Source organism: Fistularia commersonii, chromosome 25 (assembly GCF_037954325.1).
Source record: "Fistularia commersonii isolate RoL2024-O1a breed Wild chromosome 25, RoL_Fcom_v1.0, whole genome shotgun sequence".
NCBI lineage: Eukaryota > Metazoa > Chordata > Actinopteri > Syngnathiformes > Fistulariidae > Fistularia > Fistularia commersonii.
In genome coordinates, this window is record NC_141308.1 from 4049593 (window position 1) to 4193771 (window position 144179).

Below are 144179 nucleotides of genomic sequence, written 5' to 3' on the forward strand. Positions count from 1 at the left end.
ATCACAGACTCTGGGAGGTGGAATTCTCTTACCTAATCAAACAGCGAATGTAACACTGAGCCTGATTAAATATTGAGCTTAGAAGTTTCAGATATCTCTTTTTCATCGGCCTGCTGGCATTTGGCAGCATGGGAGCATCAAACTCCCATAAGTCCTTGGAGTTGGTCCATTTTTGAAAAGTGCTGAGCCAGCAGATGTAATTGTAGAAAGGAAGTGAACCACAAGCGTAGATCATTTATTTTGCAAAGTTGACGAGGGGCCGAATATATTTTCAAAGAATCTTTTCCACCAAAGACATTTCAGAATGTCACAGAAGAAACGTTCGAGGTTTAAACAATTTGATTAAAGACGACCAAATAAAATAAATGGCTTTTCTTTTTAGGTGCCGGTTTCATGTTTCCTGTCAAGGTTCCCTGTGACAATCACTATAATATAATCCTTACCAATTCAAAGTCATTAGTTGTATTTACTTTAATAATTACATCTCCACTTGGAGCCTCAAAGTCAGCAGTTTTTGTGCCAGATGAGAATGACCACAAGGAATTCATCGCTATTGCCGCTAATCTTCACCACTCATTATCCCAGAGACATGTCACAACTGGGTTCTCGTTTAAGTAACTGCCGATGCGAAGAAAACACGTTTTATTTTTGCTGCTTCAAAATTGAAGTACCAACTTGCCAAAACACAGAGGGAGATTGCTTTAATCGAGATTGCATTAAAAGCGAAATGTAGCTTTTGGAATAGCCTCCACTTATATAGCACTTTACTCTAGATTGCATTCACACACACACACACACACACACACACTCACACACTCGCTTAGCAATGGCAGCAGAGTTGCCATGCAAGGTGTGAACCATCTGGAGGGATCAGCGTCTCGCCCAAGGACTCTTTGGCATGCAGGCGGGAGAGGTCGGGAATCGAACAGACAACTTTCTGATCGGCAACTGGTCTGGCAACTGAGTCGGAGCCTCACCACAGTCACCACTGTAACCAGCCTTGACTAAATTTGTTCATAAATGCGCGACATGTACAGAAGAAGGCTACTGAATGCACGAGTTGAAGGATGCTGAAGTTGGAAATGCCGTGCATGAGGCAGAGAAGAGGACCAAGACAAGATTTATGGATGGAGTGAAAGAGGACAGGAAGTTAGCTGGTGTGAGAGAAGAGGATACAGAGAATAGGGTCAGATGGAGGAAGTTGAGTCTGTGGCGACCCCTGAAGGGAGCGTCTGAAAGAAGAAGATGAAGTTCATAAATGAGAGATGCATTATTCTGCATTCAGCTTTCCGCACAACTGCCCGTTGGGATGCCGATGCAGCGAAGTCACTCAGTGTACGCTTACTACGGGACGGAAAAACTCCTCATTGTTAAGCAATTAGATAAACAAGTGAAAACTTGAGTTCCAGACGATGTTTCCGAACATGGCTTGGATCCATCAAAGTGTTGGCAAATCAAGATAAAAAGCACAACATAGCAAGTTCCAATATAGTCGAACATACGTTAATTACTGGTCCATCACAAGGAATCATATGAAACACAATCAAATACAAAAAGACACAGTATAAGGGACTAAACAAAAGGGTCGTAAAGGCCGGTGAATAAGTCTTTAGTAACGATTTTAGAATAGTGATCGAGGGGCCATTTCATATCCCGAGGCAGCTGGTTCCAGAGTCATTGAGCAACAACTGCAAAAGATCTGTTACCTTCCTGAGTCACAGCTGAGGGACATGAATTATGGCTTTGAGTTTGGAACCCACCAGTTGCTCCTCTGTCTTTTTACGATCATGTTTTAGCACTTTAACTCTGCTTCTATCGCACCTCATCATAGATTCTAGTTATAGCCTTTGTTTAAAAAACAGTCAAGTGTGAAGTCAAAAGGAGCACTTTCCAACTATAAAATCTAAAATAATAAAATGTCACAAAGATTCTTACTGCGTAGCGTGTAGTTCAATGTGTTTGCAAAATCCAGATTTATATACCTTGCTTAAACCATCCATTAAAATTACAAGTGTCATTTTTCTCGTGGTTTCACAAGTCTGACAAATCATTTACTCACTTTATGACTCCAAACCCAGAGTTAAATCAAATATCTTTTTTTTCCGTTGTTGTTGTACTCCACACTTACCATTGTATTGTTTGACCTTGAGTAAGATGCTGTCAGGCGCTTTTTAGAACATAAGCGTTGCAGTTTCCCATAATCCTCTGGGAATGTTGAGGTGAGAACTGTGGCCCAGTAGCATTCTGAGTGGCTGGCAGCGGATCAAAAGCAAACGAGGTTCCTGAGCTCATTCCAATTATAACAGCACACACTATCAACTACAAATACAAACAGCACGTAAGTGATAGTGCTGGTGGCCTGGAGGACTGCTGCCAGAGAGCAGGGAGCATGCTAATCAGGATACCTCTTGCCATGGGCTATTTAGGGAATAGCCTATCATCCCACCAATTCCCAATGCCTTAGCCACGGAGACGAAAGAGAAAAAAGGGAGCAAATTCCCTGATCACAATCCAAGGACAAAATATTAGAAAATGGATCTTTATCTTAGCTCTAGGCCAATATCCATATTAATTACTGAAAAAAAAACAATGCAAAGGTGCTGAATAAAATATAAAAAGATTTGTCAAACATATCCACTACACTTAAGACCGCCTTTTTTTTTTTGCCTTCTTACAGTTTAACGTTGTTCTAGAGAAATAAAAAAGGGAATGAGAAGTTTTAGCGGGGCTCACTGAACTCACTTGCACAGTGGTGTCATACACAGTGTAACATTTGCATAAGCACAATGTAAAAATACAAACTAACAAGAAACTGGGCAAAAAAAATATATAAAAGAATACACGGTTCACACTCATCCGTACACTACTTCACACTGTTCACTACAGTTAGTCTGATTATCCATAATAACGTCACCCCAAGCGAAGTCTGCCACTGCAGTCAGACAATCCAGCAAAGTGCTTTTTTTTTTTCTTTCCTCTTTTCCTTTTTTTTTAATTCGGTTGAGTGTCTCGGGTTGTGTGGTAACATGTACGCTCCCCCACTTGCATGAACAACCCCTCAGAGCTTGGCAACTCTACAGAGCCATGCAGGGGCGACGGAGTACAGCGGGAGCCTGAGCAAGAAGCACACATTGTGCACCGCGGGACCCCACTAGCACCGGCCTTAAGGCATAACTCTCAAGGACAAGGAAAACTGGGGCAAAGAACTTCCAAGCCTCCCCCTGGTAGGGCAGGCAGAGGAAAAACATGCCTCTGTCTGTTTGAATGTGGCAGGTGAAATCACACCTGAAAGGACGTGTTTTTTTTTTTTTTTTGATCAGTGTACAATTACTGTGAATACATACAGTGCAGTATCATAAACTGTTCTGAATATCACAAATCATGTAGATTATTTTCAATACCTTTTTCCATAATTTGCGTGATTTTTTTTTTTTCAAGCTGTTTCATCCTTTGTCCAGTCTTTTCCTCCAGGTGAGCTGCAGTCAGCACACATGCATTTAGTGTAGAAGACTAATAGCAAAAACACGTTTGTGCATGAAGATGCATTGAACTGTGTTTGTGTTGCACTTGCTCTCCCTTCAGACATTAAACTCCTTGTCGAATATAGTTACCGACTTCTACGCGAACGACGCCAAGTAGTAGTAATAAAATTAAAATGGGAACAGCAACTTACTGTTGCTCAAACCCATTAAAGGTTATATATCGTCAATGCCTTTTTGATTGCACTTTTGTCCATCAAATGGATACTTGTTCTAAGAGCGGTTGACGCAGCAGCGCTCTCTTTCATTGTCCTTCTAGTCAGGCGCTCAGGTTTACTGTGGGTCAGCCCCTTCTCTCTTGACATCAGAGGGAGGGAGCCACACTGATTTAAGATGGAGTACCCCCAACCAAACCTTGCCACATCGACCCATGCCACCATCCTGGGCCTCTAATGGAAGTCCTGGGTATCTAGACACCTCCTCTGCTATGACATCGGCGTCAAGTCGCGCTCCACTCATCATTGGAAGCAGCAGGCCTCACAGTCCTCTTTTTCTCTCCCAGGGACTCGCTTTTTGGGAACATTGCAGGCAGATGTGTCCAAATGAGCACGTTCTAATTTGTAGGCCCAGGTTAATGCTTCGCCAGAGGCCCTTGAAAATCAATAGCTTTATTTCCCTAAAATGCTGGCGTGGTGAGACCCAGCTCACAGGGTACTTTTAATACCACCATAGTTCCAGTGACGACTGGGCTATATTGATTGTGCCCATGTGCAACTACGTGCGCCTTCTGGGGATGGATCTATTTGTGTCACCCTGAGCAGGGATGGGGGCTTCACTGGAGGAGTGGAGAGCTCAGCCAATGGAGGATGCCAAAAACATCAAAACAGTCATGTTTACAGATTACCCAAAGGGAAAGCAAATTACAACAATTATGCAGGCTGTGGGAATACTTATATCAGCATACCTGCTATTTCACCAAAGACTATATCTATGAATTGAACGGATTAAAAAAATGCACATTCAATCTGATTTGAGGGCTAAACCCTCATCAAACGATGGGATTTAAACAAAGCACATGACTTCAGATGCAGAAAAAACACAGCGGGCTTGCCCTGTGTGTATATATGTTAGCTCCCAAAGATATTTTCACATGGTTTGGAACTAATAGCTTACACAAATATCTAAGGCGAGCATGTTCCTGGCAGGCAAAACGATTAACACACATTACTTTACATCGTCTCCACGATATCTTTTTTAAACAATGGCAATTAGTCAAGCCTTGTAAACCAGCCAAAACTGCTGTACGGAACAAAAAACCAATTTACTCAGGCAGCCTTTATATCAACACATAGGCAACCTACAGATGAGTCTTATCCAAATCATTGGCCTTTGTTTGCAGCTGTCGTGACATATTCATGACTGGGGCCATAATAGTCAGATTCCTGTTATATCCCCCTGGGAGAACAGAGAAAATGGTGTCACATCCAATTACTGCAGTACATTGTAGAGGTAAATCAAAACTCGTGCCATGATCTCTGGAATCTGAGGCACACACAGACATCACTGCAGGAGCAAAGTGAGACAACCGTTATATCAACATTGATAGAATATTGGAAAACATATTCTCCTGATAACTTGGAGGTCATGTATGGATTACACCGGGAAATGGGATTAGCTGGGGGCTCTTGGCTGCAGTCTTCTTGCAACATAAATTGACATATGCAACATCCACAAATAAGTAAAGCAGACAGCTCTTGGTCTAGATCTGAAAATCATAGATTTGTTTGCCAGCCTGCAAAAACTGAAAATGCAGATGAGGACGATATGTTCCCTCGCTGGAGAACCGAACAGGATGCCAGGTCCTTCTGCATCTTTCGAGCACCAAAATCTCACTTTATTTGAAGAACTGAATAAATGCCTATTGTCTTTTTCCTCCACAATAATGTTTTGGGGGCTGGACTGTTTGGTAGTTGGAGGGTATCTAAGGAGTGCATAGCCCCGTTTCACCCTGGAGCAGTGCAAAGCTCCTGCCCAATAAAACAGGCAACATCCCCAGGGCCCCTCCTTCAACCCTCCAGTCAGCGCTTGTTTTTGCACCATTTATTTAGTGTGACACATCTCCAATTAAACTGTGGAGGCTGCTGCATTCCCCCCATAACTACCTCTTATACCTCCCCATAGACTTTCTGTCACACTGAGAGTGTGGGTATGAGAGTGAAAGGGGGAGTTAGAGGAAGAGAGAGGAAAAGAGGGAGAGAGAGAGATTACATCTTGCCTGCCAGCTATGATCACAATGTCATTTTCCCCTCAGTGGTTAGAAGCCTCCTCTGAAAGGTGCCCTGAATTATAATTATCAAAATATTGAACAAGATAATCACCTTCTCCAATGATGCTGCCACTTCACTATTTGCCGCGGCATCAAAGAGCATGCATCTAGTACTGCTCTGGTGGACAAAAATCTTTGTAGATTGTCAATAGACAATCCAACAAAGAAAAAAAAACCCAATCCTGACAGTCCAGATTCTGCACTTTACATTATAGGTCCATCGATTTAGACATATAAGGGTTCAAAGATGATCTTTCATAGGTAGTCTTCCACCCACTTCCTCATCCTCCCCCAAAGGCCCCAGACAGTCACAGGAGGAGTGACTTTGTCCGACCGCAATGCCGTCTGCGAGGGCGCAGCTGAGGGCAGCAGCTGCCAGGGAGGACTGGTGGGGGAGCGCCCAAAACGCCTGCTCTGCCAAACGAAGGGGCCAGGGGGAGCCCCAGTGGCAGCTGGGAAGGGTGGGGCGGCCAGCTGTGGAGCAGCAGGATGGTGGGGTGACTAGGAGATGCCACTAAACCTGAGCAGCAAAACATGGACACACGACTGCACACACAAGCACCTACAAAGATTATACACAGGAATAAAGTTCACCAAACACTTTCCGTCTGAAAGCTCTGCTGCACAGCCTCTTTTACACATATCAACTCATCACCTACACCGGGGTATCACAGGCTGTGGACCTCTCAATACCAACACCACTCGCCCATCACGTGCTTCACCCTCACATCTGGTGCACCATCTGTAACACTCCCCCAATTGTGACAGGTAGTCCCTCTCGCTCTCTGGAGGGAGCAAAGGGGAGAAAGGGACATGGAAGGCAATTTTGGGTGTAAATGTGCTCTGGATCTATCTAGATGCATCTGGATACGGCAGAAATGGTCTGGAGCGGGGTGGGGTCATTATCAGTTGGAATCTGCTTACCAGACAGAAGATGAGGACAGAACAATTATATCATGATGTCGGACTATGACAGCGCCAATAGTGCGGCTCATGTTTTTTTTTCTTGCCATGAGTGATCTCACGCTTGTGTCAACTTGATCCCTTCAACAAGGTCAAAAGTTGTAAATAACAATAGCCAAATATATATTAAAGATTCTTCCAATTTATTATAATGTACAGTTATACATTACCATGACATAAATGTGACCACCAAGTGGACGGGGTGCAGAAGGCAAATATTAAAACAGCCATATAAACAATTTCAGAGGACAAAGTATTCCTCTATATTTTGCTGCTGTACAGAAAAGCTCAATAAAGAATGCACCACAATAGACACCAAGCCAGTGATAAAAAAAAACTGCACAACCAGTCTTTACTGTGAAATTTAGGAATCAGTTTCAGAACATTATTTTCAGATCTTATGTTACATATTTGACAGTAACAATCTTTATTATTCACACACACAACACTATATAAATGACATCAACTCAAGATGTTTATTCAAAGGGAAAAGGGACTCCAGCAATGTCAGCGCTAACAAAACAAATAAGTAGGAATGCTTTATCATAACAAGTTAGATCTTTACCTGTCATTGACTTGCAGTCGACAGACACGGTAGAGAATTGACATATTCTTGTAATTTGTAATAGAATCTACTGAATTGTGTGTGCTTTGGCCACATTTGTCATACGACCGTTATTCTGTCATGTAGTTAAAAAAATATCTCCATCATCTAAATTTGATACTTTTTTTCCATAATTATCTCAAAGACAACTAAACACGGTAGGCAGCAGCTATTATGTTTGAACAAAAAAACAGATATGCTTTTTGTATGTCCTTCATTGCTTTCCTGTCTGTTTCTAAATTAGATTTACAGTTTTACAAAAATAATTGTGTGCCATTTAAGTTGCAGATCCAATTGAAAAGTACTACAACACAATTCACAAACAAAAGTCTGCTGGATGGGATCATCAATACAGATATATATATATATAAAAAACAAAAAACATTGACACATACACTTCATGAAATAAACAACACAGCTTTAGTACTAGTTTCCAATGTCTCATACAAAGTTATCTTGCTCTAAAAAGAATAAAATATATTTTTACATCATCACATACACCAAGACATGTACCATGGCCTAGCAGGAAGATCCTCTGGTGCATTATCTCTTCTCTTAACCCCCACACATTTCCCTACTGCTGGCATTATTGCTTCTTATGAACAGGGAGCTGAAAGTAAGAGAAACGATGCACCGCAGTAGAATAAAACTCTAGACATTTGAATCGTCTTCTCTGATATCCAAAATTTTGTAAGCCTGTTTCACAATCTGCAATGCTAAAGGATAAGGCAGTTCCATTTTTAAGGCATTGCTGCTTTGAGAAGTAGTGACCAGAGGGCGGGATGTGGTCTTAAAACATCATGACTGAACTGACATAATTAGTTAATGGATGTGATGAACAGAATACGTCTTATAGTCAAGGTTAGGAGCCCATAGGAGGGGACAATGAATTCTGTTTTGTTGTGTTTTCGTGTCTAAGAATCTCTGTAAGTTGCAATTGCTAAGACTACTTAGCAGTTGACCAGAGGTCAAATCTCAGACAAATAACAGAGCGGAGCTGTGGAGGTTGCCGTTACCATTTCTCACTGCTGGTAATTTCCATACTGGCCCTGTGGGGTGAAAAGTGACAGACATGTTACTTGACGATTCAAAAAAACACTGGAGAAAAACATTTACGTTCACAAATCTTAAGGTACAAAAGCATCTGTGGATTCATCCTGATCATTTTGCTGACCTTGAAAAATGGCTGCATTTACTTGAAATGACCGGCAGATGGCAGCAAGGTCCCACAACTTTTCAGCTCAATTTCAATTAATGTCAGCAGCGTCAATGCAGAAGGTAGTTCAAGGATATAGTACTAGATGCATTCCTAAACAGGGGTCGAAGTATTTCTTTGGTATTTTATAACACACATTGTTTCCATAATTGAAAAAGATCATTTACAAAATCTAATTCAAATTTAATTCATGATGAGGCTTATCAAAAGCACAATACCCACTTAATTGGAGAAATAAAGTGCAGACTGAAGCATGTATGCTTTTGGTTATTTTGCTGTGGACAAAGCATGCTGTGTTCTGGACCTCACAACTTACATTTCGACCCCTGGCTTCCAATAAAATAAAGGTGTTAAAAAAAATTATGAATTAACATTATTAAGAAAGAACAGAAGAAAAAAATGGAGGAAAGAAAAGAACTAAAGAGACAGAAGAAACATAACAAATGCAAATTAAGGCTATGTGGTCAAATGTCTAGATTGGACGTTGAGGTCTTCACAGCAACCATTACCTTTGCTTCTTATAGAGCTAGTCAGGGGTTCAAATCCCCGGGTCTTTATTTCCTCATGTGCCCCTGAATATTCAAAGATAAAGATATCAAAGTGTAGCTCTGGTCCTCACATAAGACCAAAGGAAATACAGGGCAACAAATAGATCTTCCTTTCAACACTGTCAGTCTGTAACATATTTAAGGAAGAATCCTCTTAAAGCCCTCATATTTCCCAGGACTGGCATGCGATATTAGCCAGGATATATAACGAAGATTAAAATTAACAAATGACAGACAATAGAACCATACAATGTTTTGGGAAGAAAAACTTTAGTCCCAAATATGATGATAGCATGCATAACATATTACCTTTTAGGAGTACTTTATTTCTTCACTCATTTTCACTTACAATAACAAAAAATATACACCTGAGTCTGTCAATACACAGCATAAGCGACAAATTATAGCAGATGTCTAGGCAGGTTTGGCTGACTGTCTTATGTGCAAAGTATACTCACCTGGTCGTAGCCATAAGGGCGTTGTTGCTGGCCCTGTGGTGGTCCAGGCTGAGGGGGGCGATAGCCACCATACTGCTGTCCCTGCCCCTGGGGATAATTGGGATATTGCCCAGGACCACTCTGGGAGGGGCCTGTGACAAACATTGACACCTTAGTTGAAATATTTGCATGAATGACACACCTGATTGACTAAAATAGTGCAGTTGCCTTTCATTTGCCATTATAACAAAATTTAATGACACTGTGCTTTTTGTTTAAATGTGGCAGCGGCTTGACTAATTGCCCTCATGTGAATCAATAGACCCGGTCCAGTTTCAGTAGGGATAATATTCCTTGTAGTCACATGGCTATTCAACCACAACGAGTAAATAACTGTATTGTGATCATTTTTTTAAGGTAGGAAAACATGATATATAAGATGCGCCAGTGAAATAGAATAGACAAACTTTATTGTCATGGTAAAGAGCAATGCAATGAATTTGAAGTGACAAATTTGCTATAAAATAAAATACAAAGTACGGATCTAATCATACTCAATACAATCCATATCGTTAGATACAATAGTGTGAAAGATCATTAAGAAACACTATGGTTTCAGTTGATGGATGGATGCACTTTGGCAGCGGTGATGGCAGTGGCTGAAGTATATCTGAAAGACAGCCATGCTGGAAGTTGTGAGAAATTAATTTGAATATGTGCTCAAAGATAGTAAAATATGCAACTGTCAAAACCAACCATATTGCAAATTTACTGGATCTTTCACTTTATACTCTGAGAGCAAACTAGGACATTTGTTTACCATCACTAACGACAGATAAGAAAAGAAGACAGTACACTATTTGATTAGATTGCCCCCATAACCACTGCTTCAATAATGAATGCTAATGAGTAGGCCAGGAAAAAGCGAATGTTGATTTCTAGATGCAAGGAGATATCAAGGAGATTCGGTTGGTCTTCATTAAAGGAACAGGCTTCATTAAAAACTGGGGAAAAAAAAAAATTGCTGCCTCCATATATTGCAGCCATGTATGCAGGCGCAGTGACAGACTGAGCAAAGCTTGACTGGGGCTGAAGTCAAATGAGGCCCACGCAGCATCATTAGCCGCTCGTAATGCCTTACGCTGCTGAGCATAACCTTGTGGGCGCCTGCAAGAGAAAGCATGTGTGTGCGCCAGATGGATCTCACCTCACAGCCTCTGCCTCTCTGCTAGCTCATTACTAACATGAGCTTTGACACAAACAGAGGCTGAGTGATGGAAGAGATAGACGAAAGAGCTGCAGGAGCTTGCATACCAACTTTTCATGACACTCAACGGTTTTTAAAAATCCTGTGTAATTTTGGTTACATCTTAATAGGTGTGAGTTCATATTTTAATAAAGAGAAACATGGGCAAGGACAAAGCATAGAATCAGCTTAATTTGTCTTCCAATCTTCTCTTTTTTTTATCTGAGTAAGTAGCTTTTTCATTAACCTGATAGTTAGGACTATTCACTAAGTTGTTGACATTCTGACAATGTTATTGTCTAGCTCTACTAGAGTTGAAAAATGTGGCCTAAAGATAAAATAATTTCTTACAGAGCTTGACAGTAGGTTTTTTTTTAAACCTTGACGCAAACAAAGCATTGAACACCGTTTAACACACAATTCAAAGCTTCTATTTGCAACTTTCAGTGCAAGACAATCAGGCAAAATGTAGTAAGCCAGTTCAACAGTGTGCAAGATTTTACTTTGTACCTTAGATTAATTAGTCTACATTCCACATACCTGTCTCAAGTGGTGCATTGACTTCGTCTGTTCTGAGTAATTTTTATCTTTAAACCAACCAAACTTACACAATTCTTTCAAAACTTTGCAGGTCTTTTTGTTTTTAATGGGGATGAATTACAAAAGCCAGCACATCGCCTGAGCCTGAGTTAACAAACAAAGAGAGTACTGAATCATCTTAATTTTTCTAAAATTAAGAATAATGTGAATCACCATGAATCTTTGTTAATAAAGGTTGTTTCCCTCCAGTTGCCTTAGAACAAGAGAAAATGTACTTTTAACAATATGTCGAAGTTGAAGCTATAGAGCTCAATAACTTTTAGCTCCAGAGGGAAAATTTCCTTTCTTTACCTCCACAGACTTTTTTGGAAAAAACACAAGTTTTTAGGCCTTGCATCCAGGCAACTTAAAAGAAAATGAATCATTGAAGAACTCCTCAATTCTTCAAACACTAATCAAGGGCCTGGTCGTGTTGGCAAGAGACTGAGTGTATTTGCCCAAGTGCCCCCATTCCCAGTGTTGCATTTCAATTCTTCCAGTGAGTTCCCAACTCATTCCCAAACAACACAAAATACATGATTCTACTACCATATTCTGGGTCTCCCCTCACATGGACTTGTCAGGAGTATCTTTGACGGGGGATATCCAGGAGGGCATCAGGGAAACACCTGAACTATGTCTTTTAAATGCACAGGAGCAGCTCCAAGCTTCCAAATGCTTCTTTGCTCCTCGACCTCTCTCTGAGACTAAGCTTAGCCCCCTGTGGAGGAAACTCAATTCAGCTGCTTACATCCGAGACCTTGTGTTTTTTCAGTCATGCCCAAAAGCCTGTGACCATAGGTGAAAAAATAAAAAGGCTGTGAATTGAGTTTTCTTTTTAAGCTCAGTTTGTCCTTTGCCATATTGGACCGTGGCAGTGCCGGCATCACAGTTATTGGAACACTGACCTTCATGTATACTTTGCACTCCAAAAAGAAGTGAAATTACGGGTGGTCCTCACTTAATGACGCACTGGGTTAACAATGACTCAGAGTTACGACAGGCTTTGCGATAATATCAAAATAGACTTGGAATGCACTGGCAGCGGAGTTGTGAGTTAGTATGTATTGTAAGCGCTTACCCGCGCTTATAATTGGCCTACATTCATGCAAATATAAACATTAAAGGAAAAAAAAAAAAAAAAAAGAGGTAAAATAGCACGGTACAAATGGCCAATATGTATGCACATACCATACGGTAGAAACGTTGTTTCGCTTGACGACGAACTCACTTAACGACAGACCCCTTGGAATGTAACCCTGTTGTTAAGTGAGGACCACCTGTACAGCATATCTTCTTCTGGACTTCTTTTCCTTTCACGCGTTGCCACAGCAAATCAACCTTTTCCATTTAACCCTAATCTGTTTATCCTCCTTTCTCACACGAACTAACTTCACATCCTCTCTCACTTTGTCCATAATCTTCTTCTCTTTGGTCTTCCTCGAGACCTCCTGCCTGGCAGCTACAATACCAGCATCTCTCTACCAATAAATTCACTAACCCTCCTCTACATGACCAAACTATTTCAGTTCGGTCATGTCAGTCTCTGACCTTCTCTCGAAAACATCTAACATGTGCTGTCCCTGATAGACTCATTCCTTAGCCTATCCATCCTTGTCACTTCCAAAGAGAACCTTAGCATCTCAGCAACCTCCGGGAGTGCTTCCTGTCTTTTCTTCAATGCCGCTGTCTCCAAACTGTACGGCATCACTGGTCTCACCACAGTCTTATACACCTTTCCTTTCATTCTGGCTGATAATATTTCTAATCGCATAGTAGCCCTGGCACTTTTCTTCACCCATTCCAACCTGCTTGAACCCGTTTCTTTACCTCTCTTTCACACTTACCGTTGCTCTGGACTGCTGACCCTAAGTACTTGAAATCTTCCACCTTCTTGATTTCCACTCCCTGTAGCCTCACCATTCCATCTGGGTTCCTCTCATTCACACATATATACTCTGTCTTGCTGCAACTAACCTTCATTTCTCTCCTTTCCAGAGCATACCTCCACCTCTCAAGATTTTCCTCAACTTGTGCCCTGCTCTCACTACTGCAAACAAGAAGGGGTTCAGAGCTGATCCCTGATGAAGTCCAACCTCCACCTTGAACTTCTGTGTTACCACAACAGCACACACACCACTGTCTCACAGCTAGCATACAGCTCGCATCCTGCATCAGTCTAACATACTTCTCTGCCACTCCAGACTTCCTCATACAGAGGCACCCTAAGCACCCTGTCATATGCTTTTTCTAGGTCTACAAAAGTACAACACAGCTCCCTCTGGCCTTCTCTGTACTTCTCTATTAGCACTCTCAAAGCGAATACTGCATCTGTAGTACTCTTTCTGCACATGAAGCCATACTGCTGCTCACAAATGCTGACTTCTGCTCTCAGTCTAGTTTCCACTATTCTTTTCCATAACTTCATTGTATGGCTCATCAACTTTATCCCTCTGTACTTACCACAATTCTGCAAATCCCCCTTATTCTTAAAAATGGGCACCATCAACTTCTATATTCCTCAGGCATCTTCTCACTCTCTAAGATCCTGTTGAATAATCTCACCAGAAACTTTGCGGCTGCCTCTCCTAGACGCTTCCATACCTCCACAGGTATATCATCAGGACCAACCACCTTTCCACTCTATCCTCTTCAATGCCTTCCTCACTTCACTGTCACTAATCTCTGCTACTTTGTGGTCTACAATAGTCACCTTTTCTACCCTTACCTCTCTTTCATTTTCCTCATTCATCAGCTCTTCAAAGTATTCTTTCCATCTTCTCATCACTGTTCTAGCACAGCATATATAGGAGCAAAATACAGCTGGAGAACTAAACAACAGGAAGTTAAAAAAAAAGTTTCTTTAGCAGTGGCTGGTTTTGTTAAAATAAGGAATACCATGTATAAAATCAAATGTCAAATGTTTTGACTTTAAAAAGGACCAGATAAAGTTGTTTTACAGTAACTATTTTAATATACACTAGAAAGCAGTGTATTGATGAATCCCTGCCGTAGAATGAAAACCCTAAGAGGACTTAGAGGCATAAATATGCTTTACTGTTTGTCTCATTTGAGAAGGTGTTGTTAAAAAAGCACAAAGATTTATTATTTCTTTGAGAAAAACGCAATTTATAATCACACTTTAACCTGGGGTGCCACCATTGTTTTACTGGCGCAATGCATGCAAGGTTGATGACGTATAGAGGTTGCTCGTGTTCTTTGGCTTCTCTCTAGTGTTTACTTACACTCGCTACGGTATATACTGTAATAATACCACATTGTGCTGATTTTGGGTACAGTCAAAAGGGAAACAAACACACTGATGCTAGTCTACACAGCTTTCCAAGGGACAGGATGAGAAGGAAGAAGTAGGAAATTGCTTGTGGACGCACAAACCTTCCTAGGAATCTGCGGCTGTGTTATTGGTGCTTCTGTCCAGACACATTTAACATTTAGCTGAGCTTAGCTGCTGAAAAAAAACTCACAGTTGCTGCTAGTTTTAAAAGGAAGACTAAAGCTTAACGCTGTGCTGACAGGTTTTCTTTCGCAAGCTTACAAAATAATCCTTGGGAAACAAGTGATGCTCGCTCAAAGAAATATCACAGGCTGGAGACACTGGATGTTCTCCTGCAAGATGTCAACAACCCTCGACTGCACAAGTAGCATCTGATAACGGCCATGATCACAGAGGAAACTACCAATGAGTCACCCAGTTGGCCAACTCCTCGGTCAGGTCACTCTTTCATTCCAACTGAAAAGGTTGCACAATTGACATATTTTTTGTACGGTAAAATGAATATTAAATTAATATTAATTTAATATGACAATAATGTCTTGGATACGAGGGATCCCTTTAAAATAAAAAAATGTTTGGTTCCAGACTTGCTAGATATTGTTGAAGTCTATTGCTGAACATGGAATCTTGACCATTGCCTTTTTTCTGAAAAAGTGTGAGAAGTTGGGTACACTGAGTATACTAGACTACACTTCTTCTTCTTCTTCTTTCGACTTTTCCCATCAGGGGTGGCCACAGCGAGTCAACTTTCTCCATCTAACCCTATTCTCTGTATCCTCCTCTCTATATGTATATATGTATACAGAATAACAGCTTTGGAATCTGAATGCATAAGATGTGAGGAGAATGTGGCCAGCCATTACATAGGTAAACTGCTGTGTCTTACTGACTGAAATTAGGATCTCTTCCTTTTCAAAAACTTCTTGGCAGTTTTTGAACCTGTTGAACTTCACGTGGACTATCCAGATAATTACTTTTAAGTATCTGTCTCACTCTAGTGTAATCATGTCTTTCATAGGTCCACTTTGTTCAGAACGCTTTTCTTCCCAAAAGCAGTTTCAATACCAAAAAAATGCAGGCTTCAGACAGTTCCTATCCAAGGCTAGTTTCCAAGGGGAAATTTCCACAACCGCCATTAGGATACCAATGAATAGGCAGTTAACATGGTTCAACACTGCACACAGTGCCACATTGGTTAAGTGTAATGTTCTTCACAGTGAATGTACTAGATAATGTTGCAACTATGTTAAGAAGCTTACTTAGTATCAACTGATGGTTCTTAATTATGATATAACCATCAATTAATACCCAACAGTAAACAAGGACTGGCACATGGTTTCAAGTGGTACACCGCCAAGTAATAGACCAATAATTTGTTCGCCACCACAACTAATTATATTTCTCCTCAACCAAGAAACAATCGTGTGAATATTTGTTAACGTTTCTTAAATCCCTGCAAAGTATGATGTCTCAATGTGTTTATTTCATGGTTAGGTGTTCAATGAGCAATAACCACAACCTCTAATGAAAAGTTATCAAGACAGTTTTAAGAAGAAAATTAAAACAGTTGACAGCATCACACACAGGACTACATCTGTCTGCATGACAGGGAATCTTACCGTAACCCTGCTGCTGTGGCGGGTAGCCCTGCTGACCTGGGTACTGCTGCTGGGGAGGGTAGCCCTGCTGCTGAGGAGGGCCTTGCTGATATGCTTCTTGCTGTTGGCCATACTGGGCATTACCTTCAGGGGGCAACAGCATACAATGTGAACAACTGATAGACCAATGCATCAGAGCTGACCTGAACAGTGATTTGGCACTCCTTACAACTGCATTATCACACCATCACTGTGTGTACATTTTAGGACACAGCATTATTTGGCATGAAAAAAGCTTGAAGATGAGAGCAAGAACATAGTAAATTAAGATCAACAAAAGACAAAAACAAAAAGTGTAGCATATTCAGGCAGACAAGGAACTTTTGGGAAACACAGCATGAAGTATTTCCTCGTAAATTTCAGTAAAACCTAAATTCACAAAGTCTTAATGGAGTAAAACATTTAGTTTTACATTATTTGTTCAAATAACACTTAGCATTTAAAAATGTTTCGAAATCTCAGTACCAAGCTCAAAGATGCATTTAACAGCACAGAAATTGAAGGCTATATATGGTTAGTGGAAAATTATCCCAACAGCACCAATGAGGTTGTCCCAAAGTTGTCCCAAAGCCAGCCACCTCATTTATGAAGCTGCACTTCGTAATTTATAGCCTTCAATTTTTGCACACCAAAAGGGAAATCTGTGTGTATGGAAAGACAAGGGAAAACAGTACAGTCAGTAGAGGGAAAAAAAAAACAAAAAAGCAAATGTTAATTGGACAAAGGAAGCAAAGGATTTTTTCCTGATGACTCCGCTACTATAACGCCACTACCTCTAACCAGACCAATTTAGGGGTGAATGATTTATCATGTCGTTCTAATCATACCGTATCATTTTCAGAATCGCAAACCACTCCTGTGCAAATTGCAAACAGTATTTTCTCAGCACAGTACCATATCAAGAGAGGCGACCCTCGAGTACACTGATAGCTAAAAATTCCAAACTGTATACCAACTCAATAGAGCAAGTTTTCTTATAACCTGAAGGATGCAGTTCACAATGTAGTGTCTTTATAAGACTAGGCACAACCAAGATTTAAGATAAACACTGTCCTCCTGTTTTCCAACTGGTGGCGCAACAAGTATTACTATGGGATGACATTGCAAAATAGGGGTAAACACTACCCCGATTAACAACTTCAAAATCGAAAAATATTTATTTTCCAAAAGATCCCCAACGTTGCTTCAATATTCAAGAATATACTGGAAAACTTCTTCTGTCATGGTCTCTTTGCGTCATATGGATCGCAACACAACTCCTGGGTTTGTGTTTTGTTGATCTCCTACCTTCTGAGGCTCCCTGTCCTGCGTGACTGTACTGGTCCCCATAGTAGTCTTCCTGCCCTGGGTACTGCTGAGGGGGTCCTACATACACATACACACAACATACACACAAGTAGTTTCAAGGTGTTGTTGGACTGGATGTGTGAGGGGAGGAATAAAGAGGATGGATTCCTTGCCACTACTTCGAGAGACAGCTGTCTTCTGGGTCCTTGACTAACTTTTATGTTGTTAGAGGCTCTTTGTTACATCTTGAATTATCAAGACGCTTGTGAGCAACAGATGTGGAAAAAGAGGAAATTGAAAAGAATGGAAGAAAGAAATGCAAGGGAGAGGGTTAGGGAGAAGAAAAACTGACACTCACGACTTGCACACTTAACAGACACACTCTGGGGTGGTATACCTTGCTGTGGTGGTCTGTAAGGGGGCATTGGCCTCTGCCCCATGACATGATTCCCTTGATTGACCTGGCCCATCATACCCATTGGGTTCTGTTGCCCTTGATAATGTTGCCCGCCACCACCTGGAGGCATGTTATACTGCTGGGAGGGAGGCTGCTGATGCATCATCGGGCCTGAGGTACACCAAAGAGTTTTGTGTCAAACTATATTGCACGGAGAGCCAAACTGTAGTAGCTTACCTTCAATCGATTTCTTAAAAGCAGACATCAATAAGAAAGACGATGAGATACCACAGCATGAGACAACAAAACAGATATGCTTGTGTGTCACAGTGTTACCTTGATTGGGCTGCATGTTCATGTTTGGTCGTGGCCCATAGTTTCCCATGGGCTGGCCTTGCGTCATGTTCATCTGGCTCTGTGCTGGCATTCCCTGGGAGGAGGGAACAGTGTGGTTGTATACACCCATTGTGCCATGGCTACTGGGGGGCATGTTCAATGAACCGCTGGGCATGTTTGGTGGCTGGCTAGGGCCTGGACCAGGACCTTGCATGGGCATATGGTTAGGCCCTAGAAACACAAAAAGTCAAAGTCAAAGTCAGCTTTATTGCCAATTTCTCCACATGTATTGGACATACAGAGGAATCGAGAAGACGTTTCTCATAATCCCACAATGATATGAAATTAAAAGAATAATAATAGAGTGAAAATTCACAGTAAAATGAACTGTTACATTATACAGTAAATCTTAAGCCAGAGGTATGAAGTATAAAGTGCATGCACATGCAAACTGATATTTGACGGCATGAGGGAGTGGGAGAAGAGGTTTTTTTTTGTGCGATTTAGAGTAAAGGTTAGTAAGTAGAACCATAATGCTATATGGTACAATAGCAGCACGATGGTTTTCTCTGTGACAGTGCAAAGTAGCAGTAGTGCAAAAAAAAGGGGAAATTTTCAGTATATTGTCAGAGTCCAGTAGAGTGGGGACAATCAGCATCCGATGAGTGAGAGGGGTAGTTGGGGGGGGGGGGGGGGTGAAGAGAGAGAGTACAACATGTTGGGGTTGATAACTTAGATTGAAAAAAAAAAAAAGAGAAGATTGAAAGACAAATTAAACAGATACGATGCTTTGTCCTTGCCTCTGTTGAGCTCATACCCATGAAGCTGTAATAATAATTAAAAAAAAAAACATGCGCCTCTATTAACGCATTTATTGTAATTACAGTCCTCGCATAACAAGCACTGGCAGAAAGATCCAATATAACCTGTTTCAGAGATTTAGCATTATACTTAGGACTACTAATGTTGTCAGTTGTGGAAGTAATGAATTGAGGTTAGCCATACTAGGAATCCAGTCCTGAAATAAATTCCCTAAAATTCCTTAACATATATCTTTTAGTCTTTGATTTCTATTTACAACATCTTTTTGGCCCAAGTCATTGGACACACAAGCAGCGTGGCTCATGTCTTGGCTTCACTAAGCTTTTTCTGCTGTTCCCTGCACCTCCCACAATCAGATTGCTGAGCCCAATGGAGGAACAAGTCCCAGTTGAAAGCACAGGCTCAGCAGGGCAAACAGTAAAGCAATCACAGTAAGGAGAACCAATGTTCTGTTCTCATAACCGACAGGGAACGAACAGAAGAAATCCTGTTCAGCATGGGAGGAAGCCTGGGAAAGAGGAAAGATGCAATGAAGGGACCAATACTTGAGTAGAAAGAAAAAGTGAATGAGAAAAGGGTGGGGAGAATTTAAAAGAAAAATACTAATGAGAGGACAAAAGGTGGGGTAAAGACCTGGTGATAGGATGATAGAGAGGGAATTTGGAATTTGAGTTTTGACATCATAGTGAAAAGTAGAAAAGGAAGGAAAAGAAAGAAGGTTATTAAATGATTAGACATACTGTGGGAAAAGGTATTGAGAAGAAAAGGGATAAAACTAATATAATCTCAAACTGATTTGGAAAAAAAAAGATTTGAGCAGTTATTTTATCCTGAATTTAAAAATCACAAATCAAATGAATTTCTGTGGCTCGTAATGACATTTGATTTCAAAGAGGACGAGAGCCTAACAGATCCACTTGTGGCTCAATATATAATAGTATAATGCTTTATATCAAGAAATGTAATAGCAATTGATCCACAAATATTGCACATTATTTATTTGCCTTAATTTAAAATAAAATTGCCTGTTATACTAGATTTGACTGATGATTTGTCAGCTGAAAATGTGTTCCGTAAACTCTCCTTGATCACAGGGAATGACTTTAAAGATTATCAAACCCTTTCATTCCACAATAACATGCAAGAGCTATGAAATCTAAAAATGATGACATTGTATTTTGCCTTGTTTGGCCAGTATAAGTAAAAACTATTCTGGGAAAAAAAGAGTGCACTGCTGAGCTTGTGAACTCAAAAAGGCCTAAACATCCTCAGAAGACAACAGTGGTGGATGATCACAGAATCCTTTCCATGGGGAAGAAAAAAACCCTTGATAACATCCATTCAAGTGAAGAACACTCTCCTGGAAGTAGGTGTATCAGTCGCCAAGTCGACCATAAATAGAATACTTCATGAGAGTAAATACAAAGGATTCACCACAAGGTGCAAACCATTAACCAGCCTCAGAAATAGAAAGGCCAGAATTGACAAAAACACCTGAAGGAACCAGCCCAGTTCTGGAACAGCATTCTTTGGACAGATGAGACAAAGGTCAACCTGTATCAGAATGATGACAAGAAGAAAGTCTGGAGACAAATTGGAACAGCTCATGATCCAAAGCACACCACATCTTCTGTAACACATGGTAGAGGCAGTGTGATGGCAAGGGCATGAATGGCTTCCAATTAGTACTGGGTAACTTGTGTACATTGATGATGTGACAAAAGACAGAAGCAACCAGATGAATTCTGAAGTGTATCGGGATATACTTTCTGCTCAGATTCAGACAAATGCAGCAAAGTTGATTGGACGGTGCTTCAGGTGAACAATGATCCAGAAAATACTGCAAAATCAACCCAGGGGTTCTTTAAAGAAAAGAAGTGGAATATTCTGAATGGCCGAGTCAATTACCAGATCTCAACCCAATTGAGGATGCATTTCACTTGCTCAAGACAAAACTTAAGGCGGAAAGACCCACAAAGAAGCAACAACTGAAGACAGATGCATTAAAGGCCTGGCAAAGCATCACAAAGGAGGAACCCCTGTGTTTGGTGATGCCCATGGGTTCCAGACTTCAGGCGGTCACTGCCTGCAAAGGATTCTGTACAAAATATTGAGAAGTAGTAACATTTTACTTCAGGTTACGTTTATTTGTCCAGTTACTTTTGAGCCCCTGAAATGAGGAGCGTTTGTCTAAAAATAGCTAAAATTCCTCCATGTTTAATCATAGATTTTTGTTCAATCCCTTGAATTAAACCTTAAAGTCTGCATTTGAATTCCGTTGTAGTTGTTTCATTTCAAATCCAATGTGGTGGCATGCAGAGCCCAAATCATGACGACCGTGTCACTGTCCAAATATTTCTGGGCCTAACTGTATGTAATTCTGTGGTTGTTCATCTGCCCCCAGCCTCAGTCTTTCACCACACTAAAACTACAGTGGTAGCATTTTCTTGTTGGAATATAATGCCTTGACTTTTACTCCTTTAGAATTCACAGTCATTCAGCAATATAGCTCTGTTTCAGAACAAACAGGCATTTATGTTTGGTGTTTCAACTATATCATAAATATATGTATTATTAGTATTGATAATAATAAGGTGACATCACACTACATTATTGTAATCATGGAGTAATAATGAAAAGGGTGGAAGCACAAGACCACCAGAGCTGCAGAGAAGGTGACATCATCCCTCAGAAGAGCGACCTCCCTCACAGTTCTGTGGTGTTGCTAGGCAACCCAAGTGAGACAAGGACTGAGGGAGAAGAAGGGTACAGAACAGCAGAGAGCAAGACTTACCAGGCATCTGTCCATTCATCTGGTTCTGCATGTGTGGAGCTGGAGGGCCACCGCTGACCATTCCCTCAGATGGCATGTTGTGACCATGAGGAGGCTGAGGGGGGGGTCCACTTTGGTTCATCCCACCAGGGCCCATGGGCATGTTTTGAGTGGGTGGCTGCAGGTACAAAAACACACACAAAAACATTACCTCTACAATCGACACATCTAAGCCCAGCGCATCCATTGAAGAAAAAAAAAAAAAAAGTCCATCCACAAAATAATCAAATAAAATATGATAATGTGATACCTTTGAGATAAGATGAATTATATCAATTGTATTGCACTTGTCTCTAATGTATTAGTTAATATATTTAATACTGTTATGTACACCAATTACATAGATACAGAAATACATCACCAAAAAAATTTAATAAAATCAATAACACGTCACAGAAATTACAGGACATACGGCTGTTTAAATATAAAATACGAGACAAAACATTTTAGCTTCCACTATTTTTTCACGTAGTAAAATGGGAACATGATGATGAAAATATTTTCTATCTATTGAAGAACATATCATACAGATGACTCGATGCCCTTTGTAAGATACATTGTAATCTCCGTTGCTTATTCTTAAGTTTTATATTTATTCAGCATTTTAAAATTTCTGTGGAATGTCAAGAGCTTGGCAGTCAAGTGAAGTTCTCCTGCTCCATGGTAGAATTGAGCACATATTCTGCTCAGTATGGTCAGAAAACTATAAAAAACTGTTCGTTCTAAAAATACTGTGAACACTGAGAGTTTTGTAGACCACGCTCCAACCTGTTCTTCAAGGAGAAAAGTAGGAGAGATGTGCATCATGGTGATCAAAGGTAGATTCAATAGGAGCCAAGTGAAAACTATGATTTTTTGGGGGGCAAGTAATGGCCTAGTTTGTAAAAGAGTGGGGTATTTCTGTTTCCTTTATGCACAAATAATATAACATTACCCATTCTCCACACAAAGAATTTCTTGAATAATTGAGCAAACAACTTTAGCTAGGAAAGCTTATTTAACTTCATTAGAGTAGCTTTCTGCAGCTCCGGTGATGACAGCAGTGGTTGGTTTGAGTCTGTGTAGTGTAAAATGTAACAATATATTGTTAGTGTTGGGAGGACTATGGCTGTGTCCTTGCTGTCCTTAATTGTCATATTAAATAGTGGATTTCATTTTAAGAAAAAGTCTGGGGCTCAAAATATGACAAGAATATATTCCAACAGTTTTATTCAGTACTGTATATCAAGAAATCTAATAATTGATCCACAATTATTACACATTATTTGTTTACCTTGATTCTAATTAAAATTGCCTGTTAAACTAGATTCAACTGAAAAGCTTTGTCGGCTGAAAACATGTTCTGTAAACTCTCCCTGATCACAGAGAATGGTTTGAAGATTATCGAACCTTTTCATGCCATGTCACATGCAGGAACTATGAAATCTAAAAATTGTGACATCAAATTTGGTCTTGTTTGGGTGGCAAAAGTAAAAACTATTCATTTTCTGAATTTACTGTCTTCTGGCTTCAAAGCGATGCAGCCAATACAGCTTGAGAAGAAGATTGAGTTGTTGCTTTTTTGCTTTTTCTCTAGTGTGCTCCTATCATCTTGTGAACAACATTCTCCGATATCCATGTGAATGCTAGGATTTGGGGAAAGAGCAAATGTTTAAAATCAATTTTTATGTATGCCTTATTCCCCACTCCACTGTGATCCTGTACTGCCTCAGGTACAAATAATGCCTGACTTAGAGACACCCGCACACTTATTTCCTTGTCAAACAATGAAATGCACTGTATAAAAACAAGTTAGATTGTATAAAAAAGGAAACTTTTAGGTTATTCGGATGAGTGAGCTGCGACCGGCAGTCAACAAGGACCAAAGATTCTTAACTGGAAACACCGAAGTTAACATCAAGCTGGTGTCCCTGACACTCTGACGTGTGTTTATCTGTGTTTTTTTGGTAGCAATACTGATGATACAGACAATTAATTTGTCTTTTTCCCACTACTAAGTGTCCCTACTTTGGGACTTACAGACAATTGCAGACAACTGAAAATACATATGTAATTCTGTGGTTGTTAATCTGACCCCAGCTTCAGTCTATTACCACACTAAAATGCCTTAATCCTTAGTCCCTAACTGTCACAGTAAATAGTGGATTTTTTTTTTTTTTTTTTAAGAAAGAGGCATTCCTTTTAAGCATATATCAACAGACACAAATGTGTCTATTATCAAGACAATATATTCCAACCTCAAATATCTACAACAACAGTATTTTTTGTGTCAAAATGATGCTGAGTTCAAAAACAGTCACATCTCCACATTGTCCAGGTACAGGGCTTAGGACAGATAGTGGTGTATCATTCTTTGGTTAAGTTGAGTTAAGGGATGCCTATTGCTATCCATTTATTTGACAAAAAAACAAATATGAAAAAATACTTATACTTACAGCAGGGAGGAGAGACTGCATGTTCTGATTGGAGTCTGCTATAGTGGCCAGGTAAACCAAATTTCTGTGCAGCATCTGCTGATACCTGTCAAAATACAAGGTAAGCACTAAGAGTTTTACATCATTACAAACTTGAGATTGTTATTTCTCGACAGAACCAACAATCGAATTTCAGTTACTTACTGTGAACATTCTGCTGATTTCCCTTTGCTCTGAAAGTCCATTATGCACTGAATGAGCTGGTTGTTTTCGTCAAGTAACTGCAAAAGTAAATGCAAAACAGTTAACAAACAAAGTAAGATTTTATACAAATATTTAGAAATGGGGACATTTGGATAACAGTTGAAGTGAATAGTAGCAGGGCGATCAGTGAGACGTGTGCGCTTGTAGCTAACAAAAGACGCGTCTTGCTAGCCTACTGTCTTCAGCTAACACAAAAGTACAGGCCTCCGTTCAATTAAAATACAATCAAAATTTAATTTGGCAATGGTCCGCAATCATCACATGGTAGAATGACTCGGGAGAGATTCATATTCACCGCGCTTTGACCCTGCATCATTGTTTCCGATCTATTCACAGTTGTACTTGGATGAGCACTTCCACACAGATTAGCTCATCGGCTAGCACCGTCTGACACCACCGTCTCCATTCTGCGTCGCACTAAAAAGATGAATTACCTTTTGTATGCCAGCAGGTGTTATATCGCCCTTTCCACGCTGTCTGTGAGGTGCAAACGCCACCGACATGGTGATTTCTAACGAAATATTGAGAACTAACGCATAAACGTTATAAGTAGCTAACACACTTCATAAATCAGTAGAACTCCGATCAAACAGTTCAGAATGGGATGCGGTTTCAAAATGGAACTGTCCAACTGGGGGGAGCATGAAAAAAAACGAAAGCCAATTAATGATAAATACGTATTTTTACCTAGACATAAACGCATTTTACGTATAGACTTGATTTGATTCTACAATGCCTGAAAAAAATGCCCCCATGGGCAGGAAAACGGTATTTTGTTTTTATAAAACCCAAGTCTCACCCATGTTTTGTAATGAAAGCGCCCAGCTCTAGTCCAAGAGGCCACGGGATATGGGTTGCTCAATATACGCGGGGGGGGCATCCATAGTTAAATTTTATCTTTGTAGATCATTGTTGTCATTATTTACCAGTGCTTTCGTTCTGTGAATATGTCGATGTTACCATCCATATTGCAAGCTGCTTAGTAAAATACGGAGTATAAAAGTATCTGCATAGAATTCAAACCGTGCGGATTATGCTTCATAAGACAAGCCTTGTATAATATGCCTCAATAAATTGTAAAACACAATTTTACCGATTTTCTATGGTAAATGATTCAGTTTTAATATGTAACCATTCTTTCACGTTCCTATTAGCCCATGGTCTCTGCTTTGGTATGGCCCTGGTTCAGAGGTCATGCGCAGGCGCTGTTAGTGACATGAGCTCGAGAGACCCACTGAGCGGCGGCTTGCCTTAACTAACTTGCTAACTCATTTGGTTTACCTTTCCTCTTTTTCTTGCGATAGTTCGTCTCTTGCAAGGCAATGGCAGCAAGATATGACAGAGCTATTACCGTCTTTTCTCCCGACGGCCATCTTTTTCAAGTGGAGTATGCACAAGAAGCTGTCAAGAAAGGTTCCACAGCGGTAGGTGCTAAAGTGAAACTAAAGGCAGGACAAACGGCAGTTAGCTAACAAGCTAGCGGCACACACTATTACATTAGTATTGTGAAATTCTCGATCTTCAACGTTGTCTTCGTTGACAAGTTTTTGTTACATTTCTGAACTACCCCTGAAATCACTTCTATGTAAAGTAGCATCCATCCATGAAATAATTCAACACAGTTTGTTGATGGAGCCATTAGCATGCATTTGTCGCTGTGTCATGCTTGAAGAAATTCAAGTCCAGTTACCAAGACAAGAAGATCTCGACAAGAATTCGTGCTTTCAATGGTTTTCGTTTCATTTTCATAGTAACCTCCCAAAATAGTTGTTCACTCTGTTAATGCAACGCTTTCGTGGTTTCATTAACATTGTATTATCCCAGACTTGCTAAAGGGGCGACATGTATTAAAAAAATTGAGAACCTTAACTTAACCATATAGATAAAGTACAGCACTCTAAAAAAATAAACTTCCGTTGTGGTTAAGCTTTCTTTGTGACCATTGTATGTAATTAGACCAGCAGGCTGTGTTTAATAAACATAACCAACCAATAACGTTAAAATAATTCAGAAAATTAAGAAATAGTAACATGTCAGAGTCAAATTTGAGTTTTCTGTGTGTACTAAAAGACTTAATACTTTTTTGTTGTAGGTTGGAATAAGAGGCAAAGACATTGTGGTTCTTGGCGTGGAGAAGAAATCCGTGGCAAAGTTGCAGGAAGAAAGGACTGTTCGCAAAATCTGTGCACTGGATGAGCATGTGTGCATGGCATTTGCAGGTACCCCCAGTAACAAAACAATCTGAATAAAAATCATCATCCATTTCATTTTCTGCTCTCACTTCACACTGTGCTTGCAAACTATAGACCTGCAACTATTGTTGTATGTTAAACGCTACTCATTTATTGGTTAGTGGTTTATAGTGTTGCTAAGCTGGTCTAAAATGGTATTTTTGCAATGTATTTCTAATACCCAGCACTACCTTTTAACTCCATGTAGAAGAAAAAATATATACTTAACCATGTAGAGGAAAAATTATATCCTTTACCATGTACTCAGGTACAATTTCACCAATAGCCTCCAATGAGCTCAGCAATAGAACCAAGAACTTTTGGTCAAGAGATGAACACATATCATCTATGCAATACCATGCCATGTCATCGACAAACAGTAGTTTAAATACTCTTTAAACAATAATTTTCTTTAAATGGAAATTTGTTAAACTGTAATCCATATCAAATCAGATTTTTTTGGATTGCACAACACTCCACAGGTTACGATATACCCAATGTGTGTGCATTTCTGAACCAGCACTGCACAAAAAGACCTACTTATTAGGATCACTTGACAAAAAAGTCACCTATTAATGCATTTAGAAATGGTTTAACTAATATCTCTTGTTGTATTTCTCTTATATGCCTGATAACCCATTAATCGCTTACCATTTTCTCCAAGGTCTGACAGCAGATGCTCGTATTGTAATAAACCGAGCTCGTGTTGAGTGTCAAAGTCACAGGCTTACTGTTGAGGATCCAGTTACTGTTGAATACATCACGCGGTACATTGCTACATTGAAACAGGTACTTTTTGACAATACTTTGTTATGTTATGGACGTTATGTTATGGATGTTATGTTATGGACGTTATGTTATTCTATTCACGTAATAATGTTACATTTTAATCTTTTATTTTTAGATTGTAAGCATTTATCCCTGGTTGATTTAAGTTTATGGAGCAGTATGATAGGATACATATGTTTGTAATCATGCTTTCTTGTTTTTTAGCGGTACACTCAAAGCAATGGCCGCAGACCTTTTGGCATTTCTGCGCTGATTGTTGGCTTTGACTATGATGGGACTCCCAGGCTGTATCAAACAGACCCATCAGGAACATACCATGCCTGGAAGGTAAGTGACCTAATTCCTATTGTTATATGATATGGTTATAAAATATGATTTCTAAATACCCAAGTGTGAATACTGACTCCATCTTGTGTTTGATTTTCCAAAAATTAGGCCAATGCAATTGGTCGTAGTGCCAAAACTGTGAGAGAATTTCTGGAGAAGAATTACACAGATGAAGCCATTGCTGGTGACAACGAGGCAATCAAGTTGGCTATTAAAGCTTTGCTTGAGGTATGGTCAAGTCTTTCAAGGGAGATAATTAAAATGTTTATACTTATTACCTTTCATACAGCAAGATTATGGCTAACTGAAGAATTGCATTCCTGAGCTTAGCTATATTTGCTTTATAACACTAAAAAAGGTCCTTGGATTTTCCACTTCCACTTGTTTTATTGTAATAGTGTCTTTAAAAAATAATTGGAACATGTTTATTGACATTTTTATGTCAACATATTGATGTCTACCAGTTAATAAAATTAAAGACGGCCATCAAACCGTGTGATTGAAGCAAGCTGTATAATGATCCACCAGTATTTCTACCCTCCCAAGACCAACTTTGCTGCTTTGATTGATCAAGCTATGAGCAACTCAAATAAACATCTTAATTTTGAGCAGCCGGTCTGAGCCTTGATGAGTGTTGAGATCAGCTACATCTTTTCTTTCTACTATTTAGCTTCTAGTAAGAGATAGGAATATAGACATTGGAACTAGTTATTTTATTCAAACAAGTTTTATATAGTCAGTACCCTCTGACTCATTTTGTCAAAATCATGTCTTCCTCTAATTCATGCTTTTTCTAACTGCTTTTGGTGCAAAACAATTACATTTTCTTTCAATGGGGTCATGAGTCCAGTTACCTAACCCCAAAGTCATACCTAACCTCTTACTAGTCTCTCTATTTCCCTTTTTCATGATACAAATAGCCATTATTTTGATGTTAATAATATTTTTTGCATCCTTTTATTTTCTGAATAGAATATTATTCATGAATCAGAATGATTCTGCATAAGAAACAGAATCAATGTCAGGTCAGTGCCCTGTGTGCATCTGGTTAATTCCAGAAAGAAGGATTTGGTCTTCTTCTAAACCCTCTGCCTGGCAGCTCCAATTCCACCATCTGTCTACCAATATATTCAGTATCCCTCCTCTGTACATGACTGAACCATCTCAGTCTGGCTTTTCCAAGACATCAAGCATGATAGATCATTCATGATCCTATCGGTCCTCATCACTCCCATGGAGAACCTCAACATCTTCATCTCTGTCCTCCTACTCTTTCTCCTGTGTTTTTGTCATTTTTACTGTTGATTATGTTCAGCAGGACCATTGTTTTAAAAAACAAGAACATTTTATTTAAAAACAAAATTCATGTATGGATGTGGAGAATTGATTTAAAAAATAAAAAATACAATATCACCGTGAAATGGTATTCCCTATTATTGTTATCTACCTTTACGAACAGATGCAGGATTTTTCTTATTCATGTGTATGTGTCCACAGGTTGTCCAGTCAGGAGGGAAAAATATTGAACTTGCTGTCATCCGACGGAATCAGCCGCTCAAGGTAAATTTGCTGTTTATTTGTTTCGCCTGTTTGTTTTGCCTTTATATGAACCATATTTATTATTTATTGTCTTGCATGTCGCACAAACTGTTCAGCCATAATGTCCACTCCCGGGACTTCATTTATTTCCTAATCTCCTTCGTCTGGACAGAATATGGGAGAGATTTTCCTGCTCTGGCCTCTTGACCTTGAATGTTTGGTTGGATTTGTTTTGCATTTTGGGGGGTGGCTTGAGGGAGCAAGGCTCCGAAATTTGGTTTTGTGTTTTTGAGATTTTGTTCTGCTTTTCATTTAAAATTTTTAAATATTCTCTTCGTAAATCTGCCTCCCCATCTAAATGTTGCTACCTACTTTGGTCATAAATGAGATCATCAGCAAATAAATATGGAAAAATACTTTATATGTACCATAACAAGCTGTCAGTGTTTGCTCTTTACTAATGACATGGATGCTCTGTCAGCCTTTTGTTTTTAAGTGCACGACAATGGACTGAGCTCATTAACGTGGCAAACTACCTCACTCGAGGTTTCCATGTATATGAACACTAATAAAAAATTTCATAACATGATTTAACTTACATAAAATCCCTCTTTAATTTAATTTAGTCCTTTAGTCACATTTCCATATGTGTGGCGCGGGGGGGGGGGGGTTAGAGCGGTCATCCTTGGAGCTAAACATTCCCCTGGTTAGATTCGATTCCCTGCTCTTCTTGCCCTGTTGAAGAGTTGTCCAGCAAGACACTGAAGCCCTAACTGCTCCCTGGCGCTGTTCGGGGTTGCCCTCTGCTCACGGTCAAACTTCACCGATTTTGTGCTGTATGTATCACTAAATGTGACAAATAAAAAAGCGATTTCCAAAAATAAAGGTCGCTTTTTGGCCTATCATGTCCCAGAGACTACCCAAGTACATGTGCGTTCATCATCGCACATGTCCACCAAGTTAATTTTCAATTTATGTTCATATTGTTTAATGTCAGTTAATTGATTTTTGTCTTGGCTTTTATCAGATTTTGGAATCCAAGGAGATTGAGACACTGGTGGCTGAAATTGAGAAGGAAAAAGAAGAGGAAGCTGAAAAGAAGAAGCAGAAAAAATCCTCTTGAAGTGCTTGTTTTTTAATTATTGCACTTGTATTGCAGTAGCTTCTTTGGGTTGCAGATTTATGTTTCAGGAGTAGTTCTAGTTATTCAAAACATACTTCATTTTAAAGAGCTGAATCGTAATTTGAGACCTACTGATTTCAAGTTAAGATTTTTTTGTGCGAAACTAAAAGTGGGGATCAATTCATTCAACGCGCCCAGTTGTTGATTATATGAAAGTACGCATAACGTAGGTCCCAAATTAGGCTTTAGATCTTAAACTGAGCTCATAGGCTACTTTTCTATAATTCATTAAACATCTTTGATGGTTATGAATATCACATGAGGAAGAAAACATTGTATCATTCAGAATTATTATGAATCTCAATAAAAGCTTACTTGTTTCTAATAATGCTTATTGTGTCATGTCTTTAAAACATATTGCTTCAAGGTAAAACGGGTAGTGTCTGTAAGGCATATTGAACTAGTAACACATTTGTTATTCAGGCAAGTATTAGAAAAGGTACACTCATAACTATGTTTTGAAATGCCACAAGGAGTTGTGTTATGTGTAAGTAAAATGTTTTTCATTTATCTGCACTGTTGTGAATTATGGTGGAAATAACAAGGAAAGGTACCTCAGACTGCTTCAAAAAGTGCTCACCTCAGTCATTTAAAACAAATTAGTGACGAGTGAATTAAGTGTCTAATGGTGGCCCTACAAGACCCCCCTTTTTGCCTTTTTTTTTATATCACCCTAAATTCGCTTATCAAGCAACCACTGCTCTGAATTCTCAACGACACAATTATGGCCGGCGGTGTGGTAGGGCTGCTTAATGGGATCCTGGCCTCAGACCCCAGTGGGAACTTTCAGTGACTTTAATCTGGAGCCCTTTGAAAAGTTGTGCCGTGCTGTGCTGAAGAGCCCCGGGGGTTCCCTCTGACTCTTACCAAAGACATAATGGTGAATGGTAAAGTCCTTCATTTAGAGTCATCTCCCCAAGCTAGGATTTCCTGAGTGGGTACCCTGGCTGCCTTGACTCCAGCAATTCCACTTTGTCTGAAATTTGTCTTGTGTGTCTTCTACGATGGTGTTTGGGCTAACGTCAGATGATCTACTTAGCGCTGATATTATTTTCTGTGTTGTCATTAAATCTTGAACGTGCAATAACATGAGAGTAATTCTGATCGGTGGTTTTAGGTGTTATTTCTCTCCTACCATGTCCTCACAGCACGCTATCTTTCCTGCCACCACTACTGTTCTTTTCATTCTCAGATGGCAGAAAATGAGGTGTTAAATTAACTGAATGACAAAACTACCCAAACTTCAGCAAAGTTCATTTTGGGTAATCCTCTAGCTACAGAGGTTATTTGATTTATCTTGTCAATAGTCAAGAGTAGCTTATTTTGTTCTGCTTCTAAGATCCCTCTGTTTTAAACTGCTTGTGGGGAGATTTTTCTTTTTCTCTCTTTTATATATTTATTTTTCCAGCGTTGTTGTTGCCTATAATCAGAGCTACTGCGCCTCAGGACAAAGTCCATCTCTCATCGCTGGCTGCTGCTCATCATTAATGCAGAAAATAATGGCTTCACCAGAGGTCATTGATGGAGGAACAAGGCCCGAGGACATGTCCTCTCAAAGCAAGAAGGCACACCGCTGCGGGCTGTCAACCGAGTGCATTGTTTGTATGCAAACACACAGCTTACAGGCCAATTGCACATAAAGTCAGCAAACACTGTATTAATGTGAACATGCAACAGATTAAAATAACGAAAAAAAAACAAAAAACTGCCCACATCTCTTTTCCACTTTCCTGCTTTGAAAATTCACCCAAATCTTTGTGTTCTCATTTCACAGTCATTCAAGAACAAATGCTAAAAATGCACATGTTAAAACACCGAACCTTTTTTTTTTAAGCCTTTCTCATGACATGTCTTGCGTTGCTCACTTATCACTTTGAGGATCTACACATCAGACGCTATCCTAAAGCCTTCCCCGGCCATCTTTCATAGTACGCCCCAACTGGGATGCTGAATCTTTTGTCAGCGCATAATGTCCTTAGGTTCAAATAAGGCAACTGCTTCAAGCATGGAAGCACACAGACACTTGCATGTCAGGGGAACTAAGGTTACAGTAGTCCTCTGTTAGGATTGTCTACTGCTGCAGAATTACCCAAGGTGTCATCACCTTCTGCCAGCAGAGCGCAGTGTTGCATTAAAACCAGCTGTTGTCATCATATCAGTTTCACTTTCATCTCACTTTTTTGTCCTACAGATTGACGGTATGACACCTCCAGCTAACAGCAAACAGAATGTACTTGCTACTGAGGTTTTTTTTTTTTTTTGTCTATTCTATAACAACACACACGCAGTCATACAAATCAGAAAGGCGCTATGAACAATTGAATGCATCGAGAGAGAGAGAGAGAGAGAGAGAGAGAGAAAGAGAGAGAGAGTTGTTTTGCTTAAAATTGTCAGATGAAAAAGCAACATTGCTTGTGTCCTCAAGCAATGGCCAAGCTGTCAAACTGTGTTGGGTCATAAAAGGCTATGCTCTCAACACTGTCCCTTTTCTGCTTGTCACATGTTGACAGTTACACACACAAACTATTTGTGTATTACGGATTGGCCCGCCTCCACTCTTGCTCCAGGGCTCTGCAATATGAAGTAAAGTTTGGGCATATTGGTGTGCTGGCTTACATATCCATAAGCGATCAAAATATGTTCTCTTTTAACTCCCAGCTCCGGGGGTACATTTTGAATATCATTCTATTATCTCATATCACACATCTAATCTCCTCTGTCCTTAAATCTCTTCCCCCTCTCTCTCTCTCTCTCTTGCACACATACAATGCATGGCATATCTTGATTTTCTTCCTCAACACACCCTCCACCCTTCTGATCATCACACAGAGAAACAAATTCTGTTCAGTGGCAAAAAATGGCGGACGGTTTTGTTTCCCGCTTACCTTTGTGTCCACCGAAAAGTGCCGGGATACAACAGTTTATTTTGAAAAAGACTAAAGGCATGGTTTTGAGTTACCCCTCAAGAGTCACCTGTCAGGCGTTTTTGTCACACAGGAGAATACAAGTGTATCCTCCTGTAATTGAAAGCAGATACCACCGGGCCAAATCAAATGAAAAAGGGAACATGGAAGACGAGGCAGGAGAGGACAAAAATGAAGCAGACAGAGCTAAAATAAACAATTCCCTGAATGCTGCATGCCAAAAGCAAATGGTCCTGGGGCTTCGTGGCCTCTCAGGGCCGTGGCAGAAGCCAGTCACACACATCACATAGCATTACTCGGGATGGGGTTACAGGAAAATGTCAGCCGATGCATAAGGAGGAACCATCGGCCCATAGGATAATTAGATTGCCTGAGGGAGGTGCAATCTTGCATTCCCACGATTCCTCTCTTTCCACCCACACCCTCTTTTCATTGTATTTCTGAGTCCATTTCTCTCTGTTTTTTTTTTTTAATGTTTCCTATTCTTTTGTTTGTTTAGGTAGCCGAGCATATTTGCAAATGCTCTATTGTAAACAGAGGCTACTGTGTTCCTGAAATGGAACCTTTTGTGTGGGGCCTCCTCCACAATCCCTGTGGGAATTTGATTGTATTTTATATGGTCTTTGATATTTTGATTTACTACTCAATCTTATAAGAATGATTTCTCCCGCTCTTGCTCATGCAGTGCTCTATCACTTTTCACAGAACAAATCATGCCCCTCGCAGTGTTTCCCCTGTAGCAAATGAGGTCAACATGCAATAATTGAGAAATATGAATATGAGTCACGATATTCAAAGTTGATGTTTGTGATTTAAAATGGACTGTTTTATGAGATCTCGTTACGGTGGGATACTTGAAGCAAAACACGATTGCATATGTTAGCGCTGCTGTATTTATTGTCTTGCATTAGAGAAAGTCCAAGTGAAGGATAGAGAGAATAGAAGAAAAAGAGACAGCAGGAGAGTTCAGTGCAGATATCTGAGTGCGTCTGACAGAGAGGACAGCCCCGAAGGCAGGTCCCAGCCCTTCAGCACCAAAAATGACACATGACTGCTTTGACTTTTGTCATCCCCTGCCTTTCTCCACCCCCAAACCCAAACCTCCAACAAACACTGAGGCGATTATAGACACACACATACACATGCGCACGCATGCACACGCACACACACGCACACACATACACTCAAAGACACACAGTCACACACTGTATACTGCTTAGATTACATTATCTTTATCCTCGGGACATGAGCCCTCCTTGTTGGATGACATTTGGGCTTGTGCAGCACTAAGGTTACCTTTTTTTGCCCCTGAGTTAAAGATGCCTGTCTGCAGCATGCATTTGAAATGAAGGACGGGGTAAAAATCAGATGAGAAAGATTTCCAAAAGCACTTTGATCAGAGGCATCAACAGTCACGCACAAACTTGTTAAGCAGTATGTAAATTTGGGCTGATACTGAATAAAGTTGCCAGAATGGCATGAATCCATTGTGCTGCGATGATCAAAATAAAAGAGGGCTTCATATGCTGGAGGGCAAGAAAGTCACAGACATGAAGGTTTTTTTTCCTTCCTTTTTTTCTATAAAGGGGCTGATGGGATGCAGAGAGGAAAGATGGAAGGGAGGGAAATGAAAGATAGGGGAAAGCCTGGAAGGATCTCAATCTAAATTAGCAGAGTAGAAGGAAGCTTGTGCTGAGTGAGACACATAATTAAATCCAAAGTGATGAAAACATCAGCACTCACTCAGTCACTTGCCTGATGAATTTCTGAAATTGCTACAACAATGATGTGAAGATGTTTCAAAGCTAAAGGTATAACTGTCCTATTGTACGTGAATTTCTCACTTTTCACCGAGTTTTTCTCTCTCCACCCCCTCTCTCACTTCTTTTTTATCACTCCCTTGTTCCCTCTTTTTCAACGTCTGACACCCTGAGATAAATAGATGTTGTCACCAGGACTCTTGTAGCCTGTCAACTTTTAAACAAACAGTTAGCTAAAGGATCACTTTTACAGGAAACCTCCCTGGTAGCCTTCAAAGCAGGACTGTCGGCTTCAGCTCGCTGTGCCTTGTCCATTCACAAAGTCCTATCTGGCGCATGTTGATAGGACTTGCACTGCATACACAAACACACACACCCTTATCAATTAATGATTTCAAATATAGTGCCCTGTCGCTTGGCGGTAATAGAATTGTCATCTATTTTGCCTGAAAATAAAGAAATAGGTAAAAAAATTATAAAAAAAAAAAAAACAAACGCATGTTGCGGACGCTGAGGGCTCTTTCTCTCCCTCCAGTTTCGTGTGCCTCCAGTAATTCTGTCCTCCTTTCAACAAATATTCCCGCACAAAAAGGCCTCTCCAAAAACACGCCTGACTTTTTGTGAAAAAGGGACCCTCAGGTGTGTTCCCTCTCGCTCTTCCTCTCTGCACCTGCACTGTCTCTCAAGTACACTGTGTGTCTCTGTACACAATGGAAACAGTGCATAGCCTCTGGCTCCTCTCTCCAGCTGAGAGCCACCTCTCTCCAGAGGACAGGAGAGGAAAACTGCCAGCACTAACAACTGATCCTGTGAGATAGAGGAGCAGATATGTGAACAGTGAGTGCCTTGGCTAATACTTGCCTGTTTTTGCTCTTCGTTGCTGCCTTTTTCGTTCTGGGCTAATGAAAATAAAAACCAGTTGAGTCATTAGCGGAGTAAAGCAGTGCGAATGTACAAAAATCTTGTACATTATAGAGAAACCCATTATTTTACACAGGGTGACAGGTTCCAGAGGTGTTATACACGGTAATCACAATACCTCCTCATATGGATTCATTTTCTGACCCGAACTGTTTCAGTCACCATCAATCTTGTCAACTGTACTACAAACACAGGTTTGTTTATGCGTTTTTTTAATGTGATGTAATGTAGTAGTGCCAGGCCAAATGACCCAGTACCAGATCAGTGTACCACTCACGTTCCCGGGGGGAGCTGACTAGAGCAGCACTTAGGCGAGACTGGCATTGCAGGTCACCCAGGCCACAGCTGGTAATCCTCAGGCCAAAATGTTGACCTGATGTGAATATCTGTACATCCAGCTGCATGGAGAGATATGCCGAAGCGTCGCACTCGAGCGCAGAGATTTTTCTTTCTTTGCCTTTTCTTCAAGTAGTCTGATCACTGATCCAGTGCGGTGTGTGGTCTACAAAGAGCCGAGCTCCTGGAATTTGTCCCGAGAAAGACCTTGATAGGAATGGGGTCTGAGCGAGAGTGCTTATTTTATTCTCTTCCATGCTGCTGCAGGCTATGGCTGTATTAATGCAATGGCAGGGATCTTTGAAGTTGTGACGTTATGAGACAAAAGCTAATTTCCTTTCCTTTGTTCATTATCGAGAGAGACTTCCAGCCGGGCGGAAAGCATGCTGCGCTAATTATTCCATTCATGAGTTGTCTCTAAAGTATGTAATGGATTTTACCAGGCTTTTCACAGGTGAGAGGTGTGATATGGCATAGACACTTCTGGGGATATGTCGCCGTCAACACGGGGTTTTACACAGATTGTACTTTGCCGATGTATTTGATCCCAAAATGTGAACAAACGCAATCTCTTTTGCAGATCGAAAGGACCACATATAAAACAGTCAAGTGTAAAGTCAGTTAAAAAAATCAATATGTTTTGAGGACTGATACTGTGCTACACGATGCCTTGTGTCTCAACAAATCTATCCTCTGCAGACTGAGAGCAAAACCACTTTGCAGCTCATTAGTATCTGAACCGTATTCCGCAAATGAGTTTCTGACTTTGCGAGGCCAAGTTCAGCGTGTGGCATAATGGGATTTTCATCTTTCCCCGAAACATAACTTGGCAGATCATGAAGGGAAATGCAACATTTCAAATTCCATCTTCACCGTGTACCAGGATGCCACCCACAACACCTGAGCACTCCCAACAAGACAGATGCGTGTCCTACGAAAGCCGTATTGTGAAAATTCTGCCAATCAGAGTCAGATCACACAATGAAAAAAGGCGAGGGATGCGGTGGTGTTTCGAGTGAAAGACATATACATCCTCCACAGCTGCTTGACACCCTGCCGCCTCCTCCTTTTCTTTGTTTGTGCTCATTTCATTCCGTGCGCAGCCTCCTGGCAGGCAGGTCAAGGTTTACCCTCGCACCACACACCATTTCCCTCACATGCCGCCTAGGGGAGGAACACCAGAGGCCTGAGGCAAGGGCAAGCCTAGACAGCTCACACATACTTGCCGCCATCACCACCTCTAACTAAACAAATAAGAGGACAGAAATACCGAGCTCAGAACCATACATGCTGGGATCTTTGTCTTTCTTTCCTCTGTCTGTCACCAATTATAGCTTCCTCTCCTTTTCTAACTCACTCACCCTTTATCTTATTGTACATTATTGATTTCTGTCAGTAGTAAGGTATATGTCTATTAACCGACAGCTTTAATAGAGCGACAATAGAAAGCTACACATTTGCCCCCCTCCGTAGTGTAAGTGTTCATTTTGAGAGTCTGATACTAACCCTGGCTAGAAGCTAGTGCTGGATTTTTAGCTGTAAATGGAAAACGCCTGTGGGCTTTTCATTTTCTGGGCCCAGACGTTCCCTTCATGGTGTCGGAGCCCTTGTGTTCACAGAGTTCATGTTTTACTGTGGGGCTTTTTTTATTTTGTTTTATCTCATAGCTTAGACTAGCTGGGCTTTAACTCCCAGAGGACTCCTGCGTAGCAACAGCAGAGATCAACAAAGTAAGTTTGTTTATGCTGGCTGTGTCCGCATGTTGTCGACTTATACATTTCTCAGTCTCCATTTCCTGCCTCTCCTTGCCCCAGGGGAAAGGAGCCCTCTAATTGGATCTTGTTCTAATTGAGCCTAATACTGGAGCTAACCGGAGTTGGGCCCTGTGGCTAATGAAGAGCTGAATCAAAACTAAGCACAAAAACTTTGACTGTGCATGTGTATGTGTCGTTTTTTTTTTTTTTTTTTTTTTTTAAGTCCACATTCATATGGGATGCGCACATTCTCATTTTTAGTTTAGTCTTTCATTTTGACCTTTTCTCCTGATTTTAGACACTGGCTGTTAGAGTCGGAACAAAAACATGTTTTTTTTTTATAGTCCTCATTTGCCCATTTGATTTAAACTCTATAACTACACGGTGGAAATTTTTCAATCAAACACAGATGCGGTGAAATCCCCTCAAGAACGAGATGATTTTTTTTTTTTTTTTTTTTTTTTTGCCAGGCCTGTTGTAACATGCCAAAATAAGTTGCAGGTAGGAAAACATAAACATAATTTTAATTGATGCACCACATACAGGTAATAAGTAATTCTTTTCTTTCTTTTGTATGGTTTGTTTTCTGCCTTTGATTGTCAGGGTTTTGTTTTGAACAGGTCCCGGTTTCATCAGCAAACCCATTAAAGACTTAGTCAGAGTACATTGTGAAGTTGGAAAATCAGGAATCTGACATCTCTCAGATATCATCGAATTGGTCACAATTACTCTTAATATATCATTTAATTTGCACTAAATACACACAACCAATGATTGCTGTATCTTGCAAAAGGAACGCCACGATATAAATCCTCTAGCCACTGGAGCTAAAATAGACAGCAGATTGGTCATCTAAAAGCTTTCCTTCTTCTTCTTTTTCTCCTCCTTTCGGCTTTTCCCTCCAGGGGTCGCCACGGCGAATCAACCTTGTCCATCTAAGCCTGTTCTCTGAATCCTCCTCTCCCACATCAACTACCGTCATATTCTCTCTCACCACGTCCATAAATCTTCTATCTAAAAGCTTTCTCATTGAACAGTAAAAAAGATAAGCTATTTGGATATTCAGCAAGTAAAACTAATATGAACTTGTTTGATTTTTTTTCCTGAAATATATTATTTAAATTTTCCAAAGGTTTTAGATGCCAGTGAAAAATACGATGATAGAAGGGTTAAAGATTGTTTAATTCCATTTGGGTGTTTTATTTTCAGGTATTGGGTTTGCAGGCGTTCACCTGCTGTCACATTCATATGAGCATTGCTTAAAGGGACTCCAGAACTGTATGTGAACCCTTGTGTGATTTCAGCAAGAGATTCAGTAGAGATTTGGACCGGCAACAATTCACTGCAACATGCCAACGCTCAATTTTATTGGTAATACCCGTGATTTTATCAATGTTTGCTGACATTGATAGCATATTATGAACAATGCATGCATTGGCTTTTCCTTTTCGCACTGAGCAGAGATGTGGGTTTGAAACTGCAGCTTTGTAGGTTTGGTCATATTTACAGAAGCTTTGAAGCAGTACGTGACATTCAGTGATTGATTATCTGTACTTATCATCCTGTGTAAGGGTTGCGAGGGTGCTTGAGGCAACCCCAACAGACATTGGCCAGGGAACAGGAATGGAAGTCAGTTGATCACATGTCCATATATAGAGAGACATACAGTGAAACTTGTGGACAATTAAGTCTTTAGTTAACCTGTTGTAGAACTCTTGGGGAAACTGAAGAGCCTGGGAGAAAACCCATTCATTTTATTCCAAAACAAAAGCCACCTAAATGTGTTATAGCACAATGCCGGGGTAAATCATTATCATTTACCTTAAAATCAAAGACTATATGCATAATGAAACCCTTTTGACAAAACCTTTTTTTGATTTATTCTCAATTTTGCTGTTACACCAAGTACAACTTAATGTTAAATGAAACAGACCGTATGCATGCATTGACAGTTGTGTTGACAACATAAAAATGAAACTGAATGAAACAAGATATGTGCCCAGAGGGAAAGAAAAGAAATGACAATTTTTTTTCTTCTGGCCAAGAAATGATCCTGTTCTGTCTCCATATATATCTGTTTCTATTGACCTGCCTATAATTTTTCCTATATGAACAAGAGAAAGTTGTCATACACCAGTTTCAACAATATAATCTCATTATGGTTCTGAGGGCCCTAACAACGCAACTATATTGAGGGTTACATCGTCACAGTTGTCAAAAATCAAGCTATACCACAGGACAAGATAGGCTATCTGCATTTATTTGTTAACCGCTTCAAAAGTAACAAAAATATCAACGCCATAACATATCTGCCTGGCTCCAGGCTGTTTTTTTTTTTTCAAAGGATATGAGAGCACATGGACACATACACACACAAACACACACACACACACACACATGCATGCACGCACGCACAGACACACACATAAATAATGTGCACACATGCATGTACAAGTACACGTACACACACGGATGCATGCAAACACGCACACGCACACACACACACACACACACACACACACGTCCGCATACGCACACTATGAAGCCATATCCACATATATCATAAACCTGGAAAAATGAGGTGTTGCAGAAGTTGAAGTTGTTTTGGTATAAACCCTCCAGATATGTATGATTCAGATATTTTAATTATGAATCTAATTGAATGTCTTACTTATAATTACACAAGACAATTTTGTGCATCCACCATGTTGATGTAGTCAGGTTATTTTAAGCCATATCAACTGGCAGAAAGTGTTAGCTCCAGGTGTTGCTGCACTGTGGTTAACTATTTAAAACAGAAATAGACATAGGAGTTACTCTGCGCATCTCCAACATATACTACATGTCAGCTTTAAGTTTTTGTCAATTTTTTAACTTTAACAGTTACTCTGGCTAGTTGCCTCAGGAGGCATAAAGCCAGAGTTGTGGTGATTCCAGATACCACCAGAGGGGAGTTTGGTGGAGACACAAACCTCCTGGTGGGCTGAATTTCACTCCCTTAAGGATATCTGCCCTGTCAGTGACTGGAGATCAGTAAATGGTTCCACAGCAGACAGACTTCCAAACGTCCAAGCCTCAAGCACGTAGCCCTGAGGCCAAATGATGATTGGAAACAGATGAGAGAAAGAAAGAAATATAGGTGGGGCTCTTTGTGGCTCTTGTGAAACCCACATAGAATTGATTATGACATAAATTTTCAAGTGCATGTTTAAAAAATCAAGCAAATACCTTATGTAAGTCTGTTGAAAATATTTATTTTCCCAAGAACAGAAGATGTTTTGTTTAAAGACTCGAGAATCCCAGCTCTTTTTCTTTTGCGGGGATACAAACTCATGTATAGACCTGAGACTTTACATGCATGCTTTTTGTGTTTGTTCATAGTCATTCAAGAATGGGATTGGATTGCCTGCATAGCCCTCTAGCTCTTGTCTTCATTTTTGACAGTATTAAACAAATGGTCAGGAAGCCCATTACTCAAGAATGAAATAAAACTGTGTGCACAATAGTGGACATTTGTGTGTGTGTTCTTGAGCTACCCCTTCCTGCACCCTGCAGGTTTCTCTTGGGTTTCTTGTCACCCTATGTCTTTAAGGCGAGAGGTTGGGTGATAATTGAACGTACCCTGGCACTTTAACAAATGTATTGAAAGGGGGAATCGAAAAACCTGTTAATGAGATTTCCCTCCCCGGGCTGTGCTCAGGGTTATTATTCTTATAATTTTCTTAATCTAATGAGTTACTCAAAGTTTATTTTCAAATGTATTTCTCCTAATCACCCTATAGGGCACATGTTTTATGAGCCACTGTTCCTCAGTAGAACTTTAATTTACAATGAATTGGAGTAGGCCCCAATTAAGAATGAAGAATTTAGAGTATTTTCAACTAAACAAATGGTTGGAAATAATTTCATACCATGTGAACAATGGAACACCAATGGCCCTCAACCAAATGTGCACATCATTGTATTTGGGTTTGTTTACCTCGCAAGATGGCTTCTGGCATAGGGAATGGACCATGAAAATGGCTGCTCTCTTTTGCCCGCAGCACAGTATATAGATTGGAGTTTTTCATGTGGCAGTTAGGCTGCTGGGACATACACCCCAAGGGCTGTGCTTTCATTAAGGACAGTAGCTGGGGGCATTATTACACTGCTTCCTGTGGCCACTGACCTTCTTTTTACCGTGGGCTTGCAGCCACACCACATCTCTGCTGCACGGTCTCCCCGTCACTCCCAACAATGCCTTGGGGTTGTCACATGACTCAAGTGACTCCTGACCTTCCTGGCCTCCTGCAGCCCCTCCCCTCCTGTTGGCGAACGGGTTAGAATGATTACAGACAGCATAAGGGTCATATGTGCCCCCCCAAAATGGCGGCTATGTCCTTGGGCCTTTGAAGGAAGAATTTACTGAGCTGACAGTGTCAAAACATCATGTCAGAGACGGCCAACCCTATGTGTCATCTTAAAGCAGTAAAGCTGCAATATTATTCATGTGGAAAAACTTTGGGCAGTGAAACTAAGCAAACATCCATCATTTACTTCAATTCCACTAGAAGCAATAGTCACTGAGAGCAAATTAGTGATAGACGGGACATATACCTTGAGTTTGACCAAATACTGATCTGGGCTGCTTGAATGGGCGCAAGCTAGATAATAACAGTCCATCGTCACCAACCTCCCTGGGCTGTTTTGAAGCCATTTCTGCCGGGTTGTGGATAATTTTGGCCGTGAGACAAACTCTGCGAGAAGCAGCTATCGGTAGTATAAGATCCTCGGTGAGGGAGGCACTCATTGATCAGAAGCGGTACGGTGGACTCCAGGCATTGTAGTTTTGTGCTTGAAGTGTATAGACAAATGTCAATAAATATCACCCTGATCCCTTTAATTAATGGCTTCAAGCTAAATGTCCTGTGTTGCTGTTGTACCGAAATATAGACTGTAAATCATTCTCATCTTGCCTATCCACAATTAAGAACTAGTTCCAAAATGTTATCAGCACCAAATGCTCACACAGGACACGAAGGTAGGTTAAAATAATCATCTATGGGGTGGCCTGCCTGATTGGCGGATTGAGATATCAGACCAGTTCTCATCAGCACCCCCCATACTAATGCCTGCAGGCAAAACAATTTTGTCCTCCACTAGTAAGCAATTAGATTACATTCAAAAACACACACATTCACACACACAGTGCTTCCACACACTATATTCAACCGACGCAGCATTCTCTTTTCTTCACTATGACACTTGCTTCCTCCATATGTGTGAATTTGTGTTAGCACAAGGATGTGAGAGAACACACACACACACACACACACACACACACACACACACACACACACACACACACACACACACTCACACACAGTAACACATAAACCCACACCCACACACACACACCCACACATACACACACACACACCCACACACACGCACACACCCTGTAGGTATAAGGTTCCAGTTGGTATATCTCTGTCTCTAAGCCCCAGTTTGATGCCCTAGTCTCATGGTATCCAACCCCCACTCTTTCTGCATCCCCTCAGGCTTCTCTCTGTGTGTATGTGTGTAAAATGGCTACTGAACCAAGAGGGCATTGTTTCTCTCCACTGGGGTTTCATAATTGAACATTCACATTGATGCACTTATTCAGATGTGTACTAAAAGTAGAAGTAACCCTGCTCAGTCTTAAAGTATGCAACGTGAGGTGAAAGCTATAAATCTGACCCAAAATTTTTTGTAAGGTATCAAGCACATCATACTGAATATACATTTGCTGATGCACATGCAGCAGAAAATTATACTGATCAGATGTTTTTCACAGGATGTGCAAACTCAAGTCAAACTGCATCAGGTTGTGTGTCTCTTCAAGACATGTGTGAGGGAAGCAGGGAAAAGAAAAGACAGCGGGCAGCAGGGACAAACCCGTCATCTACTCAGATCACATCAGGTCTGTCGGGACACATTGGAGCACAGCGAGCCTGATGGGATATGCCCGCCAGGGGTGCGAAGAAGGCCAGATGACATACAGAAACAGGGGCAGGCAAATAAGGAAAGAAGAATAATGGATGGTGTATAATCTTCCTTTTAATGCACAATATGCTTCAACAACGTGCATGTCATTATGAATGTTAACCCTGACTAGATTATGCACTAATTATACAGTAACACCATAGCACCACACACATACACTTACCAACAGTCACACAATGAAGCATGCACGCACACTAAAATACATTCTCACTCCTCGCACACACACACACACACACACACACCGACAAACACGTACATGCATGTATGCTCAGTGTTATTGCCGTAAACATGTAGCCTGGATCTCACACCAGATAACCTACATCTTGAACAACATGGCACATATGCTAATGTGAAACGTGAAGGCAGGACTTTTATGAGTTGCACACGATGCATATGCTTCTGCGTGTGGGTAAATGCACAGACACGCTTGGGTACATATGTCCGCAGGGGGAAAATGGGAAATAGACACTTCTCTTCATGCCTGTTCTTTAATTGGGGCATTTATTGTTTTGTGGTGGTGTTTACTTCATTAAATTAAGGCACATTTCAGAAATGCAGCATGTTTCAAGGTTTATATAAGCAAAATTTTGCTTTCAGCCATTAAGTTGCAAATTAACATATCGTTATGACTGTGGGATATGCCAGTTGAAGATGCTTTTACATTTTCACACTAATCAACTTGACTTTAACATGTTGGATTTCAGTTTGATTTGCTTTCATCACAAATATTGTTTCCCCCCTAAGCTGTGTGTATCTGCTTATTTATTTGAGCAGAGTGTGTTGGTGTATTCGTGCCTCTGAACGAGTGTGCATTTGTGTGTTTCTCTTAGCTGTCCATAGCACCTTCATTTCAGCCAAACTGTTGTATTTCTTTGTAAATTTGGAGAGTTGTGTGATCGCTGTGTGTGTGTGTATGTGTGTGTGTGTGTGTGTGTGTGTGTGTGTGTGCATAAGTGTGAATGTGTGCATTTGTCTGCATGAAGAGGGGGGTGTTACAAGGACAAAATGAACTAATGTTGAATATTCTGTATTGGTTTTACAGTAATTCTTTTCTAATTCTTAGTTTATTCAATTTCATCTCCTTGAGGCTGGTAGGTATGGAAATTAGGTCTGTTCTTTTTTTGCCTGTGTAAATTGCAGCTATCACCTCAAGCCTTTTGAACAAGATTACCCAGATGGCCTTGCGTGGTGCGCCTGAAGTTTTATTTTCCTTCTTTGCCTGCTTTTCCTTCTTTGCTGTAGGGGGAAGGAGAGGGAACTGCCTTCTGAAGGCTCTGGGCGAGGCCAGGAGGCTGCAGCTGTGGCAAAGAGAGATCTGGGGGAAGAAGAAGAAGACTGAGTTGGGGAGGGACAGCTGGGGGGCAAATAAGACTGGTGTAGGGGGCGTTGTTGTGTGTTGTGTGTTGTGCGCGTGCGTGTGTGTGTGTGTGCGAAAGGACGGTTGGGGGTGGGCACCAAATGCCAAAGCTGGGAATACCAGCTATTATGAACACTAGCCCCTACCTGGCCTGCCTGACCAGGGGACCAGAACAACCCTTGGAGAACTCAAAGAGGGGGCTGGTAGAGTAGGTGCACTCGAGATTGGAAAAAGGGAACATTTGACAGCGGTGCACACATGAACACATGTTTTGAATAAGGTGTTACTGCTGTGTGTCTGTCTCTCAGTCTAAACAGCATTACTACATCACCAGTCAAATTAGCTATACTTACAGTTCAAAAAGCAGGAATCACACCCTTAAATGCCAGGATTTGGTGAAAAGCATGATAAATAGCAACCTACTGCCCAGGTGATTATTGTTGTGCAAGTGGTGGGATTTGTCATTGGGTTTCCACTCAGCGTGCCCTGGACATAATCTGCTGCTGGTTTTCTGCCGGGAGGAAGAATATGATTTTAATACATTAAGTTGGTGCAGAGATAGGGAATTATGCAGACTTAAAGTGTTCACCTGTTTATTATTCTAACAAGCGACAGCCTCCATCCACACTAATCTCCAAAAGAACACACCCAACTACTAGATTTTCTGATCTTGGCTTGGAGGCAACAGTCAAAGGAGATTCTCACCTGAGATATGTTGAGAAGAGAAATGGGAGGAGAGGGGAGATCTGCATATAACACCTCAAATGTACTTGCAAAAATCACAATATTTGGGGCAAAAAGCTGCCCAGAGATGGCAGTCTTCTATTCTTTCTTGTAACGACTTGCACAACTCTTTCAAGTGAAATGTTATTGGTCGGAATTTTGATGTAATTGTTTAGGCTAGAAATTAAAGGGGAAAATGTGTCTGTCTGTCATGTTTAAGTGTGTTGTTGGATACTCTGATACTATTTGAGCACTATTTTCTTTGTCAGTGTTTGGCTGTCACTTTTTGTTTCCACTTTCCCTATTTGTTTGTTTTTTTTATCAAGGTTTTTGCATTCTTTACGATGAATCTTGTTCTTTTTTCATTTTTTTTAAATCTTGCTCTTATTTATTCTCATGGCTGAAGGTAGAATGTGGTGGTTGATGAGGGGCTGGAATGAACTGAGCCTTAGCCTTAGCCTAGGGGCTGGTGCATATCTTAGCATAAGTGATAGCCAACCTGAGGGCTAGAGCCTAGCTGAGAGAGCCCTCAGGACAGCAACTCTGACAGATCATGTATTTATAGGTCTGTTGAAAGACCTCTATTGTGTCCCACATAGCCTCAGAGCATGTCTGTCCTCTGTATTATAATAAAGCCAGTGGCCTTACCACTATGATGGATGGGTGGCCCTCGAATGGCAAACTCCAGAATCATTAGAGCAGTCCTAACATGCAGGTCTATCCATGTGAAAGGCTGGTGCAGGGAGGGGTGTGGATGTTGAGTAATACAGTACAATTGAGACCTTTTAATCAAGGCAAAGTATCCTTTATTAATTCTCAACAAAGAGAATGAGGAACGGAGAGAAAGAGAAAAAAAGGTAGACGGGAGGGGCAGGCCTGCTTTTTTGCCAAAGGATACATTTGCGAATTATCTTAGTTGCTTAAATCGCCCTGAAGGGTTTTTCAAAACGTGTTAGAGTATAGCACCTATAGCATATGCAGGTAGCTTCACTGGTCAGATTTCTTTGCTGCGGAAATTTCACCAGAGCCAGCATTCCTTCACAGGAGCGCACGGCCACAGCCACAGTGGACACCCATGATCAGTGAAAGTGGCATATGTGACAGGTGATTTTACTAACTAACTAAAATATGACAGAAAAAAAACAAAAACAAAACCTCATTGAATATGCACACATGCAGGCCAAAAAGAAAAAGACAGCTTGACTTGTCTGGGCCTTGAGCCTCACATGCAAAAGTGGTGTTTGAGCTGTTTCCCAATCTCATGTTCTTCTGTTACCTCTGGAGTAGAATATAAATGATAGCCTCTCAGTGTACAGTGCATGCCAAGGGGCCTGCAGCCACTGTAGTCCAGTCTAAAATTCCTCACTGCAAGCGCACCATAACTCAAGGCCCAACCTTTAAATAAACAATGGAAAGTGAGGCTTGTTGGGCAGAATTACCTAAAATCCACCACTTGGAGCACTGTCAAACATTACAAGCCAATCTCCACGGGTGGATCTGATGAAGTACGGTGTTCGCACAACTTTATATGTTGTGCTGCTTTATCAGATAACATGCCAAGTTTGCAGGGACAAAAAATGTACAAAGTGGAGGAAAATGTCCATGAAGAAAATCAGTTTATTCATAATGAGTCAATTAATGAATCCAAATATTTTGTGCTGGTAAAACACTACTTTTTCCGCAGTTGATTTTTGGTTTCTCCAAAACCATGCAGCAGGTTCATTGGAAAAATTGGGAAACTTTCCCAGATTTGCAAATGAGAGAGTGATAAGCTGTCCGTTTGAATTTGCGACAATGCAATTGGCCCGGCAAGCAGTCCAGGATGCGCCCTACCTCTCGCCTGAGTAGGAAAAGCAGTAGACAAGGGATGGATGGATGATGTTTCTTTAAAAGCTTTAATTGGGATTGAGAGCAAAGGTAATTATTGGATTGTGGATTGCAGTTACTGCATTTGGCAAGAATGCCTTTTTGAATATTGTTCAAGTATGTTAAAAACAGAAATAATACATGACGCCATCCTTTAAGTATATTTTTGTGAAAGAGAGAATCCTACGCTAAATACACTGCGGTGTCTTTTTGCAACTTGTTTTGCGACTTTTGCAAATCTGAATATTTAGAGGCAATGCCATTGCTTCATTCCCCAGACGTTTTATTGTTGCAACAAAGTGAACTATCCAGACTTTTCAAGCTTGGCTGAAACTTTGGAATCAAGGTCAGGATACCTTGGCTCCTATGGAGCAAATTCAAATGGTTGAAATTGCTAAGACTTAGTGCCCTTAAAAAAAGAAAAAGAAAAGAAAAAAAAGGTGATAGAACAGTATATGCCACACAGTAACTAACCAGATGTACACAGCCGCACAACCTATTACAGTTGCAGAACTGTGCCTTTCATTTTAATTTATAACCAGGCCTAAGCCGCTGTGACATATTATCCAACAAGAGAGTGTCCATTTGAGATATTATCCAGTGATTGTCTTTCTAAGAACATTGGAGGCCCCAAAGACTGTGAAGACATTCATCACAGAGATGGACTAATTTTTCCACTAGAAATAATGGCTGAAAATATGTAGCCATTATATCATAATAAAGGTATTTATGAGCCTTCAATCTCACAGCCTCACTATGAGATATCTTTGAAAATTTGAAATCAGTTCCCGAGGCTGTAGCAGGGGGAGGACAGGAGGGAGGGTGAGGAGAAGCGAGAGAGCGAGAGAGAGAAGGAGAAAGAGAGAGAAAGAGAGAGAGAGAGAGAGAGAGAGAGAGAGAAGAGAAAAAGAGAGAAATGGCATGGGAGAGATGTGGGAGTTATGTTTTGCTTTTTTGCCATGGGTTACATTTATAATTATCTCGCTGGCATAAAATGGCCGAGAGGCTTTTTCAATAAAGGTAGGAGGCATCTTCTGTGCAGAATATTACCTTCCGATCAACACAGAGTGAGAAAGAAGGCTGCAGATAGAAAAGGGTAACAACTTAGTATTTAGCAGAAAGTAGGTAACCAAATCAGTGTATCAGGACATTCATTAGGAACTGTCCCTGCTTTTTACTGTGCGGCAGAACTGAGCATCATGCAGACTGATGATCTGAGGATGAGGTGAAGTGAGTCTTTCCAGCGACCTTCACTTGTGGTGAGTAAGCAGGGCCTGGGGAGCGAGGAAAAGATGGCCACAGCCACTTTCTCCAGGCCCTGCTCTGCCTTTTGATGACTTGAAATAATCACAAGAGAGAAAGTGAGTGAGAGAGACATGATCACAGACACACCAGAAAGGAGAGGAGGCTCTCAAATTGCTTTATTCTCCTCCAATCCTGTCCTCTAACATACTGGAAGTCAGTCTCTTAATACCATTCATCTTTTCTCCAACAGGCAATGTCCAAAAGAGGAGGATATCGCTAATTCCTTTTCAAGTTTGTGAGAATCCAGGAAATGAGGGGAGATAGCACTGGACAGGGTCTCATTATACTCTAGCTTCCCCACAGGTAACAAACTTTAAAAACACATGGGGTGGACAAAAAATACTTGGGAATTTCAACCAATGTACATGTAAGAATTGAATAGACACATGTTATGTACGTTCATGAATTGTTGATACGATGCAAAACGATCTCTTTTAGCCTATTGTTGCTTTAGTGAGCCGTGTCAATCAAACGCGTACGATGAAGGTGAACCCACAGCAATTGGTGAGTATAGCCTATAAATCCGCTGCATTTCCAGTGGTCAAAGATCAACCACTACCAGTTAACTAGCTGTTGACTGCAACTGAATCTTTTGAGCGGCAACCCCTTCCAGGCCAGCGGGCTCTGCAGTAGCACCAGGTGTTTATCCAGCCCCAATAGGACGGAATTAAAACTGTGCACCTGGGTGACAGATTTCTGCTCTGTTTCCAGAGAGGCTTGCCACAGCTGTTGGCAGCTTCTCATCCACTAATTCTGGTTGAATCATTAAAAATTTGAAAGGAAAACGCAAAAGGAAGACAAATAGCACACCTTGTCAAATTCTGCAGGTAATTGTGATTCAAATGACAAAGTTCAATGGACTACAAACTAGCTGGTCTGTGTTCAGGCGCTTTTCATTTAATGTCACAACACTTTTAGAGGAGTTATTTGTCTTTGTTGATGTCTTTGAAATACTTTTGTCTCGGGTTTACGTTACAATATCCTGAAAGATTTTTCTCGATTGGAAAGATGTTTTACGTAATAAACTCCATTTAATAGGTCACTTGTTTTTTTTTTTTTTTTTAATTTGCAGTAGTGCACAACTTGAACCGAAACCCAAAAGAGTGAATGTAAAACTTTCATATAATCATTATTTTTATTTAGAATACAGCTTAAAAAGGACAAGTCAACTTCAACCACAGCTCACTCTGAATATCTGTATAAACTTTAAACAAATTCCAAAATTGTAATTGCATGACTGAAGCAAAGCGATGCTGTGCACCACTCACTGTTGTATCTCTTGCTTATGAGAATAACAGTCAGTCAAAAGGAATCTAGGCCAAAGAGGGCTGAAAGGGAGACATATAGCATAAACTGTAGATAGCCAAAGAAAGTGGAGATTCTGCCAAAGGGATGAAGACAAGACGACAGGGCTCCATGTGAGATTTCACTTTGGATGTTGGCCCTGCAGGGATATGTGGAAGCACAACTGACAGGACTTGCGTGGAGAAGTCGACTCCATTCAGTATAACTAAGTAAATAATGCCCCATGTAGTTAGTGATGCACCAGCATAAATCCTCTAAAGTACCGTAATGTCTTGGTAAAGTTGACACACCTTTAAGTTGTAAAGAGACAAAAGTGTTGATACCATAAATTGTGTTGGAGTGTATGAAAGGGGCTTCAGATGAAAGTCCGGCATTATTCGGGAAATGTGAAAGCAGTGCTGACAGTAATGTAAACACAGTGAATAGACAGCACCACAACTTTAGTTGAAATTTATTTCACTCTTTTTGCTACATTCCTCTTTTCTCAAATCTAGGGAGCGTAGGTGGGTCAGTCATCTTAGAAATACTTTATATCTGACTTCATATCATATGTGCTACAAATAAAACTGGTCTTGGAATTGGGTAGAACAAGCATTTATCTGTTCAGTCATGTCTCAGGCAACAAATGTAAAAAAATTGATGTAAAAAAACACCAACACATATACAATGAAAAATTTACAGGTAATGACTCAGGGGAATATTATGATCCAATTGTATAATCATTAAGGTAGCACATGGGGACTAAGTACTTCATACTCCCCAATGAGGCAAATGGTATGACATAATAATTTATTAAATTATTTTTTTTTTTACATCGTATAGAATGGTCTTTCATGTTAAATTTTGATGATATTGATTCCAGCTATATCTTATGGCATAATAAAAAATTCCATTAAAGTACAAAACACTTCATTGGTATCACAATATTCAACATCAGGTTAATGGTGAAAAAAGATGCATTGCTGAAACTAAGTGTTTATGACAAGTGAGACATTCTGTACTGTAAGCAACACATTAGTGACCTTTATACAGTGAGGCATAAAAACAGACTTAGCCAATTTGCCAGTGAGACATCAAAATCAAATCACTGGTGATAAGTTACTGTATGTAATGCACTACATCAGCAAATAAAGCCTTTTTAATTTTCAATGGGGAACATATAAATCATATTCAACCTAATGTAGGCTCCAAGTTTTAAAACAAACTTAATTTGGGGATCCAGCATATATAAATCTTTTTTTCACTTTTTTCCTTTTTTTTTCTTTTTTTTTTTTTAACGGGGGGCTAGACAATCACAAATGTCTTTGCAATCTCAACCTCATCAAATGCCTTGTGTCTTCTCATGGCAGAAAAATCTCCTGTTGCACCTCAGTTTTATTCTCTAGATGGTTCTCAAGTTTAAGAAAACAAAAATATCAACAAAAGGAACAAAGAAAAACAGAGTCCACAGAGCTCTGCAGCACAAGAAAGTCTATCACCTCCTACTGGCAAGGAGGTCTCTAGTCTAGCTGCTCTTGCTTTATTCTATTTGAATTGGGTCCTCGCTGACTTGTCCTCCTTAGTTCCCTCCTCAGAACATATTCGCTGAACTGGGATGAGTCTACGCCTCCCCCACAGGAGCCAGCGATCTCGAAGCCTCGTTGTTGCAGACGCTCTAAAACCTGTAAAGAAACATTAAGATGTTATTTCAGGAAGTCTTGCGTGGAGAAAAATGCAACGTAAGCACTTTTTTTTAGCATTCCGGTGACACCAGCGGCACTTAGATGACTACTTTGAGCCGGACTTTCATTCATTTCCTTCTGAAACATTAATGCCGCGTCTACCTTTTGTTTACTACTAGAATACATATTATTTTGAGAATTCTCAGACTCTCTCAGGTACCAGCTGTGTGGTTAGTTAGTGCTAAGTCTAGCATTGAAAACAGCTTTGGGAGTGAGCAGAAATAATTCTGTGATGTGAATTTAGATGAGAGTTTCACTAAACCGATTCTCTTGCTTTGTCTCGCGCCTTATTTTTCCATTGTTTTCTAATGTATGTTTGAGTTTGACAACCTCTGTATGCATTTGCATGTGTATGTCTATGTGTAGCTCATCCTGATCTACCAGCCTTGCAGACATCTACAGACATGCCCAGGGGGCCTGTAGGATCACATTCCATTGAAGAGGCCCCAGGGAGTAGTGTGGCTTTCTCTTTGCCACTTGGCTCAATGTAGGCTGCTCAGCAACCCCCCCCCCCATCCACCCCCCCACCCCCCCACCCTCAGCCCCCAGGCTCAAGCCTCCGCCAAGACTACAAAGGTCCTCCTTCTGCTGGCAGCTCACTCTGCCCCCCTTCCTTTTCTCAAAACCCCCGCCCTGCCTCCATTAGCTGCAGATACAGCATCCACCGCCGGCGTGCTTTAATAACCAAACAGGATTATAGGCCCAGCCTGGGGACAACCTGCCAGGGAGCATGCTCACTCTCTTCGACTCATACACTTCAGAGACAGGTTTGTTTGTGTGTTTTGGGGAAGGAGGTTTGATGTCCTCAGCTGAGGACACAGTCCAAATCATTGTGAAATCTTTTCACATATGCATCTCTTGATTCATTTATGGATGTGAATCTGAGGGTTTTATCATCAAGAAGTCAGAGGAATATCAAAGAGATGCAATATTTGGAAATTCTTGCTTAATATGGATCTAATTAGGCACAAAGATTTTTTTTGAAAGTCTCTTGAAAGTATGACAATGCTTTTAAGCAATTTCGCCATAGGAGGGGATTTAAAACTAATGGCAATCAAAGGTTTCTTTGCAAATTAGTGACATGTAATTTTTATGTTGTCTTGGAGTAGTTACAGTTTCGCTACATCAAATATAGATAGATGTAAAACATTTGGAAATGTGAAAACAAGTCCCTTCAAAAGTGTTCACTGAATCTTGCTGCCAGCTATTTGCCTTCAGCTATAGCTGAAGGTAGGCAGTCTCACATTCCAGGAAGTTTACAGTTCAGTCTCATGCTGTTCCCTTTTTTGAGCGGATTCTCAAAAATTCACGTTTTATGATTGTTAGTTATTGGCATCGTTTGTCACGTAGAGGGCAACTCGATGAGATATGAAGGAAGGACGACTAAAGTGAGCAATGCAAAAGAAGAGACTATATGACCATCTGCAAGCTCCTGAGCACCAGCAGAAAACAAGTCAGATCACGGGAAAGTGAAAACGGCGGTCGACTTGTGTAGCGATTACTTGTTAAATGGACGCTTTGATAAATTCATCAAAGAACACATTTTTCTGCAAGGCTATTTTTTACTATTTGATTGGATTAGAAAAAAAGATAAGATTCTGCAATCAGACATCAATTAACTTCGAACCGAGATTAAAGAGGACCTAAGTGAAAGAATCGTTACCTGGACCTTACATAGCTGAGGGTTTTCAAACACAACAATATGCAGACAGAGAGAAGTTGTGTTTACCTGGACAGAGTTGAGGTGGCAGTAACCATTGAGTGGGAAGCGGATGACATGTGTGGAGTCATGGTTCCACCCAGCATTGACGGAGTTGCACATTACATCACCGATTTCCGGAAACACGTCTTCTATCAGGGCCTTGTCACCGCTCAGTGTGATTCTCTCGCCCAGGTCAGGTGCAACACGCACCACCAAGCACTCACATGGCCGTGACACGCGGCCTAGCTCCTGGTCCTGACGCCAGCGCTCAAGCTCATTAAGCATGGGCTGCAGCTGGAAGTATCGTGCCTCCTCGTAAAGTAGACTATAGTCCTAGGAAAAAGGAGGATGGACTTTTAGCATCTTCAACTACAAGACAGAAACAGTCGAATTAAATGACTCGAGACCTCAATCATTTTCTCTATTATTGATTTCGTCATTGAAAATCAAATAAACATATTCATTTCTCCAAAGTAAAACGCAGGGGTTCAATTGAGGTATCATCCACACGTGCTATAATGTACGCAATATAATTTAGGCAAAGACAGCTTCTTGTTATACAAACGTTAACATTTGTCTTCCAATGTCCTTTGAATTAGAAATTGCTATCTAAATGCATCTTGCAGAAATGGTGAGTTGTGTGACATGTGGTGACATGCCTGCATGGCTCCTTTTCATGCAATTGTTCTCCAAAGATGTTCCATAAAAATTATTTTGAAAAAGGGGGGAAAAAAAGAAAACATAAAACCATTGTTCTATATCATTCAGGAACAATGATAAAAGATACAGAATAGAGGAGATGTTGTGTGACATGTAGCACAGGGTTGCATGGGGGTAGAAGAATAGATCTTTTCGCTGGAGGACTGTAGGACCTAATTTGCACCACATCCAAGTTTTCTCATGCTTCTCTCCAAATCTACAAAATGTGAATGTGGCCTAAGCCTGAACTTGAGCCTGTCTTTGGTCTTTGCTTATTTTAGCTGACATACTTTCCACTGATTGAGTCACACTGTGGATATTCTATCAGATAATGTGGTTATTTGTTTTGTCCCAGGGCAAGTTAAGTAATTACTGACTAAATGGCACATAAGGGTAAAATGAAGGGAATACTAATAGGTCACATATATTGAAACTCACCCTGAATGGACACTTGAGAAGAGAACATAGACCACTGCAAAACTTTAGCGCAAAGATTGTGTTCATGAGCACCAAAGTCGGTATACTTCTGTCTGTGTGCAAGCTCAATGTTGTTCCCACATACCTTCACATAATCTTTGGCCTTTAATAGCTTAAATTGCACATTCCGTCTTCAAGATTAGATGCACTGTAATATAATTCCCTTGTGAGCTTTCTCTGGATTATCCCTGCCATTTAGTCTCAAGCATGGGAACCCTTTTTAGCCAATCAAGGAATGACGACCAAGGAAATCCCAGCCCCTTTACATTCATTGTGTGTGTACCAAGTTTACGGACTGCTGACTGAGCCGGTAGACGAGCCTATGCGGTTTTTGAAATGGACATCCGCTTACTTTGAAGTCGTCTGGGATGAGCAGCTTGGACGTCCTGAGGAAGTTGAGGATGTAGCGGAACATGTGTCCATCCCTGTCAATGAAGTAGTGCTGCTTCAGGCTGTCCAGAACTATGGGCTCTGTGCCATCAAAGAGACGACCAATTCTGCCCACAGAGAGAGGAAAAGTGGCACATTAGGCAGGAAGCCAGGCAAGGAGGGTAAAGCCTTTTTACATAAACAGTCTTTTTTTCCCTCAAAACTTTACACGAAACGTGCATAACGGTGTTTAATGCATCACTTTTTTAAAGTGCTGTTTCCTAGCAGAGAGTTGCTAATGAATGGGCTTTTATGGCTAGGAAAATTATGCCTTCACGCAAACATGCACAGATTACTGATTTAAATTCAAGGAAGACAGAAGAAGGTGGTTTGGAGAGGTCAGAGCCAGCTGGTAGTTCATTGCTTGAGGCTGTAACCCGGAGGTCTGAGCTCACGGCGACAGTGTGGCCTCCCAGTCTCCAGATGGCCCCATGCCCTTTGGCCCTTTACTGCTGTTGTGACATCTGTCAAAATAACCAAGTTGCTTTTGTCTACACTCTGCTTTTTGCACTTCAAGAGCCTCTTAAATATTGTTTGCAGAAACACCTCACAAAGAGATACTCTGCAAAACTAATTGCTACCATTTCCCTCTGGACAATTATTCCATCAAGCACAGCCACGAGATATTTTTGAAAGTGATAGCAGACAGATAGCAAATAAAGACGGATGAAAATTGGACGACTAAAGACACGTGTAGCTTAAACAGAATATACTCCATGTCCCGAAGTTAATCAGCCACGGTTTACATCCTCTTTACATGAAAATTCAGCATGGGCCAAAAAGCACACATTTTACTGCTGCAAAATTAAACAATGAATGAATGGAGAAGACTCACCTGGATTCTGGGAATTTTGTTAAGGTGGCCAAACTGCTGGTGTACATGTGTCCGCCCACATCAATGTGCACAGGGGCGTTGGATTTGGTGAGCTGTGCAGGTGTTGGGATCCCCTGGTTACTCAAGGGGGACACTGGTGATCGTGTAATCATGGGCCTGGACATGCTGGAGCGACTATCCTGTTAGAGGGAACACATAACAGAAAATATTATGAACCAGGTGAGTAACACTGAGAGGAAGGCATACCGATATCCGAATTTATTCTGCACAATGATGGGCCATAAGGAATGAAAACAACACACACACGAACCACATTTTTAATGTGATGCACCAATAAAACAGATTTAAATTGTTACACAATTTACACTCAACTGAGTGGGACTTTTCTGTGCAAGTTACTGTAGCCTGACCTTGACCTGAATGTTGCCACGGTCCACAAACCCTAATTCCTTCAGGCCATAATCTTCAAAACCAAATTAATTTGGAGCATCAAACTCAGGGTCTTGGCAATCAACTGTAATAGATGGTGCAATACTGCAATAAGATAGGGAGACGCTGTCTCTGTTAATCTACAAAGACCATTAACAGGCAATTTCTGTTGAGCCCTCAGAAGAACGAGGCAGCCCCCTCTCCACGAAAAAAGGAAAAAAGTTTCAAAGCTGAAGTAAAGATGATTGAAAAATACTTCAGTGTGTTATAGTCATACAACAGTAACGGTTATTTAAAGGGGTTAGATTAAGCAGGCGTCTAAAATAGCTGTAAATGCAACAAAGAGAGCTAAAAGGGGGGACTGTGCGTGCGCAATATTCAAATATCATGTGTATGTGCGCACTCCACATTTAAGGACCGCAGGAAGACAATCTATCCAAACACCGCATTAAACAAACAAACAAAAAAAAATGTATATATATATATATATCCATCTATACCTCTGTTCCCCCCCCCCCTCTCGCGTGTCCTGCACAAGTGATAACGCGATCAGTATTTTGTTGGTTTTTTTTTTTTTTCTTTTCTTTTCAGACATGATCGGACTTTACGCGTTTACCTGCGCTGGCATCACTGTGGTTGGAGAGGAATTCACCGAGTGGTCATTTTGCTTGAGAGATGCTGCTGGAACAGGCTCTCCTCTCACTGCGAACATCAGTGAGTTCTCCCTGCACTCCGCCGCCCGGATCGGGAGCCGTTTCAGGGAAGCGTGCACCGACTCATCCACGGAACTGATTGGACGCGGTCGCTTTCTCGCTTTCTGATGCGTTAAGTCCATGATATCCGTTTCGTCCATTGCGACGCAGACTTTAACGTTACGAGATTGGATTCGGTCGGCTTTTTCCAACACACCTGCCAAACGTGAAGAGGCGTTACAAGGGGGCGAGCGTGCACCGGGCGAGGAGCGGCGCCGTGGCTGTCGCACGGAGCAGCTTCTTTGCAATGGCTGGGAGAAGTCAAAGCCCCCGACAACATTAGCATTGTAGCGCCCGGGGCTCTTTTGGGCTTTCTGGGCTGTCGCTGTTTCAGTGGCAGGTATGTGTCGCATTTTCCGAATTAGATCATAAAAAAAAAATAATAAATCCTGTTTTACGGGGTGTTGCCTTGCTTATATTGCAAGTGGGGTCAACACACACAAACATGCGGACGTCCCACAGTTGGCCTTTGCCCTTTTGGAGCAGTGTTTCTGCCCCTCCTCACGCTCCTCCTGATGTTGCTGCTCATTGTACAGCATCAGCAGCATTTTTTTTTCCCCCCTCTCCCACCTCTTTCACCTACAACAGCCCACAAACAGTGACCTTTAATACCCAGAATATCCAGAGAAAAAAAAAAACAAGCAAACCACCAAACTAATAAGCATCAAACTGACCACTTCTAATTGAGGTCAAAAGACTATTTTCAACTTCCTAAAGGGGAAAAGAAACATATGAAGTCAATCACAGTCCTCGGTGAGCGTGTCGGTGTGTGAAAAAGCAAGAAATATTAATCATCGGCTCGGGTCAACCCCCACCCCCCCTTTAAGTTGAAAAATGACACCACAAAAATGAGATAAAGTGCCGCCCTAGAATAAAACCAGACGGCAGCGGTGTCCGTTCAAAGCACAGCCGAAGCACTTCTGTCTGTTTCATAGAAAATGCAGGGAATTCACAAATTTTAATAACATTCAGATTAAAATTAATTAGTTCAACCACCGGCCTTAAAACATCCACATTCCTGCTTCTTATTGGCAGTATGAGTTTCACACCTAGATACCCAATTAGCAATTAAGCTTGCCTTTGAGTGCAGGCCTCCAATGTGGTGTGTGATCCTGTTCTGATTTGCATGCCGTTTGTGCACGCGGTGATAAGCACAGGCAGCCATACACAGTTTTAAAATTCAACTCCAGAATCCCTCGCAGAAGGCAAAGGGACCTGCGGGGCAAAAGAGAGAGAAATCACATGGCTGCTCTTCAAAAGGGGACCTGTGTAAGGCAGCCGGCAAAGTGCGTGGGATCACACTCAGAATGCAGGTAATTTGTTCCCTGACTAATTTGTGGAGATGGTGGTGTGTGTGTGTGTGTGTGTGTGTTTGAGTGCGAGAGCAAGTGTGTGCCTGTGGAGAGTAAGTTCTGAAAACAGCTTGGTGGAATTGGATTTCCTCAAAGCCTTGTCATCGCAAAGGTGGATTGAGTGTAAAATCTGTAAGGCATTATGGAAAATAGCGGGGAAGAGAGAGTGAAAGAGAACAGGCAGTCGGGTGGGTAGGTGGGAGCTAGAAGTGAGCTGAGAGTCGTGGGAAAGTGCTCTTATATCGCAGTATTATTTTGAGTCGGTGGAAGTGAAGATACAGGAGTTGTGGACCTGTGGCGTTGGTTGGAAAATATTCTGGGTATGTCTCAGCCACATCCAATCAATTTCAGATACATCCCAGAATGATTAAATGCAAGAAAATGAAGTTATCAAAAGTCTGTTGCTACTTTTCTGCTTACAGAATTCAAGTAGTTTTATACACCTTCAAAACACACGAGAATATCTCATGAATGTCACACACGTACTCAAATTTGTTAGATTCTAACACACGATACAGATTTTTTTACCCCATGCCAGGATCCTGTTTTTTTTTTGGGGGGGGGGGAACACGCAGGGGGTAAAGATAAGTAGAAATTACATGCAATTAGGACTTCTGATGTTTGGCAGACATGTGAGTACATGAAAAACATGTCTCAGGACTTACAACCTTCAAATCTCAAGCAAGTTTCAAATCAAATCATTAAAGTAGAGTCTTAAAGTTCAAGTAAGTCCAAAGTCAAGATACGCGGTTTATTCCAATTTACAATTTTAAAGTCTTCTCCATTTTCATGATGATAAACAAATTATGGTTTGAAAGCAGACGCTTGAGTTGAGCATGTGACTTCAAATGCTGTTCAGGCCCCATCATGGACTGGTGGAACTTCTGAGTTTTACACAGTTTTACATAGACTCTAAATTCTAGCAAAACAAAATATTTTAAGAGTGGGGAACAAACAAGTGTTTTTTATTCCACATGTATTTCAATTTATGGACAACTGTATTAATAGCACCAATCTGAACTCCATATGAGAGAAATCTGAAGAAGACCCTCTGCTCAGTTTGCCTCAAAATTGCTTAGTTTTGGTGTGTCAAATGTTCAAATGTGTTTTGTACCCAACTGCTGCAGTACGCGATAGCGTCCGAGGAGAAAGTTACATTTCAGTTTGAAAACCATTATCTATATTCTGCTTTCGGTAATAAAACATCAAAGATACAGCGATAGTCTTTGCAGATTGAACATAGTTGGTTCACAGTTTATTTTGAATGCTTTTCTGTTTTCAGATCTCACACTGCTAGAAATGTGTTCAAAATATTGAGGTTAATCTGCCCAACTTTACCTACTTTGCTTGTCCTTTTAAATGTTTTTATACTGGGTGCATTCTGAAATTCACAGACAATATTTTTGACCATGTATTATGCAACGTATGGCATTTTTCTTCTCCAACATACATCGTACCCCCTATTAGCCCAGCAAATGTTACTTTTTGGTCATATGCACTTGTGTCACAGTGACGTTTCGAAGGTCTCAGAGTTAAAGTCCTCACAAAAGCATGAAGGACAGAGAGAAAAGTGATCTATACAAGCTCAGGTACCAGGATACACTCCGCGCCCCAAAATTTCTGAGCTTTTTTTCCCCCGAAACAAGCCAAAACGTACGTGCTTGGGGAAACGGTCCGTTCACCCCGTGTGTGTAATTTTGTTATTCCGCAGTATTCAAGAATTCATAAACAAACCCAAAACAGGCACAGGGCATCAAAGCCTGGCCTGCCAAGGCTTCTCCGGTTACTCCTGTTTTCTACCGTTAGACTGAAATCTTTGAGTGACTGGCCCCAAACCTATTCCTTTACATCTCGTGGAACAAACATTATTTCTCCTTAGGAAAGCCACGGCAAAAAGTTTACCCTTTAATACTGCGTAACATTGGAGAGGAGTACCTGTGTGCCATTGCAATAATCAAAGGGCGAGTGGGACCAACATCAGCAGCTTTTAATTTTCTATCCCACAATGCAGCTCTTCGGTGTTTCGACATATCACACAAGACACAATTAGCATTTCAGATCACAGCATTAACATTCTGTTCGAGTCAGGCAGACTGGTATTTACATAATCTGGATGGGTTGTCTCTGCTTTGTTGCCCATGGCCATTTGTTTCAAATGTCCACACACAGACAACTACAGACAGAACTTCAGTCACCGCCAGCTGTGTGTATGTATGTATGTATGTGTGTGTGTGTGTGTGTGTGTGGAGGGGGGGATCTCAAGAGGGGTGAGGCTTTCCTAAAATCATAACCTGGTTGAATTCCAGGGGCTATTTAGTTTGTATTACTTTTCATGTATATATTCTGTAGCACTGAAACGTCAATGCTCATATCTCCATGGCGATATCCCACTAGTTTGGTAATGTTAATATATAATCACCAGTAACATTTTTTTTTCTTCAATCATGTTCAATTCTATCAGATTTGCTTGTGTTGAAATTATTTTAAGAACATATATTTTCATGGCAACTTTGGTTCACTCCAATTCTTAAATAAAGCCTGTAAGCATAAGAAATTGATGACTTTGTCAATTGAGATTAAAATAAGCTGAAATGTGTCCCGTGCTATTAAACAAATCAAAAGAAAAGGGAGTGTAAAAGTTAGAGGGGAAGATAAAAATAACCACACTGGCCTGAACCTGAACCGAGAATCAAATCACCTTGAACCACCAGAAAGCTAGTTTAAAAAAAGAAAGAAAGAAAAGCAAAGAAATTAGCTTTAATATTATATCACTGAACAAAGAAACATTTTATGAGACATTAAATAAACCCTAGTTTAAACTTATTCCGTGTTTATAAATTGACATCCACGAGGCAAAAAACTGCCAGATTGATTCTCCGATATTTATCAATCAGCAGCTTGAAGAAATCCAAACAACATCCCAGATATGATTTAGTCAGTAGCTCACTGCCCGAGTCAGAAAATTAACTACAAAAGCATCCTTTCTTTCAAAGAATCCTCTTCTAACTTGACACTGATTTTACAGTTTGCCAAACGTCATGTGGACCAGTTGCCCCTCTGAAACTCTTTGCACAAGATCAGTTTGTCAATGTATTTTGCTAAAAAGCGGTTGTTCTGGATGCTGTGCGGCTTTGTTACAGCGCCATCAAGCGTTCGGCATCGGGATCGTCTTATGTGGCTTGAATTACCCTCCAAAACTACTGAAACTGGCAAGACTTTACATACGAAACGTGGGATCACCACTTTCTGTTTAACTTTCTTTTTAATCAGCAGAATCAGATGTGGACTTATTCGTAATTTGGTAAATAATCCGTGTGTTGCGTTAAAGGGATGTAACAAATAAAAACAAGTTTAACTTTTATGTAAACTTCAACATCCGGTGATGATGTTTTTTTTTTAGATTGTTTTTACTCTTATTATTTATTTTTATTATTTTTTTTTTTTTACATATGGTCCCAGGCAAAAATGGCTCGGGCTATTAGTGGATAAACTACAGTAGCAGAATCGCAGTAAGACCTGGAAGTCAAATTTTACGCACAGTGCGACTGGAGTGCTGCTGTGAGAGAGAAGATAGAAGGACAAAGTAAAGTCTTAAAAAAAGAAAGAAAGGGAAATCATTTTTTACTTTGTTAACAGAGAGACGTTGATACGGATTCTGCACTGACGCATGTAAAAGGTACATCCTGTCTCACAGAACGAGCAAAACGCCTCGGGCGAAATTACTCCACAATGGCGTCTTTCATGGGAAGATCTGGGGCAGCCAGGAAATAGAATTGTTTCACGTAAACAGCTTCAACAAAAACCTTCGTGAAAACGACAAACGTCGCTCGAGTAAGTTATGAGCAAGTTCCACCGCCGATCGACGGCGACGCCGATCGGTTTTGGGTTGGAAACTGAAACGCGCCAGGAGCGAATTCACGCGGCGGTTAACTAGAGTGTGTGCTCGACAAATTTTCGATAGAATCTGATTTTCGTTGAAATAAAAGCCACAACGCCCCGTATATGATAGCTGCGCCAACACAATGGTACAGTTACCGAGGCACAATAGCCAGGAAGTGGTTAAATATTTTTTTTTTAAGAACTGTACCACTTGAATCGCTTGGCACATGCGTAAAAGCTGCTGCGCCTCAATGTCCCAGTCCATTCAGCCTAGGAAAATAATGGGAAACCAAATAAATCTCCGCTTACCTGAAACATAGAGCGGCATAAAGTATCTTTTTGAGCACCTTTCCCCTCCGTTTTGGCCCACGACCTGCCTCTCTTCCTACGCCAGTGAGAAATGCAATAGCTTGGCTAAGGTAGACTGAACAAAATACAGAGAATACTTGCTCCGGGGCTTTGAAACCCCTCAAGGCAAAGATCAGGATACAATTAGCTCATGTCTCTGCCCCAGTCTAAACCACCCCGCAGAATAAAACTCAGAGCAAAGAAAGAGATCACAGCAGCTGTGCCTCAGTCTTTGTTGAGTTTATGTTTTCATAAAATCAAATAAAGAAACCTCTTTTTTTTTTAACATGAATTTAAAACACCCTCACTCCTCCTGCCTCCAACTTGCCCATTGCCTCCCTCTTGCAGAGAAGCTGATTTTAATCGTTCTGATTAGTTTTGATGTAACGTTCCCTCGGGTGATTTCTACAAATGGATGGAGTGTTTTTTTTTTTGCCAGAGAGGAAAAGCAGCAGATGATGATAATTATATAGATTGTTGGCTCTTTGATTTCCTCCCTTCTCAACAAACATCTAACCCGTTTTAAACAAACCACACGCCCTATGTTCATCAGGCAACTTGTTGATTAACCGGGATAAACTTATTAAATGAACGGAATGTGGTTAATGAAATTCTTACTGTGTAGTTTCTAATCTATAATCTTTTCAGCCCTCCTTCCTCCCTTTGGACAACCTCCAAATGACGTAGTTGTATAAATAAGCACTTGCAGCCTCCCTTGCCCCAATCAAGTCTGAATCAGTGCCCCAGGGTGATGTGCGAGCTCATTTCAAATGTTCAGCCATGCATGATTTCAGGAAGATTGAGGCACTTTTGAGGCTTTCAGATTTACTTGCTGGATACAGAAAGTGAATGAATTATATGTTGTGCGGCATTCTGTTTCTTATATATACACGTGAATTCCCTTCATGTGAACAGGTATCATTATTCCGTCTGAGTCATGGGAGCAGTTTACTGATCATCTGGACATATAATTGAGACGAGTTAAGATTCTTAGAAGCTGTTGCCCTCAAAACATCCACAGAAAGCCTCTCTCTTCCGCCCCCTACTGCTGAGAGCAACAATCCGTGAGAAACGGAACCAAAAAAAAAAAAGAAGAAAAAAATGTTTCGAATGTTCAAAACAAACATTTATAATTAGGGCCTAGAATTTTAATGTTCGCACAAAAAGTAAACACGAGGCTCTTCAGGTTAAGCAATGATGGAAACAAAATATTCCATGATGTCACTGGACAGATAGATGACTGATTGACGTTTTGGAGCTTCAAGCACACAAACAAAAAGCCTTTTCCAATTTTTTTCATCAAAGAGGTTTTTTTTTTTCTTTTTTCTTTTAATAAGAGCATAAACACAGTTGTTTTTGAGGGGGGCGAGGGGGGCAACTATCATTTGCCCGTCCAATCCAGGAAGAATTAAACCCTACACTTTTTGATCACTGTGCCTCATCGGAAAAGAAACAAAGAATGAAATTGCCATGATGAAGTTATTTGCCCCCAGAGCTCGTGCCTGGAAAACAATTCACCTGGCCTCAAGTGTTATTCAGGCTACACATGCATGTATACACACATTTTTATGCCATTAGCCTGACAAACTATAGTGAACAGAAAGCACCCCAGGCCCTAAATCCCATGCGTTATCCATTTTCCACTCAAATGGAGCCAGTTCATAATGGAATCCTTGCAATTCCGCATTCAACATATGCATCAGATGTTTTTTTTTTGCACTAACCAGACGAGATTTTTTAGCATGTGTGTGTGTGTGTGGGGGCTTCACACCGGGAACAGAAATCCATTGTCCTAAAACTGGAGGGAAAAAGATTGTACCTGTCTTGGATCTTGACCACGCTGCTAAGACAGCAGCAACAGGCAAGCACCGGCCGCATAGTGTTTTGGTGAACAAATTATTCTTATGGGTTACAGATGTGTGTTTCGCTCCAAACAGAAACTCCCTGCCCTCAATTACATCACATAGTTATAAATACATTCACTGGATAATAAGCAGAGGGACACTGGAAAAGCGTTTTCAAAAACATTCAATTTTAAGAAACTGACTGCAGTAATTTCACCGTGACTCGATATGAATTTGATCGTTGATTCTTCCTCACATGGCAGACTGTATGGTTTTGACAGGAAAACGCAATATATTTTCTACATGAAGGCAAAGTAAAACACAAGGAACAACATTTTGCTTCTTTTTACTCTAAGGAGCAGCTTACGATAGTTCACTTGAAATCAATCTATGGACATCACTGAGCAAGTTTTTAGATTAAGATTTTCCGATCCCCTTTTTTCATTTACGTTCTCTCTTTTCCCTATTCATATTTTTTAACGCCAGAGGCCGTCACAATTTCCGAAAACTTTCCTGAAACTGTGGAATACGCCAAAATCAAAATGGTGAACGTAATGTGAAAAAAACAGGATATGAACAATGTGTTGCTTTATTACTAATTTAAAAATAGCCATTTATTGTTGTTGGGCTCCTTTAGTATTGCGAATCTCTCCGTGTTGATAATCAGTTGCATCGATGCTACTTCATTTAGAATAATGATCTATATACCAGTATTGTATTATGTGATGTTCGTGGCAATAAATTAAAATGACTGAGTTTTTGGTGAGCATCCAATCCTTCCTTAGTCTTTTCTAGTGAGTATGGACCAGGGGAGACATTGGTTTAGCCGCAGACCATGTCAATAAGTACTGCAACACTGGCCACACCCCTCTAACGGCCTTTGGTTATGTAAGGGAGTGGGATGCAGAAAGGAAAGCAGTGAAGCTGCTCCAGAGCCTACTCAGTCTGCCCTGCAGGGCTGCACAGTTTTGAGCCAGAATTGGTCATCAAATATTAGTTGGCACAGTGAAACGTAGCTTTGGAGAATATCTGTGTTGGCGCACCACGGTCCACGCCGCACCGTCAGGTACGATCACGAAGGGGGAGCTGTCATGCTCACCACTCGAGTCTTTGTTCACTTGAACTCCTTGCAAAACTGAAGTTTGGATATCTCTATGCTTTGGATTGTAAGTTCTCTGTCCTCGGGAAAGGTCATCACTTATTCAAGCGGGAAGAATGATTTCTACAATTTCAAATTGACATGCCGGTTTTTCTCTAACTGAGAAACAAGGACCCACATGTGCTCCCTCTCAGACCAAAATCCACCCATCCCACCCACAGTGGGCTGAGGAGTCAGTGACACGACTATGAGGGAAAGAGAGACAAGAGGAGGGGGCTGCTTGAGTTACGCTGGGAGGCTCTAATAAAATGTAATCCTATTATATGGTTCCCACTAGAGGGCAACAATAATAAAGGTTTCCCTAATAACACGAGAGGACCAAACCCAAATGGAAAACAGCTCCTCCGGTCAAGTCCCACACTTGTACATATATCCTCTCATTAACCCAATTGCTGTTGGGCCACATTACATTGAAAGGCCTTCGAGATTTAGCCATGATGGCGAGGCAAGTGTTAAGTCAAACAAATGTGTTTCATCAAACTGCAGTTTGGGCTGCTCTGCATAAAGGAATTGGAAAGGGGGAGGAGGAGTGAGGGAATGTGTGCGGGTGGGAAGTTGGAAGCAGAGCCCGAGGAAACCAATCAGAACTTCTCCACCCTCCCTTCCTGTGTCAAAGAGGGTCTCAGGTGTGTGCCGCATGAGCTAATGCCTCACAAACTTGATTGTTTATGTAAGAGTAATCAGAGTTTTGTAAATGACCATTTTGGAAATGATAGTTCAATTGTCTAGATGCAATATCAAAACATGACAGGCTAATGCAATCGACCAGAATTCAAAAGATAAGATTTGATAGTGAAAAATGATGAAAAAGAAATCATCTCCACGACCGCGACGCCAAATAAGATGCGACATTTCTTAAACTCACAATAGGATCGAATTCGGATACTTTTCAAAACAAATCTGTGGGAAAAGAATTGTGAAAGTGATGTCCTCTGACTAATAAGAGAAGAATCACCGTCCGGAAACGACGAAAACAAACCGATATGTCTAGGCTTTGATAACAAAATAAATGAGTCATTATACTTCCCGGCAAGCTCACATACATTTTGTGAAACATTCTTCATAAGTGACAAGGTGAGTGAGAATATCAGTCACCATCTCAAGACAGCTTGAGTTATTAAGTGAGTCAATGTAACAGCATCACAGCACCCAGAAAAACAAAGTTATTTATCTCTCTCTGCATGCGTGTATGTGTGTGTATGTTGAGCTGTCCGTATGTCGGTGTTTATGTGTCTGACAGCATCAGACAGACAGAGAGAGAGTGTCGCATGCCTTCCTGTTCCTGTACCACCCTCCAACCCCAGAGCTGCAGACTCAAGGCAGTTTCCAGAATCAAACAATTTCACGCAGCTACTGGAGGAGGAAATGAACTGAGCCCAGAGCAATAATAAAATTATACAAATGTTATTACAGACTCGCATGCTACTGTCCTACTTTAATTCAAATTTGGGCACTCCAGGCAGTGCTGGTGGCAGAGACCTTCCTGAATAAATCAACATTAGCTTACGTCTAAATTATTAAGGAAGTGGGAGACTTTCTTGTTTATAGTATGAATTATTAAACAAGTGTTTAACACTATTTTTCTTCATGAATCCCCAAATATTAATTGCTAATGATCTTTAAGGTGTGTGTTTTATCTTTTGGCCCCCTTCTGTTGTTTTGCGAATCTAATTTTTTTTAAAGTTGTTAGAAATGTGCTTACTCTCGGCATGGTAAACAAAAGGTGCACTTTGAGATGTACCTATATCTGCAAATGAAGCATCAGTATTTGTTATATTTCTTTGAAATCGCCATTGTTGGGTTAGTGTTACGATGGATATAAACGTAAAAGAATTCATCGGGGGGGGGGGGGGGGGGGGCAACCCCCATGATGCTTTTATCAGTAGCAGGTTTCTCCTCAACTTACAGATAAGGCATGATGAAGTTGCTATGTGGACACTCTTGCGCGAAAAATAAAGGACAGTTTTCTGATATTGTCATCTGAGAGGCATTTTAAAATAAGTGCATACCTATAGAAAAAAAAAATATCATCAATACCTTTCTTTGCATCTAGACCATGTTTGTCAAGTAACCAACAAACACTCTTCATCACAGTAATACAACAAAGACACACAAATCCAAGAATGGCAGCTTTCCTGATCTGTCCTCTATTTAATCTTCAGATGAGAAGAGACTGATAAATCAGATCAATGCATCCCCCATTCCTCATTGTCTCTCCCTGGAGGAAATAGTCAATGCATGAAATGTCATATTTATGTACTCATTTATTTGGGCAGTAAAGATGATTAAGGGGAGCTGAGAGGGTGTTGGCCTCCAGCCACTGAAGTCTTCGGGGATACAGACCGCATGCCTGCAGGTATACTGCATCTCGGATTCACTGCACCCGATTTTCAACTCTCGTGCACCTTAAATAACCCCACTTATTATCATAAATAATCTCAGGATTTTAAAAAGTTAACTCAGAATGATCCTCACCGTTACAGGTGCAATGGCATGTGACTGGCATCTCCCTAAATTAGCTAGAAAAACAAAATAGCTATGAAATGAATGAAAGAAGCACATTTGATTTAATTTAAACCACAAATTGTACGAAAGACCGACTATTGGATAATGCAGTTCTCTTGGAGACATCCATGAAAGGGATGAAAGGGAACTGTTCCACTAATAACCAATTAAAACTGTTGAAGCTCAACAGCAAATGACTTTTCAATCGTAGCAAATGAATGCAGTGTCCAAGAACAAAATAAGAAATAGGAAAGAGATAACACTGAAATTTGAATCCCTTTTGCCCGGGTACACCCTTGAACATCAGTGCAGGCTCGAGTTATTGGGACAGATCTATTTCTATCAAGTTCTGATAGCCTTTCCCATGCATACACAGCACAACCTACACTTCCAAGGCTCGTGGCTGCCCTCCCCTGGAGAAATCCAAATGTATTCATTGTTCTTCATCCTGCGAAGACCACTGTGATCAGTAGGTGGTGTTGCTCTCACGCATAGAAAAAAATCCAATTCAGTTGGGAAAAGAAAAGTAAAATGAAGATGTGTAACCTTGCTAATAAAACAACCATTTTGGTTAAGTAACTCAATTGGAAAATTCAAAATATGTTGAATTGGGATAGGAAGAGTACTTCCTGTAACTTCTGTACAGAAATACAAACCCCAATTCCAATGAAGTTGGGACACTCCAAAGATAAAATATTTAATGTTCAAACTGGTAAAAGTTATTGTGTTTTTTTTTTTTTTTTTTGCAAATATTTACTCATTTTGAGTATGATGGCTGCAGCAAACAACAGATTGGGGTAGTTGAAGAATGCTCAAAAAACACGTGTTTGGAATATTCCACATGTGAATTGGAAATAGGTGAGCATTGTAATCGGGCAAAACAGGAGCGCCTCCGAAAAGGCACCATTGTTCACAAGCAAGGATGGGGCGAGGGTCACCCCTTTGTGAACAACTGTGTGAGCAAATAGTCCAGCAGTTTAAGAATAACATTTCTCAATGTGCAATTGCGAGGAATTCAGGGATTTCATCATCTCCGGTCTATAATATTGACAAAAGATTTAGAGAATCTGGAGAAGTCTCTGTGCGCAAGTGGCAAGGCCGAAGACCAATATTGAAAGCCTGTGACCTTCGATCCCTCAAACGATTCTGTATTAAAAACTGACATCTTTGTGTAAAGGATATTCAGAAAACCATTGACAGTTAATCCAGTTTGTCGCTGCGTCTACAAATACAAGTTAAAACTCTACCGAGCAATGCGAAAGGCATACAACAACAACGCCAAGAAAGCTTCTCTGGGCCCGAGCTCATCTGAAATGGACTGATGTGAAGTGGAAAAGTGTGCTGTGGTCTGATACGTCTACATTTCGAATTGTTTTTGGAAATAATAGAAATCATGCGCTCTGGGCCAAAGAGGAAAAGGACCATCCGGATTGTTATCGGCACAAAGTTCAAAAGCCATTGTCTGTGATGGAATGCGGGTGTGTCAGTGCCCTGGAAGATACATACAGGTTTCGGAAGAACTTACACTGCCTTCCAAACGGCGTCTGTTTCAAGGACATCTGTGTTTATTACAGCAAGACAATGTCAAACCACTCTCTGCACGCATTACAACAGCGTGGGTTTGTAGTAAAAGAGTGCAGGTACTAGTCTGGCCTTCCTGCAGTTCTTGTCTCCTCTTGAAAATGTGTGCCGCATTATGAAGTGCAAAATTAGACAACGGACACTGTTGAGCAACTGGAGTTGTGTATATATAGCAACAATGGGAACAAAAGCTTAAACAATTTGTGTCCTCAGTTCCAAAATGTTTATTGAGTGTTGTTAAAAAGGAAGGTGATGTAACGCAGTGGTTAAAATGACCGTGTCCCAGCCTTTTTTGGAATGTGTTGCAGGCATCAAATTCAAAATGAGTGAATATTTTGCAAAAACATATCAGTTTGAACATCAGTTTACCTCGTCTTTATGGTGTATTCAATTGAATATTGGTCGAAAAGGATTTGCAAATCATTGTATTCTGTTTTTATTTACGTTTTACACAACATCCACCCATCCTTCTACCGTTTATCCTGCACGCAGGGTAGCGGTAGAAGCGGTAGAGTCGGAGTTCATCCAGGACTGGTCACCAAAGACAGACAACCATTCATTCACTCACACAACATTCCAACTTAAATGGAATTGGGTTTTGTACATGGACTTCCAGCTGTTCTTGTAAAGAATATTATTACCTGAACAGTTTCATCTCAGAAAGTCCTATGTCAGGTGTTCACCTCCTAGTAAAGGATAAAGCGCTGTACAAAAAAAATCTTGTAAATACGCAGAATTTCTTCGCAGATAGATATTTGTTGATGTTGGTTGGGTGTTTCAATAAAACACATTGTTGCAAACAACAAATGAAAACAATGACAAAGTAAAAAGAAAACCATAGCTTTAGATTATTATCACATATTTGCAGGAATACACATTTTTATCACTTCTATTGTTTTAAGCAATATAAGGAAGCCAAAGAAAGAAGTTGCAGAAGAAGTGCATACAAAAATCATCAAAACTTATTCAAAGGAATAGATTTTTAGAGTAAATATCAGAGCAACCAAAAAAATTACACAAGAAATCCTTCAAAGTTAAAAGTTAAAAACATTTATGATAAATTTGTCAAAATGAAAAACAAACAAAAAACAATCTTTGTGCATCAGATGTCAGTGAATGAATCCCAAAATTGGACTGACCATCAATAACAAATGTATTTCCCTGAATGATGCACAAAAATGGAGTGCATTGCTCTGATAAAACCTTGTCAGAGTTGTTTTACTTGCCTGGGACCTGTAATGGACTTAATGATCATACAAGGAAGACCATCAAGCACACAGTATGTGGAGTATACTATTAATATTATCATTTGTCTATAAAATTGTTATATGTCCACCTCTGCACAACATTGTATCCTTATTAACATTAAAAATAGAAAGAAATATATATCAACATGCAACAAAGAACAACTTTATTAACATTTATTAACATAACAGTGTTCGCCGGTTTACTGAAATAGCTTTCACAAAGCGAGATGATTGTTGTCTATATTCGGCACGTTTTCGCTGAAAAATCTCAAGCGGCTTATCAGTGTGATAGAGGTGTAATGTCTTTAGGTGACGCCTTCATTTATTTGGCTTCATGCTGTCCGCTGCCAACTTTTTTAGACACAGTAAACACACAGGTCTTTCCTTGTCTCTCATTGTGGTTACAGGGAAGCGAAGCGCTACATTTTGGGTGACTTTCGTTTGTCTCAATAGTTCCATCTCTCACTGCTTTTCTCATCATCCCTGTTAAATAGTTTTTGATGGTGTCTCTGGAGGGTTTGTTCACTGCACTTCATATTTCCTGCTCTGTGCTGTGCACAGAGCATGCTCGGTGCAAAAAAAACCCAAAACAAAACAAAAACCCACATAATACAGCTAATACTACACTATAAGCAAGTTCCCTGGGGGTCACACGCCCGCCCCCGACATCGCACCGTGTCCCCACAGGGGGGCGCGCCCCACTATTTGAGAAACAATTCACTAATCCAAAGATAACGAGGCAGAGTTTTCTCCACCTCCTCTTTGGTCCAGCGTGATGATCCTATATAAGTGGTTGACTCTGAAAGACATTTTCTTAACTCGATGCATGGTTGACTCTCATTTTGCAGCAAGCATATTTTCCATATTGGCAACCTTCTTTTGAATTGTGCCTTCAAAATGACAGGCTGGAGACATTTCCCAACATTACATTAGAGTTTATAACAATCAGAACGGTCTGGCCCTTGTGCAGTGTCTTGTTTTCAGAAATGCACTCTTAGGAGAGGAAGAGCGGTTTCAAGATGAACGCCTCAAAGTTTTACAGTCATCCTGCGCTACACATTGGTCTCCATTTCGAGTGAATGTGCTAGTCATACAGTGGGTAGCACTTCCTCCACTGAGTCGTTGTGGTCCTTCTTATCCATGTTTATGTCCTGAGTAAATTGTGTCTTGCCAACAATGTCCTCTGACTCCACTTCTCTGTATTTCCCTGAAGAGTCCTTCCGACAGACATGCTTCAGCTGCTTTATCTCTGTATCAGGGCAATATAGGTACTCATAGAGACCACCAGCGATGATGCCCCCTAAAATGGGTCCCACCCAGTACACCTATTGGAAGTAGCAAAAAAAATGAAATTAAATAATATGATGGATGATTAGTAACTGTTGGAGACATTTCACCGCAGTCAGTGCAATACAACATGGGACAGCCACACCTAAAGTGTCAAATCAGGTTTCTATAATGGGCTAAAATGAGGAGGGTCAAACTGAATCTGATGTGTGAGGTATCAAGCAGTAGCAAGCATTTGCTGCCAATGCAATTCTTAATATGATTTATATATTAGCTTCAGTGCTGGCATTACCCCCCCTGGTCACAACAAATGTGGGTGGAGGTCAAATCTCAGAAATGGTCATTTGTTCAGTTTTTTTTTTTAAATACCTGCTTTCAACAGGCCACAGGCTACACCTGTTTTGACTCCTCTGGCATCTGACTCTGGAATTGTGACCTTATTGGATTTCAACATACCATTCTCTCCGACCGTATTGGCCCTTCTTCAGAACATTAGACTAAGACTGATACATGATATAAATCAGGAAGCCTTTTAATCCCTTGACTGATATACTAGACCCATAAATGCAATTTCTTAAACAATTAGGTTACATCCAAGCAACGTAAACATTTATTCTCGGAATGCATTTCTTACCCAGTGGTTCACAAAGTTAAGTGTCACCAATGCAGGTCCGAAAGAACGAGCTGGATTCATGCTGGCTCCTGTGTAAGGAATCTGGAGGACATGTTCAAGTCAAAAATGCTCTTTTTTTTTTTTTATCAAGATACAGTTTCGTTAACACTGGTGTTAGATTATCAGACTGTATGTTGTACTACTCTTTTTTTCAACATAAATTATGATATTTCTGTGTAACAGAGGGAAAATCAGAAATCAGTACTGCGGTGCAAAAGATAACATCTATTTCCCTGTGCATTAATTTGCTCATCTGTGTTCAAAAGATCCCTAGAGATTTGTTGCCATGCAATGACAGCCACGAATAAAGATGTGCATGTGGGTGTTAGTCAGTGATAAGTGCACAACGTCACACATTGAAGAGTAAATGCTTTGGTGCATTTGCTAGATCTTCAATAGCGTCAGGTTTCAGCTTTCAGTACATGTACATGCTTGCTTTTTGAATCACTCTTCCTCTAAGCAAAATAATGACTACAGTATAAATTGTGAATTTTAGATGGATCATTAAGCCAGTGTTTTACTGTGAGGAACACAGCTATCAGAGCTGATGGAGAGGCAGGTTTTTTTCAACATATTGTTGTTCAAAATTAGCCAATATAGATTAAAAAACATTTCCTTTTGATAACAATTCTACCCATTATTCTGGGAAAGCTCTATTTGGTTTTACACACATGAAGTTCTGCGAAGCTGAAAGTTCCAACACAAGTACTTTGTACTCTTGCTGGAGTCACAGAAAAGGTGATGGCCAAAAGAATTTGGAGCCCTGGCTATAAATATTCTCCCAGTCTCCTTAAGGACATTGCTATTTCACATCTAATCTCTGATCTAACTTACTCACCGCGAAAAAGTGGCCAACAGCCACAGATATACCAATAGCCAAACTGGCAGAGCCACCCAGGTCTGAACGTTTTTGATCACAGGAGGCGAAAACGGTGAACACTAGCTCAAATGTTATAAGCAGCTCCACAAGGAAGGCGTAACCCAGAGAGATGCTGGAGTTCACCTTGAAAACAGATTAAAGATTAAACTTAGTCAATGTTTGAATAAATGCTGCACAATAAAAACAAGTTCTTACCTTGGTCAAGCCGAGAGACCCCCTGACATCTGCAGGTGTGAGTATGTAGAGGATTCCGGCTCCTGTGCAAGCTCCCAGGCACTGAGCTAATACATAAAACACTGCTTTGGCCAGACTCAGTTTTCTAGTCACAACCATAGCTGCAGTAACCGCTGGGTTAATGTGTCCACCACTAATGTGACCAAAACATTGCACCATGGTAGCAATGCTCAGGCCAAAGCACAGGGAGATAAGGACTAGGTCGGCCGGGGGAGGCTTTTCCTCCCCTGCAGCCCAGTTGATGGTAGAGCCCAAACTGAGAAGGACAAAAATAAAAGTGGCCAGGTATTCTCCAGACACAGCCCTCCAGAAGTCCTTGGTCCAGATCCCTTTAAAGGCCACCATTATACTCTGAAAGTTACACCGGTGTTGGAACCTCCTGGCAAAAAGAATAATGAGCCAGATGATTAGCCTACTTATGTATTCTTGGTGTGTTCATCTGGCCTGAACTGCACTGAACAATATCTGGATAGCTGCCTTGAGGCACAACATTTATAACTCCACAAGGGATTTAAGATAGTGACTTTCAATCATAAAATACTATACCGAGCATTTCTGAAGCATTGTTCTCGGGGGCACGATGTTAAATTGTTGTCACCCAATTATCCCTAATCAGTACAACAAAATTCACTAGACTGAATATTGACTTTATTGAACATAGTCATTTTGAAAATAAGATGTGTGTGACAGATTGTATAATTTAAAGTGTTTTTAAATTAAATTCAAATTTTGTATACATCATATTTTCTATTATGAATCAAAAGACTGATACTTACCTGATGAAAGAACAAGTTTTCTCTCTCTGATGGTACTGTTTGTTCTCACTCATTAGTCCTGAAAGGTTCGAGTCAAAAAATTCAGTTAGCTGGGACATGACCCCTTGCTTCTCATCTTAATGTTGAGGTGATTCTGACCTGCGGTACTTACAGGGAAGCACCGGGCTGTGGGAGTTCGGTCGTGCAGCAGATAGAAGGTCTGTTATATGAACACAATCCAAACATTGTGCCTTGGGAATGCAGCCAGGAGCTTTATTAAGTTAGTAACCCGGCATCACCTCACAGGAATTATACAGCCTGTGCAGTGGGAGGAGTCAGGATGTTTGCTTGCTGGAGCAGGGGGAAGCAAACAGTACCAGGGTGACTGAAGACTCGCTAAGTCGTAGCATCTTAGTTAAATCAGAGCCATGAGAATATCGGTACAAAGACATCGGCGTGCTACATGCTACTGCTAATTGTCATCCGTTAATTGAGAAATCACAGCATCTGTCATTATAACCCTATTTCGCTGTCAAAATATGCACATTGTAATCACTTCATTAGGTAAAGCATTCATTGGCAGTTCTTCCTTTATTTTCCAGTGTTAAAGTAGGCAAGTTACCAATGTTTTATCACAGCCTTCTCAGCAGCATACCCTTCATCAAACTGAAGCTGCATGTAATGTGGTTCCTCTCTGTGACTTTATTGCTTCTCTTTCCATATTGTGCGTGAGGGAATAGTGAACAACTATTGCCTAGGACAAACTAGAAAGTTATATGTTTGACATTAGCTAACCATGAGAAGAGCTAGAAATCATCACGTGTGCTCCCTGCTTCAAAACCTTCCTGAGGACGAAGAGCATCGTAACTTTCATTGTTCCTTCAGTAAATCCTGAAGTTATTGATAAATGAGCCAAGAATTTTGATACCTATTATTGAGAAGTTTCCCCACAATGCATAAAAATGAGTGATGATATGAAATGAAATGGAGAAATGTAGGTGGTTTAATTGGATTGAGAATTCTATATACAGGTAACTATTGCAAATGTATATAGAGGTAGCACTTTAAATTAGTTGATGGCAATTGAGTGCATGAGCCCACATGAAGTCCACCCATTAAATCTAATTGACTTACATTTTCCCTCTCTCTGTGTGCTGGAAAGAAATGCTTGCATGGACTGAAATTCATTATTTTATATGAGTTATATTGAAGCTTACATCTGAATTATTTTCATACACTTAGAGCAGTGTGACATAGGAATCAGAATTCCAAATCATCAGTAAATTTATCTTTGCAAAATTATATCACTGACAAGAGACTTCACAAGGTAAATAAATAACATTGGAGTGATTTTTAATGTTCAATATAGTCTCAGGTTGTTTTGATTTATAGTAAGTTGTTTAAGTTAATGTTAGATATGAATGAGAAATGGTCACCACTTACATAGCACCCTCATCACTTTGAGGTTTCAAAGCCTGTCACACTGGATGATATTCACTTATTCACACACACACACACACACACACACACAAACACACACACACACACACACACACACACACACACACACACACACATCAGTGGCAAGGCCTTAACCACACCATTGAGGGAAACTTGTGCCTTGCCTAAGGGCACTTCGGCATGCAGACAGGCAGAGCCAGAGATTGAACAGCCAATCTTTATATTGGAAGAACCCCCGCTCTACCAACTGTGCCACTGCCGCCCCCATTGAATTAAGATAATTGAGTAATATAGTTGAGTAAAGTGAATAGCACGATAGATGCAAAATGAACCACCTGCAATAAACAGATGCTTTTGAGGATTTTTGAAAACGAAAAATGTCCCCACTTGCTTATTGTCGCCTCAAGGATAAATGGTGCATACAAGAAAGGTTTTTGGATAAATCCTTGATGCATGCAATCATAGCAATTTATCTTGGGAAGTTTATCAAACAGAATCCCGTTAGATTATTTAGATTGTGTTATCTATTCTTAATGATCTATGATTAAAAATTGCAAAACATGAAGGGCACATGTTAAGATGTTCATTTTTTGCTCTGTTTCCTCCCTTGTTGCAGTAGGATTAATTCTACACACGTGATCATGAAATCAAACCCCTTATGAGCCATTAGATAGAAGATAAATTTCAGTGAATCCAGGTTGATTCATGCTAGATTCAGAGTGATTTGCAATCCATGTACGTGCAGCTAAGTGTAAAAACAGGCCTAAAAACATAACATTTAAAAATTCTCAAGAAAATGATGCAGAATTTATTTTACTTAAAAGTGTTCTTCTATGGACTTGCAGACCAGACTGGACTGGACTTGTGGCTCGTGCTACTACGCGACTTAATTTGAAATTTTGAAGTCACAAAAAAGCTAAATGGGCCCAAAGTTTGTTAATCAGTTTTAAAAATTTACATAGAAAGGAGTGGATAAATATGTTATCCAAAATCCAATGAACATGACTGCCCATGAACAATACATTCATTTAGATTAATGATAAATTCATTGACCGTGTAAGTGACCTTGCTCCAACAGGACACTCCCATGGGTTTTCATACACATGTTAATATTTGTCTTAAAAATCCGTCATGCTTCCTTAACCTAACACAATAGTTTTGCAATTCATAAAACACCAAGGTCAGGAGAGACCTGAAGGTGAGTTTTGATGCTGACATATTATGAGGTTCACTGGATTGAAAAATATTTTAACAACATGCCTTATCTTGCAGATTAATATGAATGGGGTCCTTCTCTCTCGCTCTCCCCCTCCTTTTCCATCTCTTATCGTATTTTCACATTGAGTTTCCTGTTCTGAAACTGAATGCAATGACCGAAATCAAATATGGTGACCTCCAGTGATATAAAATTTAACTCAGGTGAACATGTCACAAATAAACAAAAGACATGTTGAACAAAATCAATTTTCCAATTTCAAATGAACAGAAAATGTGGTTTTAATTATTGACTAAATTACTTATGGTAATGTTTAACCCTTTTTTGTAAATGATAGTTCAACTGTTTCCCCTTGTTTTGAGAATTAATGTCATAGACTTTAACCTCTTAAATGTCAACTTCTACATGTGCTGAGGATATCATGGATGCACACAGCAGAGAACTCTACATAGAGGAACATGATACTTTTAATAAATTACAAGAACTAAATAGATTTGTTGCTAAAAGAAGACATGACATTCTGCAAAAGGAGAAAGATATATTGTTGTTTGCCTTCTCTAATGCCAAATCATGTCCCCCTGCTTACTTGCTACTGCTACTGCCCTCCTTTGGACAAATAAAGCATCTCCTGATATCCTTACAGATAACCTCCTCCAGGTGTGATAGAAAAAAAATATACAACGCAACCGCTTTTCATACTGGGCATAAGTTACACCATTTGCCACATGCATTTTTGACCACTAGGCATGCAACTTTATTTACAATAGTAAATATGGCCACAAGGCTTGCTTCATTTATATTGTAATTGAAGTCAGCGCACTATACAAATGTGAATATTAACAAGCTACATAAATACTTATAAAACAGTTTTTCACTTCTCCATGTGCACCTTCAGGCATCTCACACATCTGAAGAGTCCCATCCTCCCTAATTAATATTTTGCCTTAGTTCTTTATATTTGCATGTGATCAAATTAGAGTTAAGTGGCCCCATGTTTGTTGATACAGTATAATTTAGTGTGCAGTTATATGTAAAGTTATATGTTAAATGTATTTCCTTATATCTACTGAAAAATAATACCACTGAATATCTACTGAAAAATAATAATTTAGCCCTGCTCACTCCTGGAACTTTTTTTCTTATATTCTGATAATGGCCCACATTAACAGAAAAAACAAAACAAAAACTGAGGCTACTGCTGTGGAACATAATGACCTCACAGGTTGGTTTAAAATCTCTTTTCTTAAATGGATGTCAAAGAATTCTGCTTAGTGTCTTGCATGACTGCTCACCCATTCAAAAAGTGATAGCCACTTTATCTCCCAGAAATCAGGTGACCCAGAATAATGTGAAATTAACATGTTTTATTTTCTCTGGTAATTACATAAAACAAACAATACCACTGTGCCGTTACCCAAGAGAATCAACATATGCAACATTCATCAGATGGTCTGGAGTAACAAACATGTGTTCCTCTCTGAGTAATAAAGCCATGCTTGGTTGGACAGAGATGACTGCCTTTGTTAGAACAGCACCATGCCAAGTTTTTTACACGCCACAGTGAAATGAAACCCTCTACTGTTATATAATCCATTAACTTGTCAAAGAGCCAAATCAGTGACCTTTTTGATCGGCAAGTTTTGTAAAATGGTTAATTCAAATGGGACTATATAGAGCATATTGGAACAATTTGATCATGGATTATCATTAATCTTTGACATGGAAGTGGAAAAAAAAAATCTTATAGTTTTTAATCATACATTCACATTATTTCTTTTTGCAAAACTATTCTTGAGAAAATAACCATTCACAAAACTGAAACAAGGTAACTAATGTGACTAACTCTTTCTATTTATCCAGTTCACTAACTGGGCCATTCTCAACTGGAATTCTTCATATTTCCCAAAACAAAGGACACAGATTGCCCAAACCAGGATCCATATCTGTTAATATATCCATTAATAACACTTTGTGTTCTCTGTTAATAAATCATCCCTTCCATTTGGCTCATAATAGTCTTCTTGTGGTCATATTTACCTCCCATGTCACTTTATCTTTGTAAATAACTGTAATCAGATTCAACCTACTGGAGGTTTCATGTGTATAAGGGTGCTAAAACAGGAATAGACACTGGCCAGCCAGTAGTTGGTCAAGCTATGTGGGAGAGGGGGTGTGCTCCAAATAACCAGAGTTTTGTTGGCATTAAAAGTAATGATGTGCCGGCTTGTTTTATGATAAGTCAAAGAATGTGCTATTTAAATAATAAAGCTGTTGTGAACTCCACCATTGAGTTCCATCAGTGGTCCCAATGGAGGTGAACAAAGATAATGAAAATGAAAGCAGAAGCAAAGCAAAGCCTTTCTACAATAAAAAAAAATGATTACATGTATTCAAAACAAATAAATCCATACTTCATAGGTTGCCAATTTCCGTCAACTGCGTTAACTGACAAACCGATTCCTTCTTCACATTTCATGTAAGCTTCATGGCTCCTCTTCAGGTAATTTAGACAAATGTCTTTCTGAGTTAGCATGAAAAAAGGCCCTATGTCATGGAATTGGTTACAAACATATAACACTGGGACCTTTTTTTCATACCTACCTTTTAAGTTCTAAAAATATTTATATATACTGCCATTAAACCTAAAAGAAGGCATATCGTACATTGATACCCAGTGTTTCACGAACAGTGCAGCACCCTTCTGAGAGATCAGAGAGCTATGCTTACACTCGTGACAATAGCTTCAAGAGAAATCACATCATCTTCACTATGACTTATTGCAATCATCTGCTGGGGATTTTATTATAATTTGCATAATTTATCTTCTTGTCTTTCTCAATTCTCTGTAGTTTAAATAGATTTGATGGTGTGAAAAAAGCACTGTAGCTAATGCTGTCAGAAAATCACAGTTTTGTTTAGATAAGAAATCCTCATGCACACACACACCTTCATGCAAACCCGGGCATACTCATGGACACACACACACACACACACACACACACACACACACACACACACTCAGACATACACACATGAAAATATGTTCACTCACTTCTCTTTGTTTAGTGTGGAAAATTGTGAAACGTCATTTTGAATACAGGCGTGGTAAACTGTCTGGTACTTGGAAAATGTTATTAATAAATTGTCATCATAAAATGAATAACTTATTCTCCTTCCGGCTTTTCCCCTTCAGGGGTCGCCACCAATAGCACTATACAATACATTGAAATATTATAATAATATGATACTGATAAATGGATCAAGACCTATCTGAAAAATAGATGAAAAATAAAGGAAATTTAAGAGGATGTTTAAAAGAATTTGCTTAAAAATTAGCAAGAAGGCAAGAATCATTTGCAAAACAGTTCTTTGAAAGAAACCTGATGCTTAGCCTCTTCTCATCCCTCCAAGAACATAATAGGTTTGGTTGTATCTTACATGTGGTTATTTGTGCCTGATCAGATAACCCCATGTTAATATTTGAATATCATAATATTGATAATGATATTCATATTTTCAGCAAAAACCTGCATTGCAGAGTTGCTTTATATTGAAGGGCTTTCTGCTTTAGTATGTCACATCTTCACTCCACTAGGAGACTGAGGGTGACATCTGAGGGTGCGACTTACTGGAAAAGCCGCTCTCACTAACCCTGCCCCTATTCTCAGATCAAGTTTTGACCAGAGAGCAAATGTTATAAATATCTTGACTTCACAGCAATGGAGCCATTTGAAGCCATTTAGAGACGTCTGTGAGCAGGCCCATCAGATGGGAAGTGTGTGTGTGTGTGTGTGTGTGTGTGTGTGTGTGTGTAAGAGAGAGAGAGAGAGAGAGTGATGGATGGTCAAATACTATGGTTTCCATCCATGGCTTTCAGACATGGCTTTCATAGACCTTGTCAGAAAACCATAAAGCATCTGGCCTTTTGTTGACATACTGCCAAAGAAGGTAGGCTTCTAACCTTCCAGTGTGACAGCTAAAGACATATATTGATTTCTTAAGTTCACACAACTGATGACTGTTGTTTCTGAGCAGTCTTTTCTCTGGACATTTCCAGCTGAAAGTCAAATATGTTTCTGTATGTTATAATTCTCTTTTTTTTAAGAAACAAACATTCTATTACATTGCATTGTTGATTTGTTAATCATTTTTTTGTAATTACTACATTTTTTGGATTCAAAGGGCAAATTCAGCATTATTACAGTTTGATAACATTTGTGGTGTAGTTATTTCTTAAATCATTCCATCAAAATATATTTTGTAGGTCTAATGTGGAATATTTTCTACAGATTTCATCATAGTAAAAAATTGTGCTGGATTAGTGCTGGAGGGCGTAATTATGGATTCTCTGTAAGGTCAATCGGGATCAAGGAGGTTATGAAGGAACAGGAAACAAAAACCTGATCTCCTTAAATTAAAATCTCTCTCTGTTTCTCTCTCTCTCTCTGGTAATGGCAAGTTTACACTACAGAATGAACACTACAGATCACCTTAGCCTCTATTGCAATGAGGCCCCAAAGCCATAAACATTTCGATATCCTGAAACGTATCTTTTGTAAAATTCATTGATTTTCTTGTGACTGGACCATCAAATTTTACTTTTCAAATTGAAATCGGGTAACGCACACACACATTAGCACAAACAGACCGACACACACACATACACGCACGCGCACACACACGCGCGCGCGCACACACACACACACACATAAAAATATGTTCACTCACTTGCTCACTCACTCACACACAAAGAGCGGAAAAGTTAATAACTTATTCCTAAAACAATACAGATGATAATTGGTCTGGACCATAATCAGACAGCAATAAAACAATAAAAATAATTTGCGTTCAATTATTAACAGAATTAGATATTTTGCTGACATCGTTAGTAGAATGGGATTGCAGGATTTAATTACTTAGAGCAATTTAAACATGGGTATTTGGTTCTCAGGGGCTGTTTATTCAGAAAACAATAATGGTGCTTTGCTGAATATCTTGCCACAACCACAAATCAGTTAACATCAAGTGCACTTTTAAATTGCTTTTTCAGAAAAAAATATAATGAAATAATTAAACAAATAAATATCCATCTAAAATTGAAATGAATATGTTGTCAGTGATAAGGGCTGCTGAATGAAAATGTGGTATTCTAACAGACAATACCACATCTCTATAGCTATAATAACCTGCTCAATATATTTCCAGTTTCACAGTCAAGCTTTATAGCCAAGACAAAAATACACAGACACACACACACACAAAAAGACAAAGAGAGAGCGAGACGGAGACAGAGATAGAGCATGAAACCTATTCACGAGGAAGCCTTAGCTTCACCTTAAAATTTTACATTGTAGACTTTGTCTGCATGATATTCCTCAGGTATGTTTAAGTTGTAGGAAAATTTAAAAGCCCTTCCAAGAAGGACCCTGATTACAGATAATGTACAATAAAATTTCAGATAGTAGACAACATTGTCAAGGCCGTGGGAATGCCGATGTTGTAATATTTAAAAACTCACATCTTCTTTTGACCTTGGTCAAATTGTTTTAATGCACTATTTGACAGTGAATGTTACATGCTATATCTGATTTATGTGTTGATTTGCCTTTGCTTTATTGCAATGTAATCATACCTAACTGATTCAAGATTCAGAGTGTTTATTGTTAAATGCATTGTAAGGAAACATGTTTCCCAGTACAATGAAAGTCTATCTTTGCTGTCCACAGTGAATGCCAGATAGTCTAACATAAGTATTACGCATGTGAGAGATACAGTGGAAATGTAAACGCTACGGAAACAAACAAACAGTGTACCCATGACCGTAAACCACTTTCTCTGCTATTATGCCAAGGTCAGCAATGGTTATACAAATTAAACCTGTTTTGGTTGAAGCGCGCACGTTGAAAGATTGCAGATTGAAAAGGAAACTGTCAAGTCCCAGTAGATTGTGGTAGGTCATGACTGTTTATTGTGTATGATTGTGTATGGCCGCTTAATGATGGTGTTCATTGTATACAATTTATAGGGCGATAATAAATCAGTAATGTGGTTACAAGTTGAAATGAACCACTGTCTGACAAACCATTTGAAGTTCGAATCTTAAATGAGTGGTGTAATTTTTAAAATCATTTCGTACCTATTTATATAATAAGAACTATATTTAGCACTATTTTTTTCTTTAAAAAAAGATTAACTGTCAAACGTAGATGGAATAAAATGTCTCATGTCTACACCATAGACACCAAACAAAAGGCCCATTTTCACTTCAAACTTAGAGTAGACATTTACTTCAGATGTTGAGGGTTCTACTTGTTTTGGGTTGCCACATTGTGTCGAGCTGCATGAGAAGAAAACTTCTGTGACAAAATCAACTGTGCGTATGACATTCTGAAACATGTGGATAGATGAACGGTCTTCCTCATTACCAAGCCTTCATGAAGACAAGCTGTCAGCTTTAACCCACAGGAGTCTACAACAGATGCTGCCAGCAATCAGGTTCAACTCCCTATGCAAATTGAATACAATGTCTACCTGAATCCGACTGGAGGAACAGAAAATATTTATAGGATAAACAATTCAAACTGAATTTTCTATTATTTTTCTGGATTTTCTATTAAACAAAATCTTACACAAGGGGTAAATCTATTGCGTTCACTTTGAGTTTACAATCTACTGCCAGTGCTCCAAATGAAAACATCAAACTAAATCATGCATGTAGAAAAACAAATAATACGATTTCCTCACCTGCAGTATCCATCAGTATGCAGTGTCACTATACAACATTGACAAGGACAGACAACCAAAGACAAACTTAGATGTAAATCTTTGTGTAGAATTAGAGGGAAACAAAAATCTGCAAGGAAGTCCACCTTTGAGACTTGATTAAGCGAAATGATAACAACATTATCATCTTTACCTCACTAGCCTATCTCATCATGAATATTTAATGAAGTGCAGCGGTGTATTCTTCATGAAGTACAAAATATATAGTATTGTAAACATTCTTTTTCAATCACAGAATGCTTTATTTATTCAGTGGGCTCCTTGTTATTGTCTCTCTTTCTGATAAGTTGACCAAACCTCACCAGTCATTTGGCACATGCATAATAAGTATAAAAAAAAACACCAAACTCTAATATTTGCACTGATAAATGATAGGTGATAAGTGATCAAAGTGGTGGCTCAGTTGCAGCTGGGACAGGCTCCAGCACCCACTGTGACTCTGAGTGTGGGACAGCTGGTATAGGTAATGGATGACCATTTGGGTTATTGCTAAAATTATTTTGTTATTGTTACAACACGTGATTTTAAATTCCTTAAAAATATTTTACATGGAGAATAAGTTCTGGGTGGCAGTGGTTAGTGCCTTCTTCCCGTGTCTGAGCACATGTATAATCCATCCATCCATCCATGCATCCATCTTCTGCCGCTTATCCTGCACTCAGGGTCTCGAGGGATGCTTGGAGCCTATCCCAGCTGTCATCGAGCGACAGGCGGCGTACATCCTGGTTGCCAGTCAATTGCAGAGCCACATACAAAGATGGATAACATTTACTCACTGCCTCATTTCCAATTAACCTACTGCATGATTTCAAATGAACACATGGAGAACATGCAAACTCCACACAGAAAGGTCCCCTCTTTGGAATCGGTCCAGGGCCCTTTGTTATTTGAGGCTGAAGAGCTAACCACCGCGTTACCATGTTGCTGCACTTGTACACATTAGTAAAAAAACAAACAAAGTCTAATATTGTGGTGAGCTGGGCTTAGCAAAGTAATAATCGGAGACAAGGATAACTTGCTCTCATGATTATGCTATTTAAGCGATGGTTTTAATTTAAGAGTCAATGAACAGCAGAAACCCAGGGGGATTCTCTTTCAGCGCTAACAGCTCGACAGAGGGTGCACCCCCTGTTATGACAAATAGCGGTGCAGGCTAGTGTCATACATCAACCACAACATTGTACAGCTATTCAACAATGGAGTTCTCTAACACGGACCCATGAGAAGCTCCCAACAGTCATCATCATCACTCGCAAAGGATTCTGGGGCTCCACCGACCAGTCTACAATATTGCTGTGGGTTTCCTCGTACAGTTCAAAAACATGCAGATTGTTAATAGGAAAAAATTGGGAAAATAACCGAATTGTATGAACGCAAGAGTACAATGCAGCCTCAGGGTGGCACAGGCCACTGTCTTCATGAGCCAGTCCCAAGCCTGGATAAATGCAGAGGATAGCATCAAAACTTGGGCCAAAACTAAATATGCAAATCAAACATAAGAATCCCATACCTGATGGGTCAAACCCAGGATAACAACGACTGCAATTGGTGCCGATCACCTACAGGGTACCAGTAGAAATTGGGCAACTGTGGCTAAAAGAAGAGACGGAAGATGTGTTCGGAGGAAGAGAGAGAGGAGGAAAAGCAGAAGTCTGGGGCTGAGAGTAGGGCCTTTGAATATTTGGACGATGTCAGGAAAAGGTAGAGTTGGTCGGCATGAGGCAGAGAAGAAGGTGGATATACTGTGTGTCCAGGAGACCAGATGGAAAGGTAGCAAGGCTAGAAGCTGAGGAGCAGGTTTTAAGTTGTACTTTCATGGTACCGACAGGAAGAGAGATGGAGTAGGATTTATCTTGAAGGAGGAGTTTGTTGGGAATGTTCTGGAGGTGAAAATAATGTCAGATAGACTTATGAGTCTGAAATTGGAAATTGAAGGTGTGATGCTCAGTGTTGTAAGTTAGCTGTTATGCTAGCTGTGAGACAGTGGTATGGTGTGCTTACCATAGAAGTTCAAGGTAGAGGTGGGACTCCATCAGGGATCAGCTCTGAGCCCCGTCTTGTTCGCAATGGTGATGGACAGGCTGACAGATGAGGTTAGACAGGAATGTCCATGAACCATGATGTTTGCAGATGACATTGTGATCTGTAGTGAGAGCAGAAAACAGGTAGAGGAAAATCTAGAGAGGCGGAGGTATGCTCTGGAAAGGAGAAGAATGAAAGATACTCGCAGCAAGACAGAATATATGTGTGTGAATGAGAGGAACTCGGGGGGAACGGTGGGGCCACAGGGGAGTGGAGATCAAGAAGCTGGAGGATTTCAGGTATTTGGGGTCAACAGTCCAGAGCAACGGAGAGTGTGGAAAAGAGGCGAAGAGACAGGTCCAAGCAGGTTGAAATGGGTGGAGAAAAGTGCAGGGGTACTATGTGATAAAATATGATAGAAGACTATCGGCCAGAATAAAAGGAAAGGTGTACAAGATAGTGGTGAGACCAGCGATGCTATATGGCCTAGAAACTGTTACAATGATAAAAAGACAGCAGGCAGAACTAGAGGTTACAGAGATGAAGATGTTGAGGTTCTCTTTGGGAGTGACCAGGATACATAGGATCAGGAATGAGTCTATCAGAGGAACAGCACATGTTAGATGTTTTGGAGAGAAGGTCAGAGAAGCCAGACTGAGATGATTCGGTCATGTACAAAGGAGGAATAGAGAATATATTGGTAGATGGATGCTGGAATTGGAGCTGCCAGGCAAGAGGTCTCGAGGAAGACCAAAGAGAAGATTTATGGACGTAGTGAGAGAGGATATGAAGGTAGCTGGTGTGAGAGAGGAGGATACTGAGAATAGCGTTAGATGGAGAAAGTTGATTCGCTGTGGCCACCCCTGAAGGGAAAAGGCAGAAAGAAGAAGAAGAAGAAGGATGCTCAGTGTTGTTAGTGGCTATACCCCACACGTGGGGTTTGAGTTAAAGGAGAAGGAGAGGTTCTGGAATGAGTGAGATTAGCTCCCCAATTTCCCCTTGGGGATAGTTAAAGTTTATTCTGATTCTGATTCTGATTCTGATGAATCAGAAGATGAATTGATGCAGAATATCCCTAGAGAGGAGGGAGTTGGTAATTGCTGCAGACGTCAATGAACATGTTGGTGCAGCAATAGAGGTGATGAAGAAGTAATTGGCAGGTTTTGTATCCAGGATAGAAACGCAGAGGAACAGATGGTGGTAGACTTTGCAAAAAAGATGGAAATGGCTGTAGTGAATACTTTTTTCCAGAAAAGACAGGAACATAGGGTAACTTATAAGAGCGACAATAGAAGCACACAGGTGGACTGTATCTTGTATAGATGAAGTAACCCGAAAGAGCTCAGTGAATGCAAAGTAGTGGTAGATGGGATTGTCGCCAGACAGCATAGGATGGTGGTTTGTAGGATAACTCTGATGACAACAAGAAGTTCAAGAGGACAAAGTGGTGGATGCTGAAAACGTAGGAGTGTTGTATGGTTTTCAGGGAGGAGTTGTGGAAGGCTCTGGGTGGTCAGGGAGAGTGTCAACATGATTGGACAACTACAGCTAATGTTATCAAGGAGACAGGACTTCTTGGTATAGTGGTGGAATGAGGAAGTGCAGGAGTATATACAGAGAAAGCAGTTAGCAAAGAAGAAGTGGGATACTGAGAGGACTGAAGAGAACAGACACAAGTACAGGGAGATACAGTGCAAAGTAAAGCTAAAGGTAGCAAAAGCAAAACAAAGGGCACATAATGACTTGTATGCTCGGTTGGACAGTAAGGATGGAGAGAATGATCTATAAAGGTTGGTAAAACAGAGAGATAAAGATGGAAAGGATATACAACAGGACCGGGTGATTAAGGATAGAGAGAGAAATGTATTGACAGATGCTGTTGAGTGTTTTATGGTGGTCAGGGAAAGGTTGAAAAAGTCTCTTGTACAGAGGAGAGATAATGAATATATTGGTAGATGGACGCTGAAATTGGAGCTGCCAGGCAGGAGGTCTCGAAGAAGACCAAAGAAGATTTATGGATGTAGTGAGAGAGGATATGAAGTTAGTTGGTGTGAGAGAGGACAATATAGAGAACAGGGATAGATGGAGAAGGTTGCTACGCTGTTGCGACCCCTGAAGGGAAAAGCTGAAAGGAAAAGAAGAAGTGTAAATGCAAGAGTGAATGGTTGTCTGACTCGATGTGGGGCCCAGCAATTGATTGGTGACTGGTCCAAGCCTCTTGCCCACTGACAGCTGGGATAGACCCCAGAACCCCCCCAATCCTAAGTCTTGGATGAGCAGTAGATAATGGATAGATGGATGGATAAATAAGTACCACACAACACTAAAAGTGCTTAATCCAACAATTAATGCGAGGGGTAAAAATTATGTTCAATCACATACATTTATTGAAGAGTTAATGGCAGATTACAACACATTGTGTTGTGAGAGAATGATGGATCAAAAAGACATCCCAAAAAATATACTTTAAACAGTGTATTTCAGGTACAATTCAAGCATGATCTTACATTTGTTTTTTAAATTCCTTAATGTGCTTGTGTTTTACAACGTGCCTCAGAGTGTTCCCAGTGAATGAATTGAGTCCTTTTTCCAGAAAAAAACAAGAATAATTCTGCAACCGAACAACAACAAATGCAAAAGTAACTACTAAGTAACTGACAAAGCAGTTATACATAGTCAGACACACACACACACACACACACACACACACACACACACACACACACACACACACACACACACACACACACACACACACACATCTTAACTCACCACACAGACTTTCAGACTTTCAACTCTTTGTCAGTTTACTTCTTCTAATGAATTAGCCCATGGGGACAATTTGTACTTGTCACTGAGCTTCTTTACAATCCGGGCCAAGTCCTTCTCTCTCATGACATCCCTCTTGGATTGACACTTACTGACCAATTAGCTTTTGGTTAGATATTATCTCTGCAAAATCACCTTGAAATAGACTGACGTAAGAGCTGAATCACAGTTATTCAATAGTGCTGTGAATGAAATAGTGCGACAAAAACTTTCTATTGGCAGTTTTGGGTGACAAATGTCCTGTGCCCATACTTGAAAGAAAAAAGAAATGAAAAAGAAAAAAAGTAATATTGTGGCAGCAATACGGGGCGTGGCCTCTCACCCCAAGGGACTAGGGACTGGGGGACGTGGTTTAAACCGGGTATATATTCACCCCCGGAAGTTCACTAGTTAGCTGTTTGTCGGTGCTCACTTATTTGAAGTTGGAATCATTTACGACTCCGAGACTCATCATTCATCATTTTCTCACACCACAATATAGCATCATAAAACACAAACACAGGCTAAGCACAAAAAAACAAGAAGTGGTTTGTTGAATAGATGTGGCACTTATTTCATTGTGATTTGTATCGTACCAGAGTCTGTCCCCATACTGGGTGAAATAGTTGAAATATTGTGGCCCTTTAGGCAGGGCTTATTGATCTAACTGGTGGACTAGATTTTATTTGAAATTTTAAAATTGAAACTGTATTTGAGACAGAAAAAAATCCATTAGAGAAGTGTTTTATGAAATTGGCACCTCCAATACTTCAGACGTGGATATAACGATCTATAAAATACCAAAACAAGCAAACAGTAAAACATGTAATGCTCAGCCTCTCATCTCAGTCTTTATTACACCTCACCATATCTCACACAGCGCATTTACATTCTCACCACATGTTTGAGGTTTCATTATTAGAAAAGGTGTTGGCAGCATTTACATGTGTAATTGAGGGCGCTGCTGCCCACAATCCAGACAACTTCAGGTCCAGAAATACATTATTGTGCAGACATGGTAACTGGTAACTCTATTGTATTTCTGGTATTGCTTCAATGTTTGAATAGTATGCGTAAGAAGCAGGTTTAAATCAAAATAGATTCATGTTTAAGTGATGGCTGGGGACATTTTTTATTAGTTGTCCAATATTATCCATATTTGGATCATATTTTCATAAAATGCCTGAATTATGACAATTATGACAATTTTTTTAAATGGTGTTGGTGCGTCATAAAGCCTCAGGATGGTGCCAGTGTGCTTTGCAACACAGATACCTTTGGCTCCAACACAGACCCTCACAGCTGTATTCTGAGTGATTGAGACCGTGGCATAATATAATATTGTTATAGTAGTGGATGTACTATCACAGCATGAAATCCCTGTCTGCTCTTGAAACATTATCATATTTCTCACTATCTTATCCATCCATTCAAAGGATTATAGCTTGGTAATGTGTGTTTGATAGTCATTTTGCAGGTGTATAGAAGTCTGTAGTACAATTTTGATTAACACAATTTTGTTGGAAATAGTGGCTAATGAGTCTTTACAATAATAATATTAACACAGATTTGACTTTGGTCTGATTATCATATCACTCCAAATCCTGCATTTTGAAAAATGCAACTGACATGAATCATACCAGCTACTAGTAGCACTTGAGAAAATTTAAGTGAATTTCATATTTAATTTCCTTACTAGCCTGCAATAATCTGATTTGATATTGGTAGAATATAAATAAAAAGAAACCTCTCATAACCATCGAAGTGGTATTCCAAACTGTGAATACACATAAATGTTTTCAGGTCAATGTTTGGCTTGAATATGCTAGTCACTGTAATTTGTTTTTAGAAAAAATATACAACAAAAAACAATGTGTTATAATGTGTTATAGATGGATATTGTCTTGCAAACCTTTTTCCAGGCAACAGCTTCCCAAAGTCTTGTTTATTGGACTTTGAAGTCATTCATTGAACACAATGTAATGAGTTTTACAGGCACTGTTTTATAATTTGAGAGCAATTGTTACCTTCAGACTGAGGCAGTCAATTCCCACCCCCTCCTTTTTTCCAATTTCAAATAAGAGGAAAATGAGAAAGTACCAGTGTTTCTGCCTGACACAGGTTCAAATGAATCACCGTGAATCAGTTACCAAAAAGACATTGGGAAATAGCTGATTTTCCTAACACAGCTTTCAGAATACAAAAAGATTGTCAGATTATCTATCTATCTATCTATCTATCTATCTATCTATCTATCTATCTATCTATCTATCTATCTATCTATCTATCTATCTATCTATCTATCTATCTATCTATCTATCTATCTATCTATCTATCTATCTATCTATCTATCTATCTATCTATCTATCTATCTATCTATCTATCTATATACACATAAATGTGTTTACTTCAGTGACGCACTATTCAAATGCAATAACTCACACACTGGTTCATTTCTCTTCATGCTTCAGTTGAAACGACACTTGTAGTGCATGCATTGGAGCAACATTTCCCTATAGTGATATATAGCCATAGTTTCTTCCCCCCATGGTCCAGTTGCTAGATAGAGAATAATTTCTATGCTTCAGCAGCTCTTATAGCACTGGAAATACCACAAACATGTCATGTGACCCCAGTTTGAGCAGAGTCTCACATGTATGTAGCATGTTACTTTACCTTCAGTTTACATACTCAGATTGCATGGAGACAGGATTTGCAGTGCAAATTTTCCATTGAACCTTTAGGAATCTCGGAATTTTATTACGAATATACGAGCCCGTCAGGGTATGTGTCTTTGCACCACTCTTTTCAATGAATGCAGAATGAATTTGGAGGAAGTATGGCTTTTAAGCAATTAAAATCCACTCAATCTCTTTTCTGGTATGCACGCAATTTTATTGGCCAATAATTACCTGTCAAAAACAGTTGATACTCTGTAATAGTAACTTACTGTGCAGTGATATTAATCTAGAGGCAAAGTTGGAAGAATTCTCCAAACTGTCACTCTATTGAATTTAGAAAAAAAAAATGACACAAAAACCTAATCAAGCATGACATGAGAAGTTGGGCTGTCAGTGCTCTTTTGTTTGATTCTTGTCCTTGAAGCCTTTTGTCAAATTCTCTCCTTTCCACCTGGTGAATATCAGTGATGGTTGATTTTGAAATGGCTGTTGGAATAATTTCTATGAAATCAGGAATAATCATCACTGTCTTTCCAGCCACAACCACCCCATTACGTTCTTATAGCAGGCTGTCACGTGATGTCTTACTGATCCAAGGAAAGAAATTCATTTGAACAGGTGGAGCTGCGGACCATATCCCATTAGCGAGCCTGCCAAAGGCCGGTTGCTGTAGGAGTAAATCCTGCTCTCCATGCACCATAGGCACAAACTACTGTACAGACTTAAATATATGGGCTAAATCCTGCTACTCAGGCAAAAATTGTGAGGAAATGATGAGCATATACATCACACTTCCCTTTATTTCTTATATAATCTGTAAGAAACATGACTTAAAACTCAATTTCCGAGAGGAACGCAATTAGCCTGGAAACATTCAGAGAACAGTCATCTGCAATGAAAGTCATAGGCTGGAAATGTACTGTAGGCTTGTTAATGTGTGTATTGTGGGTAAATGTGAAGGGCGGACATCGCTCTGACAGGCTCACTTGTTTGCCGCCGGCTTTATGACTCTTCCCACATGGCAACACATAACGGCAACAATCTCAGTACTATACATAGTACAGAATATTATGCCAACAGAAATTAGAATAATTTTTCTCAGTGGGCTGATAGAGCAGTATCAGATAGAAACAAAGTTAACATGATATGGAGCTCGCTGCAAACTAAAAGCAACAATTTGGATGACCTATTTTGAGATGGGATAAGTCACAGATGGGGTATAATTTGCTCAAGTAATTAAATACAAAAAATAGACAAACTTTTTAATGTGTTTAATGCAAATGAGAAATTAACATTGCTGCATTAAGCATGCAAAATATACATGCACAAACACAAATAGCATTTATTTTTCTTATTATACTCCCCAAATGAAATGATTTCTCTGCATTTAACCGATCATGGATGAACCAACAACAGTTGGCAGCCATTTAGCGGCACTAAGAGAGTGGTTAGGGGTTCAGTGTCTTGCTCAACAACACAAGTAGACTTATTTTTCTTTTTTTAATCAACCAAGCTTAAGTTGTTTTTTCCGTCACGTCACTGCGTAATCCAAGTTGAGACTCTCATGTCCAACTTGCTAACACAACAATTTCCAAACTATGTCAACAGCTTGTAAAAACATATTGGATTTGGAGGTCCTTATAAACATAATAATGTTTAATAACTTATCTCACAAATTGACCTATGGTCAGCAAAAAAATAAAATATGTCCCTTAACTACTCCTTGGAGGAATTGGTTCATGACACTCATAATTTTTTTTTTCTCGCATTTTTCGCTGACATCGTCTGAGATATACTATCATCTAATAGACATTTTATACATAAAGTGACCGAAAATTGACATCCCTTTACACTTCCAGCTATCACAGAGAGAGTATTTTGACACCTGTTATTATGTCTATACCATTGGCTGCAGTATTGTCGAGTGCTGGACATTCTTGCTGTGTAATTCAAAATTTGACATTCAACAACAGAGAGAGAGAGAGAGAGACAAAAAGGGTTAAATAAAGAAACATGTTGCCATGACACAAACTGTAACAGTTAGAGGTTCCTTTTAGGATACAGTTTCACACTACTGTTATCTTCTTCTTTTCTTTTCGGCTTTTCCCTTCAGGCGTCGCCACAGTGAATCAACCTTCTCCATCCAACCCAGTTCTCTGTATCCTCCTCTCTCGCACCAACTACCGTCATATTTCAGGGTGCTGTTATCCTGCATGTAAAAAGAGATCCCTTTTTATCTTATGTCAGTTCCTTGCTGGCCAGAAGTAGATGCTCTGGAAAGTCAGTGTCCTGGTTCACATTCTGAGATGAAAGGCTGACTGAGAAAAAAAAAGAAATGCAGTTTAATTAATTAAATATCCACATCAAGAGAGTATATATTAAGTGTACTTACTATTTATATGTGTGTGCACACCAATCAAATGAAACATTAAACATTGCATGTTTACAAACACATGGATAATATACCGGTAGCTTGTGGCATTTTGCAATATCCAGGATGTAATATATGCAATTGTTCCCACAATTCAGAGGTTAGTGGGAGGGACTGCCCTTCAGTAACAGACACTTGTGAATTGAAAGTCTAACCTCTCTGGAGGTGACAAAGAATTGGTTCATGACTCTGGACATGATGTGGAATGTCAATTTTATAATGTGAAATTTCCATCCCATTCTTTCTGACCTTTTGTTTTAAAACTCCCTCTGAGTGTGTACTTTCAAGAAAAATCAATATGTGCATCATGATATTGTTTGTTCATCGCTCACAACAATTGCCATTGGCAATGAATTATGCTCAGCACATTATGAGCACTAGCATAGTTTAATTTCAATATCTACAATGACCGGGTGATAGCATATGTTTATGTACTTACTAATTAAAATTTTGAATATGAAGTTTTCCTAGGGCTGGGAAATGAATCAATAAGCCTTGCAATACTCACCAACAATATCAGAACTACTTAATTCTACATACATTTTCTTAAACCCTGTAGATATATGATCAGTGTTGTCCAGTTTCATTTTGAGGCTATATAGTTCTATTAGATGTACTGCAGCTGCCAATGGCAAAAACACAGAAAAACAGAAAGATTTTAATTGTATTAGTTTTTGGATTTCTTAGACTGATTATAGCACCAAAGTCTGAACCTTGAGTACAATGAGTACCGCCTGAGGTTTCTTGTGATTAAGAGGTTTTAATAGAAACATAGTATTCACAAGTTCTATCTGCAGTGCATTCCCAGTGCTTTTCAAAAGTACAACTATTCTCCCATCAATTTTTATACATCACACCCTTCCCTCATTCTCATCCATCACCTTGAAATAACAATTTTCACATTCAGCTTTCTACAATGAAGCAAATTTTTTCAAGATAAAGTTAACCTGTCATGTCTACATACATGGATTTTTAAAAATATTTTTTTCTGTTTGTAATGAAGCTTATATATGTTGCTCATGTATGAAACATGCTGAAGGCAATAAATCACATGTTGTGCTTTAGATAAACACATATGACCTCAAAATACAGTTGTCTAAATGACCAGGACAATAAACAAATATTAAACAAATGAACTTCTCGATGCCAAGATCAACATCCCTTGATACAGGGAACACTTCCGATTGCTAACCGTGCTTAGAGAACTCATAATTGTGTAACACTGTGCGGAGATGGATATTTGTTTTCAATGGAATATTATTTGTGTTTCCTTATATCCTATTTCTTACCGGCTGATTTAATACCTTATTTTACAACTTTAGTGGAAACTGAACACTGTTTCAAAATATTACTCATCTGTTTTGGACTTAAAGCTTCCCCATATATTTAACAAGAGTTAAATCAAGCAGCTTTTCTTGGCAGCACTTGGTAACTAACTGTGCCCTAATTCCTTTTTCTGACACATTTCTTTTACTTTATGTGATTTGGAAAAGGGGCGACAGGGTGGCCGGTGGTGAGCGCTTCGGCCTTACAGCACGAAGCACTCTGGTTCGATTCCGACAAGGGACCTTTCTGCGTGGAGTTTGCATGTTCTCCTTGTGTCTGCGTGGGTCTCCTCCAGATCCTCTGGTTTCCTTCCATAGTCCCGAAAAATGAGACAGATTAATTGGAAAAAATTGGCAAAATTGCCATGATGTGTCATTGAGAGAGTGAATGGTTGCTTGTCTGTTTACGTGGTCCTGTGAGTGACTGGTGATCAGTCCAGGGTGTACCCTGCCTCTCGCCCAACAGCAGCTGGGATAGCTTCAAGCATCCTGAGTAGGACAAGCAGTAGATAATGGATGGATTTGGTAGTCGTAGGAGATTTAACAGATATTTGTTTTCAACGACAAACAGTGTATTATGTATCATATATTAAATAATGTCCTAGCTGAAAACTAGGGGGGTGCACAGCCATCATGAACTGAAAGAGATTGCAGTACAATGTAATAACTGCACTAGAAGGTGATCAGAACTACACAAATGTTTTAATTGCTGTTGCAAATAATTTGTTAATGTACTTTGCGACCAAAAAAATGTATCGTATGATTGTAGCATGCATGCAAATACCAAAAACCAGAAAAGCAAAACTCACAATTGGTAGTCATGGGTGATGGACGAGAGGGTACCTCTAAGTGTCAGAAAGAATTTGCCAAAAGAAATAGCTCCAATTTATGTGACTGTTATTTTCTGCAGCTTGACATTTGGAACACAGGATTCATCCTAATAGTTTTTGAACCAAGTTACCTTCTTTAATATTTGCCATTTATCAGATTTTATATGGACAATATATTTACATATATATGTATACATACATATACATGCGTGTGTCTGTGTGTGTGAGTGTATGTACACATATATGGACATATACACATGCAGTATCATCTATGATTCAATGTTGTTTTGTAAAATAGAGTTGCTTAAGATATTGACTGCATTTAATAAAATGCAGAAAAAGACCATTTTACTAAAAAATCACATACAAGAAAATAAGGAAGAACAAATGAAAGGGGGATCTATCTTTGAAGTTATCCTGTTTCATAATAAAGAAATATAATCTACTTTAACAGAAGAATCAAGAAATTTTGTTTTGTTTTCTCCAACAAAAGAGCCAATCGTGTAAGAAGCTCAAGAAATCTGGTTCCTCTGGCAACAAAACACAGATATTTCTCCCTCCTTTATTATGAAAAATAAATCCTTGAAAACACACATAAATTAAAGGAAGTATGGCTATATCTCTGAAGGACCTGTATATGTATGTCAATCACAGTGAAACTAATGTCCATCATGTCGGGCAGTGGCTCGGCATTTCGTTCTGCATGAAGCACCGAGGCATCAATGTATAAGATGGACGAGCTGCACATATTAGAGAAGACAAGTAACGTTTACTTTAATCTTCCCAAGCCTTTGTCAAGATGTCAGAGTGTGTTCAAATAGTTCATCCTTATTTCTCTTTTGCCCTCACGATCGAGAATCCTTCATTTCACTCTCCTCAGTGAATGTATGACTTGAATCAGGCGTTTAGGATTTTATTTATAACTGTGCCCTGCGATAAAAAAAATCAAATGCAAGGTGAACTATTTTCTATATTTCCTTTGACAATAACTCCACTAGTCATTTATTGTATAAATGTATTCATAGAATGGCCCCCTGTGAGTCCTCAATGACAGAATGTTACACCCAATATACTCAGTGTTGTTTCTGAATTTGAATATTATGGATGTGTCCAACATGATCAAATGTTCAGTGACTTCAACTCACAATTGCAATTACAGGTCGAGGAATAAGATGTGAGTGAAGAGATGACAGGTTGACATGTTGACAGGTTTGTAATAGCAACCGTGCAAGCCCTGGCTTTTTGATTTAAGCTGTTGATGTTGATTCCCCCTGCCCCCCTAAAAAAAACATAAAATCTTATCAATATCCATATTATTAAATTAGTATGGTCAGTCGATTGAATCTTAATTGTTATTATAACATACAGAGTATGTGATATGGTTTGTGTTCCAGTGGACAATATGAAAACTAAATATTACTCCAATACTACTCCAGACACTGATTTTTATCTGCGTTTTTCATTCCTCAATTATGTCTTTTGATGTTATCAGAAAAAAAGACGGGACAGTGAAATATTCACATTATAAGCTGTGTTTTTCACCTCAGGCTTTTGTTATATTATTGTGTGAAGATCTTGGGACTGTTATTTTCGGTAACTATCTGAAAATTACATGAGACATTATTCAATTGCTAAAATTAAGCTAGTGTCATTTTACCAGCAACGTTTCAGTATTCGGATATTAAATTATGCTCTGTACTTGAGCTAAATTGTGAGAAAAATAGGCATCAAGAAAAATACTCCTATTTGTATAATACTACTGAAATAGAAGCTGGCGGTCTCCATACGGGATGGACTCACAAACTTATGACAACATAAATCTTAAACTCTTTGGAATAGGGAGAGACTTTAAACTGATAATGTTAGGTAACAACATCACTTGGCTTGCTGTCTCTTGTCTCAAACTGACAAAGTAGAACCAAGCATGATGTTTCCCATTTTAATCTATCCATTTCAATATCTCTCCCTATCTGATTTAAGATTCTCTCCTGCATACCATTGTGGTGTTGAGCTGTTGCTTGTATTTTCAGAGCCATCTGTCATTTAAAACAAAATCATTGTTTAACTGTGACTAGACTGAATACACATTTGTCTTCAAACCACACTTGCACAAGTGTTTTTTGTATATACAGGAAATATTTTAAAATGTAAAAAAATGTACTTCAGGCTGCTGTCCTCTGATTAAACTGAGCCCAGTGAATTGAATAACGAATGATTGAATGAAATAAGTTATTCAATTGTACAGCTATTTGTGGTCCGCATTATTGGAACATTTAAGAAATATCATCATCTATAACATGCAATTTTTCAAGGTGTTATCCCAAAAAGCCAATGCCATAATCAGTAAAAGCAGCTGTTTAATAGTCTTTAAACAGCCTGAGTCATGTTGTGCTCAGCCTATGTATGACACAGCAGTTATTCTCTGGTGGACTCTCGGCATGAGTGTTTTGATGTGTTTATGAGATGACGAGACCAAAAACAAACATCGTCTGCTGAGGAAGGCTTATTTAGAAAAGAAAGTGAAATGAATCTGTTGGAACAAGAATACCTAAAGAGATATTTTGGTGATTGGAAGCAGTGAGGTGGTGGCTGTAGACAAAACCCTGCAATTTCCACAGGATAGTGTTCGGGTCACATCTTATCTCCTCCACATCCTGCCAAGACTTCCATCCCTCTTCTCCTAAAACAGACATAATATTTCCAGTAACTGTGAATATGTTGGACAAATACACATTGTGGACTGCATGAGTGGAGCGGGATCTGAGGTCTATCTGATTATCGACGAAATACCCAAATTTCATAGACAATGAAAGAAATTATAATAAACACAAAGCTAACCTGCCCCACAATACTGAGATTGTGGTTTTAAACTGCATCCACTGGACGACATTATTCAATTGGGCGAATTTATGAGCCTCGCTAAAAGGGATCCTGATTGAATTATATCGCTACGATTCTGTGGTACCACCACATGTTTTAACCATAAATAGCAGTAACAGTTATTCAAGGAGTCATGGTTATTTTATGTTTTAAGTGAGTTAAAATCAAATCAGATGCTAAACAAATGTAAATGCTGCGATTTTGATCATGTTTTTGTACTGATGTTAAAATGTTCCTGTTTTTTTGCAGAAGCTTAGTCATATTTTAGTTCACAAAATCTTAAATGCAACTCGTAGAACACAAAATGAAACTCAAAATGTCCTGCTATGATATGTTAAGTTGAGTATGTTGATGATTAATGTTGCCACACTGTTAATAAACTCACCCAGGTAGCTTTTTGATGAGGGTTCAGTAAATTCTCTGGTCAGCATAAATTGGTTTTACATGCAGGAAAAAGACAAACTTCTGTTTTGTGTCTTGTTTCCTTGTGTCAGGAGTGGGCCTTGAACACATGCACTCTAACTCACCCACTGATCTCGCTGAATGCTGACATCAAAACAAACAGACAGCGGAAATAAGCTGTGGCTCTGAATCAACAAATAGCTGTCAACCATAGCTGCATTACTTGACAGACTCAGCTACGGTGAGAACAAGAGAGTGGGAGGGGACAGATGGACAAGCTCTATTTGCGTGACAGAGTGTGGAGCCCTGAGAAAACTGTGGAACCGACAGTTTTCCGTGAAAGATATGTCTGACACCATTGAAGCTTGCTAGAAAATTGCAACAGAATCTTTGTGACTTCACCGTTGGCAATAAAACTTCGTTTAGACCTTTTTACATTTAAAAAGGTTTGTAAATATCCATTAATGCCATTTACTCCGCATGAAACAAGAATGCAGTGATCTAATTAGGTTATTCCAATCAAGGCATCAATCAATTCTCGTTTTTGTTTTAATCTCTTCATCATCTTCAATTCTATTATTAAACATGAATTTTGAATATACACAATTACAATGGAACCCCACCCCCCACCCCCCCAGTGAATAGCGCAAAATCGAAGAGAATTGCATTGGTGATGCCGCAACAAGAGATGCATGCCATGCATCCTCTGATAAAGTAAGCTGCAGTGATTGCATCTTATCTGTGTAATGATAGCATTGCATATCCAGTCTTCCAACATCCTCTGGTGAATTCTGCATCCTTTGCATGTCTGGCGGTTCAAATATTGTCACTTCACAACATCAATGTTTGCTCTGAATATTAATGGCAAGTTTTGCTTAAATCCCTCTTGTGTTACTTGATATTGATCATAGTGGAAGATATCGGGAGGCATGCAGTGGTGATGTGGGGCACACATCGGCTCTCGCCAAGGCTGTTAGAATAATACCTTGCAATATCTTCTTGAATGTGACAAGGACACTCGGTTGCTCTTGTCTAATGGTTTGTATGCTGAAATCTCACAACAATATTTGACAACCTCTAGGGGAGTGAGTGTGCATGTGTCTGTAACAGTATTTGATATGAAAATGTATGTTGTTAATAGCACTGACATTCACATTTTTATGTGACCTGGTTTGAACTCAGAGCTGTCAGAAGCCGCGGGAGACTCTAGTGTTGCGGGAAATTTTCCCTCATACTTTGTAAACAAATGTCGGTGCGCTTTGACAAAAGTATATGATGTTCTGTATAATGTTGGAACAGTGATACACACACAAAGCAGGCAAACATCTGAAAAAGTACAAATATATTTCTCAGAAAAAGAAGAAAAAGAGATACGGACTCACTCTTTTTTGCTGCTGTTTATGAGATGAAAGGGACGGTAAGAGTGGGTAATGTTTAGATTTCATATTGTATAAACAAAGGCAGAGACTGAGATCACACTGCTGTTCAGGCGAGACTGAAGGGTCTTAATTTGAAGAAAATAGATGTGCAGAGCTATTGTTGAATATTTCTGCATTTCTGAGAAAGAGGGTGCCTCAGGTCTGTTGATCATCACTTTGCAGGCAGCTACATAAAATAAATGTAATACAGATTACAAAAAACCCTTTCGGTAACAGGTACAACGCTTCTTAGATGCAGATTAAACAAAATGTAATAATGAGTTTGATATATATGATGACATGCTGATGTTATACTAGTATTCTATATGTGTACACAATTAAAGTGGTATGCAAGAGACTTTCCAAAGCACATCAGCAGAAAAATGAAAAATGAAAAATCAAAGTGGGGAAATATATTTTTTCCACTCTCTTAAATTTTGATATTGATGTATTTATGTTTCTGATCATTTTAGTTGTTTTTCTTTTCCTCTCCAATATAAAGCATCAACTGCACTTGTCCTTTGAAATTCTCATCAGGAGCAATATAAAAATGCCTTCAGCTTCACTCACTGACATGTTACTTTTCTAGCATGGACACAGTGCTGACCCCTATTCTGATTACACATTTTATTTGCTGATGGCCACAGAGCTGAAACTTTCCTCATATTTTTAAATGGGATGGGAGACAATATTGAATATTCTTTGCTGGCTTTCTTTTGAAAGAAACCTTAAGACAGGAAACAATCATTCTTAAGTCTGTGTGAAATGAATGCCTGCTCTTAAATAATTCTCATGAAAATATATTATAAAATATTTATTTGTACTTTGAGACACAGTTCTAAATTTCAGTCAAATGTGTCTGAATATCAATAGTTTTGTATTCTGTGATATGACCTGTGTCCAGCAAACTCCCCTCGATGTCTCCTTTCTTAGTGTCTTGTTATTTTCATTTATTTGTTCTTTTTAGACCATCTACTTGCATTATACCTAATGTTACAAAGACATCCTCTGCTCTCTTTTTAATTTTGGGGAACACATGTTTTTTCTGTTTAACTGTCTCTTAGATTTCCATTGGTTTTTCATGTCTTTTCTTATTTCCTTCATAAGTATTATAACCCGATTACTCTCTCTCCCTTGCTCTTACTCTCATCTCTCCCTCCTTGCCACTGCAACCTTCTCCAATCTACCCTGCTGACTTGGATTTTCCTCTCACCCATTGAATAATTCTCAGAGTAAATCAAATCACTACTGAAAAAGTTCATCAAGGACTTGCTGCTGTCTAACTTTTGTATATAAACTCAACTGAACGCTACAGATGTGTTCAGTGCAGTCATGGACCCGGGAGACAGAAGATTTCACACAAAAATGAATCTGTTTTCGCCCTGTGTTACGTGCAACACTGCCAGCTCTGACTTGCGTACGCAATGGTCCATTTGCGGACACGACACAAAATGGCCATTTGTTAAATTAATTTCTAACACAACACAAAATGCCCATTTGTTAAATTAATTTCTAGCCAGTGAAACTCTCCTCAGGCATAATACTCCACCACTTGCACCAGAATCTCAGTTTCCAGATGTCCCACTGCCCCCCTCTGAACCTTGTTCAGGAGATGTGGTGAGCAAGCTTTTGTATCCTTGAAGAAGCATTTCCTTTTCACCCCCATGTCCAGCTTGACAGATAATACCGGTCCATTCCGGGAGTGGGTGCTTTGGATAGGAGAGCTTGAGAAGCCTGGTCTCAAGGACGGACTGTACGAGGGTCAAAGAAGAATGCTGTTCCTTGTTCTCTTGTTGACTGTCTCCAGTCGAGTGGCACTATGATGTGGTAAACCACATATGAGCAGGAGTTTAAACCAAACCACAAAGACAAGGAAACAATGGTTGTCTGGCTCTGCCTTATAACATTGACCTACCACATGAACTTGGCATGCATTCGGTATGCGCGCCTTCCAAACTCCCATCAAGGACGATAACGTTTGCTTTTCGCTCGCCTTGACTCTTCCTCTTACCCACGGCCCACGCTCATGGAATGTTAAACCCAGTGTCCATTTTCTGCCAGATGTCAATTACAGAGTCCCACTGACAGTTCTTAAAGTATAATTTTTCTCACTTTTGTGATAGAAATGTTGTCTTACATACTTTCAGCTGCTGTGAGGGAGGCATTGTTCCAAAACTCTGATGCAGATTGTACACCCATAAGAGACAGATACAAGTGTTGTTCCAGCTTGTGATCTTGCAGTAAGTTCCTATTTTGCCTCCCGCTGGTCTCCTCCATCCCTTCGTATAGGTCTGATCTTTGTAACAGGTCAAACACCTTCCTCACCTGCTGGTATTATGTTGATCTATAGGTTCCACCATAGATTCTCTGAGTCAGCTGTCTTCATGACACTACCCAAGGTGAATTTGGCTCAGATTGCTGAGCCATTTCCATAACCGACTCCATGGCATCTCCCTTGATATTATTTCAGATCATGGTTCCATGTTATCCCACAATTCTAAAAAAAGCCTTTTGTCAAGCCATTTTTGCAATGCTCCATGTGTGTTTCTGTCATATCAAAAGAGACAACCAAGATCCCGAGGCCACTTTCAGCTGTGCCATTGCCTCCTGTTGCTAAAATCTACCCTCTCGTCTCTACCACTTCAACCATTTCTTCATTAAAAACTCTCAGCCACCTTATCGTCCAACAATGAAAGATACACTTGATGTCTCATTTTTGCACACCACTGGCTTTTAACAATGCTGTACATTTGGAATTTAAGATTTCAGCAATATCGATGCAGAAAACAGAGGGCAACAGAGTGGGCTGCCGATAGTCATTGGACCCAAACCACATTCTAACATCATTGTACTATCAGATTGATTTATAATTCCAGATATTTCAACAATCGTTCCTCTTAGTCGAAAACTGTCTATTAGTCTTTTTTCTCTGCCTTACCCAGCGTATCTAGATATCTGTGTCTGTGTTGTTTTTAAACCTATGATTATGTTCATATACTCACCATGTAATTAGTAGCAGCAATACTTACTATACTAGTCATAATCTTGAAAAATCAAGATTAAAGGGTAACAATCATTTGAAAACATAGCCAACGGAGGAATTTCACATAAAGTACTCATCACTGTATGCTTTGAATCAGCTCATTTAGTGCATCCTTTGATTTTTCAGTTGCCATGACCACAGACTTCCTTCAGCCCCACCACCCTCATTATAATGTGTTACCTACTGTTGTATTGCAGTTTTACACGGTGCTGCTCCCGTTTAAGTTTTATTTCCCTACAAGTATTTTCTCTGAAATATGAATGGTTCACTCAACATCTAGACATGCTTCTTGTCCGGGGGTGGGCAAATTACGGCTTGCGGGCCACATCCAGACCGTTGGTCTTTTTAATCCGGCCCGCCAAAGACTGGTACAGAATTCATACTTGATGTGAATGATTGAATGATCGGATCAATGAATGTGGGAGCTCAAACAGGAGATTATTTCATTTTTGGAGCTACTTGAGAATTTTCCTGAGCTGACTGACACAGATTGGCTTTGTGATTTAGCCTTTACTGTGGACATACAAACACACATGAATGAGTCGGATGTGAAACTACAAGGGAAAAAAATGGTTTGTGCATGAAATGCAAGCAAGCGTTAGAACCTTCAAAACCAAGCTGATTTTATTTTCAAAGCAAATGTTAACAAATGCGTTTTTTTTTTATGTGTATCGTATCTTGTGCTGACCCAGCCGGCCTGTTAAATTTTAAAAGTCAATGCAGCCCCTGAGCCAAAAAGTTTGCCCACCCCTGTTCTTGTCCATTGAACATCATGGTCATGTCAAAATCAAATAAGTCAAATTGCCACATTAAATGCAATTTAATGAGGGCCTAGACAGCCAAATACCATTCCAGCTCTAATTATTTTTAGAGAGCTTGGTGGATGATTATGATCTGATCATCTACACAGAGTTTCAGGATGTGCATAAAATCCCGAAGGAACTCTTCAGGGAACAGAGACTTAACAAGCTCAATAGCCTTTGAGTTGCCTGGAGATGTTGGCCGGGTTATAAAGCATTAAAGAAGAAAATCAAGTCATTCTGGAAACAGAAAAATGAAAGCAACTGCATGGCTTCTGACTACGCTATGGGTGGTGGCTACAGGGGCAATAGGGCTACTCAGGCCACATGATGAGGGACTGAGAATAAGATTTGGGATCAATACAGCCAGCAAAATCGATAATCACTAAGGCGGTGACATTCATATAAGCCTATTTAATGCCGTATCCACTTGACAACTTGAATCTTTAGAAAACCATTCCCCTGAAGATGTTGTTAAGGCTCAGGAATGACATTTGAAAGAACCGTATGACTGCTCAGACCATTATCTTAATTAGAGAAAGAATCACAGCCGTGTTTAATAATATGCAGTGTCAAGCACTGTCAAGAGGTATATTTATATAACTAATCTCTCTTCCCTTTTATCTGCTCATTCACCCTATCCCTCCTTCGCTTCCCCTCAAAATATAAAAACACTTGACAGTTTGTACTGCCCTGCAAGCAAATTTTTTCCTGAATGTGGTGACCTGTCACTCTCCCATTCTCTTTCATGGGCACCTCCGAGACTTAATAGAATGTCAAAACCCCCCTTTCCCTCTAAGTTGTAATTATTATTTATTATGTAGAAATAATTACTTTTTTAATCACCCTGATCAATCCGAACAGAACCCATAATCAACATGTATGAATGTGGGAGTGAGTGGCTGTATGAGACATCTGACAACTGGTCTGGGTGTGTTGGAACATGGGGCAGGACACACCTTACAGCAGAAGTGATTGTTTTAGCCCAACTGTGCCTGCTCTGGGCAGGAAAAGCACTAGAGATAATGGATGGATGGATGGATGGATATTTGCAGAGGGACCTAAGTGCAAATACCGAACCGCATTTCAGAATTTGCATTGAAATCACAATATTTTCCTAATCCCAAATTCAAACCAGATGCCTGTTGTTCATGAGCCTTACAGGAGTGTAATGATATTGATCATCAACAGAGGCAAACAAAAGTAACTTATCAAAACAAAAGAAAGAAAGTAAGGAAGAAAGAAAGAAAGAAAGAAAGAAAGAAAGAAAGAAAGAAAGAAAGAAGGGGAGAAAAATCAAGTAAAGCAAACAAACCAATAAACAAAAAACACTATATTGCGGAACTAGAGATTTTGCGCATCCATAATAAATAGCTGATACTTATACATGCCAAACTGTCAGGCAGTCAAAGACACTGTACAAGAGTGAATATCTAACTAACATATTGAGGGGGGGTATTCCTCCCCACTATATCTATAGACCTATAGTGATTGAAAACATTCTATTCATTATTATTATTTAATATTAAGTTAACATCTGGGCAACACAGTGGCACAGATACACTTCCACCTCATGGAATGTCACTGGGAACAGAGTAGACATGTTTCTACACTGTGCATATAACAATAAATGCTTTGAATCTTGAATCTCTCGTAGCAAGGAAGCCTGGTTTGATTCCAACTGGGGGCCTTTCAATGCAGTTTACAAGTTCTTCGCACGTCTGTTTGGCTTCCTCTGCATGAAAAGCCCTACGTCTCTATATGTTGCCTTGTGATCGACTGGCCATTAGTCAAAGTGTACCCCCCTCTCCCCCGGGGGCTGTGTCCAGGATAAGCTGTATGGATGAAGTGGTGTGTCACTCATGTTAATCATTGGGTGAGGTTGCATATCCTGACATTTAGTTTGTTTTGTTACAAAGAACTGCTCCTGGCGTTGGGTAAACGATTTGCACAGTCCACTCAATTAGAGGTCTACAAATAGTAACCATTTATTCTGTGACAGGACCGTGCAAAGTCCTTGCAGAAAAACTTAAGTCGACCATCTGATCAGCATTACAAAATGCAGCATGCTAGAACTATTGTCAGACATACAAGCAGAATATTGTAATCCAAAAAATCAATTGTCTTTTAGAGGCTGTAAATTAAGACTTTCATTGTCATATTTATGTGAACTCTTACTGCCAGTTGTTACATTAGAAACAATCATTTAGGTGTATATTTGATGGAGGCAGTTTTGAAATTAAACTAACGAGAATGTAAAGATTGGCAAAAAAAAAAAAACTTTTAGGGCTGACGCACAGGGAAATAAAGGGAGACTCAAAGACTCGGGCTAATTTGACTGGCATCTGTTTTGATGGCGACTGAAGTGTCCAGGTACCTTCTTATCTAATTGTCTGTTTGACTAAAGTCTATGGCCTCATTATAGAAGCCTGTTAAACTCATAATAAAAACGAGGGGCCTGAGCGACTGAGGGGGCAAGAGTTCGGTTGTTCTGACACTGCAGTGGATATGCTGCAGGGGGAATAGTGTTTCTCATTTTTTATTATATTTCATCAGATAACACCTCCCTATTCAGACGCAGTTCAAAAGATGAAATTTTATATTGGACTTTTGCCGTGTCCTCTGCCCAGATAGAGCTTATGTTTTGACTGAATAAAAATCTTTTATACTAAAAATTGAATTTCGATCTTGTTTGCATATTTACGCAACATTTTTGAAACATCATGTGGCTGGCCAATGGAACGCTCAGATTTCACTGCTTTGTATCAGTGTATCCTCTAAACAGAGGGAGTTTTATAAACAGTCCAACATACAGCCATAATATTATTATGAAACCCTTTCCCCTGGTTTAATAAATGACATCTTAGACTACTTGAAGCCTGTGTATACGTTTTTGCACACTGGGTTTTACTGTTACTCTTTCCTGTTGCCAGGCTGTTACCTCTAACTACCCCAAATCAATCAATAAAGCTTTAGGATTGCTACTTTCACCAAAGTCATCAAGTGATATTTCTTCAGCATCCAGCACTGCTCTTGGGTAACCCTGTAGACTTAGTCTGAAGTGCCAAGTTAATCACCAGCCGGACTTGTGAGCATCACAAAAAAAAACAAAGATGTTATCGGCTAGAGTATTCATTCACACATAAATTGTCCTTATAGTAGTTTTTTCTGTGTTTAACAAAAGTTTATTACGTGCCGGTTCATTTCATTCACAAGTTTTAGGCAAGTCTTCACAACCCCTCTTCCCCATTTATCTTGGCTTCTGTAAAGACAATAGTCATTTTGCTTCACTACCTTTTAGTTTTGAAGGTATATTTGAATGTCAGGAGTGTCTGTACTATGCCTATTCAACTATTTATTATAAAAGGGTTATTTGCATAAAAAAAGCTGTGATAAATGACATAGTACTTGAACGGTACATTTAGAATGCAATATATTATCTCGATAAGAGTGATTACCCTCATATTTCTAATATTAACATTCAAACTTTGGCAAGTATTACACATAAAAGTGACTAATATTAATGTCAGACAAAATCAGAATAACCCAGTTTAGTCACATATAGTGTGGGTTAAAAAAAGAAAAAAAGAAAAAAAACGTCATCACCTGTCACTGTTTAACTGTCAAATAATTCCTCTTTTGGTGTGATATTCAATGTTAAGTAGGGTAAGATTGATTCTGTTCCTCTGCATTTCTATCATGTATTCTGGAGATTTGTCTCACATCCATAAAAAACACAACAATAATAAATCAGTCAGCTATGTGTTACAAATGTTGCAGAAAAAAGAAGGCTCAGTGCTATGGGCACAACATACCTAGTCCGATGCTTTGAATAAGGATACTGAAGTCAAACTTCTGAACTTCTGAAGATCAATATTAGCTTCTTAAACTGCCACAGTTAGAGTCGGTTGGAGTCTCAGTTAAATGAAGATCAGGTTGGATAGTCCCGAGAACCAACCATTTATCTCAAATGCAAATTCATAAGCAATAATATCTTCCATCTCACCAAAAGATGATACGCTCTCCAGGTGATCGAGGTTCAAAACCAATTGAAAACCAACTTTAACAATAAATTGTTACACTGAGCAAGAGCAGAATGCACAATTTTGCTTTTACTTAATTCTCCACAGCGAATACATATGTGTTAAACTCTTATAATTGTACCCCATTTTTAAAGTTACTCTCTCTCTAATTTTATCATATTCAATATGCAGTGTAGGTCACAGAGATAGATGTATTATTATTTTAGACAAATGAAGGCACTTGGCATTTTAAACAACCTTTCACTAATTTTGTCAGTAATGGTATTGCAACCCTTGCAACTTTTTCATTTCTGTAAACTAAATCCTCCTGCGGCATTTGTTCCTCGCCACAATGTATCTGACAACGTGTCAGACAAGAGAGACAACCATTTTTTGAACAAGATTTGCCAACAGTGACAGCCATACTGCATAAAGATTAAAAGGACTTTCATGATGTCGTTCGACACAAAAGTGTTGCCTGTTCCTTCATGAGGGAGGAACTTTTTTGATGTTTTTTTTCTGATAGTTGTTCATTAGTTTTCTATTCTCAGAAAATGGTTCTTTACTCTGAAGAGACCCATCTCTATTATAGTTTGCGATGGCTGGAGAAATGGTGATTCTCTTTATATCAGAAAATAGGGTTGCAAAAACGTAATGATAAGGAACAAATTGATCACTTTCCTAAAATTATATTTATGCTGAAGATTTCTTGCAATATAAATCAAAAATTTAATGGATTTAAAACAGCATGTGGTTATCCCCAGGATAAGAATGACTAACTCACCAATCTTTCATTCTTTACATTAGACAATGATTCATAACCTCATGTTTACTGTGACGATCCAGGTTTCCAGTATCAACAGCCAACATACATATAATTTAATTTAATCAAATCTGTTTGGAATTGCTCCTAAAAAGGACTCCTTTCTCTGAAAGGTTTTGAGGAAGCTGCAGGCTCAACAGAACCATATTGTACTGTTCACAATATGATGTTCACATCCAAGCCAGACGTATTCATTGAAAAGGCCTTGAGTTATTGAAGACTCAATTACATGAAACACTATCAAAAAATATGCATGTATGAGGTATGGGATTTGACTCTTTGAGGCTTTGTGATCTGTTTTCTATGGTTCATTTTTCACAATACAGAAACACATGGAAATTTTTACGCTTTTCTAAATGTAAAAGTACCGTCATGTCTCTACTACACTACAGCAACTGTATTGCTGATGCCCTTAACTTATAAAAGCGGACCTTTTGGATCAGTTATTATCATTTTACAAAAAATACCTGTGTAAAACACTGCCATAAGTAGCGAAGAGATCAAGGATGACAAATTGTTGCCATCTTTCTGGCAAAAGCGATGAACATATAATGATTAAAACAACAGAGGGTTAGGGGCTTATCAGAAAAAAAAAGTCTATTTTGAAATGTTACAATGCAGGCCTCAGTTGCAGCTTAATTGTTCTTGAATGATTTTTTTCTTTTCCTGTAACTGACCTCCACAATAAAATACTGCAATGAGGAATATTCATGTTTTCCTTATCGGTAGCCGTTAACTCATGATTTTCTGAATTAGGAATTGTTGAAGTCCTGCATATAGATTCTACTCAAAGAGTCTGATTCATGAAAAGTCCAAGAAGGGCTCGTAAAATACAAAAAGATGATCTGTGGAAGAACTATGATTTTTCTGTATTATAATTTCCTTCGTTGGCCAGTGCAAAACCTTTGAAAAAGGTTTTCTATTTAAATCAATACATCCCTCATTACAGGATGATGAATATTTGATCAGGAAGACTATTACTTGTGATGAATAATTTAAGTGTGTTATAACAGTCCGGGTTGGTGGGTTCAGTGGTACCCTTGTCTCTCAGCTTTTAAACCCAACCACTCATTATGACTCTTTAAAACACTGTAGCCCCACTAAGAAGGCTCTGGATCAGAAATTGCTCTCTCTGGAAATGTCACAACCACAACACAAATTTTTGACAGTAAAGGTATGATCAACATCAATTAGCCAGGATGGATCTATATATAAACATAGCTGTACCGTGCTGAAAATGTACATACAGCTAGAATCTTTAAGGCTTACTGTCACCTTAAATGTATCAGGGGAAGCAAAAGAAAATTAATGCTCAACAATGGCACGTTTTCTCGATTTGAGTTTGCCCTCTTTTGCAGGTAGAAGTTAAGACTGCTGGTGTTTTCTGAAATTTGTTATTTAAATGGGAGTTTTTATTTGAATGAAGGTGCAAAACACAGGTTTGGTTTCATTAAATTGAAAAAAAAAAAAAAAAAAAAAAAAAAAAATCAAACACTAGACGCGGCCTAAGCAGCTGAAATCCCTCTTTGAGTCCCAATAAACACTGTATTGTATAAAACACAGCACATTGTCATTAAAACTATCAACAGAGTGGCAAAATAAATCAATAATGAGAACTAAAAAAGTTGGAAGAATGGAAACAAAACACAACTGAATGTGAAATCTGTGGCATCACCTAAAAAGCTGTAGCAGGGAGATTTTTTTTATAAATCATATTTTGAAATATTTATGTTTTTGTTCATAAATGACATATCCAAGAGGAGGTTTTATGTGCTGATGTTTTTATACACCATTTTGGGGATAACTGCACCATTCATCTATCTAACTTTCCGTTATCACCATGTATTGAAGTCAACCATACTTTACAAGTATACTTCAGCAGACAATAATCCATAGATATTAAGTGATCTATTATTTAATGATTTCTCTTTTTTTCTCAAAAAACTCTTTTTAAAGTTCAGCTGGTCAACACTGCATGTGTCCTACTTCGTTAAGTTCAAAGTATTTGTGCAATGCAGGCTCCCATATAATGCCAGTGTTTTTTGAAAATCATATTTCTGTTGTGGCCAATGACTATAAGCCAAATCCCTCTTCAAACTAAGGCTTGAACATATTAGCTATGGTAACAAGAATAAAAGCATGTTTCAGAAGAGGGGCAATTTGCTATTTAAAAGCATATTATGTCATTCAGTTAGAGTGGCTCTCAGCTGGTCCAGTGGCATGGTATCATTGACCTTACATTATTTACATATTTCATAATATATATGCAAGAGTATCTATTCAATTATACAAACCATGATGAAGTACATTTTGGCACCAAATATGGGATAATTTGATGATCAACAAAATCACATTTGTAACCATTTGTAGAATGTAAAGCGAATAAATTTAACCCTCCATATTTTCATGTGGAAAATGTACAAATCTAGTTTGCTTCTTTGAACTTCATCAAAATGGAGATAAGAGTTCTTTCAACTGCTGAGCTATGCTGGGTATTAAGCAACACAAGGACAAAACTGTGCTTGTGTAAGTTTAGAAATTACAATCTCTGCAACCGTATGGTGAAGAACAGAGACAAACAGGACACTATGTTTTGCACAGACAGGTCAGTTGATAGGTTTAGAAGTATCTATTTTCACTCATTTGGCAACATGCACTCAGATAGGTTATACTTTTTGCCTAATTACTTCCATTAGCATGAATTCCTCTCCTGAGGCTGGAGTAAATAATGACATATTTTAAATGCTGATACAGGTGCATAGGCATTTGCTATCCTCGCTTTCAAAAGGCTTAATTTTCATGTGTGCAGTTCAACATTGATAATGTTATTCTATCACCATAAAAACACTCTAAATTATTCACATCCAAACTAGATCTTTTAATCCTTCATTCACCACCCAAGATGCCCTGGGCTGATTATCATATTTAGACCATGCTGATAGATTTAATCTTTGTAAAATCAATCTTTCTGAAGAGACATTTCCTGCTGTCAATGTTCAGCAGAGGGAGTACATCTTTTTGCGCTTGCGGTATGATTGTGCTGATATAATTTTCATTGTTCAAGCTGATTGAATGCCTTTTATTATGGTTGAGGATGAACACAAGGGTCTGGGAAATGTCAGTTTTTGTTTTGATGAACAAAATTGAACAAAACAAACAAATTTTCAATCTTCAGATTTTTGGGGGAATTGAGAGCGATACGACAGCTGATATGCGTCCTGCAACAGAACGTTGAGAAATGCAAGTGGAGCAGAAGCTCTGTGATTTACCATGTTTCAATACAATGAAACCTTTTTTGACTTTTATAGTGTTCAAAATGTAATATCTTACTCAAAACCCAGAAGAGTCCTCTTGTCCATGGGTATATGAAAAGAGAAGACTCAGATGTGGGGGATTATAAAGGAATGGGGATAATCGTGGTGTTGTGTCTGAATTCTTCACTTTTGAAGATTCATAGGTCCTGTGGGGGAATCCATAAAAAAACTGTCTATCCCCATCTGAATGTGTTTGTTTGCCCTTTTACTGTGAAACCAGAATGCTGGGACTGAGCAGGGAAAGGTGCAGGAAGAGACATCCCCCTCAATTTCCAGAGGGGTTGATAGGGAATGCCGGGATGGTGCAAACAGGAAGTGTGCTGTTTTTCATTTCACACAATACAGGCTCTCCACTCAATACTTTTAAAAGATGTAATCATAGACTGTCAGACTGTCACATAGTGCAACATAAGGAGAGCACAAAGAAAAATCTGCTTTTGAAAAAGTTAAGTTAAAATAATGTTTAAAATAAGAGGCTTCTTGATTGTGATTGCGATTCTAGAAATTTCTTTTCCTGTTTGGGGAGCAAAAACTTTAATGCAAATCAGGAAGGGAACAACCCAATGTGTTATGCCATGGTGGATATGTAGAGAAATGAGGGCTGAGCTTTCAAACCAATGTATTTAGCATAGCTGGTAAATTGTTTTAGCAGTGGACCATATATTTTTATCCTCTCCAGCAATACGTCCTCCCAGACTTTGCTGATAGTGATGGTGGGACAATCTTATCTAGATCTATTTCTCTATGGGCTCTCCCCTATCTTCCATCCTGTGTCCAAGGGACATACTGAATGACAAACTGTACTGTTCGCTGTGGATCAATGACTCATAAGTATAAACCAATTTCCTAAACAAACTGCACCCAGGGAAATAAACCGACATAACAGCCCGGAGCCAGACACAGTGTGAGCTTCAACTGCCCATTATTCATTCTAATATAACTTTGGGGGAAACTGCAAACACCAAAAATGAAATTTATAGAAAAATGTTTTATTCAATAGTCAGTGAGTACCCTTTATCATTGTAAGTCAAGAGCTTTTGACGCTGTAATTTCAAGAATAAACCAAGTGATTTTAGATGCTCAGTGGTTTTAATCAAGATTGATACAAATTTCTCCCAATAGCAGACACAATGATATATGAGTTAATATTTGATTTGCTACAAGAAATTCATTTTCTCCATTAATTTACCATAGCACCAAAAAAAGTCTCAAAAATCCTCCTAAGGTTTCCACCATTAACCTTCCTGCTTTTTGAATTATGAAGAGGACAGAGTTTTAGAAACTCGGCTGAAATGTTCAATGACACCCCAGAATTTTGTGACTTGCAAGTGTGTTGCTGAATACAAATCCTTCAATATAAAGCAGCATCCATATTCAGCACATCCTTTTCTCGCCAGTTTGCTTGTTTGAAGTTGGGCAATCTAATCACTTTCCGGCTGTCAACAACCTGTTCCTGAGTGTCACATAGTCTTCGAATATTTCACTGTCGAATAGGCTTCCTCTTCAAAAGGAACACAGTAGCTCAACGTGAGTCTGTGCAAATTCCTTCTATGGCCTTTATTAATTAGGCATGTTTCTAGTTTTGTCTTTGGATGACAAGTAGACCCTTTTTTTGGTCTCTCTGCAAATGCATCAGAGCACACAATAACTGGATTAGGTTGTTGGTGTGCACATTCATGAGTTTGATTTGAAAAAAGCAGCATTGCTAATATCATGCCATATGTGATTGAGAGGATTAGCGGCTCTTTAAACGTAATTATAATTGCGTAAATATATGACATTTCCAAGTCTGAATAAAAACTTCAAAAATATCCAAAATATTAATAATAATATCCTACATGAAGAGTCGTGAGTCAATCCCAGCTGTCACTGGGCGAGACACAGACACAGGGAGAACACCCAAATTCCACCGAAAAGGATTTCAGCTGGCCACCAGATTTGACACAGTGATGTGTCAGTGCTCACCATTGCAAAATCTGTATGTTTAGGTTTTTGAAGAGACCAAAGATAAAGGACAAAGTTCAGTTTAAAATTTTGAATAATGAGTAATAAAGGGAGCAATAGACTCTTGTTTTTTTCAAGAGAATGGGCACGTGGGCATGGGTGTTCATGTGACAAAGGCGGTGGAGTTTTTGAGTAATGTGTGCCATAATCCATCACCAATTACATTCCTTTATTTAGAAAATAATGATAATGAAACTTGTGATTGTCTTACCAGACAATAAGAAATCACCTCCTGATAGTATCATGTGATAAAACCCCCAAACCCTTTGTGAGACTCAGACATATTTGTCCTATCTATGAATCAATATAAAACTATGATTATTGGTCATATGAATGTATTTCCTTTATGTGAAATGGTATCAATCCTCCCCTTCTATTCAAACAAGGTAATACTGGTGACAACAAAGTAAAACAAGACGTTATGGAGCTGGTGACTGATGTCGATGGTACTCAAATGATTGGATTGCCGGGGTTGGGAAGTTTTTTGTTTAAAAAAGATAGTTTGCTATGTCTGACCATAATATAAACTTCAATTGCAACCATCTTGTTCAACACAGATGGCTTTTCATTTCTTGTCAGCCAGCCAGCCCTACAATATTCAAATGATTTGTTCACAGGTGACTTCAACAGCCATCCATGGTGTTGCAGAATAAAATGACTACCATTTATTAATCTTTCATCTTAACAGCCTCAACAGACATGTCAGCATGGCATATGCAAAGTGACTAGGGACCACAATATTCCAGAAGTATTTGCCCGGTAGCTGATCAACTAGCACAGTCTCCACCCTCAAGGAAAATGTCAGCGCTGATCCTACTTCATAAACATGACCTGCAATAAAACATCAATACACCCAGCACCAACATAAGTGTCGACTCCAGAAACATTTGATCATACTTTGACAGAATTTGAAATTGACTTATATTCATTTTCTCATTTTAGAGCATAGTGAAGGATGGTTTCCCCTCTGAAAGGATTGAGAAAAAAAATGCTGATAGAAAACTACTGGATGACAGCAAGTCTATCAGCATTCTGCAAACTAATTATTTTAGTTCCTGTATTCCTAAAGATCAGATAAGATGGGTATGGGATTAAATAGAGTTAACCACATTTGAGGAAGTGATGGTGATGGGTTTGTAATTAAATAAGTATCAGGCACAGGTGTTAGATTTATGAATTAATTACTCCAGTTGATTTAAGCTTCATGAAAATTACAGTCATAAATAATACTCATTAACAATGGCTGTAGCCCCACCTTATAAGGTAGTCTGGAGCTGAGTCAGCTTGTGGCACAGTGGAAAGCAGACAGGCAGTTGAGTGAAATGGGATCCAGGCTGGGGCCACAGTACATACATACACACACACACACACACACACACACACACACAAAATAACAGGTCATAGAAATTGAAATACCATGAGTCTGTATGCTGAGCTACAGAGTGTGAAGGTGTAACGGGTTTTCTCGTAGAACCCAATTGCATTGGACCACAGAATATTTCTGCAATGTCTTTTATTGACTCTGTCGCACAACCAGAAGGGAGCAAGCAAAAGGCATTGTCAATAAAGGGACTATTTGTTACCAGGGTAACAAATAGTCTGAGAAAGAGAGAGCAAGAGAGAGTGTAGGCATCTTAACCAGATGCAGGAGCCATCTTGCCTGACTCCTCTCCACATGGAGAAGCAATGACTCTACTCTGAGCCTCTCCTGGATAACTGAACTCTTCACCCTATTGATAAGGAAGAGCTAGGGGACCCTGTGGAGATATCTTAATTTAAATGTCGGACTTTGCTCTTTTAGGTGAGAGTAGGAACGTAAATTGAGAGCCTTGCCTTTTGGTTCCACTCCTTCTTCACCAAGACAGAGCGATGCAGAGTCGGCATCACTGCTGATGCCGCACTGATTCCGCCTGTCAATCTTCTGTTTCATCCTTCCCTCACTTGTGAACAAGACCCTAAGATACTTGAACTTCTCCACTCGAGGCAGGACCTCCTCTCAGAACCTGAACGGGCACTGCGACCGTTTTGGGCTTAACACCATGGTCTCGGATTTGGAGGTGCTGATCCTCATCCTGGCTGCTTCACATTCAGCTGCGAACTGTTCCTGCGAGAGCTGGAGTTCGCGGCCTGATGAAGCCAATGGAACCACATCATCCACAAAAAGCAAAACCCAATCAATACCTTGGCTGCGACTAGAAAATCTGTCCATTAAAGTTATGAATAGAATCGGTGACAACAAGCAGCCCTGGCGGAGTCCAACCCTCACTGGAAACAAAACCATCTTAGAACCGGCGATGGGGATCATGCTCAGACATCGATCATACAAGGAACTCATAAAGAGTTCAGTACCCCATACTCCTAGAGCACCCCTGCAGGATTCCCTGTGGGACACAGTTGAAAGCTTTCTCTACGTCCAAAAAACACATGTAGACTGGTTGGGCAAACTCCCATGCACCCTTAAGGATCCTGCTGAGGGTGCACAGATGGTCCACTGTCACCGGGCCAGGATGAAAACCACACTGCTCCTCCTCTCCAGTGCCCCTGAGTAGAGTTTTCCAGGGAGGCTGAGGATTGTTTTCTTGGGCGGCTGAGGACTTCCAATTGGAGCAAGCCCTCTGACCCCCCGTTTTAAAAAGGGGGATCACCACTCCAGTCTGACAATCCAGTAGCATTGCTCTTGACTTCCACACAATGCTACAGAGGTGTGTCAGCCAGAACAGTCATACATCCAGAGCCTTAAGGAACTTGGGCGGATCTCATCAACATTCAGGGCACCGCTACCAAGGAGCTTTTGAGTATCTTGGCAACTGTACCCTTGGAAATAGGAGAGTCCACCCCAAAGTCCCCCGTTGGAAGGCATGTTGTTGTGATACTTCCAAGGAGGCCTTGGAAGTATTCCCTCCACCGATCCACAACGTCCTAAGCTGAGATCAGCAGTCCACCATCCCCACTGTACACAGTGTTGAAGACATACTTTTTGCCCCTCCAAAGCCTCTGGATGGCAGACCAGAATCTCCTTGGCGTTTTCTGAAATTTCTCATCCATGGCTGTGCCAAACTCCTTCCATGGCTGAGTTTTTGCCTTGGCAACTATCACAGCCACATGCTGTGTGGCCTGCCAATACCAGTCCGCTGCTTCTGAATCCCCACAGGCCAGAAAGGCTTACTAGGACACCTTCTTCAGCTTGATGGCATCCCTCGCCGCTTGGGTCCAGGGGTTACCGCCTGAACAGGCACCAACCAACTTGCCACAGCTCCAGTGTGCCATCTTGATGATGGAGGCATAGAACATGGCCCACTTGAAGTCAAAGTCCCCCGCCTTCCCCTGGGATGTGGTTGAGGCTCTGCCTTAGGTGGGAGTTGTCTTTCCGACAGGGGACTCTTCCAATCGTTCCCAACAGACCCTCACAATAGATTTGGGTCTGCCAGGTCTGACCAGCATCCTCCCCCACCATCGGAGCCAGCTCTCCACCAGATGGAGATCCGTTGACAGCTCCGCATCGCTCTTCCCTCAAGTGTCCAGAACATGCAGCCTCAAGTCTAACTATATGACCTCAAAGTCGATCATCAAACTGCGGCTTAAGGTATGCTGGTGCCAGGTGCACAAGTGCACACCTTTATGTCTGAACATGGTGTTCATTATAGACAGTCCATTGTGAGCATGGACGTCTTGTAACAAAACGCCGCTTGGGCTCAGATTGGGGGGAACATTCCTTCCAGTCAAATCTTTCCAAGTCCCCGCACAAGACGAGGGAGTCCCCAACAGGAGTGCTCTCTAGCAGCCCATCTAGATATCCCACAAAGGGTTAGTAATTTGAACTGCTGTTGTGTGCAAAGGTACACACAACAGTCAATTCAAAGCGTTTATTGTGACATGCATTGTTTCCCTGTACAGTGAAATTCCTACTTTGGTCACTGTCTTCTTAATTTTAATTTTTTGTTCAAAATGCTTCTTCATTGGCAGTAACAGTATTATGAGGTGAGTGCCACACTAGAAACCAGACTTTGTAACTGCCACGTTCATCATTGTTTCTAATGACCTTTCATCTGATTACCATATTCAGCTGCCTTACCTTTCACATGATGCTTTGGAAAAAATATCATCATTACCATCATATGCAGTTTGTCAGTAATGGTATTTGATTGTGCTTTAAAAAGGCAATTCATGGAAATGTTTGTAGCGCATCATTACATGACTGCATTTAACAGCTGTTTGCTCAGCCACTTCCACTTTTTTGTCTTTTCTCCACCATCAGTTATTTCTAAAGCGCCTTTTCCAACCATAACAGTACTTCAGTGTTAAGTCAGTTCTGAAGTGTTTGTTGATTGCCTGAGTGCTCTTGATGCTATGTCTCCCTTTAAAAAAAAAACAAATGATCAACAACAAAAAATTGTGTTTCATATGATGTCACCTTTACAGCTTCGGAAGGAAAATGGTTCAATGCTATATTATGAACACAAATCGTATTCTTAATCATGTTTTTGATCCTTATCTTACCTTGCTACAGGGAGAATTTGGGTGTCTGTTGAGCATATAAATACTTCCTGTTTGAAGTACATGGTAAAAGGTATAAACAGTCAATGTTGTATTTTTTTAGATAAGTACCTATGCATTCTGCCTACTCTCCTCTTACTCTCTATAACACCTTTGGAGCAACTCAGTCTCTTTCTCTTCTGGATGCAGCAATAGCCTCTGTCTTTCAGCACAAAACCTCAAATTACATACACATGCAGTAAAATAAGTCATCCAATTTGTAATGCAGGAAACAAAATCAAATTTAAAGTAGTTAAAATTAAGTCTTTACTGATATCTAACATGCAATCAGTTTATTTCAGCACTCTTTAGTCTGAGCCTTATCTGTGCATACAGAGTTAGGGAAATTATTTTTAAGACTCAAATATTCAGTTGACCTGAATACGATCCAGCCAGTCAAAATAATGTAACTCTATTTTTGTGTTGCTGTCATTATGTAGGCACTCATGGCTATGATGAGCAATTTTGACCATGTGGCCATAAATATGCCTTTGTTCAAAGCCTTTGCTTAATGATAAGAATAAAGGGTTCATTGCTATGTGAAATATAGTCAATATGCTAAACTTTCCAGAAGAATCAGCTGTCAGTGGCATCGCTGTGAAATCAGTGAATTAGTACAGGCTTGCTCCATCAATTGTTAGTAGAATGGAATAAATCCAATGCAGCTCCTTGACTTTAATCGAGCTGAACCTGAATTATTTGACATCGTTTTCCCCTCCATTTGTAAGCAAAGTTCCTATAAAAAGACAAGGTAAAGCATAATACACTGACTGTGAAAGACGACACACCCAGTCAAGTTGTCAGTGCTCTGCTCATTTTACATTTATTGTTTTCTAATGAGTCATGAATAAGAGTTAAAGTATTTGCCATCTCTAAGCTGGTTGACATTGATCAATAGATAAAGGTCAGCAGTGGTAAATAGAAAGACAAGCAGTAGTTGACATGTCCTCAAGAAATATGGCAAGTCCAGTAAGCTCACAATGATGATTAAACTTGGCACATTGAAAATGTTGTTTACTATTGACTGAGGACCCATGTGTTGAAGTAAAGGTACAAATTCAAACTAATGTGTGATAATCTTAAAATACGCTGCATGTGTTTTGCAGGTGTGTACAAGCTGAATAGGGTGAATACATCAGGTGTAGTTTGAAGCCAAAATGCGTAGTGTAAGCAATACAGTTATCATACAACTTGGTTTTGACACTGCCGGAAATAAGTTCAAGCTGCAATCTCCTGACAAAATCAGACTACCTAGGACCAGGTACTTTTTTATTGGTTATCAAGGGTGGAAGAGATTATTGCTAAAACAAGATGTGGTCATACATCTATTATCTCGCTGAAATGTTTCCACTGAAGCAGGAAAAGTGATACTTTAAGTCTATGCTTTCTGCTTTACAGAAAAAAAAAGCTAATTTAAAACGCAGAGCAGCTAGGGAATAAAAAGGAACAGCTAGAACTTGACAGACATTGCAGTTTTGAGGAAGAATGGATCAGGCCCTTTGATAAATATTATGGAATCAAACATAAAGATAGCTGATTCATGATCTGTTCAAAAAGCACATTCAGTTTGACCAGGAGGGTGTTTTATTTATCTCAAGCAATAAAAATAAAAGAGCAAAATGCTCTTTATTCGCAAATGCAATGGCTCTTGCTGTCGCTTCTTCTTTTCCTTTTGGGTTCTCCCTCAAGGGGTTGTCACAGCCAATCAACCTCCTCTATCTAACCCCCATTCCCTGTATCACACCAACTAACTTCATGTCTTTCACTACATCAACAAATCCTTGCAGTGCTAGTCAAATGTTGGCTTTTCAAGCTCAGGCTTGCAATCAAAGAGCAACTCCGCAATCAATAGGATAATTCATCACTTGTCAATTTTGTCTGAGTTTTTGGTAACGCTAACCATTTTTGAAAGGGGTTTGCCCACTTAGATGATCCGGCTCTTCAACCTCCACAGCTTCAGCTGTAAAATCAGTTTACTGACTCAAAAAGGGTGAAGGCTTTAAGGTCAATCATTGCTCGAAGTTAAAGAATTTCGGATAGAGAACATTTTTTTCAGCTACATCATGATGATGAAGCCAAACAGTACAGCTCCAGCACCTTCGCCGGCATAGGGGTGAAATAAGAGCGGGATCATTCAAGTGTCCGTTGTGAGGAGCAAGACTGAAGTGCAAACTTTTATAGCAGATAACGATGCTCTGCATGTTGTCAATAGCCTCTGCTCTTGCAGTCAGTCAATAGGATGCTTCAAGCTGAGCAACAGCAAGAGCTAAAAAAGTCCATTTCCACTCAGGGTAGAACACGAATTTAGTCAAAACAGATGCATTATCGGACCAGAGAAAAAGCAAAGACAAGTGGATGGAAAAGGGTTCAACTTAAATGCTGGACCTGAGGAGGTAAGACTTAAAAAGAGTAAGTAATGAAAATATATCCGATATGACTAATGTCGCTTTTCCATTACACAGTTCCAATCAGACTGCGTTAGTCTCGAATATTGTCGAGAGCAACGATATAAAATCCCGCCACAGTGCTACATGTGTAAGAATTACAAGTGATATTAATTCTTTTATTTTAATTAATTTGGTTTAAAAGCAATTTACAATGTTAATACATTTAGGAATTTACACATTCAATTTAACTTAATGAATCTGCCTATGTGATTTTCAAGCTTAGTTCCCTTAATGTGAGTTCTTCTGCCTCTGATTGGTCAGTTGATGGACATGTTTGTAGAAAGAAGTAGGCTTGTTGGTGTGAAACAGTAGAGCTGTGGACATCGAAGTTTGGTACTACTGAAGAAACCACCACACATCAAACCTGGATGTTACATTTGGCAGCAGCAGTGGTTATTTTTGTAGATTTTTGTGCATTAGTTGAGTTTTAATCTGCCAGCGTGGACTGTCTACTTCTGTGTGTGTGGAAATGTATGTCTAACTTAATGAGGTCAGCTAATGAAGTCACAGCAGATATTTTTTGGAGATGCTGAGGAATCTTGCATTTTCTTTTTCTTTCTTCCTTTTATGGTTTTGTGAGTTTGAGCCAAGCGTTTTTTTTTTTTTGTTATTTTCTTTTTTTCATCATGTCTGCTGATGAGAGTGATTGTGGATGAACTACAGCATTCTCACACACAAGAACAGAGGCCAGGGGGTTGCATAAGAGCCAATGCTCCCTTTTTATTCAGCTCCACATGCTGTATCAAGCACCCTGAATATTCCGCTTCCCCCAGCTTTTAAAGGTGATGGGACTGAATCATTTACAAGTTGGTTTTACCACACTGAAGAAGGTGTGCAGTCTATGACTTCACATGATGCATTTATCCACAGTAATTGCCTCTGTCTTCCATATTCCCCTAACTGATGCTGCATTTCTGTGCTGTGATAGCCTGTAGTCTTCAAGTCATAGACCATAATCCAGTAAAAAAAAAAATTGGGGGGCACAAAATAAATCCTGCCATTCTTTCATACTCGAATGATCGTTCTTGTAAACCCGATGGACTCAGATGAAAACATTTGTTGCTTTTGAACCATTCCAAAAAGTTAGAGTAGGCACACTGGAGCTACCCATCACATGTCGAGGCATAAATTTGTGCTGGTTGTTCGGGATTCTTTATCCAAGTATGTAAACCTATATGCTATTTCTGACAACATTTAAAAACCTAATTTGTTAACATGGCATCCCAGATACAGTATGCTGCACACAGGGAGGCTGCCAATTTGAGCCTGACCTGGTGAGACATCTTTGTGACCTGTTGGGAAACCAGAAAACATCCACCTACCAGTATCATCCTCAATGTGATGACATGACTGAAAGAGAACACAACAGAACACTCATTCATCAGTTAACCAAGTCAGTTCTTAAACAGTCAGGGGAATGAGCTGACTGCCTTAATCAGGTCACTTTGTCTTTGCCTTTGTCTTTGAAAGATTGAAGTGCCTTAGATCAGAACCTGATTCTCCTGGTGTATCTGGCAGGATTTGTTACCGGTATACAAGTTCCAGATTGTCCATTACAAGCAACTCAGGCCATGCAATGATCTTGTACTATATTGAGGGCATAAGGGACCTGGTTGTGAATTGTCTTTACAGCCCTAACTCTCTCCCTTGACTGATTTATAAGGTGCATTATTGTTTAAACCATCAACACTGTAGCAGTTGAATACCACAACACAAATAGATGCAGTGGCTCCCAGATTGACCTCTCAGATTTGCTTACCTCATCCCCAGAACCAATGTCTGGCTGATCCCCTATAGGTCCTGTTTTGAGTGACCATTCTGCTACACCTGAGCAAGGCTCGGATTCATAACTTCTCTCTGGGATAAGTCCAGATGGACCTCAAAGATATCTTGATAATAAAATGAGACTGTTGCCCTGTTTTGGTTTGTCTTTATTAAGAATAAGAATAAGAATAAGAATAAGAATAAGAATAAGAATAAGAATAAGAATAAGAATAAGAATAAGAATAAGAATAAGAATAAGAATAAGAATAAGAATAAGAATAAGAATAAGAATAAGAATAGGAATAAGAATAAGAATAAGAATAAGAATAAGAATAAGAATAAAAATAAAAATAAAAATAAAAATAAAAATAGAAAATAAAAATAAAAATAAAAACAAGAACAAGAATAAGAATAAGAATAAGAATAAGAATAAGAATAAGAATAAGAATAAGAATAAGAATAAGAATAAGAATAAGAATAAGAATAAGAATAAGAATAAGAATAAGAACAACTTTATTTATCCCGAAGGAAATTGTTGTGCCAGAGTTTCAAGTAAAACATAACAATAATAGATATTAGTAGGAAGGAGGGAGAATAAGAAATACAATAAAATAAAAAATGTCAAAGTTAAGGCTATAAAGTGTTTATTATTTCTTATTAATTATTTAATCTAATTGATTAATTCTTTATTTATTATTTATTATTATTATATGTTTGGCACATATCCATTTCTTATTATTTATGTGAGACATTTTTTTTGTAAAAATTAAAGCAATGTGATATTTTCGATTAAAGTTAATTCATATGTCTTTGTTATTTTTAGTACTTGGTAGTACTAGCAATTTACAATGTTTATACTGTGACGTGTTGTGGGGAAGCTTGTTGGAGAGTCTCCCTAGCATCTTTTGCTTTGGGAGTTGCTCGCCATTTTACATGTAATGATTTGCACATCCGTGTTTCTAACAATCATACTTTTGTGTGAAAATAGTCACCCCAGGGTTTGAAACAGTTGAAATTAACCTCTGGCTTTCTTTTCTTGCTTTGTGTCAGACAAAAGCCACAGATAAAACAGTAAGTATTACAGCACCTCAGCTCCCTCCATTGTTTGTATGTTAAGTGTGGAGTATTAACCTACATTACAACAGTTTCACATGGCTATTCTATATTGACCCGGTACCAATAGGAGGTACTATTAAGTGATGAAAAACCACAGAGTTAAGTTGATGGTGGCTGAAACGGTGTGGTTGAAAAGTTCTATAAATATCTGATCAGTCTCTCCAAGGAGTAGCATGTATCTTCTCTGATTCTAAAGTGTCTGAAAACATCTAGATTAAAAAAAATCACATTCTTTCCACTTTGTGTAAAAACTATGTGCAGAAATCCAAACGGCAGTGTAAGAAAACTAAACGCAGAAACATCAGGTGCCAACAAGGGATAGAACTTGAGCAAACAATGGCAGACTTGCCTAAAGATACTTTCATCCAAGCTTCCTGTATTTACTGAAGTTAGAGAAGAGTATTTCTTACAAGCTGTGGTCTATGGTCTTTTCATTATTCAATGGATGAGCAGGGCCATTCAATTGGCAGGTGTCTATTGAGTAGATGGAGACCTTATATATCAGTGCTCAGTCAATACTGTTTGTAGATATGGTCATGTTTTATCATACTATATCATCATATAATGGAATGCATTATATTGGAGCAAAGTGACAGCAGAGACATGCCCCTGCCCTTTTGGACCTTGATAAATCGGCTCCCTGAAAATAAAAAGGGGCTTCAAACCATTACATTACATTACATAAGTCATTTGGCAGACGCTTTTGTCAAAAGCGACTTACAAAAGGTGCAATTCAGTCACCAAAGATCCAAAGTACCGATAGTCGGAAGTCAGCAGTGACCACTCAACCAAATAGCCATCTCAAAACCGTATACATACATATATTCATTTCTTCGTTTATTTCTTAATTTGTTTTTTTTTGGGGGGTGGGGGGGTGGAGGCTATGTGCGATTAGTGGGGTAGTGCTTGGTGAAGAGGTATGTTTTGAGCTCACGGTGGAAGATGGGAAGTGAAACCACTGTTCTGACCTTTTTCGGGAGTTTGTTCCACCACTGAGGAGCCAAAACCGAGAAGAGCCGAGACCGGTTCGATCGGCAGCCAGGGGCTCTGAGCGATGGGTTGGACAGTCACCAAGAAGTGGCAGATCGGAGGGGATGGGTAGGACATGTGGCTTGACCATATCATGGAGATAAGACGGGTCTGTCCCATTCACTGCCCGGTAAGCGAGCACCAGGCTCTTGAACTTGATGCGGGCGGCTACTGGAAGCCAGTGAAGGGACATAAGAAGGGGAGTTGTGTGGGAGAATTTGGGACGGTTGAACACCAGGCAGGCTGCTGTTTTCTGAATAAGCTCCAGAAGCCTGATGGTCACTGCTGGGGCTCCTGCAAGGAGGGAGTTGCAGTAGTCCAGACGAGAGATGACTAGAGCCTGGATGAGTAACTCCTTTGTATCCTCCGTGAGGAATTTGCGAATCTTCCTGATGTTGTAGAGGAGGGATCTGCAGGAACGTGCGACTGCAGCGACATTCCATCAGCGTTAACTCAGTATCACTTTGGTTTTGACAAGGGTGGCAGTAGATCATAAGGCTCATCAGTGGAAAAAAAAAAAAGAACTATATTTTGTGATTACTTTTTGGACCAAACTCTTTCAAACATTTCTTTGAAAAGAAGAGGCTGATCTCAATGACTGTCTTATCACTAAAGCCTTTGAGAAAACCTACTGACCTAGAAGCTTTTACTGTGTCATACTGTATGTTGTAAAAGAGAGGGACAAAGCAAAGCAAAGCAAAGACTGTCTTGTCAGGACACATGCTGAAAACAAGCATGCTACATCTCTGACCTGTTCTGGAAAAGGTGAATACAAGAGAATTTGCCGCTGCAAGAAGAGTGCCGCTGGAGGAAAGACAACAGAAAAAAGAAAACCTTGTTCCAGAAGACATATTCTCGATAGCTCCCTCCATCCCCAGCAGTTCTTAGCAGCCAGTCAGAGTTGAGGACACATTAACAGACAAGGAAATTTTTTTTGCAATTTTTTTTTTTTTTTGTGATGTCAAACACCAATTTCTGAATAGGTTAATTCAGCAGACCTTTTTAAAGTAACACAAGATTTATTGTTGTTCTCATTTACTTTTTGACAAAAAAATAGTAAGGACTTGATGAAAGGTGAAGTACATGTCTGGCTCCACGAATTTCTGGAAATGTTCTCTTGTAATTTAGCTTAATTTATCTCACTGTTTTTGATGAAGGAGACATGCAGATGCTGCATGTCCTTGAGAGTATAAATACATAAAATTGTTGTAAAAGAGATAGTGATGATATTTTAAAACTCATGGAAATTGCATATTTTAGGACTATTTCCTGGTTAAAAAATGCTGCCAGATTGCCAGGAGAAATATAGGGGAAGCCTATTCACACTACACATTAAAAGGTTTTGATCTCCTACAAGAACCATTTTCTCTGAACCGCCTACTTAATGTTTTGACACTGTTATATATGTAAATGCTCAGCACGAAGCTCATGAATACTGAGAGCTCTCTTTTGCACATGAATTGTTAGAGTGGTTGGAAATCATTTAATTCTTGGGGGAGAGTGATTAACACATGCATTCATTTCAGGTTATGTACCTCTTTGATGCTTGCAGAGAGTGAGACCAAATGAGGAAACAGGGAAGATGGAGTGGGAGAGAAAGGTGGAGGAGAGGGAAAGAAAAAAAAAGACAAAAGAAAGAAAGAGGCAAAATGAAAACCACAGAGGAATTCAAAAGACAAATCCCTCATAACTGTACGTTACTGATGTGAGACAGTGCACAGGAAAAAGACTTCATTAACAATATTGATTCCAGGCACAGGCTGAGTCAAAAGCAAAAAAAAAAAAACTTTGCATTTGTAGACATTATCAGCGTTGCTCTTACTGCAACAAAGACCGAAATAAGAGAGCTCACCATGCATTATACGATAAAAGCTACCAGCAATTATGCTCTCATTTTGTTAAATAATAACAATTTTGACATAATCTTCAATCGAGAACATAATTTCTGTGCACTTTTGCTCTGTCAGTGTGATAACTGTGATGACTGTTGAGTATCTTGGGCATGTGTTAAGGTAGGAGTAATGTCTAATCGAGCAGTGTTCTGAAAAGATAGGTATGAACTAGGAAAATGTGGCAAAGAGGATGTATTGACAAAGGTCAAAAAAGGGAAAAATTTAGAATTATGTTTAGATAGTCAGTCTTTACTTCAACTATTTTTGATTTCTCTGTCTGTGAATGAGTTGATTGCATCACCGCTTATAATACACTGGAACTCCTTACTTTTTCGGTGTCACACTGATCTGAAGCCTTCACAAAAAAATATATATGTGCTTAAATTAAACTCCACCAATGGTGCAATATGACTTCACATTTGATTATATTAACTCTAAAGATCATCTATAGTTTATGAACGTATACACTTGTTTTTAGTTGAAAAGGGGTCCCCGGCTAATACAGCAGAAACTGGCTAATACAGCAGAAACCTTAATAATTCACATTCCTTTTATTGTGTGTCAATCAATACACCTAAACAAACCCTAAAGGGGCCCCTGGATGGATGAATACTGATTTACATGACTACCAACAAAATAACAAGTGAGGAGCATGCATTAGGTTATATAGTCTTCCTTGGTTTAAAAATCAAATAGTGAGTTACATTTTTATAGCAGGATCTCCCAACGGAACAACTTTACTCTGCATATAAAATGTAGTATAAGAATGGCAGGGTTTAAAGCAAAAGTTAATTTGGCTTCCTGGTGTTAATGTATTTATTTGTTACAGAATTTTTATGTATTGCTTTCATATATTTTTCATCAAGAACCACTTCAGAAAGAAGTACTTTAGTAAATTTTTAAGTATATTTTCCATGCCACACATCACAAGGAGGATTCAAGGGAGGGGTAGAGAATGGAAGTGAGAGATTTAACAACCCTGGATTTGCAGACAACACAGCTCTTCTCTGTAACAGCAAGGCAAGAATAAGATAATGGAGATGGTGATCAGTATCTAAAGGGGCAAAGTGAGATCTTATGAATGTGGAGAAGAAAACAAAAATCTTGGTGGTTAATAAATAAAGGAAGGACATGTGTCCCTTCATGAGTGGTGAGCAGACAAAGGAAAGAGAAGAGCTTGTCTACCTCTGGTAGACAATCTCCAGCAAAAGACACAGTGCTGTAGTGATGGCTAGGGAGGCAGTAGAAATTATAACAAAACATCTAGAGGAGGAGGTATCAGCTTGAATCTCAAGCCAGAGCTTTTTCATGCAGTTGCCTTCTCCATTGCTATGAATGGAAGTGTATCCTGGACTATGCATAGGATGATGAGTGTATGTTCAAAATGTGGTCTTCCCAGAGAGTACTGGTGATAACATTGACTAGTATTTGGGTCTTGAACAAAATTTGAATCAAGCTAACAGTCAGGAGCTCCATAAAGAAGCGGATGCTACATTGTTTTGGACGTATGATTCAATGCAGTGAATGGGAAAAAAAACAATCACCACAGGCAAGATTAACAGCAGGCGAGAGAAGCTGCTACCTGTGTCATGGCTTAAGGACTTTAGAGAAATGACAGGGTTGAGTCTGGTAGAAAAGGTCAGGGCCACAGAGGACAGAAAGGAATGGCAAAAGATCATGGTAACCGCAGCATGGCTTACTGCGACACCTGACAGAGAGGAAGATGAAAGAAACATTTGTTAATTCATTCAATATCTATTCTGCTTATCCTGCACTCGGGGTCACAGGGGGCTGGAGCCAATCACAGCTGTCATTGGGTGAGAGGTGGGGTACACCCTGAATCGGTCAGCAGTCGATCACAAGGTCACATATAGAGACATCTAACCATTCACTCTCTTTTACATGTCTGGGCGGTTTAGGCACTCCAATGAATCTACGTACACTTTGGCAGGCTATGAGGAGGTTGGTAAATCGAGGCAGGAACTTTTGGACTGATAGCAGCTGTTAATACCTATAGGGTGATGATATAGGGTTTCAAGCCAGCACAGTGGTGAGTGCACTCACCCCAAGAAGAATGATTTGATTTCCACTGGGAGCTTTTTTGTGTGGCGTATGCATATTCGTGTTGGGCTTCCACTGGGTTGGATGGGAAAACTGGATGATTGCCCAGATGTGTGAATGACAGATGGAATGGTTGTTTGTCTCTATATATGGCCCTGCAATCGGCTGGCGACCAGTCCAGTGGAAGCTGGGATATGCTTCAGCATCCCCGCAACTCTAAAATGCTGGATAAGCAGTCGATACTGAGTGAATGACATAGGGTTTTAATGATTAGTAAATAAACTAAATAGATAAATCAGTAGAAAATGGCAGAATCATCTCATGATGATTGCTGGTCGTACTGCTTTTATGTCAGCATAGCAATGACACATACTGATTTTCGATATAGCATCCTTTCATAGAGTAGTTCACCCTTTCCATTTTAAAAAGATAAGAATAAATAAATATACCTCAATCATTGAAAATGTTCACATTATAATTTGGCTGAAAAATGGAAATGCACAAATGTATTTTTTCCTCAACATAGAGTTCTGAGATAAAATATTGATAAGATAACTGATTCTTTTCTCCAGTCTTTTAAAACAACTCAATAACAACAACTTTACATTTATTATATTATTCCAAAAAGAAAATAGTGTGTTCAAATTTTGTCCCTTTCAACATTTTTTCTCCCAAAATAAAAGTCACCAGGGATTGGGCTAATACACAGTAACATCAAAGTTTCTGTGTTATGTTATTAGAGCGGCACTAAAGTATCAGTGGGAGAGCGGCTTGTACAATTGACATTTAGATTGTATTATACCTCCTTACCACTCAACTGCCTTTCCAAGTTGGTGTCACAATGGCAATATCGTGGAACAACACAAGGGTCTCCCAATGTAGCTCCCTCTGGGTAACTCAAAGGTGCATTCAAGCCGAAAACCCCAGATAAAATCACCTTATAACACGCAGTGATTGTAGCTTAGTTGATGGAGCAGGCATCCCACCGAAAAGAAGTTTGGCTGATTCTCTGCTGCCTCTTTCTGCATGCCGAAGTGTCCTTGGGCAGGACACCGAACCCCTTCTTGCTAACAGTGATCCGGTTTTGGCCTTGCATGGGAGCCATCGGTGTGAACAGGTGAATGTAATCCAGTGTAAAGTCTTTCTAAACCGCAAGGTGACAAAAAGCACAACACAGGTGAATTTACCTGGAACATACTGTATCTCAAGGACAACACTGAACACAGGTACGGCAAGTACGGTGGCTCATGAAGCCCATTCCTGCCTGCTTTGTCTGAGAATTAGTTCTTTCAGTCAAATTTGTCACCATAGTGACAAGTTCGCGAGAGTTAGAACATGGTAAACAGAGAGCCTTGCTTCCTGGCCCTGCTTCTTCTTCACCACAAGTGATGTTACACTCCCGTCTACCCTCACTTGCAAGCAAGACCCCAGAATACTTGAAGTTGTTCACTTGAGGCAGTCCCCTCCTCCCAGTTCAGAGGGCACAATCACCAATATCAGGTAAAGAATCATGGCAAATGACTTGAAGTTAATGGCTCTCACCCCGTACGCTTTGAAATCTGCGGCAAACTGCTCCAGTACCTATGGGAGATCTTATATTGATAAAACTGACAGGACCACATTCCATTTCTGTCAGGGAGGTAACATTCCATGTCTGAAAAAAAAGTTTCCCATGCTGGGGGCAAGGGTAGTCAAGTCTCCCACTTTTGTCTTCTCAGGGGCATTTCATCCTACCCTGAATAAAAAGGACAATGACTAACTATTTTTTTTATTCAGACTGTGCCCACCCAATCCCCAGGGCCAAAGCTTCGCCACCAGGCACAATTCACCCTTCCCAGCTGTGGCTCTAAAGGAATTCTCCAGCATCCCTAATTTTACTGAGGAGCCCACATACCCGTGCCTCTTGGTGTACATCATCATGATGCTTTGCAATTTTTCTCAGTTTGTATCCTCACCCAAGACCTCTTTACCTTGGCAGATTTCAAAGAGTGAGTAACCTGACGACTCTACCTAGTGTCAGAGGGACACATGGAGACACGGGGATGTTTCATGGATTGGACGTAATCTGATGTACAAAGGAACTATTCCTGTCTCTAAAATAATCCAGGTAAGATAATGGGTTTTTTGACACATTGCAATCAAATGGCATTATGCATCTTGTATACATATTTACTTTGGGTAGCAGCAATTCATATTGTTGTTTGAACATAATGCAAAGCTGTAACCAATAAATGAAATTGTCAAACGAAAAATGTAAATGAATTGGGACATCAGACATTCCTCCCACTTTTCGTTGGGGACAGCTTGCAGTGACATTTTATTTAAATCTCTAACTGCAAATATTAATTTTACATTTACATAATAATGCAATGTATAAAATTTGGCCTATGTCATTCAAAAGCTCTGACAGATGCTCTAGTAAATTTAGTAAATTTACCCCACAAATATTGTAACAATAGCATAGTAAATTTTGGTCAAGAATCAAGCAATAACAAAATATGACATTGAGGATACATTTCACATCTCACACATACAATAATTACTGTTGGGCCAATTTCTCTCATTATGTTCTTTTAAAAACAATCAGTTGATTCAGTTCAGTAAATCTTGCTGCTGGGTGCGTTTTCTGGTGTTTCTCAGCCTGCCCCCCTTTTTCTATCCCTATATGTGTCTGTATGTCCTCCCCCAGTGGTTTGAGAAATTGTCTGACTCATCACCTATTCCTTTTCTTGCACATAATCTCAAAATCATCTCGACAGTTATTAAAAAGAAGTATTTTCATATCAATAATCCTGTCATTTTTATTTAACACACAATATCTGTCTATTACTTTTTCAACAGCCGTTTAATGAGCAGAATAATAATATCTATCAAGCAACATTTAGAAGAGTACTCTTTGAAACATTTAAACCGCACTTTTATCAACAGGAGCCCTTCATAAATCAAATTACAGCACATTTTATGTGCTTTTGTAGAGAGGGAACAGTCTACAGAAAAGTACCCTAACATTAAAATACATCAAGATTATAACAAATTTGTGTACAGAGGGAGTCCACAGTTAATAGTTTAGCATGAGTTGTGTCTCTCGGTTAGTCTATCTGCATGTGATTGTGTTTCAAAGAAATGGGATTGCAATGGGAACTTAGGGGAAAATGGTAATGTTGCCGGCATTGTCATGACTGGCATGTCACTACCTGTGGATGGTTGTTAAGGGGATGACAGGGTACCCACAGGGCGATTAGTTGGACAGAGCACTCGTAATACACTCCTGTGGGACCAGTAAGTCAGGCGGCTCGATGCTGCACCCATCTTCACTGGGCAATTAAGAGAGCTGGGAGAGTAAAAGTGGCTTATTCTGATGCTCTACTGTTCTGCACCAGTGTTGAGAGCAGGGGGGTCAGTTTCAATTCTTATCTCTTTACCTTTGTTTCTTAATGTACCAATCCACACAGGGTGGCGAAGCTGCGAACTGAGCCAAAAGGACAAGCGGGGCCATAACAGTACATGGGTAGAATTATTCTCCCCTTTTCCTATAATTATGTCTGACGCATGTGTTGGCTTCTCTCCCAGTTGCCTGGCTATATATATTTCTTTATACACTATATTCCCAGATCCCTGATGAATTATTTGCAGCAAAGCGCAAGGGAGGTTGACAGTTTTCCCCTTTGACGGAACATACCAATAAAAAGAAGAGATGACTGCAATAAAATGATATGAAAGGCACCATTTGCACTTTTACCCAAATGGGTTTCAAAGTATTATGGGGATATGCAATGTTTTTGTGCTTGAAGTACTTATTTCAAAAAAGCTAAACTCATAGCTCTCTTGCCTCCAAATCAAATAGTAAAATAAACCTTGAAGCTGGATGAGTGGTGCTGGTGTCTTTGTTATGAACTCCATATTAATTCATTTGTGATGCACAAACAATTAATCTTAACTGTAATAATCCTGGCTGCTGTATAAACCAAGACAATTAAATCCTCTTAAATATTCCATTTTGTATTGCTATTCGACCTCCGAGTGCAAACATATTCAGTAATTTGCAACCACCAATGCAGATTCTTCCCAATTTCACAGGAGTGTCAGGTATTCTGGGCAATCAACCAAATAAAAATGAAAACCTTATTGTACTGGAAGCATTTAAGAAGGACTGTCTCTAGACAGCTCTCAATCCTCAAAAGGTATATTTTTTATTTGATTTTTTTTTTTCTCCACCATCAAGCCGCAAGACAAGCAAGATTACAAGTATGAAGGCAGTGATGCCTTAAGGGGAACAATTTCCAACTTACCAGCAGCGCATTCATGAGCCACTCTCACCTAAAGGTCCACAGAGAAATCTGTGCTCCAATTTACAGCTTCCACGAGAATGTGAGCGTGACTTTCACGAAATGAGAAATCAAGCTTTTTGTTACATTTTATGAATTTGGAGAAGAAGAAAAAAAAACAACCTATGTTCAAAAAACAGGATTGAAAGTCTAATACTGGAGAGGTCTTTAGTTTTCATTGCTGCCATGCATGTGAGAATGAAATTATATTCTAGTTAAAGAATAAGCCATATTTCAGCTCACCAAGACACTTGCTTTATGTAGTGTGGTAGAATTGCAGGCGTGGGAAGTGATAGGTCAAAGAAGAGAGCCCGTTAATTGAAGTTGTACATAATAAAGGAAGGGGGGTCTATCCATTAATAATTGATCAAAGAGCCGTTAAATTGAAATGTGTTTGCATCAATTAATCATCCCCACAGATGCCACTTATCAACCCTTTCTATCACATCATCTTAGCGGTCCTACAGGCTACACAAGTTGTTAAGTCTGAGACATCATTCATCATGTCTTTCTGTGCACTTAAAGTGGGCCTCAAGTCTGTGACAGAGTGATTAAAACACTATTGCCACTGAGTGCTGGAGGCTTTACTCACAATCTCCTCTGAAAATTGGTTGCAGTATATACTGTGTACACTGTAAAACTTGATTACCATGTTTCCATGGGTTACTAATATGCTTTGAACTTTAGCAAGGCAGCATGGTCTTCTGTAGCGCTATGCTGTGATAGTTCTCAGTGTTGAAATGTTTGCTGAGAGGCTTTTTAAAGTTCAGAATTTCAAAAAGTATAATGATGTGGCCAATTTAAGTTCAGCAGGTAAAAAGGTTGTCTCAGCGTTCAATTAAAATGAATAAAAACAATAATAAAAACGAAAACACTGGAAACTAAATGAACTGGTGAAAGTACAAATGAATAGAAGTTTTGCACATATCAATTCAGTGAATTAATGCCAGATATTTGTTAAACAAATCAACAAACAAATGTGAATGTGACCTTTTCAACCTCAGAGGAGATACTTACTTGAAAGGAATCGGACACACACACACACGAATGTCTCTGGCCCAGGAAAGTATCCCATTCAAACCCAATAACCTGTCAGTATGTGCTTTTCTAGCAAATAAATGGGCCCCGTGCCATCTGCTGTCAACCTTGCTTAACATGATAAAATGCTGTGTTTTCGTCTTTATGTCAACAAGACAGAGTGACAACATTCAAGATACCCATTTTCAGTATCACACAAAATAGTGTTACATTCTTTTTTGTTATATTATAGTAATACCGCTCATCCACAGGTGAAATATAGCCCTCCATAAACATGTTTCAATACAATACCCTCAAGCATATCAGCTTCACTGCATCCTCAGCCGTGAACATTAGTTCGACTTATGAGCTTTTAAACAAAACCTGAAAATGATTGTTCAGGTATAAATAATGGGCAGTTCGGTTATATTGGTACAATCTACTTAAATGCACAAATGGTAGTCAAATTCGGTTGGAGTTTTTGTTCCTTGAGCTCTCACTGATGTCTGCAAAGCAGCCCAAATTGAACACACCACCTGAAATAATGGATTATACAACAAACAAGCCTATTTGTGAATGCTTAAAAGATAACAACAGGGCATTTGAAGCATATTGTAGGAGAATGAAATGACCTGATGTATTTTTCAAAATATAAAGTAAGAGAAGTTGCTTTCTGAAGAAACCTGTCAAAATGAGGCATTTGCTGGAGCAGTTAGTGTTTTACATTGATAAACTGGATATTAAAGAAGAGGACAGGGCTTCCAAGAAAGTTGTTAGGCAGGTCTGCATGGCAAAGTGGTGATGATTCTGTGAAAAGCATTTTAATGATAATTTTGTCAATGGTTTTCAGAAAATTAACCTTTATTTAAATGATTTAGTGCAGCAAAGTGTTCCCCAGTTTATGTCCTTAGTCTGCCATTAAGTCAGCGTGTTTTTCATGTTCATCTTTATGCTATACCTCAATTTAGAGTAAATAAAGAGAAATTTCACATAATGAGATTGAGAAGTTGGTTTCAACTGAAGGTCATTAGAATATGGGAAATAAATCTTCTTCAATTCACCTGGACAAAAAAAAGGTTTGCAAAGGTCAGTGCTGATTCCGATGCAACCATATGGAAGCCACCCCCCCCCCAAAAAAAAAAAAAAAACAGGTGAGGCAAAAGTGACAACATTCACTAACTTTCAGAAAGTATGTTTTTGTAATCCTCAATTTACATTTAACCTATTTCAACTGATGTCTTCTCAATGCTGCAGATTCCCATGTCCTACCATCACAACCTTAGGAGAAGGTCGTGAGAAATGCAATGCGCTTCAGAATCAGAGTCCCCATCTTTAATTAACATGAGAGCACAAAGTCATGCCTTTTTATATTTACTACATGAGTGAACATCCAGATTAATCCAAAAAGGATTATTGTCACTGACTGAAAGTGACCACTCACGTAAGTTGCTCTCAGGTAAGGAAACCCAGGGCCCTATCATTCAACCGTCAAAAAGCAACGAAAGTCGTATTGATGTATCTTTGCTTGTTTCTGATCGATTCTTGTTCCATTCTCTTCGCCCGAGCCCACACTGTTTTGCTAAGACCGTTTCGTGCACACAGGTTGCTCCAACCTCAAAATCAGTTGTCTGATGCTTGGACCATGCAGCATTCAATGTTATTATATTCACATATTTTATGGCCATTTCTAATTTGTGGATATATGATTTGTGAATCTCATCAAATTACAAGAAAAAAAGCAAAAACAACCCCTTATCCAGCCCTGTATGTTGCAGGGCTGTCCTGGTTGCCACGCCTCTCCAACATTGCATGGAAGGCGGGTGCAGTACTTCTGAATTGGCAAACTGGGGTGGTGATAGCCCCTTTAAAAAGGGGGATAGGAGGATGTGGTTCAACAATAGGGAGATCTCACTCCTCAGGCTCCCAAGAAAAGTATTCTTGGGGGTAATGGAGAGGAATGACTGCCGGGTAGTTGAACCTAGGCGCAGTAGTGTTTTGGTCCTGGCCGTGGAACATCAGGGAGGGCTGCAGGAGAAGCGGGTACCGAACACTGTAACATAGTTGGGTCCCTAAATGATTCGTGTCAGAGCCTGGTCCGCTATGTCTTTTGTCACTGATTCTGTTCATAATTTTTATAGACAGACTTTCGAGTTGCTAGTCAATTCCGGAAGACAATCATTAACTCTCTCATCACACATCTAGGCAATCATTCAAATTTATTCTAATTGACTCCCTCCATGTTTTTGGAGTGTGGAGGCAGCCCACGCAGACACAGGGAAAACATACAAACTCGAACCAGGATTCTTCATTATGTGAGGTGCAAGCGCAAAGCACTGCTCCACTGTGCTACCCCTATATATATATAAATATGTATAAATATTAATACATGTACCCCTAAATAAATATATATAGGGGCACATGTATTACTATATATATGTGACACATTTAAGGTCACAAGCTATGGGCAAGTAATGATAGTTTATCCCACTAAACCGTGTTTGGAAATGTCTCCATCAGCTTTATTTAAAGTATAATATCTCCAGGCTTCGTCTTAGACATGCTGCTGTTGACACAAAAATGATCAATGACAGTAGATCAGCCCCATGGGAAATGTAAGATACACATCCCATGATTAATGACTTTGCCAGCTGTCATGAACTATACTGGACCAATCCAGTGAGGGCTTCATAAATCATAAGCTTTTTTGACACATAACGTTTTTGTGCACTTTTATAAAAGCCCAGATTTACTGTGTTCATTTTTCCTCCCTTTTGATTTCTGCAGAGCTCTCTGGATTATAATTGGATCAAATTGACTTCCAATTTTGTATTCTTCTAGTTATACATTTCTATTGATAGCATTTTTACAATAAAACCTCCAGTCTAATAATGAAATAAACATGAAATTTAAGAGTATATGATGTCTCTAAGGAAAATCTCTCCTGCGCTGAGATGAAGTACTGAATTTCAGCCTGAGATGGATATCTCAATCGACTGTTTTCCTTCTTCCTTTGTTTTTCTTTGAATGATCATTTTACACCTACAATTCAAAATCTGATTACACTCTGAGTCTTGAAATACTAGTGGGTTTGATGCACTCGTTGATATTAGAGATGTAAATGAGCTGCAAATCCATAAGACTGTAAATATTCTTTCTGTTGACATTTGAATCAGATCGGCAATTTCAAAACGTGATAGCAGCAGGTAAGAGATAAATAAGATTGCATCCATCTTCTGCCACTTATCCTGCAAGGATATTCAAGCTATCATTGGGCGAGAGGCAGAGTACACCCTGGACTGTTTGCCAGTCAAATCGCAGGGCCACATACAAAGACAAACAACATTTACTCATTCAGAGCAATTTCCCCGATGTTTTCCAATCTGCTGCACCACCGTGCAACCCTAAATAAGATTTCCAGAGTTAAATAATATATGATATTTTGAGGGCATTATTTCAACATCTGGGGAACGTTTTGGGAATAATAATACATCCACTCTCCAACCACCTACATATACATACGTGCATATGTTCATTACACAAATGCTTGTATGTGTATAGTCGACACAGGCACTCATAGGGTCACAAAAGAAGTAGGTGATGCTGAGAAAGGTAGACATCGGTATTATAAAAGTGCAAGCTTTAGGGGGGGCCATTGGTGCTATAATTGTGCTCATTAGCCTAATATTTACTACATCCTGTCCAGGATGTACAACTCCACAGAGATCCAATTGGTCCATGCCCATTGGGAGCCTACAAATATATGGTGTGTATACAAGAATATAATAGAAATTATATTTCCCGTAAATCTAGAATTTGAGTTTATATTCTAATGCCTTTGGGACCTGTGTCTATGGAATCCGAGTGAAAATATTTTTATTATACCACTCAAGCTGAGCTAAGAAACAAGGTCTTGCTTTTATCTGCGCAGGAATGTACATATTTAAGTGAATTCAATTACTGGGATGCTTGTTACATCTTCAGTTGGAATTCTTAAACCAGAGCTGTGTATGACCATGGTTTACCGTGATTCTTTCTAAATGTAGCATGACAAGGTCAGCACACAATACAGAGTAAGTCTGGGGTTTGGAACTTATCTGCCATTACCAAAGCGAAAACTAAGGCTGCAAAGACATCACAGTTAAATCAAACTGAAGAATTATTTCTGAAAAATTCATTTGAAATAGGAATATGAATGAGGTGTTCATACCTTTTAATCAAGGTGTTTCAAAGCCGTCTGTTTAAGAGTTCGGCCTTGCTGAGACACAAAATAAAAACTGCTTTTAAAAATAGATTGAAAATGTTGCAGGGCACAGACTGAAAAAAGTGATGCATGTTGTTAGGTCTCATTAGTTACCTGAAACTCGGAGCTCAAAAAATATTGATTCTTTAGGGTACGGGTCAGGGTTAAGGTTTAAGGTTAGGGTTAGGGTTATGGGGCATTGGAAAGGGCATTTAGCGCTGTGTAACATTAAAAGCGATATTGGGGGCTCTGCAGACAAAGAGATGTATCCCAGAGGAGGCTCTGCTGCAGGGTCGGCACTGACGTTGATTACAAACCACGATAATGACACATGTACAACAGCAGGAGGGGGAAGTGGTCGGACGAAGAAACATGAGCTTTGAAATAAAAAACAGCAAACTTTACAGTCTGTGCACTTACACTCTGGGATAGGGAATATATCAGTAAGAATCAGATACACTTTATATATTACAGAGGTAACTGTGTAAATAATAAATATATATATGATATTATTCACATTCATTCATTTTCTGTATCTCTTTTTCAGACACAGTCTGAAAACATGGAAATACCTGTATACAATTTAAAAAAAAAACATGACAAGAACTAAATTAATACACAGCATTTCCGTTAATATGAATAAGCATGTGCTTCAGTGTGCTTATGCTCATCTCCCTGATGTGCTGTTTTTATGTAATGCACTCATAAAAAAAATTCATAAACTATTCATAAAAAGCACTCAAAACGTGAATTATACTAGAATAAGTTCTGTGAAGAAGGTACAGGTATCCTGAAAGATATTTTTGTTTAATGGCATGTAATTGCACACCTATGACGTCAGTGTATAAAAGTGAAATGTTGTTTTCGAAAAACTCCAGTGCTGTTCAATGTACATCAGTCTTAAGAGACTGGTCATTGATAATTTAACTTTCATGTTTGGATCGAAAACTTCCAAAGCCAAAATTGTTGCATAATGTTTAATACAATTAGGTTAGGTTCTTAAAATGATCATTGATTTTTTTTTTTTATTAATAGAGCAAAGGAGTTAGTGTGGTGTCAAGTAGTCAGCCTGCAGAATAACTTTTTAGTTCAAGTTCAAAAACAACATCCAGCAATTCCAGTCAGGTGAAAATGGCAATCTATGCTCATTTTTGAAAAGGCATTCATTTATTTGTATGCACACATTTATTTGGCAAAGAAACAACCAGTCAGGGGCCAATGTTTTACTGTACATGTCCACAATCTCACATATTTAACATTCTGTAGGTTCCCGAAAATTCAGAATATCATTTGCTTACTACTTCTTTTTGTCACATAATTATGTGACAATGGACGGATGGATTGATAAATAAGAGTTTAGTTGAAAAAGAGCTAAGACATTTTTTTAATTCAAATCATTATAGTGTCACATGAAAAACAAGATAAATTATGGGTATTTTTTTTAGATAACCTATGAATTCCTGAAATGAGAGCAACCATTATGACATGTTTCCAAGAAGAACAACAATAACCCATTTCATCTATTCATGCTATCATGAATCTATAGCTCTTATTTGCACATGCCCATGGGTTTTCAATAAATGCATGTAATAATGCAGTCAAATATAATTTATCTCTTTATAAATATTGATTGCATTCAACAGGAATGAGGGGTCCTATACAGGTGTGAGCCTCTATTTCCATCCATTTGTTGTGGTGAAATATTATCTGTGAACATTCTTTTGACACCAGACAAACAAAATTGAATCACGCTGATCAAAAAGGTGTCAGGACTAATACTCTGGCTTGTTAACAGACTTGCTTGGGTGTGACCAGAATTTGACCTCGGTCCCAAAGTGGATGTGTCTTAGGAATTTGTAGCTGCTTAAAAAACCTAGTCTGATTCACCGAGGAAATGTCTTCCCCCTAATGTTTACTTTGTTTTGTCTCTACTGCACCAAAGTATCTTAACATGGTCATCAAGTTCTTCTGGAAACTACACATTATCCCAATATACTGATTGTATTCATTTGCAACATCTTGACTCATTAATTACTCACATGATCCAGTCCTTGTTTACTTGAGATTTTAACAGCACTTAACAGGAAAACCGGAAACTCATGATTTCTAGAGTGATGACCATTAATTCGTTTGATTCCATTAGTCAAGCGTTCCACCACTTAATACTCAATATTGATCCTCTTGTGTTTTTTTTTTCAAGGTCCACAAGAACTTTTAGTTGTGACTCTTTTCCATGTCATGCCGCACACCAACCCATGTTCCAAATTTGCTTCTTGTATTTCAGTTCAGAATACAAACAGATTATTAATCTAAATCAGAGTAGAATCTACTTCGAGCCATATTTGGGTTAACTGAAATGATTCGCTTGCTAAAGAAATGGAAATAGACAAAAGCATCTCTTGTTGCAGAGATATTACCTGCCATATTTAAGAAATTTACAGATCAATCCATTACCAGATTGAAATTTATCGCTTATTGATATGGTACCTCGCCACATTTGCACTATGAATGTGCTAAACAATATACACGTTGCATATGGTTGTTAAAATGTCTGAATAGTACATTACCTCTGTTTTTTTTTGTTTTCCTACGTATTTATTTTTTCAGTTTTTATAGGGGTGGGGATGCTGATATGTAGCTTAAATGGTACCATATAGGCAACACTGGGGGAGCCTCTGCCAACTTGATATGCTCTGCAAGCAATAATGGCCTACTGAGTCACAGGCCAGTGGAAAATGTCAGATAAACATCACAGTGGGAATGAGCTCCCACACTCCCGGTCTGGTCGTATAAGTGGTTTAAGAATAGTACTGGAGATGGAGCTGCTTATTTTAAGAGACACCAACAGAGTCAAAATGTCAAAAGAAATACACAAGGTTAAAACAGCCAAATTAGGTGGTGAATAGATCAGATTGCTGTGGTACACATATGTTGTGGGTTCAACCACTAAGCTGCATATAATTCATACTCACTAGCATGTCTGCTGTCATTCTGACTTGTGCACTGTCTAATAAAACTCTGTAGGAAACACAGAGGGACTGAAACCTGATTCTGTGCTCAGAGGTCTACTGCAGAAATACTGCATTAGAACGAAGGTCAGACTTGGCTCACTCTCAATCATCCAGTTCGCACCTTCACACAAGCATTCACAAAAGCTTGTCGTAATTTCCTGTGAGACCTTAAAAAACGCAGCCAGAACCAGCTCTCACCACCAGCTGCCATTGTAAATCACTTGAGAGCAGCAATGATATTTCATTTTTGCTGAACATTTCTCCGCTCATCGACTGGTGGGAGTCACATCTCTCTGCCTTACAGTACATATTATACAAATTCTACAGCACTCTAAATGGTTCTTGCATTTCACACTTTTTTTATCAGGTCTACTCCTTGACTTTAGGGGAAGTGAAATATATGTAAATGTATTATATTAACCACGGTGCGTGATCATAATCATTTCCCTATCTTGGTCTTCTAAAAATTATTCACAGAAATATGTAATTTCTAACACCACAAAATATGATTTCACCTTTACTGGGCCCATTGTCAGTTTGTGTGTGACACTTGCATGATAAAACCTTTAATAAGATATGATTTTGTAAAATACTTTTATGATTTTTAGCTCTATTTGAGCTATTTAAACATACTTTACAAAA

General features: G+C 39.4%; 4 protein-coding genes across 9 annotated transcripts; 1 reads left to right on the forward strand and 3 right to left on the reverse strand.

The window, feature by feature from the left end:
• Positions 1-6894: 6894 nt before the first annotated feature.
• On the reverse strand, positions 6895-25322 carry ss18 (SS18 subunit of BAF chromatin remodeling complex). Of its 5 annotated transcripts, XM_086172056.1 has the most exons (11): positions 25139-25322; positions 24645-24721; positions 24462-24546; positions 21988-22144; positions 18372-18602; positions 18036-18206; positions 17639-17716; positions 16313-16435; positions 9595-9725; positions 9098-9160; positions 6895-8421 (listed from the first exon to the last, which is right to left on the reverse strand). In XM_086172056.1, the coding sequence occupies exons 1-10, from the start codon at positions 25205-25207 to the stop codon at positions 9143-9145; spliced, it is 1140 nt and encodes a 379-aa protein (XP_086028182.1). In that variant the 5' UTR covers positions 25208-25322; the 3' UTR covers positions 6895-8421; positions 9098-9142. The 5 variants fall into 5 exon arrangements, with proteins under 5 accessions (XP_086028182.1, XP_086028185.1, XP_086028181.1 ...); XM_086172059.1 differs by lacking the exon at positions 17639-17716; XM_086172055.1 differs by lacking the exon at positions 9098-9160.
• Positions 25323-25905: 583 nt separating this feature from the next.
• psma8 (proteasome 20S subunit alpha 8) lies at positions 25906-31098 on the forward strand. The gene is made up of 7 exons (XM_086172945.1): positions 25906-26128; positions 26797-26923; positions 27600-27724; positions 27929-28051; positions 28160-28279; positions 29549-29611; positions 30618-31098. The coding sequence occupies exons 1-7, from the start codon at positions 26027-26029 to the stop codon at positions 30711-30713; spliced, it is 756 nt and encodes a 251-aa protein (XP_086029071.1). The 5' UTR covers positions 25906-26026; the 3' UTR covers positions 30714-31098.
• A 20388-nt stretch (positions 31099-51486) lies between these two features.
• kctd1 (potassium channel tetramerization domain containing 1) lies at positions 51487-63984 on the reverse strand. 2 transcript variants are annotated; one of them, XM_086173042.1, is made up of 6 exons: positions 63636-63984; positions 57960-58252; positions 56915-57093; positions 56003-56147; positions 54502-54807; positions 51487-52712 (listed from the first exon to the last, which is right to left on the reverse strand). In XM_086173042.1, the coding sequence occupies exons 1-6, from the start codon at positions 63652-63654 to the stop codon at positions 52551-52553; spliced, it is 1104 nt and encodes a 367-aa protein (XP_086029168.1). In that variant the 5' UTR covers positions 63655-63984; the 3' UTR covers positions 51487-52550. The 2 variants fall into 2 exon arrangements, with proteins under 2 accessions (XP_086029168.1, XP_086029169.1); XM_086173043.1 differs by lacking the exon at positions 57960-58252 and having other exon boundaries at positions 63636-63979.
• Positions 63985-70963: 6979 nt separating this feature from the next.
• On the reverse strand, positions 70964-76129 carry LOC147218885 (aquaporin-4-like). The gene is made up of 6 exons (XM_086172950.1): positions 76012-76129; positions 75861-75918; positions 75046-75463; positions 74809-74973; positions 73932-74012; positions 70964-73335 (listed from the first exon to the last, which is right to left on the reverse strand). The coding sequence occupies exons 2-6, from the start codon at positions 75911-75913 to the stop codon at positions 73099-73101; spliced, it is 954 nt and encodes a 317-aa protein (XP_086029076.1). The 5' UTR covers positions 75914-75918; positions 76012-76129; the 3' UTR covers positions 70964-73098.
• Positions 76130-144179: the final 68050 nt, after the last annotated feature.

What these genes read in the sequence shown, in the direction of transcription:
- ss18 (XM_086172055.1), bottom strand. Translation starts at nt 25,207, where the DNA reads ATGTCGGTGGCGTTTGCACCTCACAGACAGCGTGGAAAGGGCGATATA. An exon ending in AAATCAGCAGAATGTTCACA is followed by an intron (nt 24,547 to 24,644) that starts GTAAGTAACTGA and finishes GTATTTTGACAG; the next exon opens with GTATCAGCAGATGCTGCACA. An exon ending in GCCACAGCAGCAGGGTTACG is followed by an intron (nt 9,726 to 16,312) that starts GTAAGATTCCCT and finishes TGTTTGTCACAG; the next exon opens with GCCCCTCCCAGAGTGGTCCT.
- psma8 (XM_086172945.1), top strand. Translation starts at nt 26,027, where the DNA reads ATGGCAGCAAGATATGACAGAGCTATTACCGTCTTTTCTCCCGACGGC. An exon ending in TGTGTGCATGGCATTTGCAG is followed by an intron (nt 26,924 to 27,599) that starts GTACCCCCAGTA and finishes ATTTTCTCCAAG; the next exon opens with GTCTGACAGCAGATGCTCGT. An exon ending in GAACATACCATGCCTGGAAG is followed by an intron (nt 28,052 to 28,159) that starts GTAAGTGACCTA and finishes TCCAAAAATTAG; the next exon opens with GCCAATGCAATTGGTCGTAG.
- kctd1 (XM_086173042.1), bottom strand. An exon ending in ACAAAATTCCCAGAATCCAG is followed by an intron (nt 56,148 to 56,914) that starts GTGAGTCTTCTC and finishes CTCTGTGGGCAG; the next exon opens with AATTGGTCGTCTCTTTGATG. An exon ending in TCATCCCAGACGACTTCAAA is followed by an intron (nt 54,808 to 56,002) that starts GTAAGCGGATGT and finishes CCTTTTTCCTAG; the next exon opens with GACTATAGTCTACTTTACGA.
- LOC147218885 (XM_086172950.1), bottom strand. Translation starts at nt 75,913, where the DNA reads ATGAGTGAGAACAAACAGTACCATCAGAGAGAGAAAACTTGTTCTTTC. An exon ending in GGTCTCTCGGCTTGACCAAG is followed by an intron (nt 74,974 to 75,045) that starts GTAAGAACTTGT and finishes TCTGTTTTCAAG; the next exon opens with GTGAACTCCAGCATCTCTCT. An exon ending in TTAACTTTGTGAACCACTGG is followed by an intron (nt 73,336 to 73,931) that starts GTAAGAAATGCA and finishes TACTTCCAATAG; the next exon opens with GTGTACTGGGTGGGACCCAT.